At 42.2% G+C, this 144,179-nt stretch overlaps 3 protein-coding genes and 1 non-coding gene across 15 annotated transcripts; 1 reads left to right on the top strand and 3 right to left on the bottom strand.

Annotated features, from left to right (window-relative positions):
• Positions 1-1,464: 1,464 nt before the first annotated feature.
• Positions 1,465-2,158, bottom strand: LOC142437213 (ubiquitin-conjugating enzyme E2 L3). The gene has a single exon (XM_075540477.1). The coding sequence runs from the start codon at positions 2,153-2,155 to the stop codon at positions 1,691-1,693; it is 465 nt and encodes a 154-aa protein (XP_075396592.1). The 5' UTR covers positions 2,156-2,158; the 3' UTR covers positions 1,465-1,690.
• Positions 2,159-22,001: 19,843 nt separating this feature from the next.
• MYOC (myocilin) lies at positions 22,002-36,975 on the top strand. Its single transcript, XM_075540476.1, has 3 exons — positions 22,002-22,566; positions 30,895-31,011; positions 36,131-36,975. The coding sequence occupies exons 1-3, from the start codon at positions 22,002-22,004 to the stop codon at positions 36,913-36,915; spliced, it is 1,467 nt and encodes a 488-aa protein (XP_075396591.1). The 3' UTR covers positions 36,916-36,975.
• A 5,834-nt stretch (positions 36,976-42,809) lies between these two features.
• On the bottom strand, positions 42,810-42,935 carry LOC142438368 (small nucleolar RNA SNORD22). Its single transcript, XR_012782753.1, has one exon. It is a non-coding gene; the product is annotated as a small nucleolar RNA SNORD22 (small nucleolar RNA).
• Positions 42,936-56,956: 14,021 nt separating this feature from the next.
• On the bottom strand, positions 56,957-131,823 carry PRRC2C (proline rich coiled-coil 2C). 12 transcript variants are annotated; one of them, XM_075564926.1, is made up of 36 exons: positions 131,609-131,823; positions 106,562-106,727; positions 105,748-105,925; positions 104,303-104,412; positions 103,237-103,362; positions 101,746-101,963; positions 100,388-100,473; positions 99,783-99,916; positions 99,617-99,704; positions 98,867-99,011; positions 97,721-97,774; positions 94,907-95,540; positions 93,675-93,844; positions 91,424-91,679; positions 90,670-90,883; positions 87,702-89,951; positions 86,817-87,022; positions 85,248-85,402; positions 83,811-84,675; positions 83,171-83,256; positions 82,158-82,346; positions 81,757-82,023; positions 80,926-81,018; positions 78,458-78,559; positions 69,165-69,363; positions 68,285-68,488; positions 66,792-66,907; positions 66,345-66,481; positions 64,293-64,524; positions 63,945-64,067; positions 62,837-63,055; positions 62,148-62,251; positions 61,742-61,868; positions 60,710-60,946; positions 59,224-59,276; positions 58,529-58,781 (listed from the first exon to the last, which is right to left on the bottom strand). In XM_075564926.1, exons 2-36 carry the CDS (start codon positions 106,671-106,673, stop codon positions 58,709-58,711), a joined length of 8,562 nt encoding a protein of 2,853 aa, XP_075421041.1. In that variant the 5' UTR covers positions 106,674-106,727; positions 131,609-131,823; the 3' UTR covers positions 58,529-58,708. The 12 variants fall into 12 exon arrangements, with proteins under 12 accessions (XP_075420981.1, XP_075420999.1, XP_075421006.1 ...); XM_075564866.1 differs by lacking the exon at positions 59,224-59,276 and having other exon boundaries at positions 56,957-58,781; XM_075564884.1 differs by lacking the exon at positions 59,224-59,276 and having other exon boundaries at positions 56,957-58,781; positions 63,960-64,067.
• Between the last annotated feature and the right edge of the window lie 12,356 nt (positions 131,824-144,179).

The raw sequence follows: 144,179 nt of genomic DNA, 5'->3' as shown, positions 1-144,179 counted from the left end.
ATTAATCAGCAAAGCCAAAGGAGCTGTATAACACTTGCCTGAGCAGGGCAGAAGTCAAGCCGAGGGGCCTGGGCATGTCCAAATATGGCCAAAAGGAGGCTGTCCTGATGGAAGAACTGTATCCTGAGCATTCCTAGACCTAAACTGTAACTTGTTATTTCTCTAATAAACTATAACTATTGTCTGTGAATTTTGTGTGTTTATTGCAACAAATTATTGAACCCAGAATAGAAGTAGAGAGTACCCTAGGAGGGACAGAGAGTTGGTGTCAGAATTGGCAAAAAGGTCGAAGAGTGGAGGCATGTGTGACCGCATGGGAATTGGCCTTTGGCTGATGCTGCAGTTCTTAATTCTCCTTCCCCCTTTTGAAGTTAGAGGAGGTCAGATAACACCCCCACATAAATGTCTTCCATGTACACTTTCAGCATCCAACATGTAAATAAAGCTTCTGTCTGTCCTAACCTCATCTTACTTCTTAACCTGCAGCTAAACACCCTGTATTAATTCTAATTCTCTTGTAAAAGACCCTTTCATAGGACTGTATACTGATATTCCTGAAGTACAGATCTCCTCTTAAGATGTTCCTCTGTGAAGTTTTCCATTTTGCTCAAAAATTGGATAAAGGAATTTCCTGCCCTGTAATAGACAAGGGGAAAAAAGCAAAACTGCCCAAAGAGCCATTTATGAAAAGCTCCTGTCAACTCTCCTCCACATAATTTCTGTAACATTTTCTCTCAATTTCTCTGTGGTGCAAATCTTGGCAACCTTGTTTCTCTCCCAGGTCATCAGCATTTTCTTCATCTATATCTGATTGCTGCTAATTCAATATATTTGAGTTTTCTGTTACGTTGGTTGCTTTTAGTGGTGATGCAGCTGACCCTTGAACAACGCAGGTTTGAACTACACAGGCCCACTCACTAGCAGACTTTTCCTTTGTGGCTATTGAAATGAGATTAATTATTGCAAGTATCCACTTAAAATGCTGCAAGCAATTGTTTTCTCCAGTAACTGGAGATGATTAGTGTCACATGGCATTTTAAGTGTATATTTTCATCTATAGGGCATTCTGGGAAAGAAAATTGTAGGCATCTGAATCACACCCGTGGCTGCCAAGGGTCACTGAGAAGTGGGGAATGGCATTTCTAAGCAGGGCATGAGGGAGCTTTCTGGGACAATGGAACTATTTAATATTTTTATTGTAGTGATGTCCATGCTATTTATATTTGTCAAAACTCACACACCTCAGAAGAATAATTTGTACTTCAATAAACTTGACTTTAAAATGTTAAATTATGTTACCCAAAAACAATGATGAAAAGAAAAATGACATATCTTCTCATCACCTAAATGTGGTCACTATGAACATTTTGATATATGTCCATCTAGTTTTTATATTTAAAATACAAAGAATTAGGTTCTGTATGTATACAGCTTTATTATTAGCTTATTTCATTTAACTAAATATTTTTTTTTTTTTGGAGGAGAACATGGTAAAGTTTAATCCTTTCGTTACAGGCTGTCTAGACCACTTTTGATTAAGAAACTGTAGAAAGTTAGTGACTGCCACAAGCGGACGCCGGGCGGTGGCGCGTGCGTCAGTTCTCCACAGAGTCCTGCTTTGCGGGGGAGGGGGTCTGAGTGCACTGCTGGGGTCTCCGCTCACACTCGCTGCAATCAGCCGCGGCAGATTTTAGTCCACAGGTCGCTTTTCCCCGTATTTCTTTGTAAACTCTTCGGCGTTCTTACAGAATTTTTTACGGTCCTTAGAGTACTCTTCGGCTAGGTCGGCCCGGAGTGGGTGTTCAGGCTGGGGGTCGTTGACCAGGGCTATGAGGGACTGGATGACTTGGTCAGTTTTGGTGGCTGGCTTCCAGTTTTCAGCGCTAATCACGGGCAGGCAGACCTGCCCCTTCTCATCGATGTTCGGGTGGTAGATCTTTGTTTTAAAGGTGATCTTCGGTGGTTTGAAGGGGTACTCTGCTGGAAAGTTGATTTCAATTCTGAAGGCCCCCTTATCATAGGGAGGGTTGTCAGGAACAATAAGCCCTTGCCAAGTCAATAAATTAGCTTCATCAACCTGGATGTTACGGAAGTTTTTCATTCCACATTTGCGGATTTCTTCAAGCTCCTTCATCAACCTCCTGCTGGCCGCCATCTTGGATCTAACTAAATATTTTAAATATCAATATTCTTTTTAAATTTTATTGCTATTCTGTATGCTAGTTTTTCTAACCAGTCACCTATTATTAAAATTAACTATCTCCCAGGGTTTTGCTACTATAAGAAACACTTTCTTCTACATCATTAGACCTTAGTTTTTACATTCATAAAATAAGATTTTTTAAAATTAAATGACACTAATAGAGATATTGTGTAGTATTTGTATAAAACTACTGGTTAACAAGTGATCCGTTTGGGCTCACACTTAATTCTAGCCCCAATATAAGAAGTCATTTTTATGACATGACTCTGCTTGATACTCACCCTCATGAAAAGATCACTGACTCTATGGGTGCTACAGCACAATGCTGTGAAGTAACTAGGTGGTGCCTGGCTATCAGAAGGAAGAGCATCTGGCATCTCAAAGGCTTGTCTTCCAGCAAGCAGCCATCTAAGTGAGGTGTCAATTAAGTCCGCATGAAGGAAACACACCAGCCTGTGTGGCTCAAGGATTATAAATATATAATCCAGATCCGAAGGAGGGAATGGTATCGAAGCCTAAATTGTGAACTCTTGGTTTGCAGAAGGCTGTGGATAACAGGGGAATCCCAAAATCCACTTTTATGGTTCACATATGGGTTAAACCTCTGGTGATTTCCATCTGACTACAGTCGAGGGATGTGAATAAGTTTGGTCATCAGACAGAGAGCATTGTAGAGACATTTGTAGTAGATTCTAATGTAACATCTGATTTGAATGGTTAAAATGTAACATCTGATTTGATGCTTTTTTTTGACACATTTAAAAGTTCTAGCCAAAAAAGACACAAAGTTCTAGCAGGGTTTGTTGTTGTTTTCCAGTGACCAGGCTGAAGCCTCCGGTGAATGCCCTCTAACATAGACCAGGCATGTGAACAGCCTTGCTAGCACACAGAGTGCACGGGAAAGTAGACTCTGGCAGATGGAACAAGGTTAAAATTAACACCTTATCATTTGAGCTCCCTTCTTTCTGAGTTTAAAGTTGTTCTAGTTTTTAATATTTTTCATTTGAGTAGTTTTCTTTCTAACGAGGGGTTTTCTCTATTTTATTTTGTTGTTGTTAGCTTTACTCTACTCTTTGTTTTGTATTAATGTATGTTTCCTGGTATATGAAACCCCAGATCAGTGAATCTAAAGAGACAGTAACTGGATTAATGGTTGCTTGGGGGTCTGACAGGAGAAGTAGAGGGGAAATGGGGAACTAATAACAAGGAGTACAAGAAAAAGAAAATGTTTTAAAAGTGATTGTATAATTGTTCTTGATATGGTTGAACTATTGAATTGTATGATGTTTAAATTATGCTCCAATAAAACTGTTTATTTAAAAAAGATTTAGACCATTATATCTAGCACTATAAAGTTTCCATGGAAGAAAGATGAAGCTCCTATAAATATTTACAGCCTCAGAAATCCTATAGAGGGTATCCAAGAGTTGGAATCAACTTGTTGGCAGTGAGCTTGAGTTTGAGTTTTGGTATAAAGTTGTGTTAGACAAGGTTCTCTAGAGAAACAAGACCAGGACACTTATGATTTGATAGATAGATAGAACATAAGAATAAAAAGCTAATTAGTCTATAGAGCAGTACAAATGGCTCAGTGCAACTCACTTCTGTGAGACAGCTAATACACTGGAAGTTCTTCAAGTCATGAGGGCCACCAGGTGCAAGTTGAAGCAGGCAGTTGAGTCCTCTGTAGAGCAATTCAGGCAATCAGGCCACAGACAGCAAACAGCAAGGCAGGTCACCAACAGTCAGCCAGATGACAGGGTCCAACAGTTCCCAGCGCAAGCGATGTATACACCAGTAGCGTGGCAAAGCAGGTCTTGAATGAACCTTTAACTACAGCAACACAGTCCACAGGTTGGGTGTCCCACAGGTAGTATAGCTTGCGAGTAGAGGCAGAGAACCAGCTAAGGCAGCTGCACACTGGTCCGATCATCAAAGAGCAAGAGATAAGAAAGGAGAGGCTCTTTGAGTCATTTCTCTCTCCACCCTTCAATTAATCCCACATGTGTTCATTGGCCAAGTTGGCACAATAAACCTATCTATCACTAAAGTTTTGAGAGTTGTCCTCTTCCTGTGTATTCTTTTCAATACTTATTTAGAGATGCTGAGTAGTATAGTTAATCTAATTACTGGTCTGGGTTTGTACCCTTGCTTTGCCCCTGTATGACTCAGTAATCATTAAATACACTAGCATTCTCATCCATAAATTGGAGATGAAAATAACACTGTGTGCCCACACTGTTGATTGGCTAACCAAGTTTCCATCTCTGATACATGGCTCTCCATTACCGAGAGGTTAAAAAACGACTTGGTTTCCCACTCTCCTTTGCAGCTAGAGTGGCTACGTGACAGTTCTGACCAAGGAAAAGTCTGTAGGGAAAGCTTTTACTTCTCTAATGAAAGTAAAGATGACTGATGTCTGCTTCTTCCCCACCACCTTAATCTAAGAGCCTTAAACACAGATGTAGCATCGGTCGTGACTGGCTTGCAACCCTAAGGCGACTTTCATGAAACGAGAAACCAACACATTCAAGATGGTGAAATGGAAGATTGAAAGAACCTGGATCATTGATGACATTGCTGGGTCACAACACCAGTCCCAGAATGTCACCTCCAGACCTCTTGTTAAATGGGAAAAGCATTACTGAATTCAGCCAGGTTTTCTGTTACTAGTGGGTGGAAGCATAGTACATAAAGGACCAATGAAGTGTATGTCTGATGTGGAGTTGTGTACTATTGATTATTTTCAGAACTTTATAGGTTAACCTAACTTCCATATGTGCATTGTATACAAAATTCTGTTGCCTTGTGCAATGAAATAGATGTTGTAAACAGTGCCGTGCCGGTGTCATTAAAGTGGAACTGGAAGTTCCTCCGGTAGAAGCGAGTTGCACTTTCTGGGTCCACAGCGTTGCGTCAAGCCCCGGGAGGAGGGTAGTTCGGCCAAACATATCTAAACTACTGCTCCCAAGAGCATTGCTCTCTTGACTAGGAATTTCGGTCCAGTTCATTTGATGAGAATTGTTGGCATCGCTTCTCGGCCTTTTGGCTAAGATCAAGTGGAGAATTGTTGGCTACAAAGGCTCATAACGGCTTAAGGACACAGCTCCCCTTCCCCCGTGAATCACCACCCACACCACTGGGAACCTAGCGAACAGACGATAGTGGATGAGCAGGCCAGCAACTACCTATCTCAGGTTCCTCCCTTTTCAGATGGCGTGGTGTGGTTCCGCAGACATCGTCACTGAGGTAAATCACGCCCTTGGCTTTTCTATACTAACGAGGACGGCGGCTGCCGTCTTCCTTGGCTTTTCTTAGGAACACACTCAACAGAAGCTCGGCCCCTATACATTTCTTCCCCTCTGCATTTCTGGACACCGTGGTTCAGGCCCCATCACCACTCTTTGTGGGCTGGTGGAGAGTGGCTCACTTTTCTCCTGGGTAAAATGTTATCCTAGTGGTGATTTAGTGAGTGTTAGCAATCCAAGGGAAGTGCTTAGCCTTGCTCTTGGTACATGGATGGGTGTGCTCAGTGAACATGACCTGTTATTATCACTAGAACTTACAACCTTCCCCCTGGTTGACTCTCTCCTTTTAGCACATAAACATATTAAGTTTCTACCCTTGTTTTTAAAAAATTAAAGTAATATAAGTATCACCTTTTACTAATTTTTTCTTTTCAAGGTTTTTATCTTAGTCTATGTTCTCCACTCGGCCTGTAGCAGCATATACCTACCCCAGTCAAGGCTTAGTTGTCCATAATGGCCACCGGCCACAGCACCAGTCAAGTCCTGGGGATGAGACAAGTCCCTCAAGAGGAGAACAGCATGAGATTCCGATTCAAAGCATCACCCGTCTGAACCCTGACTCCACACGTTCCAGTGTGGGAGCCTGGGCAAATGTGCCTTCTCTGAACCCCCACTTCCCCGCCTGGAAACTAGGGAGGGAAAAAAACCATCTGCCTGGCAGGAAGAGAGAGAGGTTGAAAGGAGATGGTGATGGAAGGGGAGCCCTGGGGGTGTGCCAATTGTGAACACACTTGGCGGATAACTGAAAAGTTGGAGGTGGAGCCTCCTTGGAAGAAAAACCTGGCCATCTCCTCCTAAAACCCCAGCCATTTAAAGGCCAGCATACTTGGCGATCTGTCCTGCTGAGCCCAGAAAGCGATTCAAGGACAATTTGGAATCTGTTAGCCATCATTTTTATGAACAGCGAATGAATGTTGTGTGTGTTGAATCCCTTGAACAGAAGTCCATTTTAAAACAAGGCTGAGCAGAATGCTGAGGAATGGGTAGAGTCTGGATGGAGCTAGGATAGATTGGAGAGCAGCGTGGGGAAGATGAGGTTGCCTGGCAACGGGGATGGGCACAGGCTATCTTCATAGCTTCTAATGGCTGGAGGGTAGTGAGTATGTCTTGCATTTTGAGTAGAATTTGCATCCCTTTCCCGATTTCCACCAGACAAGGGAATCGTGAACCCTTTTCACAGAGAGGAAAGTGAACTAGATTCCTTAAGATCCCCCAACTGACCAAAGTGGCAGAGCTGTGACTCACACTTGGGTGGTCTAGTTTCAAGTCCAGGTGCCTCTCAGTGGGCTGGGGCAGGAGGGGTCCACCACGCACTGTGGACAGAAAGTGGCCTGGAGAGCAGACGAGCTGAGCGGGGCAGCAGTATCGAGGACAGGCAGGAAGATGAGGGATAGAGGGGGTTGTTACGTAGCTGGCAATGCCACAATAAAGGGGTTGGAAAGAAATCAGACACACCTTAGACGCATGAGAGGACAATCCAGACCTGGGCCTGTGCCGCCCAAGGCCACCTAGGCGCAGGTCAAGGTCAACCTGGGCATGCACACTAGGCCCCAGCAACATTCTGCCATACAGGAACCTTCCAGGACTCCTCTTTTGGTGTGTGGACTCCTCTTTCTAGCCATTTTCATTTAAAAAAATCATTTTATGGGGGGTTTCTTATCACAATCCAGACATGCGAGGGTTTTCGCGCTCCTCCAAAGTGGCCATTTTCGTCCCAAACGCGTGTGCGGACCCGCCTTGCGGCCTTGCACTCCCCCGGGGACCTCGCGGACCCGCCGAGACTGGACTGCCCCAAACTTCCCTCTCCTCCTTCAAGTTCCTGGGATCCACAGAAGTGCTGCTGCGGCGTGAATGCTTTCCGTGTGGAGAAGCTAGAGCCGGGGAAACCATTCCCCAAACCCTAACGTATAAAGGGATGGGGGACGTGTGCGAAGGGACGGCCGGCTCTAACAGAAGCTGCTGACAAAATGCTCGGCAGGCGATGACCGCTGGGAGAGCCTTGGAGGCCCCAGACCAACCAAACTGGCGAATGCTTCAGAGAGGCAAGTCTGCAAAGCAGACCCCAGGGGAGGGAGGGAGGGAAAGCCAGAAGGGCAGGGGGGAGGGCCGCTTTGGCAAGGGGGCCTGAAAGCCTTCAGAGATGGGATGATTGCAGAGGAAGATGCAGGGCTTGCTTTGGGGGCAAATCTGCGTGGCTGTGCAAGTCATCCGGGCTGCAAAACCAAACCAGGAGATTGTAGTTGAAGACCTGAGACTGGGTGGTGTGTTTTGATTACTGCATAGCAAATTCCTGCGAAACGAAGCAGCTTAAAGCAAGCGTGTTCTGCCTCAGCCCAAGTGGCGGCCAGGGGCTTGAGGAGAAAGCGATCCAGGCACCCCATCCCAGGTGTGGGGGTATCCGCTGGGACTGCGGGCGTCCAGCCGCCAGGCTCCCTCACGTGTTTGTCACAAGAACTGAGGGGGGGGTGGGGGGGCGTTAACGCTCACAATCTGCCTGCTTGCCAAGCGAGTGATCCAGAACGAGAGGAAGACCATGAGAGGTTCAAGAAGGCAGCCACCATTCTGAAAACCTCGTGTCAAAACTGAGGTTCTGTTGTGGGAGCAGACTACAGAAGGAAGCAGGGGCCTTGGGGGCCATCTTCCCCTTACCACAGATGAACACTCCATGCAATTGTGTGTGCATGCTGAGAAAGCTGAGGGTCTGCAGGAACACCCCTGGGAGGGAGGAGTCCCTGGGTGGTGTGCACCCACTGGGCTGCAAGCGGGAAGGCTGGTAGTTTGAATGCACCCAGAGGAGCCTCTGAATAAAGGTCTGGTGATGGGCTTCTCACAAATCAGCCACCAAGAACCCTGTGGAAGACTGTTTACTCTGACCCGCCGACCCACACCTGGCAGTTGGGGGTAATTGGGAAGAGAGGCAGCAAGAGATCTTGAGAGCATCTATGTTGCTGGCACAAGGGTGAAGCAAGCTTCCAGAAAGAGTGCAGAATCAACATTAAATGCAGCACTGACATAAACTGCCATAACACACCCAGAGTTATCAGTAACTTCTCCTAAGTTACTACTACTAAGGACGGATCAGGCAGCCTCAAACTACAGTCCGCCAGCCACATGCGACCCACCAAGGACATTTAACCAGTACGCTGGGTGTTTTTCCGTTTTATTTTTTTTACTTCAAAATAAGATATGTGCAGTGTGCATACAAATTTGTTCATAGTTTGTTTGTTTTTTTAACTATAATCTGGCCCTCCAACAGGTTTGAGGGACAGTGAACTGGGGCCCCCTATTTAAAACTTTGAGGACCCCTGATAGGTACTTGGTTTTTCTTTCTTTCCTTGGTTTTGTTTTTAACAAGTGCTCAGCGACTACCTGGCAGGCTCTTGCCATATCTTCATGGAAGGAAGACTGGGAATTTGCGCAAGTAAAGATTACAGTCTGGGGAGCTGAGGCAATTCTACTCTATCTTAGGAATCAACCTGCCGGCACCCAACAATAACAGCTGTTCAATTCATAAAATGATTCTGAATTTCCTGACCGTGGGCTTGCCTGGTTTTGTGGAAAAGTAGCCTGGGGTACTGAGAGCTTGTTAGTTAGGGAGTTAGTCCACAGATTGTCTGCTGTTCGTGTAACTGCCAGGCAGATGCTCAGGATCAGGGGCACAAAGACAGCTGAGTGTCCACAGCTGATGCTATTCTACTCGTCTGTCGGCCCAGAAGCCACAAAGAAGATCAGTCTTCTTCTTCTTTTTTTTTTAAAATCTTTTTATTGGGGCTCATAAGGCTCTTATCACAGTCTGTACATACATCAATTGAGCAAAGCACCCTTATAAATTCGTTGCACTCGTCATTCTCATAATTCACGATCATTCTTCTTTTAATGACATTTTGTGTTTTTCTCTTCTGAGCCTGAACATAACTTATGAGCATGGGTAATGACAAACTGCTCTCATTTAAAGCCCGTGTTAGTCTGGATAGACTAGAGAAAAAAATCCATGGACACACATGTATATGAGAAAGAGATTTATATACAAGAGCAATTGAACATTGAGAAAACAGCCCAGCCCAGTACAGTCTGATATTAGCTCATAAATCTGATATTAGCCCATATGTCCAATACCAACCTATAAAGTCCTCTTCAGACTCATGAAACACATGCAATGATGCTGAATGTAGGAGATCACAGGCCAGTGGGTAGAAAGTCTTTGGATCCAGTGGCATTGGAAACATCTCAGCACTGGCAGGGGTCTCTGCATGGCTTCTCCAGCACCTGAGGCTGCATCAGGATGGGTTCATGTGTCTTGTCAGCTGCTATGTCTCCCAGGGTGTGAGCAGAGTCTCCCTCCTCCAAGGAAGAAATGCCAGCATTCCTAGAATTCTTAGGGGAAGGCTATGCCCACACAGAAGCCTCATTGGTATGACCAGACTGACAGGCTAGACTCCACCCCTGCACACTTAATCTTTAAATTGACAATTATATAACTACCACAAAGCCATATCACCAACTTTGAGCGATGGTACACCTGTCTCCGTGGTAGTCTCTCTTCACTTGGTTTTGCTCATGGGAGGTCACAGATATATCTTTAAAAATGAAATCCATTGTAGTGATTTCTTAATTAAAACCCCGAGGCAGGGGGTTTAATTTGTTGCTAGTTACTGAAGAAAGGCTAGGTTGCTTGGTCCTGAGCCATCTTCAGTTCTTTTGTCTGAGCTGGTTGTTGCAGCCACAGTGCCAGCACGTCTCCTGGAGGGCCTTCCTCTCTTTTACTGCCCCTCCACCTGACCAACCATGATGCCCTTCTCCGGGCACTGGTCTCTTCTGACAACACATCCAAAGGACGTGAGACGAAGTTGCACCATTCTTGCTTCTAAGGAGTATTCTGGCTGTACTTCTTCCAGAACAGACTTGTCAAGCAGTCCATGTAACTCTCAATATTCTGAGCCAACATCGGGATTCAAAGGCATCAGCTCTTCTTTGGTCTTCCTTATTCATTGTTCATCTTGTGCATGCATCTGAGATGACTGGAAAAGGGGGGAAAGAGCATGGCTTGGGTCAGGCACACCTTTAGTCCTCAAAGCTATAGCTTTGCTTGGTGACACTTTAAAGAGAATTAATGGCAGATTTTCCCAATGCAATTCTTTGTTTCGGCTCTTGCCTGCTGCTTTTAGGCATGTTGATTGTGGATCTAAGTATATGGAATTCTTGACAACTTCCATCTTCTTTCTGTTTATCATGATGCTGCTTATTGACCGAGTTGTGAGGATTTTTGTTTTCTTTATACGGAAGTGTAATCTTTGCTGAAGGCTGTAGTCTGTGATCTTCCTCAGAACTTGCTTCAAGTCCTCTTTGCTTTCAGCCAGTAAAGTGTGTTATCTGCATATCACAGGTTGTTCAGGAGCCTTCCTCCAACCCCAATGCCTGAAGCCTCTTAGATGGATTTTACTGATCTGGAGGGAAGAGAGATTCTTTGGTGGCTCAGTGTGTTAAGCAGTGGGCCAACCCAAATCCTCACTGCCATCGAGTCAATGCTGACTAACAGTGACCCTAGAGGACAGGGTAGAGACGCCCTGTGAGCTTCAGGACTGTACATCTTTACGGGAATAGAAAGCCCAGTCTTTCACCCGAGTAACAGTTGGTGGTTTCAAACTGCTGACCTTGCAGTTACAGCCCTCGTAAATATTATGCCACCTGCGCTCTTTAAGCATTGAGCAGATAACTGCCCAGTGTTTGAATCCACCAAACTCTCTGCGGGAGAAAGACCTGGCGGTCTGCAGTCGTCTGTTCCCATAAGGAGCACAGCCTTGGGAATCCTACAAGGCAGCTCTACCCTGCCCAACAGGGTTGCTGTGGGTGGGGATTGACTTGTTAGCAGTGAGTTTGGTTTGGTTTGGGCAGGGAAGAGGTCTTCTGTTCTCTGTGGAATAAAATAATCCAGAAAGGAAATGAATGGATTAAAATGTTTTTAGTAATAAATTCCCTCGTAATAACACAAGGGCATGCCACATGAAGGTTTTATCTACTGGTAATTTTATTTACCTTTGGTCAGATACTATGGACAAGCAAATCGGTTCCTCAGAGAGTCCAGGTTCACATCCAGAGATGCCTGACGCTCAGAAACAGTCTTTCTTCAACAGTGACACTAGCTGAATATGAACCATCTAGTTTCTGGTGGGGTTACCTGACACCAAGTCCATCTAACTCATGGCCAACCCCATGTGGGCAGAGGTGAAGTGCTTCATAGGGGTTAAGGCTGTGAGCCTACAGAAGGAGATTGCTACACCTATTTTCGGAGATGACGCTAAGTGGGTTCCTTTACGTTAGCAGTTGAATATTTAACAATTTGCACCACCGGAAGATCCCTGGCAGTGCTGTCTGGTGAGCATTGAACTGCTGACCACTGGTAGGTTCAAAACTACCAGCTGAACCTTGGGAGGAAGATGAGGCTGTCTGCTCCAGGAAAGTTTTATGACCTTTTAAAAAAAGATTTACAGCCTTGAAAACACTAGAACAGTTGTTCTCAACCTTCCTAATGCCGTGACCCTGTAGTACAGTTCCTCATGTTGTGGTGACCCACCCCCCACCCTGCCCAACCATAAAACTATTTTCATTGCTACTTTATAACTGTTGTTTTGCTACTGTTATGAATCGGGCAACACCTGGGAAAGGGTTGTTTGACCCCCCCCCAAAGGGGTCGTGACCCACAGGTTGAGAACTGCTGCTATAGAGTCTCTATGAGTTGGTTAGGTACCGAATATGTAATCAGGGCTCGATAAATGGTAGCTGTAGTATAAGGAAATCATTCTTAACCCCGTGTCATTTAGCTCTATTACAAAAGAAGCTAGTGCTTGCCAATTTTAAACATCTCTATTGAGGAATAATACACATTCAATGCAATTAACCCATTTATGTTGTATGTTTCAGTGGTGTTTCGTGCACAAGTTTAGTCCAGGATCCCATGGTTTACCTCACAGAATCTTCATCCCTGGTGCTCTGGTTCTGCACAAAGTAGGACACATGAGCCCCCTCCACTGGGGGCACCCTGAGCAGACACCCCAACCCCGCATAGGTTTGGAAAAGTCTAGTCTTTCAGCGGTGAGGCAATAGCTTGGGCTGAAAAGGAACAATCTAGAGCACTTTCATAAAGTTCATTTTGAAGGCTTTCCTGCAAAAGTACTACACTTAGAAAGTGAACGGCGTTAGAAGGCCAAGTTGAGGTCCTGGTCCCAATCACCAGCCATGTGGCCTTGAGTTATCCAGACAGGCCTTCTGTGACCCACTGTCCTCTCATTTTACAGGAGGCATTAAAGTTTGTGCCCAGTCTACCTCACAGGGTGCTCGAAAGAATTCAATAAAACTAGATGTGCATAAGTGTTCTGGAAACTCTTTACCCACACTCAGCGCTCGCTCGTGCTCTCTCTCTCTCTCTCTCTCTCTCTCTGTGTGTGTGTGTGTGTGTGTGTCAGCACTTGCAAAGTCCTCGGGCTGGGCCTACTGCCCTTTACATGACTGATAAACTCTTGAGAGAAATGGCGCTTTAGGAGCCCTGCACACGACACCATCAGTCCACCAGGGAGGAAGTAAAAAACAAAACCAAGATGACCTTAGGGACCTTGTCCAAGCAAAAATTCTAGGGTGGTACATAAGGATGAAAAATAAATTTTTTTGACTTCAAGAAAAAATTATGTGGGCTACAGGTCAGCGAATAATGAAAACCTGTCGATAGTAACAACAAATAGGTTTTCAAATTAAGTTGATAAGTAAGTATCTGTTTCCTTGTGGACATGAAGGAAAAATGAGAGGAAAAAAATTATATGAGCAGATCCTCAAATGGATTATTAATATTTTTAATGAAGATCGTATCACCATGCTGGAGGCAAGCAAAGGCTATCAAACTCAAAAGAGGAGCAAAGACTAAATGCTCCCAATGCAGGCAGCACATGGGGGCTGGGAAAGCTTTAATAGCGGACAGTCATTAAAACAGGTGCAGCGAGGAGGAGTCAAGATGGCATTCAGGCAGAATCACCCACCGGGTGCTTCTGTTGTTAGACCAGAATATTAAGAGGCATGGGAAACAACCCCAGGAGAAAGCAATAGGATCAACGGTTCTGGAGGGAGTTGGTGGGGAGGAGGAGGCGGGGGGAGGGAGCAGTGAGCAAACAATGCCATAGACAGGGAATAACTAGGGAATGAAAATCAACAACGAGGATGTGGAGATCCTGGGGGTGTTGGTGCAACAGCAATCTAGCTGAGAAGGAGGAAGGTAAAAGAAAGCAGAGGAGAGGTCTAGGCAGCAAAGCTGTGGATAGCGGTCTAAACATAGGTGTGTATGCATGTAAATATTTAATTCCTAAAAATAGAGGTACTGCTCAGCTTATAACTGAGCAAAGAGTCAGAGCCCATGGCCAGGGAGCCAGTTCAATTGAATTATATTCTAGCTGGCTAGGGGAAAAGGTGCATGAGGGAGAGGGAGCAGGGAGGGAGGGGGAAAAAAGAGGACCTGATGCAAAGGGCTTAAGTGGAGAGCAAATGCTTTGAAACTGATGAGGGTAAAGAATGTACAGGTGTGCTTTACAAAATTGATGTATGTATGGCTTGTGATAAGAGTTGTATGAGCCCCTAATAAAATGTTTTTTAAAAATAGAGGTATTGGCCTATGTACATATATTTATGACAATACATTGAGGAAGTGGACAGACTTTGGGCCTCTGCTCAAGTCCTCCCTCAATGCAAGAACACTTTGTTCCAACAACCTGACATTCTGTGATGCTCACCCTCCCAGCACAATCACTGAAGACAAAATGGGTGCACAAGCATATGTGATCAGGAAAGCTGATGGTGCATGGTTATCAAAAGATATAGTGTCTGGGGTCTTAAAGGCTTGAAGTTAAATAAGCGGCCATCTAGCTGAGAAGCAACAAGTCCACATGGATGAAGCACACCAGCCTGTGGGAACATGAAGTGTCAATGGGATCAGGTAACAGGCATCAGAAGACCCAAAACAAACAAACAAAAACATACTATTGAGAACAGAGCAGAGCTCCAAAACCCATATGTAGACAATGTAAGGTAAGAGTTCAGGACACACAGAATCCAGGTCAGATAAATCCCTCAGGAACAGAAATGGGAGTAGTGATACCAGGAGGGTAGGGGGAAGGTAGGAAGAGGAGAGGAAGGGGGAACCCGTCACAATGATCAACACTTAACCACCATAACCCCCCAGAAATGTGGGTGAAGGGAGACAGCAATGTAAGATATGAAAATAATAATTTATAACTTATCAAGTGATCACGAGATTGGAAGGTGGGGAGAGGGAGGGAAAAAGAGGAGCTGATACCAAGGGCTCAAATAGAAAGCAAATGTTTAGAAAATAAAGATGGCAACACATGTACAAACATGCTTGATACAATTGATGTATGGATTGTTATAAGAGCTGTAAGAGGCCCCAATGAAATGATCTTTTAAAATAAAATAGCCTAAAAATAAAGTAAATGCATACACACACACCTTTGGAAAAGTGGTTGACCACATTCATGTTTCCAAGTCTGCACCAAGAGACAAGCAATTGACTGGAATCAATCTGGGTTTAGAGGGAAAGGTGAAAGAACAGAGAGTAAAGAGATCTCGTTATAAGGCAACTAGACAAACTATAAATAAACAAGGCAACTAGAATGTTGAATGTATTCAAATCAGTAGAACCTGCCAGCAGGGATCCAATGGGCTGTGTCATTTGTAAATTCCGTTGTTTGAAAGAATCCAGAGTAGTTTTCCAGAGAAAATTAATTTTTAACAGTTTGAATTTTAAGATAAACATGTGATACATTATCAATGTAGGTACCCAAACTAACCAAACTCCCTGCCCCCTAGTCAATGCCGACACATAGTAGGCCTATTGGGTAGGGTAGAACTGCCTCTGTGAGACTGTAACCGTTTACAGGAGTAGAAAGCCGTCTTCTACTCTCAATGTAGGTACAGAGAACTATTTAAAAACATGTCTTATGTTTTCAGGGAAGTTTTACACAGCAGTTTCCAAATTAGCAATTTCTACATGAACTGTTCAGTGTCATTGGTTACATTCTTCACAATGCATGAGCAGGCTTAGTATTTCCATTCTAGCTGTTACAATTCTTTTCATCTCGTTTCCTTGTCCCTAAACATTCTTGCCTTTGTTTCAGTGTAATTGTTGACTGGTCTCATACTGGTGTGTTTTTTCCAGAAGCACGGGACATATGGGTAATAGTCTTTATTTTCTGTATTTAGCTAAAAGGTGACCACCTTCATTCAGGAGCTAGTTTCAGTTCAAGGCCTTAAGAGTATTTCCGGGCAATAGTTTTTGTGAATCCTCCAGTCTCAATCAATTCAGTAAGTCTGTTTTTTGTTTTTCTTTCGGGAACTGGAAATTTTGTTCCACTGTTTCTCCCATTTTATCCAAACCAAAAACCAAACTCACTACCTTGAGTTGATTCTAACTCACAGTGACCCTATAGGACAGGGTAAGGCCTGCCCCTTTGGTACTCTGAGATTTTATATCTTTCTGGGAGTAGACAGCCTTATCTTTTTTCCTTAGAGTGGCTGGTGGGTTTTGAAGCACTGGCTTTATGGTTAGCAGCTTAATGTGTAACCCACTATGCCACCAGAGCTCCTTCTGTCAGAGTCCATCTGTTGTGTCCCTCATCAGAACAGCCAGCAGGGGTAAGGAGGTACCAGCTAGTTCTTCTGGTCTCAGGGTAGACAAGGCTGTGATTTGTATAGATAGTCCTGTAGGTTAGTTTCTTCTCTGGAAGAAAAATCTTTGCTTTCCTTCTTTCTCTTTTGCTCCAGACTAGCAGAGACCAAGGGAGCCCTGATGGTATAGTAGGCTACATGTTGGGCTGCTAACTAACTGTAAGGTCACCAGTTTGAAATCACCAGTCACTCTGTGGGAGAACGATGAGGCTTTCTACACCCAGAATGATTTACAATCTTGAAAACCCACAGGAGCCGTTCTATTCAGAATTGACTCAATGGCAGTGAGTTTAGTAGAGACCAATCAATAGTTGGAGCTTAGATGGCTGCTCACAAACGTTTAAGACTCTGGACACTTTTCACCAAATGAAGATGTAGAACATGACTTTATGTCAGTTGGCATCATACAGTTTTATTAAGCCAACATTACGCCAACTCACTGAGATTGCCCATATTATTATATAGCCCATATATTACCATAAATGGGTATTACTTTTGTAAAGTTAGGCATATAAAGATCCTGTGTCCTGGCTTCTGAGAGGTAGAAAGCACCAGAAATCACTAACCTCCCACCATTGAGTCTCCTGAGTGATCTATTGTGATTATGTATAGTCCTGTGGCAGTCATTTTCAAAAGGTGTTGTACTCCGTATTTGAATGGCTCTCCTTTTTCCCTTTGTGATTTCTTCATACTCTTTTATGGTTGTCAGCTGCTGTCACGAAGGCCTATTCATGGTGACCGTGTGTTATAGAGGAGCACTGATCCACGGAGCTTTGTAGGCTGTAGTCTTGATGGTGGCACCCTGTTAGTACAACAGATTAGGAGTTGTGCTGCTCTCTGCAAGGTCAGTGGTTCAAATCCTCCGGTCACATCCTGGAAGAATGATGAGGCTGGCTGCTCCCAAAATGATTTACAGTCCCAGAAACCCAAGGGAATAGGGCCTTGATGAGTTGGACTTGACTCAATGATCATGGGTTTGAGTCGAAAGCAACGTACCAGGCTTTTCTTCCATGGAGCTGCTGAGTGGGCTTGAACTGCCTGCCTTTAGGCTAGAAGCTGATTGCAGACCACTTAACACACCAGCCCCTCTCATATCCCTCAAAACACAAACAAACTCACTGCCATCAAGTCGATTCCAATGCTTAGCAGCCCTATAGGGCAGAGTTAAACTGCCCCTGTGCGTTTCTGAGACTAAATCTTTAGAGAAGTAAAAAGTCTTTCTTTTTATTCCTCAGAAGCAGCTGGTGGGTTTGAACGTCTCTTCGAACTGAGAGTTTCAGTCGGCAGCCCAACTTCTGAGCTGGTCTGTGTGGACCAATGTTGAGTTAACAAACAATAAACAAACAAATGAACTCACTGCTAGGGGGTCCCTTCCGACCCTAGCAACCCTACGTGGGTTGAGTAGAACTTTGCACAAAACCCAAACCACACGCACTCCCACGAGTCAGTCTGACTCCCAGTGACCCAATAGGGTAGAACTTACCCTGCGGGCTTCCCAGACTGACTCTTCAAGGGACTGGGAAACCTCACCTTTGATGCTTCTCTTGGGCCCCCATTCCTCCCTGTCCCCTGCTGCCTCCATCCTGCACCAGAGGCTCCCAGACCAACCAATCTGCTGCCACAGCACGCCCCCATCACGCTGCAGCTGGCTGACACAGCCTGTGAACAGTTTCTTGGCTCTCTGGCGCATCTGGGCAGGAGACTCCCTGGCTCCCCACTTCAGAAAGGAAGTTGAGATGGACCAGAGTCTGATGGAGCATGCAGAGTGGACAGTGTTTCCACAGAGGGAAAAGTGTCCCACATCCAAGGGGATTCTGGGCGGTGGCGCTGAGAGGGTGGTGAAAGGCAGGAAGGTGAAAAGGGCAGGCGGAAGCCGGCCAGAAGTACGTCTCTGTTCACGGGGTGTGCGTGTCTGTTTTTAGGGAAAGAAGGCTGTTTCATGAAAGGATGCCAACTCATAAAAAAAGATGTGAAAACTTCTCCTTCGGGAAAGTCTTTATTTAAGGGGCCTTCATATGGGAAACGAGCTCATTTCCTAGAGCACTGATTCATGGAAGAAGTGACTAGTGTCTTTCAAATATTCTAGACGACCACCAGCTTCTGCAAGAAGGTGGGGAGCCTCTGGAGTGGGGAGGGAGGAGCGCACAGCTTGCTTTCTGATTCTGACACACATTGGCTGTGTGGCTGTAGGCAAGTCTCTCTCCACCTCACCACCCCCAACCCTTAGGGCTCCTATCTGTAAGCACCCCATGGCCCTAGGGCTCTGTAACACTTCTCTGCCATTCTAGTTCAGAGGGAGAGATGCCGAGGGAAGGCCACAGGCAAAGTTCAAGCAACTGAGGTACAGCAAGGGTAAAGACAAGGGCCTGATTGTCCTTAGGACCAAGCCACAAGCCTGTTTCATTCCAGCAGCATGCTCGAAGGCCTTTATCAAGAGTCAGAAGGAACATGGAGAGTGATGGGAAGGAGGTTTTGCCTGGTGTTGGAAGGCTGGGCTGGAACAAGGGAAAAGGCCAGAAGCTGTTAAACATTCACCCTGAACAGCCTCCCCCCCCCACCCCACACACAGCTCAACAGCCTCAACTGGCCTGCAGCTTAGGGAGGAGGAAGAATATGATGAAGTGAGGACAGTGAGGGGATAGTGGGGAAATAAGAAAGAGGAAGACAGGGCCTCCTTAAAAGGGCACTGGGAGGACCCTTTATGTAAGCTTGTGATAAGAGTTGTACGATCCCCTAATAAAATGATTTTTTAAAAAGACACAGGACCTAAGATCCATTTGCAAACCCCACTGCCCGCCCCCCTGTGGATGAAGCTTCCAGTGAATGCCCTGTGACCACTGACCAGGGGTGTGAATAGCCTTCCTATCTAAGACAGAGTGCATTAAAAAGTGGCGAGTGAGTGGGTTGGAAAGGGGGAACTGATTAAAAGGATCCACATGTGACCTCCTCCCTGGGAGATGGACGGCAGAGAAGGGGGGGAAGGGAGACTCCGGATAGGGCAAGATATGACAAAATAACAATCTATAAATTATCAAGGGCTCATGAGGGAAGGGGAGTAGGGAGGGAGGGGGGAAAAAAAGAGGACCTGATGCAAGGGGCTTAAGTGGAGAGCAAATGCTTTGAAAATGATTAGGGCAAAGAATGTACGGATGTGCTTTATACAATTGATGTATGTATATGTGTGGATTGTGATAAGAGATGTATGAGCCCCTAATAAAATGTAAAAAAAGAAAGAAAATGATGATGGAAATGTATGTACAAATATGCTTGAAACAATTGATGTATGAAATGTTATGACTGTAAGAGCCCCCAATAAAATGATTTTTTTTAAAGTGGCTTAATACAGGTTAAATTTTAACACCTTAGCATTTCTCCCTTTTGACCCATTTTTAAATTTATTCTAATTGCTAACATTTTCTGCTTTGTTTCCAATTGAGGTCTTTCTGTTTTATTTTGTTATTGTTGTTGGGTTCATTTTTGTTTGTTTGCTTGTTTTGTATGTTTTTCTGTATATGAACTCCAGCACAGGTAAATCTCTAGGGACAGTAAATAGTAATAGTTGGTAAGGGTCATGGTGAAGGAGGTTGTGGGGCGTGGGAGCTAATAAATGAGCACAAGAAAGAAGAAAATATTCTGAAATTAATTGTGGAGGTGGTCGCACACCTATTGTCATATGATTAAACCACTGAGTTGTATGATATGTGAATTATATGTCAATGAAACGTTTTTTATAAAGTTATTAAGAATCATAGAATATATATTGTTGGGTTACTTGGCAGCAGCAAAACCAATATCAAGGGAAGTTAGGAGCCTGGCTCCTTGCCCTGTGTTCTTCCTTTAAAGAAGAGTAACCAGTCACCGTGCATATGGTGACCCTGCACAGGTCCAAGCAGAACTTTGCTCTGTGGGTTACCAGGCCTTTCTTCTGCAACACCTCTTGGTGGACGTGAATCTCAGCCCAGGCCAGCATGTCGACGCTTTGTCCAGGGACTGTCGCAAAGAAGCAACAGAACTCAGTTTGACGCCTTATGCTTTTCTCGGTCAGAAACTCCTTTACTTCAAATAGTTGGCAACGTCGAAAACATCTTAGTCCTTTAAACACAAGAAAACATCTTGTTCTAACCTAGTTCTTGCTTACCACTATATATAGGTATGTATATATATATAATTATTATTATTATTATTCTAGCCTAGTTATTCTAACCTAGAAGAAAACATTTTTATTCTAACCTCATTCTTGTGTGTGTGTATATATATATATATATATATATATATATATATATATATATATATATATATATATATATATACACATATATATAATTATTGCAGTGATGTTTACTATCAGATTTCAGGAACTGAGAATAGTACCCTCTAGTCAGCTGTAACAGACACCAATCTACAGCGTCTTAAGTTCAGGTCTAACTTTAGGACCCATCAACGTGAGTGTGCCAGGGCCCAACTGACACAGCAGCGTCACAGAAATCAGACAACATATACTTGCTCAAATGCAAACATTACAAGTGGCCAAAGAAGCTACCACACATGTACTAACTTGTATGAACTTTCTCGTTCTTGGTGGCTTTAATTTATTGTTTGATTTTCCGTTTTTGGAATTGATTAATAGAAAGCAGGGATTCTTAACCTGGGGGGTCCAGAAAGTCCATGAGTTTGCCTGGGGAATGGGCGGGGGTGGGGTGGGAATCACATTTTTATTTTCACCAGCTCTGAGTAAAAATTTCAATAAGCATCTCCTCCAATATGACATAGCCCCTGCCCACAGTAGTATTAGCAGCTCCAGGAGATAACAGGAACGTCTGCACATTGTCTTACCGTGGTCGCCACTATCCTGAAATACCTTTTACACTCAATATTACTTCAAACTTAGACTCCCCTGCTGGCTCTCGTTTTTAATGTGCTACAGCATTAGATTTCAATGAAACTTGTTTCCTTTGTGATTTGAACTACTTTACACATTAGTTGTTTTTTGTTTTCCTGAGACAATTCCAAAAGTCTCACCAAAGGGATTCATGGTTTATACACACACATAGGAACACACACACACAGTTCAGGAAGAGTGAGTCCAGAGGTTACAACGTTCACAGCAGTTCCTAAGATGCCAGAGTAAAGATAAGTTGCTCTGAAAGTGAGTCGGGAAGGACTCTGCCTTCTAGTCTCTGCAGGCGCACTGCGGGCACCCTGCAGGCGGGGGCAGTGTTGTCCCTGTGTCCTAGCTACCCTGCTATCTCTTGTGGTGGCTGCAGGGCTGTGCTGTTTCTCGGGCATGTCTCTACCCCTGCTTCCTAGCACAGTGCCAGGCACAGAGCGGTTCCCTCTGCACAGTGTGCAGAGTAAGTGAAAATCTCATGGGGAAGCAGCATGCCAGTGCGACTACCCTGGGCGAGGTGGGCATGTGTGACCTGCCAAACTGGACTTCGAGCTACAGGAGGGATGGTAAAGAGTGTCTGGAAGGTGTCATGCGACATCCTTGTTTTAAAGAATTTCAAAACAGGCTTGCCAACAGTTACTTTTTACCAGCAGTGTGAAACCAACCCCGTGTGTGCGGCCCCACCCGGCCTCACGTGGCCAACCACTTTCGCCCCACCCGTAGGGCTGCCTCCCGGCAAGTATAAAACCCTCTGGAGCTCGGCGTGGGCCAGCAGGACCGCTCTTCCAGACGCTTCGCCGGCCGGCCGGCAGTTTCCAGAGGAAGCCTCGCCCAGCCTGGGCACTGAGGCCTGTGTGCACCTCTCTGCTGCTGAGGGCTCACCATGCCAGCTGCCCAGCTGCTGCTTCTGCTGGCCTATGTGCCATGGAGTGCCGGCGCCAGGACAGCCCAGCTCCTCAAGGCCAATGACCAGAGTGGCCGCTGCCAGTACACCTTCAGTGTGGCCAGCTCCCACGAGTCCAGCTGCCCTGAGCCAGGCCAGGCCATGTCCGCCATCCAGGACCTGCAGAGAGACAGCAGCGCCCAGCGTGCCGACCTGGAGGCGGCCAAGGTCCGCCTCAACTCTCTGGAGAACTTGCTCCAGCAGCTGACAGGGGCCCAGCCTGCTGGAACCCAGGACCATGACCAAGAGATGCAGCGGGAACTGGGCACCCTGTGCAGGGAGCGGGACCAGCTGGAAACGCAAGCCAGGGAGCTGGAGACAGCCCATAGCAACCTCCTGCGCGACAAGTCTGTGCTGGAGGAAGAGAAGAGGCACCTGAGGCAGGAGAACGAGGACCTGGTCAGGAGGCTGGAAACCAGCAGCCAGGAGGTGGCAAGCCTGAGAAGGAGCCAGTGGCCCCAGGCCCCAGATGCCTCTCAGGACACACCACAAGGCTCCAGGGAAGGCAAGGATCTGGGGAGAAGGGATCCTGAGTCCTGCAGATGACATGGTGTGTGGCGACCATGTAGAGAGGCCACAGACCCACCCTTCTTGCCCTCCTCTCTCCTCCAGACTGCACACCCAGCACCAAACTGCCACCGGATCGATCCCGAGCATCGTGACCCGCTCTAGCGTTTCCAAGGCTGAATATTTTTTACAGGAGCAGGCAGCCTCGTTTTTCTCCCATGGAGCCACTGATGGTTTCGAACAGCTGACCTTGCAGGGAGCAGTCCACTGCTTCTCCCACAGCGGCAGCTGACCTGCTTACACTCACTGAGCTCAGGCAGAAGAAGGAAAGGCAAAGCTACCCCTTTCCCGAAGTGTTGAGTATTTAGCTTGATTTCTGATCCTGTTATTATTGTGAATTTATTAGTTATTTGTGATCCATTTCTTTAGGCCACTAATTCCAAATTCTTGAAGCTGTCCACAACAAATCTTCACAGTTGATGGAAATGAAGTGGGCAAGATACATAGATGTATGAGGGGGCTTCAAAGAGTTCATGGAAAATGGAACTAAAACATAATGGGAACATATATGTATATATATTTCAGAAAGGATATACATAGATTTATACATATACACACCAAGTTACCAACTGTCCAACTTGAAAAACAATCCCTTTTTGACTATTTGTTCAGAGATGGTTGTTCCTACTGTAGGGCAATTAGTTTGGACTCTTCAAAGATGTCAATGTCGAGAAAGAACAAGGCAGAAGAGGGGAGGGCCTGCTCCAGACTAAAGGGGATCAAGACCCCGGACAGCCCCTGGTAGCGCAGTGACTAAGCACGCAGCTGCTCAGCAAAGGCTGGTGGCTGGAACCTGCCCGGCAGGTCCAGGGGAGAAAGTTCAGGCAGTCTCTTTCCGTGAGGATTACAGCCTGGGAAAAACTCTGAGGCCATTCTGCTCTACCCTGTAGGGTTGTTAGAGTCAGAGTCAATTCAACAGAGAACCAAAAAGGAGATACAGTAGCCAAAGGCAGGTCACGCACAAAAAAGAGATACAGTAGCCAAAGGCAGGTCATGATCCTTGGTTGGTTTCTGTATTGGAGATAAAAAGCTACAAAGGACAAGCTTGGGATATTTGGGAAAATTAGAATTAAAAACTGCTTATTAGATTGTATATTATATTCACATCCATTTCTTGGGTGAGACATGATATTTTGCGGATGTTCAAGTTCATGGGGTGAAGGGTTGCAATGTTTGCAAATCACTTTCAAGTGGAGTACTCAAACACACTACCTTTGAGTTTATTCTTACTCAGAGTGACCCTACAGGGCAGGCTAGAACTGCCCCAAGGGGTTTCCAGGATTGTAACTCTTGACAGGAGTAGAAAGCCTCCTCTTTCTCCCAGGGAGAAGCTGGTGGTTTCCAACTGCCAATCTTGTGGTTAGCAGCCCGATGAGTAACCCTGGTAGGTTTATGAAAGACTGAAGAGAGCGAGTGAGAGAAAGTTAAAGTGGATGTGGCACAGTCCTAACAATTGTTGAGCTGTAATTATTGTGTAAAACCATAGTGTAAAAAATCCTCGCTGAATTTTCTTTTCTGAACATTCTTCTCTACATGATTCATTGTCCTGGGATGGTTTGCTAATGAAAACAATATATAACAATAGCTTTAATAATAAAAAAGATGATACATGGCATAGTTCAATCAATACAGTTCATTTAAGTTTCCTATGATTTAAAAAAACAAAACACACAAAAAATGAACAGTTGTTGAATCTAAGTGAAAGGGACCAAAAAAAATAATTGCTGTCAAGTTGGTTCCAAGTAGTGGTGACACCATATGTGGCAGCGTAAAACTGCTCACAGGGATCACAAGGCTGTGGCTTTTAGGAAGGTCCCTGGCCTTTCTTCCCAGAGGCCTTTGGGTGGATGACACAATGGCTGTGTATTGTACTAGTCTTTCAAGTTTCTTATTGCTTTGGACATTTTCAAAATAAAATGTTGGAGAATATAGAGATAGAGATAAAGAGAACCCTAGTGTCACTGAGAGAGGTGTTGGGCTCTAACTGCAAGGTCAGCAGTTCAAACCCATCAGCTCTTCTGTGGGAGAAAGATGAGATGACCTTCTCTCAAAGATTTACAACCTTGGAAATCCGATATAGGATTGAATCTCAGTTATTGCCAGACCCATGTAAGTCACCCCCACATGTACATCCTAGTTCCCCCAATCTGTACACCATGCTTCTATAACACACGCTGCTTCTAGAAATCACACTTGGTGGAACGCACCCAGGACCGCAGTTTGTTTTCTAACCTTCACTTTCCATGAGGCTTTGTGACAGTCTATGACTATATTGTCCCCTTTATTTTACTCCATTCTCCTCATTTATGTGATATTGAGCAAACTTTTCAGGCAACGATAGGAAAAAAACTACAAAAATCACTGGCCCAACTTATAGCAACCCCATGTACCACGGGACAAGGCTGCTGGCCAGGCCTTTCTTCCTGGGCCAAGATGTTTATAAAATATATTAAGAAGTTATGAGTTCAAGTTCTAGGTTTTGCTTACTAGAATGAGAGTCTATAAATTAGAAAGATAGGATAGAGTGTATAATTTCCAGAATTTGGTAACAGACATGAATGTTTTAAGCACAGAAAGACTGAATTCTAACCAGACAAAAGGCTTCACATTTTAAAATCACCTAATACAATATACTACTGAACATGTTATGATCTCTTTTTGTCATTTCCCATATTCAGAATCAAGCGTGAGTGACTTTGAAACAGTCACAGGAATTTTAGTTTGGGCGCCTCTTTCCCGAGGACTGTTTCATTTGTACTTTCTTATGTAATCCTCAAAACAACTTTTAAAAGCTGGTACAGCTGCGAACACGGAGGTTCGGAGAGGCTGCGTGACCTGCGCAAAGCCACACATCTGGAAAATGGCAAAGTCGACTGAGGAAGCTATGCCCCCTGGCCCAGTTCAGGTCCTTGTCCAACTGCTCTCCTGCCTTTACATCTTCTGCAGGCTTCTGTCCTCGTGGGACCCAGCTCCACTCAGAGTCTGACTGTTGCCAGGGCCCCCTGGCTGATTCTACCCAGACTCATAATCCAGCCTACCTGTCAACTGGCAACCGGGCCTCTTGCCATTCTGGAAGCCACCCTCTACATTGGTTCTTTATTTACTCCAAAAAAAAAAAAGGGAAAAAAAGCTTTTAGGGTGTGGTTCCTGTAAAAAAAAACAGGAGTGAAGGAGAGTGTGTGAGCTAAATTGCTTTGAATTCTGAGGGCCTGATGCAACCTGGCACTCAGGACCTGCTGTTTCCGAGACATAACTGATTATGGGAGTAGAAAGCCCTATCTTTCACTAAAGGAGTAACTGGTGGTTTCAAACCGCTGACCTTTAGGATTGCAGTCCAAAGTGTAACCTGGATACCACCAGTGTTCTGAGTCTGATCAGGAGATAAAGACCACACAGGAAGTTAAGCAAAATCCTTAAAACCGAACCAACTGCCCATGAATTGATTGACTCCAGGTGGATTCTCCATTGTTGTCATTGGTGATAGATGCCTTTGATTTGATTGGGATGCGTAGTGACCCTGTAGGACAGGGCAGGGCAGAACAGTACTCTGTAAGATTTCCAAGGTTGTGACTTTTTGGAAACAGCCAGGCCTTTCTTCTGTGATACCTTGGGTAGAACTGAACCACCTACCTCTTGGTTAGTAGTCTGGCACTTAACCAACCGCTCTACCTGTAGGTTCAGCGGGGAAGGTTAAAATAAAGGACTATTAGCTGTGATCACAGAGCCTGAAAGATCTAAGTAAATTCTTCATGGTTCTCTAGGGGAGGGGCTTGGTGATGCAACGGTGAAGCGCTGGGTTGCTAAGGAAAGATGGTAGTGATGGAGAGGTTCCAACCCACCAGCCGCTTCAGGAGAAAAGGCCTGGTGTTCTGCTGGCTTCAAGATGGCAGCCTAGGAGGCTGGACAGAGGCAATTCTCCCCTGTTCAGTATGGTCGCCAGGAGTCGGAATGCACTGGAGGGGACCCATCAGCATTAACAACCACTTGGCTCAGGGAGACTACCCAGGGAGGGCTCCAATAGGGAAGGTGTGTTTGGCCCGTCAGATAGCAGAGAATCCCCTGGCTTGGCCAGGCAGAAGCTGGTCAGGAGTTGCAATATGCCACCCTTTTGAGTGCAGGCAGAAACAGGTGATTAGCGACCTCGAGCCCAGGTGGGGTCTGTGGAGCATGGTGAGGCCAGCACAAGCAGCTGACCTTCAGAGGATGGGGATCATGCACTGCGGATTAGATTGCTTGCATGAGAAATACCTCGATTCTTGGCGTCAGGAGAGAAAGAATTCACACGGAGCCTGGTTTGTGGTCCAAGTGGTTTTTTATAAAGGATAGAAGCAGTTTCAGGTGTGACAGTAACTGAACCCAGGCACCCCATGGCACTGCACCCCCACACCTGGAGGCCTGAGGCCAGAGGCCAGAGAAAGAGACTGCGGCAGGCCTAGCTGAAGGCGGAGGAGACGCTGAAAAAGAGGGCCCGTGAGTCTCCTGGGTCCAGTCTTCTGGGGCCTGCGGCTGGGAGGCATGGTCGAAGGTACTGGTTGATGCCATTGGCTGAATTAAACACCCTGGCCTAGATTAGGCCAATCCAGGTGTACAGCCCACCTAGGTGTCCCTTCCCCCTCCTCGCCCCCCACTCCCCACCCCACATGCTCTGGGTCTAAATTGGCTCAAGAGGGTCAAGCCCTTTAGTCTTTATCGGCTTCTAACTTCTTATTGGGGGCCCCTAGACATGGAGAGGAACAACCCCCTATCTTGCTACCTGACAAAGGGGTGATCAGTCGGCTGAGGCTGCCAGGTCCCAGAGCAACCCCCTGTTGGACCCGATCCCTGTGCACATCTTCACATGCCCTGCACAGACCCCCACCCAGGATGCTTCTCCTTCCGGCAGCCTCCCACTGTCGCCCTCTAGCGAGAAAGCCCAGCATCGTGCCCACTTTAAAGGATTCACACCTAGCTTAACACAGAACATGGGGCCGCTAGTATTTGAAGCTGAGACGATGGATTGATAACAGACAGCCTCCCCACTACAGAGCGGAAGGGTTCACAACTGCCATAGCCTTTGGTGGACGTGGGTTCAGGCCCGAACCCCACTAGTTACCAGTTGAGTGATCTTGGAAAAGCTACTAATCTGTCTGGTGCCCAGTCTCATTTGTCCAACAGCAACCTCATACCCACTTTCACGACAGTTGTGAGGAACAGAGAAATGAGTGCTTGCCACCTACGGCCTGCGCGGCTCGCAAACACAGAGCCCATCAGCTGCCATCAAGCTGGGTCCAACTCAGGGTGAGGCCAGGCGTGTGCGTGTGTGCGTGCAGGGGAGCGCTGCTCTCCTGGGGGTTTCCAGCTGGGCGACTAGCCAGAAGCAGGCCTCATAAGCGCCTCTGAATGGGTGTGCTTACAATGGAGTGTTTGGCCCTTTGCATCACCCAGGCACTCTTACTGGACTCACAAACCAAGACTAAAAGGTGCCTGTTGCAGTCAGGCTGATCCTGAACCCAAGGACCGGACAGGACAGACTAGAACTGCCTCAGAGGGTGGCTGAGGCCGCGATCTCTAGAGAAGCTGACTGCCACAAGGGAGCTCTGGAGGCATGGTGGTTAGACACTCAGCTGCTGACATAAAGGCGGGTGATTTGACTCTGCCTTTAAGATGACAACCTGGAAGATAGCAGAGTGGGGCAGGGTCCATAACCCAGAGGTTGATGCATCGAAACCATCCTCTGCTATCAAGATGTTTTTTAAAAAGAAATATTACAACCTGGAAAAGAGCTCTTGGCATTGGAATGGAGTGTACAGTAGTAGGTTTCATTGCATTTAAAACACTAAGAGGGAGGTGCCCTAATTCCAGAGACTGTGAAAGAGCAAGTAGTATAAAATTGATGACTTGCAGGCCATTGGAACAGTGGTTCTCAACCTGTGGGTCACGGCCCCTTTGGGAGTCAAGCAACCTTTTCACAGGGGTAGCCCCATGCATCACAGTAGCAAAATTACAGTTATGAAGTAGCTACAAACATAATTTTATGGTTGAGGGGGGGCCACCACAACATGAGAAACTGTATTAAAGGGTCGTGGCATTAGGAAGTTTGAGAACCACTGATTTAGAAGGATTGAGAATTTCCCTGTGCCTGAGGGTAAATTTAGGTGAGAGGAGCAAACAGAAGGTAGACAATGTCTTCCTGGTCTCCTCTGGGCTGTGTTGGAGCACAGTATTGGTCACAGGGAGGACTTCGGCTTGGGAATCCTGAGACACTGTTACTACGAATTCATACTCAGGAGCAGCACAGCTATTCACTCCACCCAAGTTAGAGGAAGAAAGATTTATGAGGTCACCAGCTAGGAGACTGATGGCAAAGCAAGGTGTCTTGATGGCCACCTGTTTGAAATCAGAATGCATAGAGAAGAAACAAACAACTCTACTTTGGGATTTACACTTTGGGGAGGCATGTAGAGGTGCTTTCACCTTAACTCTGATTTCAGGGTAAACACGGGCAAACAATGATTGACTATGAGCAAGCAAACAGAACATTCAGGTTCTTTATACCATAGACCAGTCTCCGGGTGCCTCTGTTGACTACTGAGATAGTAGTCAGCCTACCATTCTAAATCACAGAAGATGCTCACAGTTATGGGCCTTTTCCAGGTAACATGCACATCCAACCTATTTGCCTCTGAGCAATGCAGCAAGTTATAAAACATCCATAGACATTGTATTTGGGCGAATATATTAAGTAACGCAAGTAGGTCTACATCACCAGTACTACTGGTTACTGTGAGGCTGAGCACCAACAGGGAAAAGGCTGAGCCTGCTTGCTCCATCCCTGTCTCCGGAGATTGCTGGATGACCACAATCCCAAGCAAATGGAGATGCACCCTCATCTCCCCGTCTGCCCTCTTTCCCTTCTCTGTGGGCCAAACCTTGTCTACCTCCCTGCCGAAACCGTGCACACACTCTCTCTTCCTTCTTCAATACTGACCCCCAGAAAAGGCCTAGCGGAAAATACTAATGGAGGAGATCAAGTTTGAGGTGCTTACTTCTTACAGGAACATTTGCATTACGACAAAGGAGTGAACAATACACATTTTTTCTCCAAGCAGGGAATTGTTAATTATTGAATTTCAGGCAACTGAGAAGACCCAAGGACCTTCCCAAAGCCCTAAAACTTCACACCTGCTCCCTCCGCAGTGAGCCCTACTGGAAGCAGCTATTTCAGTTGTGTATAAGCTGGCTCGTGTATTTTTACTCTGCTACTAGGCATACATTTAATCTCTTTTGCTTTTTATTATGGAAATTTTCACATCGTTATAAATGTAGAAAGTTGAACACACCCCAAGGTACACATCACCCAGCTTCACCAACGGTCAAAGTAGTCCGATCTCAGTTTACCTGTCTCTCCCTCTGCTGTCTCCTCCCACCACAATCTTTTTGTTGTTGTTAATCATTTTATTAGGGGCTCATACAACTCTTATCACAGTCCATACATACATCAATTGTGTAAAGCACATTTGTACATTCATTGCTCTCATTATTCTCAAAACATTTGCTCTCCACTTAAGTCCATGGCATCAGGTCCTCATTTTTCCCCCTCTATACCCGCTCCCCGCTCCCTCATGAATCCTTGATAATTTAAAAATTATTATTTTGTCATATTTTACACTGTTTGATGTCTCCCTCCACCCACTTTTCTGTTGTCTGTCCCCCAGAGAGGAGGTTATATGTAGATCCTTGTAATCGGTTCCCCCTTTCCATCCCACCCTCCCTCTCCCCTCCCGGTATTGCCACTCTCACCACTGGTCCTGAAGGGATCATCTGTCCTGTATTCCCTGTGTTTCCAGTTCCTATCTGTACCAGTGTACTTCCTCTGGTCTAGTAGGATTTGTAAGGTAGAATTGGGATCATGATAGTTAGGGGGGTGGGGGAAGAGGAGCATTTAGGAACTAGAGGAAAGTTGTATGTTTTATCATTGCTACACTGCACCATGACTGGCTTGTCTCCTCACCGCAACCCTTCTGTAAGGGGATGTCCAATTGCCTACAGATGGGCTTTGGGTCTCCAATCCACACTCCCCCTCATTCACACTGATATGATTTTTTTGTTCTGATGATGCCTGATAGCTGATCCCTTCGACATCTTGTGATCGCACAGGCTCCCACCACAATCTTAAAGCAAATCTCAGACATCCTATCTTTAGGAAACTAGTTCAATGCCATCTCCAGCATAGTCAATCCCTGAGTTAATTCTCATGGTATCATTGTGTCTCTTGCTTTAAATACAGTATCTAAATGGAATTTGGGCTTCCAAGAACTGAAGTCAGAATTAACTGAGGTTTCTGCTTCTCGGATCCCGAAGGAGCATCCATCCGGTCATCTCAGGAATGAAGAGAGAAACACTGGTATGATGTTAGATTTCCTCCTTGTCTGTGTCCATGTGGTCTGTATGCAGATTTAGTTTCATGTTTGGGGTTGGTCAGCCATCCAGGAGAGCAGGCAAGTAACTTCCCGGGGTGCAGAGGGAGAGGACCAGTAACTCCTCTTTGCTCTTTTCCTGGAGCGAGTAAGAAGCAAGTCTTGGTCTTCCCTAACAGAGTGCTGCCTTATCCCCAGTAGTTGGAAGCTGGGGGGGGGGCTGCCCTGGGGGGTGATCAAACCCCCTGTTGCCCATGAGTGGGCTCCTACTCAGGGTGACCCCATGAGTCAGAGTATAACTGTGCTAAATAAGGTTTGAAATGGCTGTTTGTCTTTTTTTTTTTTTGAAGTAGATCACCAAGCCTTACTTCTGGCTCACCTCTAGGTAGACATGAACCTCCAACCATGTTAACCATTTGCACTACACTGGGACTCTGAAGGAAGATGAGAGATGCGGGGTTTTGTTTTTGCTTTTCACCCCCTTGTGATATAGAATTAATTATTTCAGAAAATTACATTTTTAGTAGTTCATCTCTATCCAAGGATTAAATCTACATTTGTGCTCACAGTCTATAACAAAGGGTGTCTTTTCTGAACTCTGGACATTTACAAAAAGTACAATTTGTCCTTATCCAAAATATTTCCTTAGAGTCTGACTTTAGAACTAAGAGCGTGACTCCAGAAACTGTAGCTGTTGGCATCACTGACAGTTCTCACTAGCACTGAGGGCCATGCATAGGAGGAGGGGGTTCTCCCACGCTCACAAAAGGATCCGCTGAGCCTGGGCAGCGATTCTCCACCATTGGCGGATTGAATAAAGACGGCGAGAGGATACAGCCCTGACACACACCTTCCTGATTTTAAAGCACACACAATCCCCTGCTCTGTCTGTCTAAACGCCTCTTGATCCGTGTAGGGGTCCACACGAGCACAATGAAGAGCTCTAAAATTCCCATTCCTTGAAATGTTAGCCGCAGTTTGTTATGATCTAAACAGTCTAATGCTTTTGCATAGTTAATAAAACAAATATGTCCTGTGTCTGGTATTCGCTGACATCATCAGTGATACCCCTTGTTCCGCATCTTTGTTGAAATCTGGCTTCAGTTTTCCGGCAGCTCCCTGCTGATGTGCTGCTGGGCAGTTTGAAATTACCTTCAGCGAAATTCTCCTTGCCTGTGATATTAATGCGATTCTCCAACAATTTCTGCATTCTTTTGGATCTCCTTTCTTTAGGATGGGCATGAATATGGCTGTCTGCCAGTTGGTTGGCCAGGTCTTCCACAGGGCACGGCACCAACGAGTGAATGTTTCCAGCACGGCATCTGTTGAAACATCTCAAGTGGTATTCTAATGATAGCGCCTTCAGTGAAGCTTGCTCTTCATCCTCCAGCGCCGTTGGTCCATACTTGAATAGGGACCGATTCTTTTTGGTGCAGCGTTGTTTGTATCCCTTCTATCATATTTTGATGCCCCCTGCTTTATGCAATATTTTGCCCAGGGGTTCTTCAATTTTGCAAATCAAGGCTTGAATTTTCCATTACATTCTTTTAGTTCGAGAAATGCTGAGTGTATCCTTCCCTTTTGGTTCTCTACCTCCAAGTCTTCTCACCGTTCATTGTAATACATTGTCTTCCCAAACTACTCTCTGAAATCATCTGGTCAATTCTTTGCTTCATCCTTTCTTTTATTTCAGCAGTTCTACACCCTAGAGCAAGTTTCAGAGTCTCTTCTGGCATCCATTTTGTTTTCTTTCTTTCCTTTTTATTTTTAATCATTTATTGGGGCTCATATAACTCATCACAATCCATACATACATCAATTGTATAAAGTACAATTGCACCTTCGTTGCCCTCATCATTCTCAAAAAATTTGCTCTTCACTTAAGCCCTTGGCATCGGCTCATTTTTCCCCTTCCTCGCTACTCCCCGCTCCCTCCTGAACCCTTGATAATTTATAAATTATTATTTTGTCATATCTTACACTGTCCGATGTCTCCCTTCACCCACTTTACTGTTGTCCATCCCCCAGGGAGGAGGTTATATGTAGATCCCTATAATTAGTCTCCCCTTTCCACCCCACTTTCCCTCCACCCTCCCAGTATTGCCATTCTCACCACTGGTCCTGAAGGGATCATCCATCCTGGATTCCCTATGTTCCCAGTTCCTATCTATACCAGTGTACATCCTCTGGTCTAACTGAATTTGTAAGGTAGAATTGGGATTATGATAGTCGGTGCGGGGGGAGCATTTAGGAACTAGAGGAAAGTTGTATGTTTCATCATTGCTACACTGCATCCTGACTGACTCATCTCCTCCCCGCAACCCTTCTGTAAGGGGATGTCCAGTTGCCTACAGATGGGTCTTGGGTCCCCAATCCGCACTCCCCCTCATTCACAATGATATGATTTTTTGTTCTTTGATCCCTGATACCTGATCCCTTTGATGCTTCGTGATCACACAGGCTGGTGTGCTTCTTCCATGTGGGCTTTGTTGCTTCTGAGCTAGATGGCTGCGTGTTTACCTTTAAGACCCCAGATGCCGGGCACCATCAGCTTTCTTCACATTTGCTTATGCACTCATTTGTCTTCAGCAATCATATCGGGGAGGTGAGCACACAATGATATGATTTTTGTTCTTTGATGTCTTATAACTGATCCCTTCGACACCTCGTGATCACATAGGCTGGTATGTTTCTTCCATGTGGGCTTTGTTACTTCTTTCCTGTCTTTTTAACGACCTTTTCCTTTCTATGTGCATGATGTCCTTGATAACGTCACACAACTCATCTGGTCTCTGGTCATTAGTGATCAGTGCATAAAATCTATTCTTGAGATGGTTTCTAAATTTGGGTGGGATACATTCAAGGCTCTCATGGACTTGCAATTTTCCTCTGATCCTACCTTAGATTTTGCTATCAAGTGCTTTTGGCTACCACATCAAAGGCTGTGGCTTGTCATGACACAGACCTGCTTGTTTCTTAACTTCAATTTTGTTAGCTCTCCCCTTCCCACAATCTAAATAGCCTCCTTCCCAGGACCCACAAACACAAGGCCAGTGCTTAGAAGTGTGGTGCTCAGCCTTATGTTTTCCAATGCTGAATTGGGAACGACATTATATGCTGCCATCCTCTTTGTTATCTCTCTATTCCTAACCTCTAGTTCCATTAGAAACCAAAAACATAATTGAAAATTGCAATGAGAGCAATAAAATCACAACAGTGTTATTTTACAAAGTATTTTCTTGCATTTTTTTGGTAGGAGTAATGAATTTGGCTATGAGACATGTTCAGTAAGTCACCGCCTTGAAACTCCCATAAAATCTAGCAGGCCTTGGAAACACTATGCAGGCTCTCTATGAGTCAGGATTCATTTGATGGCATTGGATTTTGTTTTCATTTTTTTCTTTCGATTTTTCAATTAAGACCCCAGACGCTATTTCTTTTGATAGCCAGGCACCATCAGCTTTCTTCACATTTGCTTATGCACCCATTTTGTCTTCAGTGATCGTGTCAGGGAGGTGAGCATTACAGAATGCAGGAGTATTAGAACAAAGTGTTCTTGTGTTGATGGAGTACTTGAGTTGTGGCCCAATGTCCACCTGCAACCTTAATTCTTAATATATATATATAGATATTAGTACATAGTTCTGTTCCCCTCTTGTCCTATATAAATATTTCTACATATGTACATGCCAATATTTAGACCTCTATAAATGTCTTTTGCCTCCTGGTTCTTTCCTCTATTTCCCTTTACTTTCCTCTAGTCCCACCATCATGTTCGACCTTCCCTCAGGTTTAGTAATTCCTCACTGCTACATTGCCCTTGATTGAACCCCACTAGGCATCCTAAGCCCTTCTCGCTATTGATTTTAGTTCACTTATAGTTCCTTTGTCCCTGGGTTGGTGCCCGCACCCCCTTCATTTCTCCCACATCCCCCCAGCACCACAGGTCCCGTTCTTTTTATTGCCAAATTGTTTATCTCACCTATCTTATCTAGATAGACAAGCAGAGACATTAATAAGTGCCAAAACCAGGCAAAGCCACAGAAAACAACAAAGGAAGTCAAGACCAACAAAATACTAACAAAAAGAAAGCCTCTGACAAAAATGGAAAAGCCTATAAATAGTTCCAGGTCTGTTTGTTGGGCTTTATAAGGGTTTTCGAGTGATGGGGTGCCACACTCTGTCTCCAAAGTCTATTTTTTGTATTCCTCGGGGATTTCATCACTCCCCACCCCCTTTTAACTTGTCATTCTGGGCATGGAAAACTGGAAGAAGGTCTGATGCAAAATGCCCATCCCCTTCGGCTCACTAGGCCATCAAATCTTTATGCTTTCTACTCCGTTTTTCATGACTTCAATTCTTCCCTGATTCATACTTTGTACATTGCACATTCGGATTACTACTGGATTGTTTACAGCATTTCCTTCTAATTCTGAGCCATGCCACATCAGCAAATAAAGGCCCCATAGCTTTGCTCTACCCTCACCATTAATGCCAACTCTATTTTGAGGACATAGCCCTTTTCCATCTATATTTTTAATGCTTTCTGATCTGAGGGGCTCATATTCCAACACCAGATCAGATGGTGTTCCTCTGATAGCCATGAGGTTTCCACAGGTCAGTTTTCCTCAGAAGAATCATGCCAGGTCTTTCCACATAGAGCCCTGGTCTCCCACATGGAGCATGAGGCGTCTACCACTGAACCACTAGGGCCTGCTATTGATCATTGTGAGGGGCTTTCAAAAGTCCACTGAGAAATGCCATGATCTTTTCATTCGATTTTTCCACGGACTTTTTGAACCCCCTCCTATAATCACAAGGAATCCTTACAACAGCCAGAAGGCCATAAATGTTATTCTTAGCTCCCTTCACAAACGAGAAAAGCAAGCCTTAGAGAGCCAAGTAAGTTTTGAAAGTCACACCACCATTGGTGGCAAAAATTGTATTTAAACCTAGAAGGGGTTCTTGGTTTCTCCTGGTTCTGCCATGCATTGGTGTTATCGCTCTGTAATTTGGAAGACTGTGGACACACACACACACACACACATATGTACTCTAGAGATAAATTGTTTCCACCCCTTCCCCCCCCCCCCCCCACTTCACCAGGATGTGGAGAGCTGGTTTGGATAGGAGAGCCTGTCACCGTGAGAACAGCTGAAGCCATCAATGGCAAGTACGGCGTGTGGATGCGAGACCCCAAGCCCCGCTACCCTTACACGCAGGAGACGACATGGAGAGTGGACACGGTGGGCACCGACATCCGCCAGGTGTTTGAGTACGACCGCATCAGCCAGTTCGCGCGGGGCCACCCTTCCAAAGTGCACGTGCTGCCCACACCCCTGGAGAGCACGGGCGCTGCGGTGCTGGCGGGCAGCCTCTATTTCCAGCGGGCCGGCTCCCGGGCCGTGATCCGGTACGAGCTGAGCACCGAGACCGTGCGGGCCCAGAAGGACCTCCCTGGAGCCGGCTACCACGGGCAGTTCCCATACTCCTGGGGCGGCTACACAGACATTGACCTGGCGGTGGATGAGTCGGGTCTCTGGGCCATCTACAGCACGGAGGATGCCAAAGGCGCCATTGTCCTTTCCAAGCTGAACCCGGAGAGCCTGGAGCTGGAGCAGAGCTGGGAGACGAACATCCGCAAGCGATCGGTCGCCAACGCCTTCGTCATCTGTGGCACCTTGTACACCGTCAGCAGCTACTCGTCAGCTGACGCCACGGTCAACTTTGCCTACGACACGGGCTCGGGCGGTAGCAAGGCCCTGAGCATCCCGTTCAAGAACCAGTACCAGTACAGCAGCATGGTTGACTACAACCCCCGGGAGAGGAAGCTCTTTGCCTGGGACAACTTCAACATGGTCACCTATGACGTCAGGCTCGCTGCCCTGTGAAGAGCCCCCAGGATGGACCAGGAAAGGCCCAAGGAGATGGCGTTCAGAGGCTGGGGGGGAAGCAGGCCATCCAACCCCCATCCTGCTGTTCTGGGCTTCCGAAGCTTTCATCAACCCGCAAGAGGGTGCACTGTCGTCGTGCAGGACTGCCTTCTAAGAATCGCCTTCTGGGCGTGTAGACCGTCTCCTATCATACTAGCTAGTCTTTTCTTCCACCCGCTTTGAAGCAGACGTTGAACTGAAACAATTTAAATCTTCTAGTGCGTTGAGGGAAATGCTATATAATAGCTAGTTGTTTCTTCATGAAAACCACAGAGCTTTTACTAAGTGGCCCTCAATGGCTGAAGAAGGGCCTGTGTGGAAAAGAGTTTGGGAAAGGCAGGCTGCCCTGCCAGGAATCCAGGGCATCCCCGGAGCTTCTCGCTTGTGCTATGGAAGTGCTGACAGAAAGACACAACACAGGAACAGAAGAGAAACCACTCTTGTGGTCCAGTAAAACATCCAAGAACTTCAGCACTATCTTTAAACCAATGCATGGACATTGTCCCCATTCTCGGTTACACTGTCATGCTAAAGAATTTCCCTGGCTCTTCTTCCCCAGGCGCAGCTGACTGCTATTGCTTTGTGAAGGATCACAGATTAAAAAAATAATAATAATAAATCCAAGTACTTAAGATGAGTTTATTATATTTGGCTTCTAATGCTCCCGGGAGGGCCCAGTTGAGTATTCTATAATACATGGCTGTGGAATAAAATTATCTTATAAAAATCTATCTTTGAACTCAGTAGATTCTTTGCACAAAAGAGGAATGTGCATTTGAGCCATCGGAGAATGACTTCAGCTTGGGAAATGTGATTGTAAAGGCTAGGGGGGTGGGATGGGGTGGGGTGTGTGTGTGTGTGTGTGTGTGTGTGTGTGTGTGTGTGTGTGACTGAGATGCTGAGCCTGGTTTTTGAAGTACTGCCCAGGATAGGACATCAAACAAAGTCCTGGAATCCAAACCTTCACACTCCTGCCCCCTGGGATCCTTGACCCTCCCAGAACGACCATTTCATCTTACCCCGACTCCCCCTCTCTCCACACAAGCTTCACTTCCATGCTCCCCTTTGGCCATAGGTGTAAATCCCACAACCACAGGGGATCAATCTGTACAGCATTATTTTCTTGTATCACTGAACTGGGCTTCTACCTTGCACTGCCATGGAGTCTCGCAATCAGAAGCCTTCCACCTTGTCAGTTCACCTGAGACTCCGAGCCCTGGGTGTGTTGTTGGTAGATTCTCCTCAAGGTGACATCTGTGCCAGGGAAGGATGAGAGTCAGGGGCTCGCAGGGAGTGCTGGCACAGTAGAAGAACGCGTCAGTCAGAGTCCATTTCTTGTCACTAGTGCAGATCCCAGCATCTTCTGCTGCCTAATATATCTCCATCGTCACTTTGAAGCTGGGCTTCCTCTGTGCTTGGATGATCAGACTTGCCAGGCCTGCAGCTTTTCCTAGCTTGTTCCAGGATCAACTTCTCGGGAGCTTGCTGACACCTTAGGAAACAGTCCTCTCATCCTAGACAAATGGTTCTCAACCTGTGGGTCGCGACCCCTTTGGGGGGGGTTGAAGGACCCTTTCACAGGGTCACCCGATTCATAACAGGAGCAAAATGACAGTGATGAAGTAGCAACGAAAATAACTTTGTGGCTGGGGGTCACCGCCACATGAGGAACTGTATCAAGGGAGGTTGCGAACCACTGGCCTAGAGACCGCTTTCATTCTGCTGCTGTTGCTGCCTCCTGCAGGTGCGGGGCCACTTCTCTCCACTTTCCCACCATCAGGAGCTTTCCCCGGAAGCAAGCACAAACACCTCTTGTGCCTTCACCTCCCTGGCCCTGGACTGCCTGGTAGGAATTCTCTGGCAGTTAAGTTCTCTATTTCTCTCAGAAGTTCCCTTGATTCTCCAGATTTTACTCAGATCTCAGGGATGGGAGAGTCTAGGCACTTTGCTGCACAATTTGTTACTTTTTAGTTTTTATTGTGAAACCATTTAAACATTCCCCAAAGTAGAATGAGCCCCAAAGTACAATTAATTCACAGTTATTGGTATCAGTCAGTCTTGTTTTATATACCTCGCCTTCATTCCTTTCCCCCGCCTACGCCTGTTAGCTTTCGATATTAATGCAAGCTCATTAAACGGGACCAGGACTAATGGCAGAGCTCTTGAAAGTCAGAGCCCCAAGGAGATGGACTACAGAAAAGTGGGTGAAGGGAGACAGTGGTCAGTGTTAGACATGAAAAAAATTACAAACTATCAAAGGGCTCAAGTAGAAAGAAACTGTTTTGAAAATGACGATGGCAACATATGTACAAATGTGCTTGATACAATATATTTATGTATGGTGATAAGAGCTGTAAAAAAACCCAATAAAATGATTAAACAAGAAAAGAAAGTCCAAGACAGGGCTGAAAACTATCCCTGCCCTCCTCCCACCCCGCTTCTGTTAGGTAGCTAGCGCAGGGACTAGGGTGTCCATTGCACATGCTCAGAGGTTCAAGCTTCTGGCCAGGAAGGGGTGGTACATCTAGGTGGACATGACAAGTGGATTGGCCCACCTGGGCTAGGTGAATTCAATTCAGCCAATGGGGTCAACCAGGATCATCGACCACGCCCCCAGCATAGCAACTAAAAAGGTGGGATCCAGAGCCCACCACCAGTCTTTTTTCTCTCTTGAGCAGCTTGTCAGCAGGGGGTGGTGGGGGTGGGGGTGGGTGGGGGGTGGTGGTGGGGGTTGGTGGGTGGTGGGGAGTGGTGGGGGGGTGGGGGGTGGGGAGTGGTGGGGGAGTGGTGTTTTCTCTCTCTCTCTCTCTCTCTCACAGGGGGGTGCCCTGAGGGTGCTTGTGTAAACCTGAAACTTCTTTCATAAAACTCACTTGCCTCACAATTCAGGCTTTGGAGTGAATTCTTTTACACACGAAGTATTTCTCCCACAAGAGGGAGCGAACACTTCCACACCCATTTAGGCAAAAACCATGAGCGACTTGGGAGAGGATGAGAAGCAAGACCCAAACCAGTTGCCATTGAGTTGACTCCAACTCACGACAAGGACAACCCCATGTGGTCGGAATTTCACACCACAGGGTTTATAGTGACTGATTTTTTTGGAAGTAGATAACCAGGCCTCTTGTCTGAGGCACCCCTGGGGCGGGAGTGGGTGGTGGGAGAACCTCAAGAAGCCTCTAACTGTTCAGGCAGTGTGGGATACAGAAGGGTTTTCCCCCAGGTTGTCCCCCTAAATATATGCTTGCTACACATGGTAAATGACTGTACACTGGAGGTCAATGTCAGCTGCATAGAGGTTATCTCCCTGAGGATATCAGCCATTTAGGGCAATCAGACCCTATTGTCTGTCCCACCATAGGTGGGGCCCACTCCCTGCTGATAAGGATAGTGGATTGTTCCCCTGAAGAGGAGCCCAGAGAAAGGTTAAGCCAACTCAAGCTAGTCCAAAGTTAGGCTGCCATCTTGAATCTAGGATATGCCCATCTTGTCACATGTTACCTCTAGTCCCTCTCCTTCCTATTGCGAGTATACCCCTAGCTCATCCCCTTCCTGTCATGCATATATGCCTGTTGAACAGCCCCTTCCTGTTACAGTAGGTGGTTACCTGTAATCAGGGGCTTGCACAGCCCCTCAGTGTACTTAACCTATGATTAGAAATATACTCTAATATATTCTGGCAATGAGATCATGGCCATCCCAGAGGTGAGCATGTTCTGGTGAAATGTGTCTGACTCCTTTATTTTACTCTCACGCCTATCTCTCTTATCTTTTATGACTTTACTAGGATCTGTATATATTATTGCTGTATAATTGTGGCTATGGATGCTGCAGTTGTCAGAGACTGACACTTGACTCTGTTGATCTTTTGTACCAGCCAAGGACTCTGAAACCTTGGCCAAACTAAATAACAAAGCCCACTACCAGTGAGTCCATTTTGACTCATACCAACCTTACATAGGGTGTCTGAGACTGGTAATCTTCATAGAAGCAACCTCATCTTTTTTGTATGAAGTGACTGGTGTATTTGAACTGCTGATCTTGTAGTTAGTAGCCCAACACCTAACCCACAGTACCACTGAGGTTCCTAGAAATACTGGCCCTGACCAAACCAAACCCAAGGCCATCATATTGGGTTTTCGAGATGGTAAACCTTTATGAAAGCCTCATCTTTCTCTCAAGGAGGGGTTGGTGGGTTTGAACTGCCAACCCTACAATTAGCAGCCCAAACCAATCCCACTATGTGACCAGGGCTCCTTGGTAGAGGCCTCAAATGGTTCTCCATCAGGTATTACCACTCTCTCCCACTGATAGGTAACTGTGAAAGAATGAAAAGCACAGGAGAGACAGTGCATGAACTCATTCCCTCTGGTAAGTATCTTTAACTGCCAAAGTGCTTACACAAAAAGTACCTGGTACGTCATAAAAGCTAATGAGTAGCCATGGATGGTGTAACTATTGCTCTTCCCCAATCTCGAAGAATGAAGAACTATGGAGGAGAAAATTAGTTCAATGGGCAAATGGGCCACAGGAACATCAGCCTCAATGACCTTGAGACTAGAGGAACAAGAGGGTACCTGGCTACCACTACCACATACTCTGTAAGAGGTCATCGTAGAAGGTCCTGGGTAGTGTGTGTGTGTGTGTGTGTGTGTGTGTGTGTGTGTGTGTGTGTGTGTGTGGGGATGTGTAACAAAACTCAAAATCCTAAGAGAGACCGGGCTTAGGGCCACATAGAGGCTGGCAGGACCCCCAGACTACCCTTCGAGTCCGGAGCTGAACCCCCATCGCTCCATTTTCAACCCAACAATGGGCAGGTCTGTGCAGGGACAGTAACACTAGGGCACTGCACACCTGAGAATAAGGCAGAGCGAACCATTTGAGGTCAACAGCACAGCCTTGACGCTCACAAGGGTTAGGGCAGGAGGAGGAAAGAACACGGGAAGCAGAGGGAGAAAGTCAGAGAAGTGGGGCCACATGGTTGGGGTGACAATGAATGGCGTGAAACAACATGTGTATGGTTTCTGGAACTAAAAATGGATTTGCTGTGCAGATCTTCCCCTAAGGTTCCCTTTTGAGACTCCCTTTTCCATCACAACCAAAAGTTTACAAAGAAAGACAAGTACCAGGTAGAAGTACACCTTTGGGTGATAGAATTAGTGGTTACACACACACCGCAAATTTGGCTTGCATTGCCCTGCCCACGATTTTTTTTCTTTCATTCCATCACTTCTAGGCTGAGGATGGAAGATGCTTGTGCAGGAAGGGGGAACAAAGGAAGAGAGAACGCTTCAAGTAGCTCCCAGCAGGTTCTAGTCTTTATATCATTGTTCCTCTTACTGTTACTGTTTGCTGGTTCCTCTTTTGAGGCCCAGAAATGTAAAGCTTGAGGGCCCCAGAGTTCAGGTTATCAATTTATTGCCCTGGTGGTCTCACCTGGTCTCATGGCTTTGGATACCATGAAATACTAATCTCCCCCAAATTTCTATCTCCAACCTTGAGCTTGATTCATTGATAGTTTCCCACTGGACATTTCCACCTAGCAGTCTATTAGGTGTAGCATACAATTAAAATATGAAAACCGGCGTTTCCCCACCTCATACCTGCTAACAGACCAAATGTATTCTTTTTTTTGTTTGTTTGTTTTTTAGGGAAGAGAATGGCTTTATTTAGACAAACAGATGCCAATCATTTGTGTGCTTCTGGACATCAAGAGCTGGTTCCTACTGGTTAAAGGTAGTTTGTCCTTCCTCTCTGCTCCAAGAATTTCTCTTCCTCTTCATCACCTGTAACAGTTTGTTCTCAATGGGGGCTCTCCCCTCTTTCCTGGCCTGTGTGCATGGATCCCATGAACCCCTCAGACAGTTCCTTCTGGAACAGGTTCTCCTCCCCTCCCCCAGCCAGCCCCAGTGGGTTCACCTTTTCAGGTTCTGGGGCTAGGACAGGAGGTAAGACATGTGATTGTTTCCTCACTGGGGACCAAATGTATTCTTTTTGAATCTAAAGGAAACTCTATACTTGTAGTTGCTCCAGTGTAATTACATCAGCAAATCCTTTTTCAAATACACATAGCCAGAAAGTAATGAAACATTTCTAAACATCTCTATTGCTCCTACCCTGGTTGACTTTTCCCTGGATGACTTCAATGGCCTCTGACATGCTTCTGTCCCCACCTCCAACCAACCTATTTTCAGCACAGAACATCCCAAACACAATTCAGATCACCTGACTGCCCACCATGGCTTTCCACCTCACTCCAAGGCGAGTCAACGCCCTACCTGATCTGCTCTTTCCCACCATGATTTCATCTCCTCCTAGTGTCAATTCTCTCTGCTCTCTCTAGCCAATTCTCTCTGCAGTTTTTGCTTTCTCTCCAACACACCAGACACACTTCTGCCTTAAGGGACATGGATTGCCCCTTCCCTGTGTCCTGATACCCATAAAAACAAACTCCATCACCATCTGCAAGTCTGCGGAACGAACTGTCTCCTTTTTCATGAGGACTACCCAGATTGCCCCTTTTAAAATTACAACCTACCTACTGCTTCCTATGGCACTAATCTCCATTCTTCTATTATTGTAGAATTTCTATTATTACCATCTACTGATATACAATTATCTACTTTTAAATTGTGCTTATCCATTGTCAGTCCATGAGAGCTAGAATTGATTGGTTTGTTTAGTGATCTATCTATATCACTAGAATAATGACAAAAGAACAAACAAATCTTGTCTTGAAGAAGTACAACCAGAATGCTCCTTAGAAGACAAAACTCCATTTCATGTATTTGGGACATCTTAGCAGAAGAGCTCAGACTCTGGAAAAGGACACCGTACTTCGTAAAGTAGAAGGGCAACAAAGGAGGAGGAACCTCAATGAGATGGACTGACCCAGAGGCCGCCACACCGGCTCCAACATAACAAGGATGGGGCTAGGGCTGGACCACGCGGTGCTTCGTTCTGTTGTACATGAGGTGATTGTGAGTTGGAACCAACTTGATGGCACCTGGTAACAGCACAGTAATGCTCAGCACACACAGGACGGATGTAACACTTACTGAACAAAAAAACAGAAAGAGCATCGGGAACTTGATGGAAAGCCAAGTGGGAAATAGCATGACCTCAGGAATCCATCCTTTCCCCCCTTCCACCTCCTTGATGCTACCCTTTGCTGACTGTGAGACCTTGAACAATTTAACCTGTTTCCGCATTAATAGAATTTTCTGCAGTGATGGGCACATTCAAGATGTGTTGTCCAATAGGTAACCACTAGTCACGAGTAGCGACAGAGCACTTGAGATGTGGCTAGTGCATCGTAGACATGGAACGGTATTTTTGTAAATTCAGGAGCCGCATGTGGCTAGGGGATGCCCTACTGGACAGTGCAGCTGTTTCCTCACCTGAGGCTGTGGTGATGCCCTGATGCTTGAGCACCCAGCTAGCAGTCAGAGCTGCTCAGCACTGGCCCACCCCCAACATCCCGGGCTGCTGAGACCACAGGTGAGGAGTCCGATCTCACACCCACAGGGAGCAGGACCACATTCGTAAGACAGCCCTAGAGCATACCCACAGGACTCTGTGGGGACACGGATAAGACAGAGATGACATGTAAGGGTATTTCCCACATACGTATGTTTGAACTTCGACATTGGCAAGGCTTTCACGCTCTTCAGAAGATGCCTAAAAGCCATGAGATGTTCTTGGGGGTCAGATGAAGAGGTCTATATGGTAACCCAAACAATACCCACCCTTCTCCCCAACTAGCTCATCCTTCACTTGGCTATTTTTTACATAAGGGTTTCTTCTCAAACAAGGTCTGAAAATCACTTCAATCTCAGAGGGAAACTGATGAAGGCACTGTCCCTATGTGTCCAACCAGCCGCCCTGCCACCCGCACAGTGTGTGGGGGTGAGCCTCAGCTACACTCATCTAAAAGAGCCATCCATCTGCAGTGTCTAGGGCTGGGTTTTGAAAATGCAAAAACTTCAGGTTCCTCTGGACCATGAACCTGTAGCCGAAGGACTAAGGACGCAAAGGCCCACTTCTCATTCCTGTGCAATTAATAACAAACAACAAGCTCCAATCCTTGCCTTTAATTCAATAATAATGGATCCTGTCTGACACGTGTCCTAATAGAGCAGAAATTAACAATCAGATATATACTGAGCATAGGCTAAGCTTGAAAAACAGAAAACACTGTACGTGTGAAGATGACCAATGCCCAGCAGGGGGTTCAAGAGAAGTTAGAAACAAGAAAGGACCAAGATCTTCTACGACAGTCGTCGGAGCAATTATCTGGAGTTCTGTGCTTCGGAGTCGGTGGACTCCTTGGCTGGAGACGGAGGCGGGGCTGGGGGTAGGGTGAGGTAGGCCATGCTAGGATAAGGGGTTTGTTCTGAATTGAAGTCACAGTCGGCTTTGCAGTGTAGTTTGGCAACTGTCTCTTCTCTAAAAGGAAAAGTACAAATGGAATGTTAATCACATGAAAGTGGAAACCAAACCAAACCAGTTGCTGGTGGTCAACCGCACCACAAGGTGATCCTGGGTGTCGGTAGAACTATGTTCCTTGGGGTTTTCCATGGCCGACCCTTTGGCTTTTCTTCTTAGGAGGGGCTAGGGTTGAACAAACCATGCAGCTTCCCTTCAGCACATAAGAGAACCTTGAGTCAACAGAATGTGAATCCACTCTTCTCGGTCAGTGGAGGTGTCTTCCTGGGACCTGGTGGTGCAGTGGGACCAATAGGGCTGGGGCTCCCTCCCAGGAACATCTCTTGGGATGGAAGGTTTTTCCATCAATTGACTCTTTCTACTCTCTCGGCCAGCTCCTTATAGATTTCACCTCAAGGAAGGCACAATTTCAAAGTTTCATTTGCATTCTCACTGTTTGATGGGCTTCCCTTTCCACTCAGCCTGCTCATGATCAGCCTGCCATGTTCTCCTCTCCTTCTGCCAAGGTAAACCAGGCATCTTCTGCCTAGGCTCAGGCATCTTCTGCCAACTTCCTAAGGATGAGACTTCACGTGATTAAAGATGCGGATTTGACTGTTCACTGAATACGTACCTACTGTCTCCCAGAGACTGCTTTAGAAACATAGGGAGGGAAGACAGAGGGGATGCCTGGCCCATTTCATGTGTCCAGGAGGAGGCTGAAATGGAATGCAAAGTCAGATCTCCTGACCACAGGTTTATGGCTGCATCTTTCCATCGCAGCAGAACCCTAATGTTGCTGAAGGGAAGGGCTTGTTTGGCTTCTAGGAGCAGCCTAAAAGGATGCCATCTCTTCCCTTCTGGGTAAATGCTAGAACAGTAAGCACAATCTCCTAGAGACTAAACCCCACTGAACCAGCACTGTCAAAGTGACCAGGCACCCCATAAGCAGTGACTTTCAATTCCTTTCTATGTGCTTTAACGAAGAAAATTTACATAATTTATGCCAGTTTGCTAAAGTCTTAAGTTCCAATAAACTCTAAGGTCAAGAAGCACTGTGAGAAATATTACATTGAAGTCCACATTCCAAATGAATAATCCTGATTTGGGGGGTGGGGTTGTGTGAAGGAACTTCTTACCAGATTTAATCAGATCATAATTTTTTTTAACCCCATCATGTTACCTAGCAAAGAGCTCAACCTACAAGTGTCAGGGTTGCTGATTTTTGATACGTTCTCAGTTTTGCATTAAAATCATTTCAATAAAGAATTGAACACACAGAATTCCATGAAGCACCAAAGAGGCCACTTTCCCCACTGACGGACTCCTTGCAACCTCATCTGCATACACTTAGAGCAGTGGTTGTCAACCTTCCTAATGCCGCGACCCTTTCATACAGTTCCTCATGTTGTGAAGCCCCCCAACCATGAAATTATTTTCATTGCTACTTCAGAATTGCAATTTTGCAACTGTTATGAATCGGGCGACTCCTGGGAAAAGGTCGTTTGACCCCCAACAGGGTCGCGACCCATAGGTTGAGAACTATTGCCATAAAGAATTACACTTTCAATCCCACAGGGGCAGTTCTACCCTGTCCTCTAGGGTACCTGTGAGTTGGAATTGACTCGATGGCAGTGAGTTTGGCTTTTGGAGAGGAGAGGGAATCACCACAGGGGCTGTCTAATTTTGAGAATAAATTTTTTTCTCTGAAAAAGGCCACCCAGGTAAATTAGCACTCTGATAGTGACCAATTTTAATACATACAAGCATACTTTGGCACAGTATTTGTTTTTCAGAAATTCAAACTTAACTTGGCATCCTGCAGTGTATCTGCCAGTCCTCCCTCAGGAGGGACCTCCGCAGAAGAGGGCTTTAGAGCCCAAATTGGCAACTACCTGCTTCATTCCCGGGCAGGCAGGTGGGCCTCTTTCCCTAGAGCCAATGTCCACTAGCTCCCGGGCTCGGTGGTGGATGAGATTAGCACTCTCCGTGCCTTTAGGAAGCTTAAAGGCCAGTAAGAAATGAGGGCAAGCTTCAGGAGGGTTCACTTGCCATCTCCAAACTGTACAGTCATACATTTTTGTACCAGGAGGCTGTAACTCCCAACAGATGAGCAAAGCCATCATTGAGACCACTGCTCTTAAGTTCACCCCCAAACCAAAAGGGAAGCGCACCTATTGGAGGACATAAGAAAGACGTCCTACCCACAATGGGCAACAAACCCTTTCTTCCTCTGTCAAGGAAAGCCTGTCTCCAGGCAGATGATTGAGGAGCTTGGCAGAGCTGGGTGGTGGACACAGGTTCTCAAGTCTGTCAGGAGAAGGAGGGGAGGGGAGGAGAAGGGAGCAAGGGCAGGAGCAGAGCTTTCGGTACCTGGTGAGCATGATGGATCTGCGCCTGGTTACCTCAGAGGTTAGGTCTCTGTAGGAGATGTTAATGACACTGACTGTCGGGATCTTCTGAGACATGGACTTGAACTCAGATGATCTGATGAATGGCTGACTCCTGCAGGTGGTTCCCACTGCACCTGTGAATTTCAAATCCAGGCATGAGCCAGCCACCTCCCGTCAGGTGTCAGAGGGATAGCAGCCTCCATCCAGCACTGTGTACTTCAGTGGGACTTCCCCCCCCATTCTCACTGGGTGCCCAACACAGCCCTGCTCCCCACCCCCACCCTGCCTCACTCAGGACATATCCTTTAATTTTTCCATGTACTTTTTGAAGGCCCCTTGAATTTACTCAGGCTCCCATTATGGGGATCAGGGTTGAATTGCATGACTCGCTGTTTAGATCAGATCTGAAGTATTTCTAGAATCTTGCAAAAGAGATGGGAAAGTAGCTTTTATAACCCCCAGGTGGCTGCTGAAGAAATGGTGAATTCACTCCCAGGTTGCACTGTGAGTCCCCTGGCTGGTGCTTTTCCCGTGTTAACAGGGGCTACTTCCGTGGAGTGCATCAAAAGAATGCCAAATAGGACGTGTCTGGCCCCCCCCAACAGCAGCTGCCACGCCCACCCATTCCTCCATCTTTCACTGTGTGGTGGCTTACTGGGTACCATGAGGTTGGAAGCTATGTCACTAGTAATTCAAATACCAGCAGAGCCACCCAGGGAAGACACGTTCCAGTGGAACTTCCAGACTAAGAAACTAGGAAGAAAGATGGGGCGATCTCATGAACATCAGCCAAGGAAAAGTCTGTGGATCACAGGAGAATACTGCCTGCTACTAAGCCGGAAGCTGAGCTCCCAGGTTGGAAAGAACTGCTCAGTGGCCACGAGAACGGGCTTGAATACACCGAGACTGTGGAGATGGGCCTGGACTGGTGGGCAACCCTTTGTTCTCTTAGCCATCAAGACCATGGACACCTACATGTGCAGCGTTCATCCTGGAGCACTTACCTTGGAAAGGACAGGAAAGGCACCCCGAGGGGCCTCGGCTTGGGGGTGAGGTCACTAGTTCAGATAAGCACTGCCACAGACACTGGAAGCTTGACACTGATAACGGAAATCATAGTTGAGTTGCCCTTCATTGTGGGCCAGTCACAGTGGGATTTCCCTTCACACCCTTACTTGATAAGCTTAGAATCCTGTAAGGTAGGTATTATGACCTGCATTCCACAAATGGGGAAATCCAGTAGCCGAAAAAGAAAGTAAGCTTCCCCAGGGACACAGAGCTTGACTTTAGACCAGTGGTTCGCAACCTTCCTAATGCCGCGACCCTTTCATACAGGTCCTCATGTGGTGGTGACCCCCAACCATACAATGATTTTCATTGCTACTTCATGACTGTACTTTTGCTACTGCTATGAATCAGGCAACCCCTGTGAAAGGGTCGTTTGACCTCCAAAGTGGCCATGACTCACAGGTTAAGAACAGCTGCTTTAGACCCAGGGCTGTCTGACCACCAACATGATGCTCTCTCTGCCACGCCTTTAGTTCTGCCTCCTTCCGATTAGTCCCGATTCCTGGGCACGGTCACGCTCACACGGTGATGCTGCTCTTAGAACAAGGACCGGAGCGTAGCAGCCTGACCTTCTGGATGGGATGGTTCATTCTTTGGATGACGTCCCACTCACCTACTTTCTCCCCCACCTCTTACTATGGGAAGTTTTCCTTTAAATCACTCTCTTCTCCACTACAGGAATTCTGATCCAGGCTTCCTCAGACAACTCTTGTGTTTTCTGCAAGTCTCTCTCACAGTCTGGTCTGATTTCTTAGATCTCAAGAACACTGGAGGAAATGGGGACAGAGAAGAAGGAGGGCTAAGAAAAGCTTGCCTTCTTTCTAACCTCCAATCCTACTGCTGGACACGAGCGTGCTCCCTGCCATCCCCATCCTTTCTCTGGGTCTCTACTCATGAGTTGGCAGTGAGTCTCTTTCCATGGCTAACGGACCTACCTTTGGGTCCTAGACCTGCTCGCCCGGTAGCCCCTTGCACGTCAGCTCAGAGCTTTGCAAAGCACAGCTAGGCCTTCCAGCCGCCTCCGAAATAAGGCAAAAGGGAAAGGCAACACCTTTCACCTTTGGTCTTTTGTTAGCTCTCTCAGGAATTCAAGTTAAGAACATGCACCTGCTCCCTTGCCAGGTAGCAGCTGAAACAGATGATCCCTGTGGGGTTGCCCTCATGAGAAATACCCCCAGGGGGTTGGCAGGCAGTACTTGCATCTGGAGTGTAGAGTTGAGCCGCTATCCTGTCGCTGGGATGGATGCTTGGCGTCTTGACCTAATGTCTATTGACTCCACTTAAAAACCGAGTCTGTGTTTGTCCTCCTTCCCCAGCACCTCGGTCCTCGTTGATCCTGCCTTTCGCTGCCGGCCCAGGTGCACTGGCTTCGAGATGAAATGACTTGATTGACTGCATGACCCTTTGATTTTTGAGCCATGTGATCTTAACTCCTAGGAACCTTGGTATTCTCAGCTGCAAAACGAAAGTTATAATGTCTTTCTCCTAGGGCAGTTCTAGCTTCGAGGAAATATTTGCAAAAATCCCTAATTCGATCTCCCCCCATATGCATGTTAGTGCAGGAATGATGTGTGTGCGCGTGGTCTCTCTTTTTCATGTAACATTGTGAGCATGGCCGTCACTCTTCACCTGACCCTGAAGGCAAGAATCATGTTTGACGTTCTCCTCTCCCCAAAGCTTGACAGGGCTGACCTCCTAATGGCAGCCGGGTAAATAGCCAAATTTTATCAGAGTCTTCACAAGCCTCACCCGGTTCCTTTAGTCAACTAATTTCCACAGTCTCCATTCTGGAGGGTTTTCAGAGTCTAAAGCCAGGCCTACATTGTGTCTGAAGTAGTAGCCGGGGTCTGAGCTGGTGTACGTTTCAGAAGGGAGGAGGGAGGAACAGCAGATTTCTCAAGCTGCTCTGCTTTGTGGTCTGTTGCACTTTGGCCCGATGGTTTCAGAGAAAACCTCCGAGCCTTAGATGGGAACCCTCTACAGTGATCAGGAAAAATACAGTCGGGGAAACCTACAACCTAACCATGTTTGCTTTTTTCCTTGAGACTCTCTTCAGCCTCCTGTCAGCCAAGCTTGAAGCGTGCATTTCAGATAGGTAAGCAGCAGGCCTGGGGAAGAGCAACTTGACATTGTCAGAGTCTTTCCCTTTCCAGTAACTCAAAGGAAACTAACCCCAAACCAAACCCTCACTGCCACTGAGTCATTGACGACGCCTATAGGACAGGGTAGAACTGCCCCTGTGAGTTTCCGGGACAGTAACGCTTCAAGGGAGTAAAGGGCTGCTGACCCTGAACTTAGCAGCCCAGTGCATAACCAGGGCTCCAGAGGAATGGGAACGAGGGGCTGTAGGAGACGGAGCCTAAGTAACTCTGAGGTTATCAGGACTTCTCATGCCAATGAGCTTATTCAGATATGCCAAGGGATTTGCGTAGTTTATGAATTTCTTCTTTTAGCCCAGCTTTAGGGAAGCCTCCCTTCGTGTGAGATCTATCAAAGCCCCTACTCCGCTTGGACCATAAATGGTGGCTCCAGAAGACACGGCCACGCCTTAAGGTTGTAATTCCTGGCTCGTATGTGTTTACTGTCCTTGGGAGAGGGCGCTTTGCAAAGGTAAGCTAAGGATCTTGAGGTGAGGAAGTTACCTTGGATCACTTACATATGTGTCCTCAGTAGTGTGGTGGGAAGAAGATGGAAGGGAAGGAGCTAACTCAGAAGAGAAGGCAATGTGAAGCCAGGCAGAGACTGCGATGATGCAGCCACAAGCCCAGGAGTGCAGGGGGCAGCCCCTTCAAGCAGGAAGGAGTCAACGTGAGGTTCTCTCCTAGAGGCTGCAGGGCCTCTGAAGCTCTGCCAACACCGTAATTTTAGGGTTCTGGGCTCCAGAACTGTGCAAGGATACACTTCTGATCCAGTTTGTGGAAACCTGTTCCAGCAGCGACAACACGTGAACACGGGGAGGAACGTGCTCCGCTATAAGACACCCTTCCCAGCCTCCTTTATAAGCAATGTGGGCAGAGATGTTAAGTGGGACTTCGTACACACTTGGGCGTGTTGTCAGGAGAGACCAGTCCCCGGAGAAGGCCATCGCGCTTGGTAAAGAGGAGGGGCAGCGAAAGAGAGGCAGGCCCTCCGTGAGTGGACTCGGGCATGGGTACAACTGTGAGGATGACGCAGGCTCAGGCAGGATTTTGCTCTCTTGGGCACAAGGTCGAAATTGACTCGATCTCACCTAATAAACGCCTGATGCAGCTGGGCAGGCTGGTCTTTTTTTTTTTTGCTTTTCAGGTTTTTCCATTTGGTGTTCTCTCCACAAGAAAACAAAAGCCTCTTACTCCGGTGAAGGTAAAGTTGGAGCGCTGCGGTCAGGGGTCTGGGCCTGATGTACTGCAGGCGGCCGTGAGCGAGCGAGCGAGCGAGCGTGCGTGCGTGCGTGCGTGCTCTCAGCACAGCACGGCACAGCTCGACGCTTGCCCATTCTAAATGCCCTTCTTGTGGTCGTCTGCTCCCCAAACTAAAAGCCACACTTTCACCTGTGTTGCCAAGCCTCCACGCTTCAGCCACTCACCTGGGACCACACAGGGCAGGCCCCGGGGTCGGCCCGCTGAGCCTGCTCCATGGCAGGTGGCAAGTATCTTGGCCACAAGCCGTGACTCAGGGCACAGAAGCGGGAGGCCTTCTTTGTGTCTCTTACTGCCTGCAATGGCGGTGGGCGAGGTGGTTCCCTGTGGGAGACAGCACTCCTCTCGAGCGAGGACGCTGCAGACGCCTCAGCCTTGGGAGGTAAGGGACAAAAACGGAAAGAGCTGCCGCCCCTCGCTAACCCGGGACAGCATGTGTGGGACTCAACAAGGCCGGAGCAAGGGGTGTGCAAACATGAGAACGGCGACACGATTACACTATTTCCCAGCCAAGGTCCTGTTAGGAGTGTTCATGGTTCTTGAAAGCTTGTGGTAAGAACCGGTCCGCACCCAGGGGCTCAGAAATCCTAGGAGATGGTGAAAAGAAGGGATTGACAGCCTCAGCAGTGCCATTCCCGTGGGCATGCTGGGGCAGCAGACCACCAGTTGACAGTGTCCTGTGGGAGAATCTGGCGACCCCTTCCTTTCTCAGAGGACAAGGAAGTCGCTGCTAGGACGGGCTGCAGCACTGTTGGGAAGCTCAGGAGTGGAGGCTCGGGAGGGCACGCTGACCCGAGCGGCTCTCCCAGCAGAGCACAGAGCACGTTAACGTACCCACCCAGTAGAGGCCAGGCACACGTAGGCCGAACGAACCATCATTAACTGGAAGATCGGAAGGCTGATCCCCAGAGAACAACTAGGCAGGTGCTTAACGGAGCACAGCATTCCCAGAGAGAAGCTGGGCGGGACAAGCAGCCAACACGCTTTGCTCAGTCTCTGCAACCAAGTAGCATAACACCTGGGCACGGGGGTTGAAGAAGGCAGCCGCCTCAATACAAGTATCACCATCTATGTTCAGTTCTTGGTCCCTGAAGCCACTCACTAGAGAAATCGGAGCCCTAGGCGGAATGCCCAATACCACGGCAAATGCAGGCAATCGCTCAGTCCTTCAGAAAGAAACGTACGGCCACCCGCTCAAGCGATCAGGTACTGGGGAGCAGGGAGGACAACTGGGGAGCAGTTGGGAGCACTTTTGGACACAGGACTCAGCAGCACCAGGAAAGGTGAACATCAACTCTTCACATGAGGATAACTACTAAGCAAAACACTGAGCTTCACTGCTGCTCCCCATTGTTCTCCTAGACGCTGCAAGCCTCTAGGGCCCTCGCGATGGTTGCTCGTTACTGGACGGACTGATTCCGGGAGCTTCCTGTACTATCGTTTTCTGTAACATCACTACAGTGCAGATGTAGAGTTCCAATGAACTTGAACATATATAAAAGTGGAGGGTCAACCTGCTGGTTAACCCTAATTGTTTCCAGTCACCTCCTTGGATCCACAGATTTTCTCCCCCAAATCTTCCTGTATTCTGCACCTGGCATTGGCTGTGTGGATCTGAAGAGGACTGTAAGGGTTTGAGTAGGACTGGGCTGGGCCATCGATATACAATTCTTGATAGAAAGCTTTCTTACACATTTAAGAGTGTCATGAGATTTGCTTGTCTAATCAACCCTGCCCAGCACATCACTTTTGAGGTCAAGTTCTGAGATTTGTCTGGGTGCCGTTTCTTGGATCACTTGCTTTAAAACAGTTAAGGTACCAAAGCCTGTAAGTAACTGCACCAGGGGTTGGAAGAGGCCTTCCTCCTACAAGACTGCAGCCTTGGCTTAACAGTTTACACAAGCTCACAGCAGACCTTGCACCAGAGGATCCCGTTAAGCTCTACCTGTATGCCAGACCCCCACAAACTGTAATAAATGCTGGTTTACACGATAAAGTTTTGGGTGTAAAATGCTACACAGCACTAAAGGACACACACAGATGGTCTGCTTTCCGGAATGAAGGGGTGTTTTATCACACTCAGGGACTCCTGTGGGGAATCTGTGCTTCCTATTCAAGGCAGAGGGGGTTTTGTGCTGGGCTGCTAATGGCCAGGTTCACCGTCTAAAACCACCGGCCACTCAGTGGAAAAAAGATGAGGCTTTCCCACTCCCTGTCATTGAGGGTAGCTCTGAGCCGAAGGCAGTGTTAGAGCACTCTAGTTATTTCCAACATTACCCATTACACTACCTGAAGGAAGATTATTGATAAAAATCTCTTAAGAATGACAGCTTGAATCAAAGTAAGGCTTAGCAGTACTTGAGTATTTTAAGTGTTTCAGAACCACAGAATCCATGGATCAATAAAACACAATAGTGACGGAACTGCCAGTCGCCTTAAATGGAGTCTGAAAGCCAGATGGTTTTTAACAGAGGATTTAAGGTCATTAAACCCCCTCAGTCCTCCACTTTACAAACTGAGTAAATGATAACACGTCTTACTGACTTCCCGAATAAGTGTGGATAAAGGTAAGAAAAGATGAGCATATAAATACAAGTTCTGAGACCTACTATTTTGAACCCTTCCACCTCTGCCGAGAAGGAAAACCGTGAAATGGGCCTGCACTCCAGCAGCTTGGAGCATCCGGACCTTACTGTCTCCGGTCTATTTCAGGAAGGGCAGGACCGACTGCCAACACGGTGATGATCCTCCTCTCCGACAACACTTAATTCCACAATAATCTGAATAATTACTGAATTCTATAATCTCTTCCTACAACAGAACCATGGTGGTACAGTGGTTACATGTCTGAATTGAAAGGTAGACTGCCTGAAGCCACTGTTGGAGACAAGACGGGGCAGTTCTGTATTTTATAGGCTATGAGTTGAAATTGACTTGAAAGCAGAGCAGTGGTTCTCAACCTTCCTCATACCACCTCCCTTTCATACCATCTCCCTTCCTCATGTGGTGGTGACCCCCAAGCCTAACACTATTTTCATTGCTCCTTCATAACTGTCATTTTGCTTGTTATGATGCGGGCAAGCCCTGTGAAAGGGTCGTTCGTAACTCCAAGCTTTTTCTTATGTTTTGTCATTGGTTTGTTGTATATTGTTGCTTGGTTTTGCTGTCTTGTTTTTGTGCATGTTATTATCTCCACAGGTCTGTCTAAATAAGATAGGCTGGATGAACAATCTGGAGGAGAAAACAGGACCAACAGTTCTGGGGGGACATGGGAGAGGAGGAGGTGCGGGGAAGTGGTGTTAACAAACCCGAGGGACAAGCGAACAAGTGATCCAAATTGGTGGTGAGGAGGGTGTAGGTGGCCTGGTAAGGCGTGATCAAGGGTAATATAACCAAGAGGAATGACTGAAATCCAATGAAGACTGAGCATGATAGTGGGACAAGAGGAAAGTCAAAGGACATAGAGGAGAGAGCTAGGAGGTAAAGGGCATTTATAGAGGTCTAAATAAAGGCATGTACATATGTAAATATATTTACATAATCATATATAAGTATATGATTATGTACATATATTTATAGGTAGCAGGACATTGGGCCTCCACTCAAGTACTCTCTCAATGCAAGAATACTTTCTTCTATTAAACTGGCATTCTATGATGCTCACCTCCCCAACACAACCGCTGAAGACAAAGCAGGCGAATAAGCAAACGTGGTGAAGAAAGCTGATGGTGACCAGATATCAGAAGATATAGCATCTGGGGTCTTAAAAATTTGAAGGTAAACAAGTGGCCATTAGCTGAGAAGCAACGAAGCCCACATGGAAGCACACCAGCTTGTGCGATCACAAGATGTCCAAGGGATCAAGTATCAAAGAACAAAAAAACCTCACCATGGTGAATGAGTGGGGGGAGTGAGGAGTGGAAACCCAGAGCCCATTTGTAGGCTACTGGGCATCCCCTTACAGAAGGCTCTTGGGGAGGAGACGAGCCAGTCAGGGTGCGATGTAGCAACGATGAAACATACAATTTTCCTATAGTTCCTAAATGTTCCCCCCCCCCCCCGCACTATCATCCTAATTCTAGCTTACAAATCAGACCAGACCAGAGGATGCACACCGGTACAGATAGGAAGTGGAAACACAGGGAGTCCAGGGCGGATGTTCCCTTCAGCACCAACGGTGTGAGTGGCGACACTGGGACGGTGGGTTGGAAAGGGGGAACCGATTACAAGCATCTACATGTGACTTCCTCCTTGGGGGACAGACAACATAAAAGTGGGTGAAGGGAGACGTCGAAGAGGGCAAGATATGACAAATAAAATAATTTATAAATTTATCAAGGGTTCATGAGGGAGCGGAGAGTAGGAGGTAGGGGAAAAATGAGCTGATGCCAGGGGCTTAGATGGAGAGCAACTGTTTTGACAACGCTGAGGGCAATGAATGTACAAATGTGCTTACACAATTGATGTGTGTATGGATTGCGATAAAGAGTTGCATGAGCCCACAATTAAAAAAAATAAAAAAGGTCGTTCGACCTCCAAAGGGGTAGTGACCAACAGGTTGAAAACCACTGGCATGGAGCAACGGCTGCCAACAACAGAACATGATATACTCTTGGTCAGTATTTCTGTTCTGGTACATAACAGACCAACCACCATGCTTCAGATTTGAAGAACGAACTCGAAGCACAATTCATTATTTAGAGAATACTTTATTAGTTTCTGTAATCAAACCCATGTAGATAAGACCTTACATATTTAATACAGTGCGTTTCCCCTGTACAAATGGAAAAAAAAAATTAAGTTTAACGTTTCTAGACCAATATGGCTGTTAATTTCTGTACAATGCCAACTCAACACGGTACAACTGGGATACTTTTCCAAAGTTGACAGCACAGCTAAAGTTTCCAAAACTTCAAATTATATATATATGTATATATATATATATTTATATAAAAAGACCCATCGCAGTGTTATGCATCAATAGCAGCAACAGCTTTTCCAGGTTCTGCAGTCATTTGAACAAAATTATAGAGACATCCAGCACACTCCATTAAAAAAAAAAAATACAAAACAAAACCTCAGAAAACAGCAAAGTTCTTAACTGTTGTGGTACCTGGCACCATTTTTTTTAATTAGCCTCTCAATCATCATTGGAAAGAAAACAGTCTAGAATAACATCATTAAAAACCAGCTCTGATATAGCACAGTCACTATTACATGTCATAAAGCAGGTACAAGATATTTTACATTCACAGAGGTATGATACAGTACGGTCCTACATCTATAATACTAGAGGATACAATTAAAAAGGCATTATTTGAGACTTGATTCTACTTTTCCAGCAGAGGGCCCATGGATGGTGTGACACAGCTCTGGGACAGAATTGCACCTACTTCGATGGGAGTTCCTGTCCCTGGTGGTGCAGCTCTAAATACTGCTCTCTCACGAACACCAGCTGAAAGCCATTAAAAACAAAAAACCAAACAAAACCATTGGAACCACGTAAACATGACAAAGTGGAGGCAAGCAGCGCACTCAACCCAACCATCTGTGACAGACGGCTGCAGGGCAAGAGCTCCGTGGAAGAAAAGATGCCACGTGGCACTTCATCGCTCTGGGCCAAACACAGGCAAATAGCCAAACATTATCGGGACCCGTTTGAGGGTGCTGACGTCAATACTTTATCACGGCCACTCATCCAGGAAGAAGGGGAGATCAGTTACCGCACTTTGATTGTGTTCAACTCAATCACTGTTATAAAAATAGCAAGCTGCCGTAATAAACAATAAGGCTCCTCTATCCAGCACCAGTTTATCTTCGGTTCTTTACCACCAAGCCTACAAATACCATAACCATATCCAAAGAACACAAGGAGGTAAAAGAAACCACTTTCGGACGTAGTAGCCAGGACCACCACACTGTTCAGCCTGTGCTGTTCCTCTGCAGTGTCATGTTCCTCACGCTTCTGGCGTTTCATCTAACTCATTAGGATTTTACTTCTAAACTACGTGCACTCAAAGAATGTGTGCACATATTTGCAAAGAAATTCTGACCGGAGCTGCCTGGCCACCAACAGAGCGGGTGTTATATAGTAGGTACAAACTGTGCAAAGCCTCCTTTTTACTGGTGCAACAGCTGTGTGTCAGTGTAAATTGCTCCTGTTATCCCTTGTGCACCTCTAAATTCTAGACAGGATGTCACAGACCACAAACCCTTCGGCTGCCGGCATTATTTGACTTCATTCTCCCCACCCCAACCCTGTGCAAATACAGCATAGCCTTTAAGATTTTGTTTCTTCGGTTTTGATTGCCTGAGGTTTGATTGGTCCAGTTCTAACAGGTTTGGTGGCCATGGTGGGTGTAGGGGGTGGCTTTTCTTCTGTTTTTTCCTGACAGACACTAGGAGGGTCGGTCAGTGTTTCGGGAGGTTTGCTTGAATCATTGTCCACGTTCTGGGCTTTGCCTCCTATTTGTTTGCTCTGTTGCTGTTCAGAGAAGAACCGTTGTGTGGACTGAAGAACCTCTGCTCTCTGCTTTGCCTTAAAAAATGAAAAAGAATAACTGAAAATATTGCAACATTACCAAAGCCTGTCAATCAATCTCAGTTCAAATTTTTTGCCAATCACAAATCAGTTTTTCCCACCTTGGATTGGCCCAAAGAAAAGCACCTCACTGATCTTTCAAACTTTTAATGCATGGATTTCTTCCTATCTATGAAAATATTCCATGTGAATTTTTTTAAACATCTGAAAATAACAGGACCACCTCCCACCACCTTTTAAAAAGTTGCCCTCTTATGGAATAATTAAATAGAAATTGCTGTTGGTATTTTTTTTCCCTGAAACACTAGATTATTGATAGATTTATTTAGGAACCCTGTTTGAAAACTTGAAAACATATCATGTAACACTTTAAAACTTCTAGTTATCAATATTTGGTCTACAATAAAATGAAAAGGAAGCACTTATATTGTGGCATTACCAACACCTAGGACCAAATGTCTTGTGGCTGAGTCCTCTTCCCACAGCTCTCTTCTGCAGGGGGAGAGCACCAGAAATTAGTAACTATGACCTCGCTCATCACTAAGTTCTGATAGCTCCTACCACATTCTGAGCTGGAAAATCGATATGCTCTTAGTTGTATTGACGATGTGTCCCAAACAACATATTTAGGTCAATCTGTAAACTATACCACCGTCACTAACTCAAGTTTCTACATTTCTTGCATAAAACAAAATCAAAACCCCTTCATGTTCTTTCTACAGGTAACCTATACTATCCAAAGAGTGGAAGTAATTTCACAGAAATTTGTACCCTCCTCCATCACGAATTAAGAAGACTACACCAAATAGTTTACATAGGTATCCATACACACTAATAGTTTTAGTATTTCTCAACAGAAGGGAAGTCCTAGCCAGATAGCCTAATAAAAGCAGGCAATGTTTAATATGAGTTTTACTTCATGGTAGTCTTTAAGTCTGATTACTCAAGATCAGAAACACAAGGATGTCAGCTCAGGAAGAAATTTAAACAGACAACAGGGTATCATAAGCATGTTTCTAATTCAGAGTAAAACATTACTATGGACCTTTCCCTTTTGAGAGCTAGTACGCTTTGTTTCAGGCTGACTTGATTATGTATGCGGTTGCAAAACAGGCAATGCTAGGTCTCTAAAGTCAAGTCTAAGTACACATGAAACTGAATGGATTCAGCTGGCTGTATAGGCAGACAGGTTTATGCTGGAAAACTTAAAAACTGTCCCCACACAGACTCCTAGGGACTCTTCTACATGAGTAAACTTCACATTTGGCAGTGCCTTTCATCTTGAAGGATCCCAAAGTGCTTTTTTTTGAGGTCTTCACCTAGTACTTCTGGGTTTATTGTGGGACACAGCCACCTCATGTGGCCAACAAAAAATGGGAAGACCGTCTGAGAAAACTGTACTTGACCAAGATTCATCAGGGAAGAACATTCAAGGTTGGTGACACATTTAACCATTTCAGAGTAGACACCATCACAACATAAATTCAAGTAGAGGGTGGAGGGGCAAAAGACAAAAAAGCAAAGCAAAAGCAAGGGGAGGGGGTGTTTGACACAGAGAAAAACCGGAATGCCTGTAAGTCATATTACTTAAAAAAAAAAGGTGGGGGGGGGAAGCATCTAAACTCAGATCTCCCTCAAATATTTATAAGGCAATTAACTTGGCCATAGAACTTAAACTGTTAATTTCTTGTGGACTATAGTCACAAAATGGGAAAAAACAAAAACAAAGAAACCCAAAAAAAAAGGAAGGGGTAGATGGGAGGAAGGGTGGGAGGAAAAAAACAAAAACAAAAACCCCAAACGTAATTATGTCCGTTAGGTCTATGACAGTGAATGCCTGGATGCATGGTTACGGGTCCAGAGGCATCTTAAGACATGGTTCAGAGACAGACTCTTGCTCTGTTGGCTGTTAACACTGTACTAACCTTCATGTCTTGTTCAGCCTTCAACGCAGCCTGGGCCTGATTACCTCTGACTCCAGAGAGTGATCCACAAGGACCCCTGGCTACGTGTGGCAAACGAGCATGGCTCATGAGGCCTGTGGTCAGCGGAGGAGGCATGTGACTGGCCAGTGCCATTGGTGGCCTCTGAACTGGCGCTGGGAAGGTGTTAGTATGTGGGGCTCTTACCAATGGAGGGACCAGGTTAGGTTGAGAGAGAATCTGAGTGAAAAAACAAAACATACAACATTGAACTGTTAAAAAAAAAAAAAAGCCAACAAAACCAGGTTGGCTTATTCTAGAATAAATCAGTACCCGGTCTGCCACTGAAACAAGTGCCTGGGCTGTGCCATTCCAATTACCGAGAAAGAGAAAACAGACCATGCTTGGCTAGTCAACAGAAAAATCAGGCAGAGCATTTTATGTAAAGGCTTGTACTTGATTCTAGCATCTGAAGGGGGACAGTGTTGTTTTTAAAAAGATGATTTTGCATAAAAGTATTCTGCTATATCAAACATACTAAGATTAACTAAAGAATACTAGTTCAAAAAAACGTGTTTCCTCAGGAGCCAATTCTAATTTATGAGAGTTATCAAATTCAAGTCAGTCCTTTAATATGATCAGCAAAAGGCAGAGGAACCAACTTGCTTATTACTAACACATCGGAAAGGCACATAGGTATCTCACAAGAAGGAAAGAAAGGCTTCAAAACTAGACAACATCAAGCACTGGGACCCTTCTCTGAAAAGTCAACTCCTTCCAAAAGGTTAAAAAAAGGACCAGGACTGAAATGAACTGTCAGAGCTGTGTGGGGAATCTTTTCACAGTTTCTTTCTGTATCGTCTGCGTTAGAACCATACAACTAATACCCGCGTCTAGCCAAAAACAGTTTCTCATGAAAACTATGCCTTGAAAACTGGCTTCCTATGTGGCAAGACTATTATAAAATCAGAGAAATAGCCAGATTAACAACAATTTGCAAATCAATCATACTCAGTCTCACTTATATCTGCCCACCTGGGGTGCAAACTGTGTAGGAAATGGCTGTGTCATTCTCACAGTGGCAGGGGCTGCCTGGAACTGCTTCTGATAGACAATGCTGTTCATTTTGCTGGACTGACTGTTGGGACTTGTGGACGCAGCCCTGGGAGAAAAGCCGCCATTAGTCAGTGCACCAACACCACAGAAATCACAGACGCTGCGCTAACATTTTGGACTCTCCGGAGTTACCAGACACGGTGGCTGAGAGACAACGGAGGGGCAAAAGTGAGAAAGGGACAAGAATTTTCTAAAAGTGTTAAGAAATTTAAAAACACATCACACAAACAAGGTCTTAAAATTACTTCTGTGCTCTACACAGCAACAGATTATCCTCTCTCAAGCAGTGGTGATCAAGGTAAGCAAGTATAAGTGCCTGTTTTACCGGAAGGGACTGGATGTTGGTGTGGTGCTTCTCCCGCTGATTGGAGGTGTGCCTGGTTTAATATCAATGCTACTTCCAAAGGCTTTTAGTTCCATTTCTGACATCTGAGAAAAAGCACAAATGTAACGTTCCTTAAACCCTGTAACAAAGCACTGTGTTTGATAAAAAAAAAAAAATGAAGGCTTAATCTAAGAAAGAAGAGAAAATTCTTAGTACACGCATTCTATAAATAGGTTTCAAACATTAAAAAATCTGGCAAAATTCGTCTAAACCCAAAAGTCACTGCCATGAAGTTGATTCCGACTCGTAGTGACCTTGCCAGGGAGGGTGGAACTGCCCCCGTGGCTTTCAGAGATTGCACTCTTCACAGGAGTACAAAACCCTACTCGCCTCCTTCGGAGCGACTGGCGGGTTGGGTTCTAACATCCGACCTTGAGATTAGCAGCCAATATACAGAACCACTACGCTACTAAGGCGCAATGTAAACCCAATGGCTGTACAAAAACCGTGATTCACTCATCAGTAGGCAAAAACCAAGAATCAAATGACTAACAATAGTTAGGAATAGACTACATTGGGTTTTACATTACCTTGGAGGGTGGAAAAAACATTTATTTTTGCAGATTACACATGAAGCCTGTATTTGCACAGGTGGTCTGAGTAAAGTGTACCTTATCTTTTGCACTTACTTTCCCTGTGGTTGCCATCATGCTATGCTGAGTCCCTGCAGGGATCAATCCTCTGAAAGGCTGGCTTACTGGTGCAGGGCGACTCAGGCTCTGGGCCTGAGCCTGTGGAGTGGTATGCTGTAATGGGGGCTGAAGTGTCTGAGGCAAAGCAATTAGAGGTTGCCCTGTTGATCCAAAATTAGGCAAGGAAAGTTGGGAGCCTGGCAAAGGTACTGTAACCTAGAATACAAGAAAACAAAAACTTCACCAATTTGCCTGTATCTATCTTGTTCATATCCCTGTCAACTACAGACACGTACAGCTCTTAAGTAATTCCTATGTGTCACTCTACTAAATTACACCAAGAGAAAGCTGTCACTTAGTTACTATCTCTGCCTACAACAAAGCAGGCCTTGCTACCTGAGAGTGAGGACACCATAAAACGAAAGCAATCCTGACTCTCTTTGAGTTCAAACTGGGATAAAATTTAAGACTAGCAACACCCTCTTAGGCATATTACAGTGCTTTCGAAGTCTTAGTAAAACCAGCTTCTACAAAACAAGAAAAAGAACTTCTTCATTCCCACACAGCCCCAGTATTTCATCTGCGTGGCTACAGACTAATCTACTTATGAACTGGCACTCAAAATCGCAACCAAGACAGTGCAGAGAAAAGGACTGAAGGCTTCTCGCCTCTAGCCCTCCAGATTCAAGGAGAGGGGGCTTAGCGACTCTGCTACAGGAGGCGGGATTTAAAAAAGCAGACTTTTCCCACTAAAATGACTACGCTCACGCATAAGAATAAGTGGCTGCTATTCATACTGTCACACAGGTGCTAATGGGTAGCGTGCTTATCATGCTTAGATATTAACTAAATTTTAGACAAAAAGCTTTAAAATGTTTATATTTATATTCACAAAACGCTATATTGAAAGGCACGTTTAGATGTTGGCTAAGTCTACCCTAAAAGGGTAATACTTGAACGACCGAGTGAACAAAGCACCTCACGTCTCCATGAAATTTCTATGGCTCCTCAGAGAACCTTTTGGAAAACCACTACCCCAAACTTGGTATTATTTAAATTCTCAAATAACAAAAGCTATAAAAAGAAGAAAATTGAGGAAATTTACCATGCCATAGTTTACCTGCTGGAGAGCACTCGGTGACTGGGCAGTGTTATAAAAATTTGTCTGACCAGGCTGTTGTACTTGTCCAGAATACAGATTTGAAGCCTGGGTAAGATTTGCTCTAGCCTAGAATGAATTTTAAAAGAAAATAGCAGTAAGATCTATTGAAACATTTTTCAATTCGGAGATCAAGGTTAACTTCAAAGCAATCTCTACCAATATTAATATTAAAAAAAACCCCGAAACACCCCACACTATGATTGTTTCCCTGTGCCACCAATTTTTCTTCTAAGCAAGTTTCCGTAAAAGAATCAGAGGCATGGGAAAATAAAGCCAGTGCATGGTCCTTACCTGGAGGATATGAGTGTCAATTAGTTGGGAACCTCCTAGTCCCGATGCCTGACTCAGCTGATGTTCATACAAGATTGGAATAGGCTGAGTGTTTGAAGTTTGTTGAAAGGCAAGACCTGATTGTGCCTTGGCGAGGTCCTGGTGCTGGACTGCTGGAAAATTGTGAATGGCAGTTCCAGACAGAACCATAGATGGCTGGGACAGACTGCTTTGCATAAAGGTTGGTTGAGATCTACATAAGTATACAAGATAAAAAGTATGTGTTAGAAGTCACTTGCATTTGGAATCTGGAAATTATGAGTATCTTAAATTAGGTTTCTACCATGGCTATACATCAGAATCACCCAGGAAGACCAGCCTGCCTCATTGCATGAGTTGAGGGCTCAAATATATACTTTAAAAACAAATAAAGAATAAATCCATAGTGTTGACAAAAAGGACCATCATCGATGTAAAACATTAAGTTTTAAAAAAAACTAACCCATGCAGCAGGAATAAAAGCCATTAAATTGGAATGGTAATCCAAGGTCACAAGCTATCCTCACAATATTTACATGTTATTGATATTTTCAAATATAAGATGGGAAAGCACGAGCAAACTATTAGAAACCATCTTCCTCTGCATGTAGAAATGGAAAGTGACAGCATAACATTTAGGGCTACGAACACTGTTTTAATCCCGTGCGGGAGTCTTCCAAGAGTGTAGCCAGTCCAAATTGAGACACATCATCAGTATAAAATATACCAGATAGCAGCGGGATATGGAAAATAGCTCATCAATAATTTTACATGGACTACATGTTAAAATTAAAATATTTTCATTCTTAGCAAAATATTTAATTGTTTAACCAACTTTAGTTAACTGAAATAATTACCTTAGATATGAGTAAAATTTATTTCACTTGTTTCACAGCATTTTAAATTTAGATTCTAGAGAATTTTAAATTTGGCATGTGACTTATGTCCTATTTCTAAACAATCTGACCAGTTGTGAAATAACACCTTCCAAGAAGAATATTAAAAGGGGGATAGCTTACAGAGGATGAGAGTGCCTTACTATTTCATCTCCCATGGCCATGAAAAGCATTATTAATTAGTAACTCAAAAGGTTTGCGTTACAAAGATAAGGAGTAATGCCTGTAGTTAGCATTCCAATAATTAACCCACTGTGCCACGAGAGGCTGAGAAAAACACCTATCATATACAAGCAAAGTTCCGTAAAGAACAGTTGTTATCATTTACCAGTAATTTATCATGTGTCTCAGTCATTCAAAAGGATGGATGCTTTCTCCACACTACCGAGGACACCTGGCATACATTATCTCCCTCAGCGCCATTCTCTGTCACGCCACAACTCTCTTTTATTATACTCTACCCATTAATGTATAGCAGCTAGCTTGCCATGCTCCAGCTCTTAGCAAGAACTCACTGCTACTGAGTTGATTCGAAATCCTGGCGACCCTACAGGGCAGAAGAGAACTGCTCACTGGTTCTGAGACACTAAATCTTTTACCCACAGAGTGAGTGGTATTAAGCAGGCCAACCCTTAACCCACTATACCATGAAGGCTTATTGTTAAGGAGCCCTGGGGGCACAATTAGGTTACAAGGCTCAGCTGCCAACTGAAAGAGCAGTCGGCTCAGCCCTTTCATGGGAGGGAGAATGGCACGTGTAGCCTTCACAAGCTCCTGAGGCAGTTCTATTCTGTCTTCTAGGGTTGCTCTGAGTCGAAGTAGGGTTGAAGGCAATGGGTTTGGAGCAGCCAGACAGCATGTAGACGTGCAACTGTTTCTTGCAATGTTAATTGTGTGGGGTTGTTGCTGCCCCTTCAAGAAACTCTGAGGGAGGCCTGACTTGATTCGATAAAGGTGGATGAAATAAACAGAGGCTGGAATAAATGACAAATACATTGTGCCATATTATTTAATCTATTTTATAACAAAATCATTCAAGCTTTTTGGGGGGTTTGTGGGTGGAATCGTACAAATCATTGCAAGAAGGCTATATATTATCCTGTTTTCAACATTATAAAGGTAATTTTAAAACAATTACCTATATGGTTGAAGTGAAGAACTGAATAATTCCTGAGCTTGGGAAACAGCAGGTCCAGCCCCAATACTCAGTTGAGCTTGATGCTGTCCTTGCAATGGTGCATAAATAGGGATGGGAATCTGCTGGACCGAAGCCGGCTGTAATGCCAAACAAAGCACCAGACATTCAAATTACATTTGAGAAAACAAAGTTTTGAGTCATGAAAAGAACAGACATTAATGCCATGTATCAGGCTCCCCTTTACAAAGTAAATATATAACTTTTCCTTTTAACTCATTACTTGTTCTGCAGTGTTAATCGTTAACTTTGCAAATTTTGGAAGACCTTTTCATTCTGCTAATACCACATCAAGTTAATCATGGATGATCTATCTGTAATCCAAAATGACTACTACAATTATATATATGCAGAGAAACTGGACCAGATACACAAGTTTTTGATAATTACCTGAGAAAGACCTGGTTGGAAGCCTTGCTGCTGAGCCAAGGATGGTGGAGCCAATCGTGCATGCTGGGTATTGAATAAATGACTTGTGTCCATGTAGAAAGCTGGGATTTGTGTTACTGGGCCCCAGGGAAGACAAACAGTTAAGTGTCAGAATTTTCAAAAGAGCACATGAAAATTTACAGTTTGTAGACATTTCCAATAGAGGTTTTCCACAGTCAGATAGCATGGAAACCTAGAGATGAAAATTAATGCCTGATCCCCCACTGCCACAGTTGACTGCAACTCACAGGCTGACCTACAGAACAGAGGGGCTCCAAAGAGACCTACCCCCAGGACCGCCACATCTTCCTCTCCCTGAGCGGTTGGTGGGTTTGAATTGTTGACCTTTCCGTTAGAATCATAGTGCTTTAACCATGGTGCCACAGGGCTATTTGAAAATCAATACAGCCATGGAAAAATGAAAACTGCAAACCTCCTAAGGTTCAACAACCATCTAGAGCTTGTGAAAGTACAAAGAGACATGCTCATCCACTGCCAAAGCAAAGTCAACCTAGAGAGCAGAATGGTTCCATAGCTTGTCTGGGGGTCACAGAACTTTATGGATGTAGAGAATGTCTCATCTTCCTCCTGCATGACTGTTTGGCTCAAACCGCTGTTTGTTTAGCAGCCCTGGCTTAGTCCTATACCACCACCAAGGGTATAAATCGGTAATATTTCATATGGTTAAAAACAAAACAAAAATAAGCCTATCTGTAAGAATAGCATAGCTACTCCACTTTTAAATCTACCTATTGTAATTTATCCAGTATTTTAGAACAACTTCATGATGATGAAAAAAAGAATGATGGCAAGGATCATTCCAGATTTCTAACTGTTATTTATATATGCTATTTTGTGGCCTGCCATTTTTATGTAATAGTATGTCCGGGAGAACTGCTCATATTATACCTATATTATAAAATATATCCTGAAAACCCTAAAACTCTACTTAAGTAATTGATAACATCTTAGCTATGAAGTTGCCACTACATTAATAAAATCCTAAATTCACATAGATACTTGGGTGCAAACAAATACCAAATATTATCTACTTTCTAATATTTCCTAAATGGAAATGCAAACAATATTTTCACTGTTCAGAGTCTAAATATTTAGTTGGGCACGTTATCCCATACCCCTACCACATAAATTCAGTTCCTTTGCTATTCTTACTTCCTTTTTTTACATGGAATTCGATTAGCAAATTGTTTTAGGTAACCAATACGCCCTATGATGATTTTATTAAAGTAATGTGAACCATGTAAATTATTTTGCAAATGAGTAGATAAGCATCTGTGTTAGAAACATCTTCCAAGAGACCTAGAAAGTGTGTTAAAGAGAGAGCATTTAACACTATATGAAATCTACAAAGCAAATGAAAAGTAAATTTAAATTCAAAAGGTTAAAACTCAGCACGCAAGAAGCATTTGAAGTCTTCAAATTCTAAGTAGTACCTGCTGCAGACTGAGGCACGTAGACCTGCGGGCTCTGCTGTTGCTGAGCAATAAGGGAAGGCATGCAGCTGAGCTGTGAAAAATGACTTGCGGAAGGGAGGCTGCTTGTCTGTAACTGTTGGGGCTTCACTTTACAAATGTTAGGCGGGTCAGATGTGGTTGTAGATTTTGTACTCAAAGAAGAGGTAGTATATGTACCAGCTCCTATGTTTGGTGGAGGAATAAAATATAGTATATTAAAAAATATTGTTGTTCAAGACAGCAACTGGAAACAAACAAAAGTAATCTGTATGCCCATTTATGATTATCATATACTTAGATCTGGGTTAAAGCCCCAAATCTCTTGTCACCAAATATAGATAAGAATATAAAAATCTAAGAAATATAAACAATCGATTTCTATTTAAAAAGGGGGAAAATAAGACACAATGTAAGGAGACGGAATAGGTATTATAACTAGCTTCAATTTTGGACATCTACATTCATTTTCAACAAACATGAACACCTACTAACGGCCACGTACAGGTATACTAGAGTTCAGTTGAAATAAGCCTGTTCTACAGCACTGCTCAGGATTACTGCCGTTAGTAGTAGTCGTTAGATTTGAAATTTTGATGCAATTGTGTATAAAAATTTCTGGGTCTAAGACACAACTCTGACTTCATATCCTATTCAAAGCAACTTCTGCACAACCGATCCTCAAAACTAGCAGTGCCTGCCAAAATCTTAAAAGGTGAGAGTGATGGATTACTAAACAGGTGATAATCGTCTCATAACTTTTGTATTTGGTAGTTTTTTTGTGGCATAGCAGACAGGAGAAAATTCCAAGAAATTCTGAATAATTCAGGCAATTTAAAGGCCAGGTATAAAGACCTTGTACCTGACAATGACGTTGTCGGGGTGACCGAGGCCACAGGAATCTGCGGCACGGAAGCACTGGAGAATGAACTGTAATTAGCGCTCTGTCCGCCGGCACCACTGGCTCCACTTGCCATGATGGGAGGTGCTGTGCAAGTTGCTGGCGATGCCTTTTCCCGCACGTTTGGAGAATTCTCCCATGCCTTGCGTGCAGACTCCATCTGTAACATAATGAATATTAGTTTTTTAAGTATGCCCACGTATTTAAATATCTCCATATTTATTCTAAATGCCAAGTACCTTCCATTCTATCATTGCTCTTTTACAACTTTTTTATAGAGCAAATCGGTTTTCCATTCAGTAATTTCTGCATGTTCTGGGACACTGATCACAAAATCCCCATTAGTTAATAGCACACTTTATGTTTCGTGCCTGTTTTTACCATAGGATTCAGAACACTGTCCATGGGCTATGTTGTACCAATGATGTCGGACTCCTCCAAGAGACTATAGTCACGCCCTCGCAGTGTTTGGTTACAGCTATGAAGTTTTCATAACATTGCTCCCCTGTAGCCTCTATAATACTCAGGTATATATCTACAGCACATAACAATACACATATGATCTACAGAGAACTTGCTGGTGGCTTTGAGAAGTAGGTCATAGAAATACAATTTACACTTAAACAAAGGGTCAACTCAATGTCACTGCCAGCTAACTGTAGACATTGGTATGTGTGGCTTCTGGTTTTACTTCTAGTTCTCCCAAATTCTTCAAAGGCACAAATAGGCTTTTAAAATATCTATACACAAAAGCACTGTTTAACAGACAGATAATGTGAGCCACTTATGAAAATTTAAAATTTCTTGCAGCCATATTAAATAAGGTAAGACATACATTTTGATTCTTTCTTGGTCAATCCAGCATCTCCAAAATCATGTTATTTCAATATTACTCAGTATGAAAATTTTGAGTCCAGTATGTCTTTTCTATCGAGTGGTATAGGGTTACATGCTGAGCTGCTACTGCAAGCGTAACAGTTTGAAAACCCCAACATACCGTATATACTTGTGTATAAGCCGAGTTTTTCAACACAAAAAAAATGTGCTGAAAAACTGGGGTTCGGCTTATACACGGGTCAGTGGTACCCCAGCGAGGTGTAACATCTCGTTCCCCACCCCCAACCAGGAAACGGGATGAGCGCCTGTTATCTCGCCGGTGATTGTCCTTTCTCCGCTGTTCATTCAAAGCCCTGCTGACACTGCAGGGCTTTGAATGTTTGTTCACTCACATCTAAGCATCAGAGCCGTCCTATGACGTGGACGGCTCCAATTCACAGAAGCACCAGTAGTGATTCACTTACGCCAGCAGCTGAACTGGTAAGGATGTGTCTGTGGCTGTGCTCCGTCTCTCCCCTCTGGTCTCTGTGTTAATTCACACCCCCCGCCCAACACTGTGTGTGTGTGTGGGGGGGGGGGGGGAGGTTTACCAGGAAAGTTCTTTTTCAAAGTCTTGTAATGGATACTCTTGAACCAAAACAAAAAAGCCGGTCATATGAGGCTGGTTCCAAAATGAAGGTGGTGTCAAGAGCAGAAGAAGAGAGCAATAACAGTATTGCAAGTAGGGAATTCTGTGTTGACGAAAAGCAAGTGAGGGAGTGGTGGAAAATGAAGGCTGACGTGGAACAGATTCCAAAAGCTCGTCGTGGTTTAACGTCTTTTTATGGGGCTCTAGAGTGAATTGCATAAATGGGTTATGGAATGTTGTCAAAATGGTTACTGCGTAACACGCATGGGAATCCGCACACGTGCTCTACAAATGGCTAAGGATGACAAATATAAAGCATCAGGCATTGAAAAATTTGCTGCGTCAGCAGGATGGTGTACCTGCTTCATGAATAGTTTTGGCCTACTATGTTTGAGACAGAGAACAAAGATTTCCCAGAAATTGCCACAAGACCTTGAAGAAAAATTTGTCATTCCAGTCATTTATTAGAAAACAAAGGAGGATTTATAATTATGACCTGGCAGATATTGGGAATATGGATAAAACTGCCATCACTTTTGATCTTCCAAGCAACAGAACTGTGGCAAGTTTAGGAGAAAACCACAGGAAACGAAAAACAAAACAAAATACTTTACAGTTGTTCTATCATGTTTGGCTAATGGAACTAAGCTGCGTCCTGTCATTATTTTTCAAAGAAAGACCTTGCCAAAAAAGATCAATTTCCCACCAAGAATTACTGTGCATGCACATGGTAAAGCCTGGATGGATGAAGATGGAACAAAAAAATGGCTGGAAGAAATTTGGAACCGATGACCAGGAGCAGCCTTAAAGAAAAAGCCATCGTTACTTGCTTGGGATATGTTCAGAGCCCACCTATTGGATAACATTAAAAAATTCGCAAAATCTAGTAAAGTTACTTTAGCCGTTATTCCAGGTGGGCTTACATCTGTACTGCAGCCTCTGGGTGTATCCTTAAAAAAACCTTTTAAAGACCGTGTGCGAAGGATGTGGCATGAATGGATGTCATCTGGTCTAGCCCAACTAACAAAAGGAGGAAATAACATGAAGCCTGACATAGAGTTAATAGCAAAGTGGGTTCGAGATGCATGGGAAGACAATCCAGAAGACATGGTGCGACGTGCCTTCCAGAAATGTAGTATTAGTAATGCTATGGATGGCAGTGAAGACTGCGCTTTGTATGAAAATGACAGCAGTGATGGTGATGATGGCGATCTCAGTGAGGACAGTGTCTATGCTGACCTCACACCAGCTGAAGTTCTGCATTGGGATACGGATGATGAGGAGGAATCCAGTTTTGAAGGATTTTAACTCTTTCCATTTTAGCTTGGTTGCTGATTGAGCTCAGGGAATAGTATTCTTAAGGTATTGTTTTTATTGACCCTACTTTCCATTTACTGTGCTGGTTTACTAATGTTAAAAGACTTGTCCATTTATTTATGTTTTTTATTAAAAATAAATATTTAAATACATTACCCCACTGATGTCTCAATTTTTAGTAATTTTATTTTCATTTGTTTTGATTATTGAAACTCACCAATAGCTTCTGCATTTTCCACCCTAAGCTTATAATCGAGTCAATCAGTTGTTCTGGTTTCCCAGGTAATAATTAGGTACCTCGGCTTATACTCGGGTCAGCTTATATTCAAGTGTATACGGTATTTTGTTTATTTCTTAACAGAGAGGTTGTTTCCATCCTCAGGCTATTATGAATAATGCTATAATAAACGTATATACGGTAGTCATTCCACAGAAGAAAGACAAAGCGGTCAGCTCTTAGAAACCCAAAGGGGCAGTCCTACCTTGTCCTCTAGGGCTGCTATTATGGTCAGAGTTGATGACAATGGGGGCCAGGAGTAAATCTCAAATGGAACTAGCCACATTTCAAGTGTTTAGCAGCTGCAATTGGCCAATGGATTCTGAACTGGAGGATATAGGTGCAATCCTCAAGTATTTCAAGGCTACTTGAACCAGAAAAGAATTGATTGCAAGTTTTCATTTCATCAGTTCTACCAGTCAAAATGCTAGCCTGAGATGAAAACTCAAAGCTAATCAATAAAACTCAACTGTGATGACTTACATAAGGGAATTCCTCTAACATTTTATATATACCACAGCTAAATAGTAAAAAAAAATTTATTTGATCAAATGATTTTAATTCTTAAGATTTTGAACTATTAATAATTTCAACCTGTGTCCTTAAAAACCACACACTACACATAATCCAACCTTTTCTTATGACTAAGACATCACTGTTAACTTGAAAGATAAATCACTTTTATACTTGCTTGAATCTTTCCTTTTTCTGAACTTGTTGATTTTAAATGTAATTTAAATAAAGATTTTTTTTGGAGTACACAATTAGCCATAACTACAGAGTTACTATAACTGGGTATGAACGCAATGACAGTGGGTTTGAACTACCTCAGTAGGTTTTTCAGGAGAAATATGTGGGGCTCTTGTGCCAGAAAGATTACAGCCTAGAGAAATTGATGGGGGTTTACTGTCACACGGGAGTCACGTGTGAACACACAGTTCACAGTAACATAATGAGATTTTTATAGTTTACAGCGATTTGATACGAGTACAATCATCTTCCATGCTAGATTTTTGTTATGTTTTAAACGCATCAATAGTTAATCTTACATAATAAATAGGTCACATGGATTGGGCTCGACTATTTCTTAAATAGCAAAAATTTTTAAGTTTCTATTTTTAAAAACTCAAGGAAATAAAAATAAGCACAATTAATTAACTGTACTTCCCTGGGCAAAGTACACTGTCAAGAATATCTAGATGATCAAATTTCACTAAATTGTACATATGAGGGATTTTCAAAGATTGTAGAAAAATTCCATTAACTTTTAATTAGATTTTTTCACAACTTTTTGAAGTTCCCATGTATTACCCAGCTAGAGAACTGGAGGTGAAAGTACAGAGATTGGGAAAATAGCATTTAAATTGAGTTTAAATATAAAGATATACTATTTCTTCTTAGAATGTGAAAATATGAGCAAATCACAAAGTGTTATCGGTTTTATTAAGAATTAGCAATTTAATGGGTGCATAAGCAAATGTGGTGAAGAAAGCTGATGGTGCCCGGCTATCAAAAGAGATAAGTGTCTGGGGTCTTAAAGGCTTGAAGGTGAACAAGCAGCCATCTAGCTCAGAAGCAAAAAAGCCCACATGGAAGAAGCACACCGGCCAGTGCGATCACGAGGTGCCACAGGGACCAAGTATAAGGCATCAAGCAAAAAAAAAAAAAAAAAAGATATGTGTGTGTGTATATATACACACACATACTATATTGAATGAAGGGGGAAGTGCAGAGTGGAGACCCAAGGCCCAAGTGTCGGCCAATGGAGATCCCCTCATAGAGGGGTTTAGGAGAGGAGATGGATTAATTAGGATGTGAGGTAATACCGATGAAGAACACAGCTTTCCCCCAGATCCTGGATGCTTCCTCCCCCCAACTACCATGATCCGAATTCTACCTTGCAGGGCTGGATAGGGCAGAGGTTGTGCACTGGTACATATGAGGGCTGGAGGCACAGGGAATCCAGGGTGGATGACACCTTCAGGACTAAGGGTGTGAGGGGCGATGCTGGGAGAGTGTAGGGTGAGTGGGTTGGAAAGGGGGAACTGATTACAGGGATCCACATGTGACCTCCTCCCTGGGAGAGGGACGGCAGAGAAGGGGGGGGGAAGGGAGACTCCGGATAGGACAAGATATGACAAAATAATGATGTATAAATTACCAAGGGCACATGAGGGAGGGGGGAGTGGGGAGAGAGAGGAAAAAAAAGAGGACCTGATGCAAAGGGCTTAAGTGGAGAGCAAGTGCTTTGAGAATGATTGGGGCAGGGAATGTATGTATATGTATGGATTGTGATAAGAGTTGTATGAATCCCTAATAAAATGTAAAAAAAGAAAAGAGGAGAAAAAAAAGAAAATGATTAGGGCAAAGAATGTACAGATGTGCTTTATACAATTGATGTATGTATATGTATGGTCTGTCATAAGAGTTGTATGAGCCCCTAATAAATTGTTAAATAAAAAAAAAGAATTAGATTGACTTCCGGGAAGATGGCGACGGAGTGACACACACCAGAGGGACTCCGCAGAATCCAGCCCAGGAGAGTTGCTCAGAGTGAAATTCAACACCACTGGATCGCAGGAGGTGCAGCATAAAGATAAGGAAAGTGGGACCAGACTTCAACCCAGTGTCGCAAGGTGTGAATGCAATATCCCGGCGTAGAGGAGGGAACCAGTGGAGAGGTCTGGGAGGTTGGCCCCAGCACCATAAATTAAGTGGATTCCTGCCCTTCCCCGAAAAGAATGTGTTCCAAAGGACGACATTGACTCTGCAGCTCCGGGAGATGGACATATCTGATCTGAGCACACGGGAGCATATGAAGGGGCAGGAGGAGAGAGTGGAGCACAGCCTGGCCCACCAGGCCGTGATGATGATGTTCCTGAGTAGAGCAGCCAGTCCACAGAGAGAACATGGCTGACCCCACTATGAGACATGATGCCCCTCAGTGACTAAGGGCGATACAGGGGACAGCACCGGAGACACAGTGTGGGAATTGCACCTGACCTGATCCCACCACACCGAGGCAAATCACTGGGGGAGTGCAGCGGAACAGCAAGGGAATGGAGTGGCAAGGTCCCCAGGGAATGCTGAAAGTGGACTTTGGGGCCAGGGCGTGGTGCCCCAACAGACTGGACTGGAAAACGCTCCTAAGGTCCAGCAAACGATCCCTGAACTAACTACAAGCTTTTCTCTTGTGAACTGTTTTGTTCTGTTCTTTGTCAGTGGTTTGTTTTTGTTGTTTTGTTGTCTGGTTGTATACTGTTGCTTTGTTTTCCTCTGTCTTGTTTTCGTGCATGTTAGTGACTCCACAGGTCTGTCTGAATAGGACAGGCTGGATGAACTATCTGGAGGAAAAACAACGGGACCGACAGTTCCGGGGGGACTTGGGGTGGGGGGGTAGGGGGGGTAAGGAAGTGGTGTTAACAAACCCAGGGACAAGGGAAAAACATGGGACCCCAAATGGTAGAGAAGGGGGAGTGGCAGGCATGGTGGGAAATGATCAAGGGTAAGGTTGCTTAGAGAAGAGATATACTCTAGCCCAGGTGGCAATGAAGCATGGTAGTAGGGCAGGAGGAAAGTCAAGGGAGATGGAGGAAAGAGCTAGGAGTCAAAGGGCATTCATGGACGTCTAGACAAAGACAAGTACATGCAAATATATATAGGAAGATGGGGAAATAGATCAATGTGTCTATATTTATAGGGCAAGTATTAAGGTGGCGGAAGGACCTTGGGTCTCTACTCAAACACTCCCTCAATGCATGAATACCTTCTTTTATTAAATTGGAACTCTATGATGCTCACTCTCCCGACACAACGGCTGGAGCCAAAGTGGGTGAACAAGTAAATGTGGTGAAGAAAGCTGATGGTGCCCGGCTATCAAAAGAGATAGTGACTGGGGTCTTAAAGGCTTGAAGATAAACAAGCGGCGATCTAGCTCAGAAGCAACAAAGTCCACATGGAAGAACACACCAGCCTGTGTGATCGAGTGGTCCCAAAGGGATCAGTTACCAAGCATCAAAGAACAAAAAATCATATCATTGACTGCACACCTCCATGATAGGATCGCTGAAGACAAATGGGTGCACAAGCAAATGTGGTGAAGAAAGCTGATGGTGCCCGGCTATCAAAAGAGATAGTGTCTGGGGTCTTATAGGCTTGAAGGTGAACAAGCAGCCATCTAGCTCAGAAGCAAAAAAGCCCACATGGAAGAAGCACACCGGCCAGTGCGATCACGAGGTGCCAAGGGACCAGGTATAAGGCATCATGCAAAAAAAACCAACAACGATATAAGTGTGTGTATATATGTATATGTATATATATACCATATTAAATGAAGGGGGAAGTGCAGAGTGGAGACCCAAGGCCCAAGTGTCGGCCAATGGAGATCCCCTCATAGAGGCATTTAGGAGAGGAGATGGGTTAATTAGGGTGTGAGGTAGTACCGATGAAGAACACAGCTTTCCCCCAGATCCTGGATGCTTCCTACCCCCAACTACCATGATCCGAATTCTACCTTGTAGGACTGAATAGGGCAGAGGCTGTACACTGGTACATATGAGGGCTGGAGGTACAGGGAATCCAGGGTGGATGATACCTTCAGGACCAAGGGTGTGAGGGGCGATGCTGGGAGAGTGGAGGGTGAGTAGGTTGGAAGGGGGGAAATGATTACAAGGATCCACATGTGACCTCCTCCCTGGGAGAGGGACAGCAGAGAAGGGGGGAAGGGAGACTCCGGATAGGGCAAGATATGACAAAATAACGAGGTATAAATTACCAAGGGCACATGAGGGAGGGGGGAAAGGGGAGGGAGGGGGAAAAAAAAGAGGACCTGATGCAAGGGGCTTAAGTGGAGAGCAAATGCTTTGAGAATGATTGGGGCAGGGAATGTATGGATGGTGGTAAGAGTTTTATGGGTCCCTAATAAAATGTAAAAAAAGAAAAGAGGAGAAAAAAATGATTAGGGCAGGGACTGTACAGATGTGCTTTATATTATTGATGTATGTATATGTATGAACTGTGATAAGAATTGTATGAGCCCCTAATAAATTGTTAAAATTAAAAAAAAAATTTTTTTTTTAAAAAAAGAAAGAAAATGATTAGGGCAAAGAATGTACAGATGTGTTTTATACAATTGATGTATGTATATGTATGGATTGTGATAAGAGTTGTATGAGCCCCTAATAAAATGTTTTTTTAATTAAAAAAAAAAAGAATTAACAATTGATTTAGATACAAAGATGGCCTATTTGCTCATGTGAAATTAGATAGTAACTCTCTGCAATGATCTAAAAGACATTAGAAATATAGGTTGGGATAATCAAGCGGTAAAATAACAGCAGCTGGATAACAATGGGCGTGAAACAGCGATAAATGAGGAAGGGCAACTCTTTAACTCTCACTCCCCTGGAGACCATCACAAGATTCACGGTTAACCAGGACAGCATTAAGAAGCCCTGCTATGGACCAGTGGTGAGAGTGGTGATACCGGGAGGGTGGGGGAGAAAGGGGAACCCACCCATCACAGGGATCTGCATATAACCCTCTCCTTGGGGGATGGACACAGAAAAGTAGGTGAAAGGAGACGTCGGACAACAGTGTAAGATATGACAAAATAATAATAAATTATCAAGGGTTCAAGGAGAAAATGTTTTGAGAATGATGAAGGCAACGAATGTACAAATGTGCTTGACACAATGTATGTATGTATGTATGGATTGTGATAAGAGCTTTACGAGCCCCCAATAAAATGAGTTAAAACAGAAAGCTCTGCTGTAATAGATTACTCATGGCTTAAAATGGTTGTTGAAAAATTCCATTATCTTTTAAATCCAGCAAACGTTTGGAAATGACTTTGTATTACAAAGCTGAACAAATGGCACAAAAGACATAAATAAGTGCATTTTAAAAAATCTCCATTTAATTCTGCTTCCACTTTTTACTACTGCATCTTGATGTGACGAGAAAAAAAAAATCAAATCACAATCTCCTTATGTTGCTTATAGAGCACACTAATAATAACCTCTTTATATTAAATACGGAGTGGTAATTGAAAGCAAGAAATTTTAAGGTATATATTTGACATCACTCCATTCCCTCAGGTATTACGTTAACAACAAAAAAGAGAAATGTTACTGTTAATTTATGTCACCTTGCATGCAATAATCAAGGACCCTTGAAGAAGGATGTTGTACATACCTTGAAGGTGAGACTGAAAGTAGTGGGAGGAACTGAAGTTAGGCTGGAGCTCTGTTGGATAGTCTCCCTCTTAGGGAGGGAAAGGGTGTTGGGCAGGGGCACCTGGAAAGGCAGGTAACACATATCACAATATAACTGACTAAGTCTGCTGCAAAAACCTCATTAAACTAATGCTCAATACTTTAAGAGCATTACTTTTAATTAGAGCCAACAGAATTATCCTTCTACTTAGAATTACATTCTATTTGTTGTGATTGTTAGTTATGAAGATTTTGGCTAAATCTTGTCAAGAAAATTACTATTTAAAAAAAAAAAGGAAGAAAAAGATCATCTGCTTTTGTATGCACAAAGTGGCCATCTGACCCAAACCGAAGGTACATACTTGAAGGCACTACCTTTCGTTTTTAATATGTGCAGGAATAACCTGGTAATGTTGTTGAATAAGTTTCCTATAATATAGTCAACTTTCTTCCAGGTAAACAAGAGTAAGCCTGGGGGTGGGGGAATTATCAGGTTGCTATTAGTTGGAATCAACAGGATGGTAGTGAGGTTTTTTTGGTGAGGCCGAAGGAGCCAAAAGTAAACATAATGCTTGGTGGAGCTGTGGGCTAAGCATTCTGCTGTTCACTGCAAGGTCAATGATTCAAACACACTGGCCACTGCCCAGGTGAAAGAAGAGGCTGCCTGCTCCCATTAAGACCTGCAGGTTTGGAAACTCGATTCAGACAGGGTGGCTGTGAGTCAGGATCAACCTGATGGCAGTGGGTAGAGTCAGACAAAGATGCACCTCTTTTTCCTGTTTCCGAATGTTTACATTTTTATTGTGTACCACTGTTCGATTTTAATAGTTCACTCAGTAAGAGGGAGAAAGATCTTTTTAAGTATAATTAAGAAAAAAGATCATTTCAAAAGGCCCTACACTAAGAGGCTTTAAAAAGTTCATGGAAAATGAAATTAAGTGATGATGGAATTTTTTCACAAACCTGATGGCCACTTGCCCATTTATTTTTAACACTATAGTTAATTAAGTTCAGAATCACCACCACACATAGCATAAGTAAAACAATGCTGTGAAATCATCTCAAACTGATGACCATTATTTTTACTGCTCCCTGACACAAACTGATCTGGTTTTCAAACATACCTTGCATGCTAACATTGTCTATTCCTGTTTACATGACTAAATAGGCATGTACAGGCCATTACATTCCTCAGTCTTAGAGATCACACTGACACCTTTAAAATGCTCACTGGGCTATTTTCAATGACTTACATGGTCCTATAAGAATGATCTGTTCTTATTTTCCCATTCATTAAATTATATTTTTAGACAGTCCTTTGGGAGAATTATTCATAAAAGTTATTTTTAAAATAATTTAACATCAGCTTTAAGGGCATTTTCTATCACTTAGCAATCATTTAAATTATTATCCTAAAACAGGGATGAGGATGCAGAAGATGGAGCACATGATGTTTTTTTATAAGACTCCAAAGTAAATGAATTTATTTGCCTTTAGAGAGGTTTACTTTCTTTGCCTTACCAACATGTTAAAAGCGCTACTGTTTCTTAAGCTTTTACAATTCTTTACACTTGGTGCTTAAGGGAAAAATAGACATTTCAGGAAATTAAGACCACAGTAACTTTAAAATACAGCCCTCTATAATAAGCAATGATTATCAGAAGCAAATGTTCATTGTTCTTTTTAAAAATTATCCTCTGCAAAATATAGTATTTGAAAATTTCTCACAAAGGATACAGTTTGACTATAAAACAAACACCCGGAGTCTAAATTTCCTCCATTTCTGTTCTCCAAAACAGAGACCCTGGTAATAACTTTTTTTTTGTAATAACTTTAAAAATGCTCTTCTACATTATATGTTGGGACCATGGTAGGCTAGTTAAGTTTTCTGGACCTACACATTCCATCTCTCAGGCAGAGGACTGGACAAAATGACAACCTGTACTAACTTTTAACACAATCTTGAATTATGCATAGGATGCTCTGGGAAACTACAGCCCAATTTATAACATAACATTACCCTTTAATAAAGTATTTCAGATTATTTATTCAGGCTAAATTTTTCAGACCCAGTGAACTTTTAAAATTCTCAAGAAGAAACTTGGGCTTCGCGCTTTAGTTGTTAAGTTACTGAGGAGTCACAACATTAGGCATATAGGTTTCGCTTGAAACAAAACCACCGACCAAAGAAAATGCTGGATTTGTAGAATGTGAGAGTGAAGAACAAAACCTCTTACCAAAACAAGGCCAATAGGACTGGCTGATAATTATAAAACTAAGTCTAAGTAGAAATAATCTCGTGGAAAGCTTAAAAAACAAAAACAACAAAAAACCACACCAAACAAAACCAGCTTTAATTATCGATCATTTCTGCAGTAACAGTCAAATACCGGTTATACAGTAAGTACAACATAAAAGCGAAGATTCCTTATTAAGTTAATCACTTACATTATTAACCAAAGTATCCTCCATCTTTGCATTATTAGTAGCCACAGTATTAGGCAGAGAAGAAGAAGGTGTAGTATAGTCTGTGACAGACTCCTATGGAGTAGAAATAGAAAAAAAAAGGTATATAAAAAAATTGTTTTAATTTCAATTATCCAAGTCACTTTCCAATCCAGCCAACAGAGAAAGCACAGACTTTTATCATTTATGATTGATTTTAGGTTTTCTTTAATGCAGACAATCAAATGCCAGGATCTGAAGTTGTCACAATTAATTGGGTTTTATAATACGCTGTTGATTCTTACGGATGTCTTCTAGTAGAGTCACATAAATTTTAACTTACAGGAATTAAAATATATTCACTTCTATAGTGAAGAAAACCACATTTTTTGATTTTTGTTTTCCTTACATTAAAATCTCATCAGTGGGAGCAATAAAGCACCACCATAAATAAGTATATTAAATAAAACTTATTTTAAGGAATCCAGAGAAAATCTTTTAAACCTACAAACTGAAACAGGAAAAGCATTTAAATGTTGTGTAGACACATTTCTAGACTGTAAATTACTTTAAGAGCCCCTATATTTGAGTAAGCCCATTGCCACACTTACTGTAAATAATTTTAAAGATGATTTATGTGCACTATAAAATATTCTCTATCATAGAAATAATCTATGCAGGCTATAGAATTACTTACCATGTTTTTGATTTTCTTTTTTTTAATATCAATTTATTGGGGGCTCGTTACAACTCATCACAATCCATTTATACATCCATTGTGTCAAGCACATTAGCATTACATATTTTTAAAGAAAAATATAATGTTTTTGTTACCGTCATGCTGTTCACCTTTGCACTGGTGCCAAATTCTGTAGATGATACTGAAATCATTGTTCCTATTTCAGTAGACATTTCTGGGACGGCTTTGGTTTCCTTTGTTGGCGCAGGATCTGTGCTTCTACCTGCAGCAGGACTTGGCTTCTCTTGTCCTTCTGGCTCCACCTGCTGGACATCTTTCACTTTTCTATTTTTTAATGAGCGCTCCTTTCCAATGGGACCAGGTTTGTGTTCTTTGCTTTCTACTGGGCTCAAATCTGGAAGCTAAATTCAATGTTTACATAACAAGGATAAATCACGATCAAAAGCATTTATTTAAAAATTAATCTTAAACCAATATTTGCTCTCCATGTTGGTGGCTTTCATAAAATTGTACATGAAACATGAATTTATATTACCTTTTGAGCTTTGATAGGACCTGCTCGAGGCTGCTTCTGTCGTTGCTCTTTGGGTTCAGCTATTTTGTCAGTAGTTTTATCAGAAAGCACAGGAACAACTTCATTTTCATTGCCATTTGAAGCTGGAGCACCAAACTGAATTGTTTCAATTCCTATTTCAACTCCACTCTCTTGACCATTCTTTGTTCCCTGGTTAAGAGAATGTTTAAAAACTTGTTGTCAGAGTAAAAGGTGCTCAAACTTGACTAATTATTTAACACCATGTGTTTTAAACAACAGAAGTTGGCTGGAAGCAGCCTACATATTAACAGAGATGAATTCTCCAGATTGCGTTTTATAACTCCTCCCCGACTCTTAAACTGTACTAAAAAAAACCTGATAAAACAAAGACCAGAACAAGATTTAAGTTTTAAATATCTCAAACTCTTATTTAGTGCAAACACAGGAAATTCAAAATCTCAAATAGTTGCATTATTTAGAATAAAAACAAAGCATAATATGCAGAATTATCACCAGCAATAAACAAACTAATGAATAAATTAATTGGGGAAGGAGAAGAAAAGACATAGTAATAGCCAAAACAAAAATCAATCTCACTGCCCTTGAGCTAATGCGGACTCATAGCGACCTCCTGTGGGTTCCCAAGGGTGTTTACTGGAATACAAAGCCTAGTATTTTTCCCACGGAGCCGCTGGTGGTTCCCACTGCTGACCATACTGATCGCAGCCCAATGTGTAACCACTGTGCCACCAGGCTCCAAGGCAACATCACTATTATTTACTTCTCAAGTGTATTCTGACAATGACATAGAGAGCGTGTTTACACTGGCGATGTCGTAGTGCAGTTCTGGCATTCCTTCAGTGACTAATTTATAAAGCACCTTCTTGATGCAGACACTACCCATCCAACTTGTAACCCTTTATTATCATCTCGTTACCATGGCTATCTGCTTTCTTATACAGGTTAAAGCAACAGCCTGACAACCCACCCCACTAGCCCCATTCAAGCCTTACCTCTGGAGAAGCTGCTGTTCCAAATGCTGTTAAGGGCTTATTCCATGCACTGACAGACGGTGGCTGTGGTGGACTAATATGACCCACTAAAAAGTTACAGAAAATGTGATCACTACTGTGGCAATACTAGCTAATCTGTTACATCTTTTCTTGTAACAGTAGGCAGACACTGAAACAATCACTTTTCATATCATAGTTAAGATTCTTGCATCCCAAAAGAATTATTAGGGGGTTCAAGAAGTAAAATATAATGCAATTTTCCCAAGAGCGTTTTGAAACCCTCAAGTATTAAGCCCAACAAACGTTATGTATTACTTCGTACACACCAAATTGCAACCAGGAAGGCACAGTATGGTTGTTAGAAGTGAAACAAAGGTTTAAAGAGAAGTGAAAAATGATTACTGTTTCCACTGAGGAAAAGAAGCGATGGCTAGGAGTATCTACTGTATATACTCAAGTATAAGCCACCGCCAAGTATCAGCTGAGGCACCTAATTTTACCACAAAAACGGCATAAAAATGTGCCGAAAACTCGACTTATACTCGAGTATATGCGGTAAATAAAAATAAGTAACAATAACCCTCACCCCCAACCCACTAGTCCATGCTCTTTCCATCTCCCACTTGTGTTGCAAACTTACATTTCTTAGAGATGTCATTCAGTACAGCAGGTGGGGCTGCCTTGTTATCCCACAATTCAGCTGAAAGAGTACCAGGGGACTGTGAGTTCTGGATGGATTTTCCTGGGCTTACATAATCTGTGCCATTAGGTGTCTGAGCTGAAGGCAGCCTTATTGAAGGTGGTGGCTGTTTTGAAGTCTGTGTTGTAGTCTGGAGTGAACTTTGGACTTGTTTGTGAATCTGTGCCTGAGTCTGAGCTGGAGCGGTTGAAGTTGGGGTTGAAGCCGATGCTGGGGTAAGTGGGATAGAGGTGCTTGGAGCTGATGGAGCTGAAACAGTGGAGGTAGTTGGGGCTGATACTGTTGGAACTGGAGCTGGAGTTGAAGCTGGTGCTAGGGCTGAAGCAAGGATGGGAATCGAAGTTGGGGCAGAGGCAAGGATGGGGACAGTGGCTGGGGCTGAGACTGAGGCAAGGATAGGAGTTGGGGCTGGACCCGGAACTAGGGCTGGAATTGGGGCTAGTACTGAGGAAGAGCCTGTGGCTATGGCTGAAGTAGAGACTGGAACTGGGGATGAGGGTGAGGGTGAGGTTGGAACTGGAGCTGCGGCTGAGACTAGAACTGGAGCTGTGGCTGAGACTAGAACTGGGGCTGAGGTTGATGGTGGAGCTGAAGCTAATGCTGATGCTACAATTGGAGTTGAGTTTGAGGATAGAACTGGGGCTGAGGTTGAGCCAGGGACTGTAGTTGAGGCTGAAGCTGGAACTGTAATTATGGCTGGAACTGGTGCTTGCTGGGTTCCAGTAGTCTGTTTTTTGGCAAATCTTGGAGGAAGCTTTGATGTTTGATTTCTTCCCTTTTCATTTATGTTCTTTTTGTTCCAGACCTTTAAAAATTGGCAGGTAGAATTTCTGTCAATAATGCAGCTAAAAGTAATAGCTTTCTCATGATTTCATTTCTGTTTGTTGTTTTTATTGATCTAACTTCCCTTTGCTTACTGGCCTTTGCAACTTGACTTTTGGGTAAATCTTAAGGATTTAAATCTCAGTTTATTTTTAAGAGGCATATACAATTCAATCTATTGTTCTTTAAAATAGGTGACCCCTGGAGTTCCAGTGTATTTACATGAACGAAGAATCTACAAACGTAGAGCATGGCAGTTGGAGTCACTAGATTAACAAGACCATTTTAAATTATCACTGTAATTCAGACATGTATAACTGGGCAAATAGATAACCAACAATAATCAGAAAAAAATTAAAAGTAACAACGGTCTGTTCCAAGGCAAATGGTGAGCTAAAGTAATCATGTTCTGTCTTATCTTGCCGGGTTCAATAGAGTTCAAAGTTATGAAAATCAGATCACTCTCAACACTTGCCTAACTTCAAAGGTAGAAAAGTTGATCATTTGCAATAAACAACAATCTAAATATTAAACAAGTTGAAACAAGCTTTATACCTGTATGATTTGTTCTTCCTTCTTCCGACGTTCTTCATCCTGTAAACGTTTTTGTTGTTTTTTGGATACCACTTCAGTGAAACCATCGTCATTCAAATTTGACTGGGGATCTTCAACCACTGTTACTTCAGGGTGGTCATCAATTATAACAACACCTGTGGGTACAAAAAAAAAGACCCAATATGGTACTTTTCACATTTCAATCGAAGAATTAAAACTCACTTCCCATTTTCTGCTACATAAAATGGCCCATTCATTAGTAAAATGACTTAAGAATCATGACTTGAACATACCTTAAAGTTCAAAACAGAATTTTGTAAAACTACCTGCCTTAGAAGATGCATATTTCTATTTACTTAACTTTTATGTAACATAGGGCAGTGCCCTCAAATCAAAGGTAGCTTATGATCTTAGTGAATTTAATTTCCATCTCTCAGTCTTAGATCTGCATCATGGTAAATATATGGAATTCTGCCTCATTTGCAGCTAATCTTCGAAGAGGGTACTACTATTATTTCCTTTTCAAAGGAAGTTCACAGATACTTTGTTAGCAGTCACAAGATGAGACAGCGATCAGATGAGTTGGTCTTGTGAATTTCAATGCTGCTATTTTATGAAGACCTCTACTACTTGAAGTTGTTTTTTTAAAAAAGTGAAAGGACCATCTAAATGTAAAACAGTGGATCAAACGTGCTACAATCATGTAGCAGATAAAAATATTAAAGATGTTATTGCCAAATTATTGTTATCAGTTTGGCTAGCTTGTTCCAAATTTTATTTTATGGTTGTATGCGTAATATCTGCACAAAGGGAAGACACAAAACAAAAAGGATGTGGTAACTCAAATCGTTATTCTAACAATATATAATAAATATATTTTAAATGGGGAACATGTGTACAGTAAAAAATATTAAGGATCTGGGTCCAAATCAAGGTTTAATGTATGTAAGAAGCCCTAAATGAAGATCCAGTTGTATTCAAAGTTTCTACCTTCAGTCTCAATACCTGAATGAAGGACATTTTTACATTTGTAAACGTCTAACCTACTGATGAAGATCAAAGGTGATAGAGACTTCAAGATAGACTGCCTTATTAAAAAAATCTTCACGAGATAAATAAGCAGCATACATATGTGAAGGAAAACGATGCAAGGATTTCCTTTCACGTTGACCCACAATGCCCATCGAAGCAGTCAAAACGAAAAAAATCACACAACTGGGGAGCTGATACCAAGGAGTTCAAAAAGAAAGAAAATGCTTTGAAACGGATTTGGAAGCAATTGTACTATATTGGTTGAAGTGGTTGAACTATGGAATTTTAATGATCTCTGTAAGAGCGCCCTGTAAAAGTCTTCTAAAAAATAAGTAAATAAACTGTTACTTATTTATTCCCATTCGGCACTGCAGCATTCCGAGGCTATGTATGAGGTGCATGCATCAAGTGGGAAGTGAACAAAGGTTTCCTCCCACTTGAAAGTTAAGTTTTCTGTCACCAAATCATCACAATCCTCTCCTTGATAACTAGCACCTTAAAATGTGTTTGTTTAACTGGCAGGGATTTAAGACATACTTGCATAATTGTTGAGATCAAATTGTGAGAGAGCATCTACTTTCTCTTTGGGCTTTTTAGGCCCTGGTTTTGGATCTTCTCTTTTTTTCCCCGTATCTTTGGAATTCTTTTGTCCTGTACCATTAGGTGCTCCTTCCTGGTGATGTGCTGAGCCGCCATTGTGAGGGTCAACACCAGTTGTGACTGAAGACTGGTCATCAAATGCGCTACAAAACAGTAACAAGAATGATCTGAGCTGTCATTACCTCCATATACCTGAACAAAAGAAATAGAGCTAACTAATACTTTCTAAAGTTCTAAGAAAACAGTATTGAGTTAAAACTCCTAACTCTTAATATCAATAATTCTCTGTGACTTGTTGAGCCAATAAAATTGACTCTCTCAAGCAAGGAGATGGACCAGTCCTTAGTTTCCAACAAGAATTTCCCAGATTTCTAATTATCCTTGGTTACAACACAAAATGTTTGTGATCCCAGCTTTGTGGCTCTTCTTCACCAATGGCTGTGGGATTTCTATTCTGCCTTCTATGATAGCTTGTTCTACATCCAGTGAACTGGCAAAATGGAGCAATCCCCTCCATCACTGTCTCACCAGGTACCAACCAATCACTTAGTGGGTCGGAAGCACCAAGACTATGGACAAAAGAGCTGAGCCAAGGAACTTCAATTGAAGAAAATGTAATTCATTAGACAACGATTTCTGCTACACATTAATTTCTCCTTCTCAAGTATCTTTAAAGTGTAAGGACAGAGAGGAGCATCTGGGAAGAAACTGTCTTGGTCCTCTACCTAGACCGGCCTCTGTAAAAATGCAACCTAGAGAACTACTCTCGGGTTTTTTCAGAGGTACGAAGGTAGCTATTTTATACCCAAACAAAATACTCACCCTCTCTTTCCACTTTTTGGTGGTGGACCATTTCTTCTTTCATTTCTAGGACCCGAGAAATTCCTTCCTGATTTGGGTGGACCATTGTTGCTGCGCCGATTCTGGCGATCTACCCCAGGTCTCTGACTGGAAAAACTTCTTTTTGCAATCTCCCTCTTTGGAGGTAAGGCATTCTCTCCAGTCTTTACAACTGTTTGTGCATTCAAATCAGCATTTTTTTTCTCATCCCTTTCACGCCTCTCATTGAAATCACTACTTTCCGAAGCTGTTTCCCACTCTTCATTTGCCTGATCTGAAGAATTCTGATTGGATAGGTCTGGTGTCTTATTCCCAGAAACATCCCCCGCAGTAGTACTGACTGGTTCTTGAGTCACAGCGTTGACAGTGCCATTCGTGGGCACTGTTCCCTCATTTGTTTTAGAAGCAGCCTCCCTCTCTCTTAGTCGCCTAAACCTAGGCGGCTTATCTTGCCTGGGTGGTCGGGTAGGACGCTGCCTCCGGGCCCTTTCTCTAGCTGGGTCAAATTTTCGCTCAAACTTTGGAGGCCGTTTGTCTACAGGTATAGGGATAAATTGCTCATGTCTTCTGGGTGGCTCCCCATCTTCTGGTTTAGGAACTTCGGCCTGCCTAGGGTTCCACTGATTGTCTCGGTAAGTCGGCCTGCGTAAGGTGGAGGGACGTGATGGACGACCACCGGGATCCCTTCCACCACGTCGGAATGTTCCTCCTCTGCCTCTCCTTGTTGGCTCTCCTTTAGGAAGGAAGCCTGGTTTACATTTATCATCATCCCTCATATAAGGCTTTTCAAGTGGTCGATTATCTATTCGGACATGATTTTCAGCCTTGAAAGAAGATGGAGGCTTTATAGGCCTTTTGCTTTCAGACCGGTCCTCTCTTTTGGGGAGTTTACCTTTGCTAAAACTGTCTCTATCACTTGCACTTTCATGAATTTCACTGTCCGTGTCAGTCTCTGAACCTCGCTGTCTTCTTCTTTTAGGAACGACTTCAAAATCGGAGCTCTCACTCCGTGTTTCACTCTCTTCTCTCTGCCTGAGAGGCCCTGGGGGCACATGCTCTGGTCTTGGCTTGGGGTCTCGATATGGAGGATAATCTCGAGTGTGCCCTCTACCACCACCTCGGCCACGGCCCCCATACGAGCCTCTATAGCTTCGGCCTCGGGAGTAATATTCACCTCGGCCTCGACCTCGGTACCCCTGATCTGGAAACCAATCTCTATCTCGAGCTTCTTTCCAGTAGGTTCTGGGGGCTTGTAGAGTTGACTCTTTTCTAACCACTGGCCTTGTCTCTGGTCGGGGTCTTTCTATAACAAGGTCTTTAGTGATGACTTTCTCAGGCTGTTTCTCTTCTTTGACTGCTGGTGCCGAGACAGCTTGTTGGTTTACTGTTTTAACCGTCGGCTCTACTTGAACACTAGTTAGAGTTTCTGAGGGCTTCTCTGTATCTGGAGAGGGTTTTTGAGGCAAAGTTGAAGGTTCTGTTGAGGGAGGTTTCTCGGGTTCTGGTTGAGGCGGTGGTGGAACTGACTGTGGCTGGATTGGTGCAGGAGGTGGAGGGGGCAGAGGAAGGGGATCCTTCTTTTCAGTCTTTTCAGGTTTAACAACTTTTTCTGTGCCCCTTTCTCCCTCTTTCTCCTTTCTTTGCTCCCGCTCCTCTTTCATATCTCGAAGTACGGGTTTTTTGATGGGACCTGACCTTCTCACAGGCCTATCATTACCTTCATCCCGCCTGCTAGAGCCTGGTCTTGGGCCCCAGCGGGTTTCAGATTTGGATTTATACGACTTTTCAGGCTTTGGTCCTTCAGAAGATCGCATGAAGCCATCCTTTTTGGGTTTTTCTTCAGTTCGTTCTGTAGATTCTTTTGAATCAATGCATCTGCTGTTGACTCTCGGAATGCTTACAAATGGCTCGTTTCTCTGCTCTTCTGGTCTCTGGGCACTGTTAGACCCACGAGAAACACTTCTCTCCCGCACGGGCTGGCTTTCTGAAGCTGATGTCCGCTCTTCTTGAGCAGCGGGTGTTACCTTCTGATCAGGTACTTCAGCACAAGAAGACAAGTTGTTTGGGTCAGTGTGGTGAGGTCTAATGTCTTCCACAGATCTGCTTAAAAACTTCTGTACTTCTGTTTCATTTGATTCTCTGAGAAAGTCTGTTTTGGGATGAGACTCCAACGGACTATGTTCCATAGGGTAAACAGGAGTCACCTGTTCCTGCTCCACAGGGGCCTCAGGCCTAGGAGGAAGAGAATTAAAGTACATGAACAACAAAATGCACCCCACATATGACTGAATAGGAAAACAGCACAAAATATAAAACACGGAACAATGAATCCTCATCATAATCTTTATTAGTTTGGATCATTCTGACATGAATTTTTAATACATCAAGACTAATAATTTCTACTTTGAAAAGCTGGACCACGGTAGGCATATCTGTCCTACTTACCCAGGAATGATTATAAAACCTAATCACAAAATATAGTATCTGATTGTAAATTATAAAGAACACTAACTATCTGCCACTTCAAGCTTTTGGTCATTAAGTTTTCTACTTATGTACCTTTGTCCTAGAAAAATTTGCAAAGGTACTGGCAATCAAATGAAACCATTTTTAATAGATGCGTTGTATCACCTCACACGAACTACATAAGTATGATAAATACAGTTTTCCCCTTCACATCTAATCTACAGTAAAAACATGTTTTAATTTGGATCATTGAATTTCAGCATTTAATTGAGTATACAAGCGGATTAAATACAAAATGCCTTATCAGTCAAAGTATACAGAAAAAAAAATAAGTAAAAAAAATTTAAAATAAAATGAAGTTCACTAAGTAGACGGATCAGACCCATGGCTCAGCCATAATTAAAATAATCTTCAAGGATGCAAAATGGTTTTCTTTATACCACTATAATTTATTAGTCTATCAGTAATTTTAGCCATTTATTACCTTATATCCTCAGGCTCTTCCGTTATCTTGGGTGTAGTTGCCTGGTGAGGTTCAGCATGGGGATAGGGATCTGACCCCCACATCATACGAGGTTCAGTGAGGGAAATGGCATGGTCTCTTGTAGATCGAGCTATATGCTCAAATGACTCTGAATTGTTTGAAGAACCTTCTATCGGATCTCTTCTTATCAATGGCTTAGGAGGAGGAATCATTCCTGTAAGAAAAATTCATACAAAGGAGAATGAGATTAATGGTTACTTAGCATTTTCTATACTCAATTTCAATAGATACACGCAAACAAAACTGGTTTCACACCACTGGAAACACCAGGCATTCTATGTACATCAGTGTTAACATGAAAGTTCTCACAACATTGATAAAATTAGAGAAAACATTTCCTATAAGAGATTTCCATTCATCTAGTTCAATTATCTTATAAATATTCTATAAGTTACTCTATTTAAAGTTTTAAGTTTTTCCATGTAAATGCTAAAAAGATTATTTGATTCTTGATCAATTTTTTATCACTCTTAAATTCAAATAATAAAACACAAAAACTAATATTTAGCCTTACCACACAAGTGATACAAGTTTCTGGTTAAGTACTCTGTCTTGAAAGACATAGTTTTATGATTAAAAATCTTGAAGTCCTATATAACCTCTTCATAAGAATTATGGATAAAAATGGGAGAATGACCCAAAACCTTGAGTTTGCAAAACTGTGATCCATGAGATAATGCCACTGTCAACTAACCAGGATGGATGGGTGCAATATCCATCGCAGGTCTTCCTGACATCATGCGAGGGTCCATGTACGACTGCATCATGAGCCACCTTGGATCAAAACCCATAGATGCCAAATGCTGAGGGTGAGGCTGCATGGGCTGGTACAGAGGTCTGTGTGGTGCAGGAGGAACAGCACCACTGGATGGTTGAGAAGACACAGTTTGGGGAAGAACTCCTTGCTGCTGCTGTTGCTGCTGCTGCCACTGCTGCTGTTTCATCTGCTCCTGGAAAAGAACCACATCTGGATTTCAATTTCACGTGAGTTAATATCATCTCCATTAAAAAAAAAAGGGGCCTTTTGAATTCCTTAAGTAGGTTTTCAAAAGATGGAGAGGTGGTAAGACAAAAGATGTTATAATATGCATGTAGTCATTCACTCATTCTCTTATACAATCATTTCGTAGGCAGACAGCATCTATCGATGAGGCAAGGGGAAAAAAAGAAAAAGAATTTGAGGGCTAAGCTGTGTACTTTCTGTTCTTTAAATCCATGACATGGCACGACGTCCCTCCCTGACCCATAGCACTTTCAGGGACAACACTGGAGGCACAGTGAGGGAACTGTACCCAATCTGACTCTAGGGCAAAACACGAAGGGTATGCAGCAGAGCAGAGCAATGACCCTGGGGAATGCCAAAAATAGACTTTGGGGGCCAAGGGGTGGCAACCCCATCAGACTGGACTGGAAAACACCCCTAAAGGTCAACAAACAGACCTGGAACTATTTATGGGCTTTTCTTTCTTTTTTTGGTCATTGTTTCTTTGTTGTTTGGTTTTGCTCTTTTCGTGTGTGCGTGCTTATTATTGTTTCTACATGTCTGTCTAGATAAGATATACAGGATAAACAATCCGGAGGAGAAACTAACAAGACTGACGGTCTGGGGAGACACGGAAGAGGGGGAGGCGGGGGAAAGGAAGTTGGTATTAACAAACCAAGGGATAAGGGAACAAGTGATCTAAAAGTGACAGCGAAGAGGAGGGAGTAGGATGCCTGGTAGGGCTTGAACAAGGACAATGTAACCAAAAGGAATTACTGAAACCTGAATGAAGGCCAAACATGATAGTGGGACAAGAGGAAGGCAAAAAGAAATAGAGGAAAGAACTAGGAGGCAAATGGACCATTAACATAGGTCTAAAATATGTATATATATTTACATATAATGACGGGGAAATAAATCTATGTACATAGATTTATATGTAAAGGATTAAGGTCGACGGACATTGGGCCTCTACTCAAGGACCCCCTCAATGCAAAAACACTTTGTTCTAATAACCTGGCATTCCATCGTGCTGAACTTCCAGGCATGATCGCTGATGACAAAATGGGTGCATAAGCAAATATGGTGAAGAAAAGTAATGGAGCCCGGCTATCAAAAGATGTAGCGTCTGGGGTCTTAAAAGCTTGAAGGTAATAAACAAGAGGCCATCTAGCTCGGGAGGAACAAAGCCTACATGGAAGAAGCACACCAGCCCGTGTGATCATGAGGTGTCAATGGGATCAGGTATCAGGCATCAAAGACCCAGAACAAAATATCCTATCAATGTGAATGAGGGGGAGTGCAGAGTGGAGACCCAAAGCCCATCTGTATGCAACCGGACATCCCCTTTCAGAAGGCTCACAAGGAAGAGATGAGTCAATAAGGGTGCAGTGTGGCACCAATGAAACATACATCTTTTCTCTAGTTCTTTAATGGTTCCCCCATCCCACTATCATGACCCCAATTCTACTTTACAAATCCAGCTAGACCAAAGCATGTACACTGGTACAGATAAGAGCCGGAAACACAGGGAATCCAGGACAGAACAACCCCACAGGACCAATAACGAGTAGCAAGCAATACCTGGAGGGTAAGTGGAAGGTGGAGTACAAAGGGGGAACTGATTACAAGGATATACATAAAACCCCTCCCAGCAGAAATTTGGGTTAAGGGATACATTGTTGGTATAAGACATGAAAAAATAATAATGGTTCATGAGGGAGGGAGGGAGGGGAAAAATGAGCTGATAACAAGGGCTCAAGTACAAAGAAACTGTTTTGAGAAAGATGGATGGCAACAAATGTACAAATGTGCTTGACACACTGGATGTATGTATGGATTGTGATGAGAGCTGTACGAGCCCCCAATAAAATGATTTTAAAAGCTAAAATGGCACATTAATCCTTCAAATTACTGAACACCAAATCTTTTCAGTCACATACATATAATGAGTTAGACGTACTTGCTGCCGCTGGAATCGTGGTGGTAAAGACTTCTGAAACGGCTTGAAATAGCCAGATAACACGGCAGGTCGAGGGTGGGACCCGGGCTCCGGTTCTGCTTCATGTGCCACTTGTGTGGTTTCTTTTTCACTGCGATTGCTGTCTTGTGTCATGAAAACTGGCTCATCCTCTGCCCAAAGAAAAGGTTAAAAGATAATTTTTTTCATCCACGGTATCTAATAAAAGTTAACGTGGAAGAAGGTAACCTTGGTACTCCAGTACACACACTATTCTGTATGCTATGCTGGGAACTTCACATTACCAAAACTTACAAAGTTCATCAATGATGGCACAGTATGCAAAAATGTCAATTTGTACCAATAACACATGGCAAACTTTACCTATTTTCTTAATTGATTTAAAAATGAGCTGTGCAACTGTCAATATTTATCTATAATTACCTAGAACATCTGTGAACATATAAATAACTTAAAATATTTGAAAAATTATTTCCTGTAGTTATCGATGGATCACTGGACAATACAATCTATACATAAAAGTAACAGCAGTGAGTTTTAAGTTTGAAGAAAAGAGAGCAATCAACTTTCTTTAACTATGTAATCATGCTATATAAAGGATGGTAATTATACCACCTCAGAGCTGAGAACCACATACTTGGTGGGGAGAGATTTTCATTCCAAAGGAAACAAGTCATATTTCCTGTTGAGTGTGTAAAATTGACACAATTACAAAAATGACCTAACATATTTTCTCAGAAGACTAAAGATGAAAGCAGCTTATTTGCAAATAGAAAGCCATAGTATAAAGTATCACACATCATGTTTTCCATGTGGCATGACATTAATATTAGATTTATTAAAGAGAAAATAAAATATCGTAGGGAAAAAGAAAACCAACTATGCTCAATACTTAAAATCAAATGGTATTTGAGAAATTTAGTAAGATTACCATGAGAATATATAAATTATGAATACTAAAAAAATTAGTGAACGAATTAATGAAAACACTGAATTTTTTCAAGTAATTTATGTAGACATAGCCACTATTAAAAATTAAGATAACCTAACCTATATAGGCTCAAAGTCTCATTGCCTTTTGGTTAACTAGAGCCAAAAATTAGTGATCTCATATACATGTGAAACAATTCAACCGTTATTGGACTTTTGATCAATCTTATTCAATGTGCACAAAGTTTTTGGTAAAACCTGTAGAGTGATCAAATTTATTATACCTTTAGTACTGTTGTCTTCATTTTCCTGTTTTTCTACCACAGGCTCTGAAGCAAGTTCCTCAGGTTCAGCCTTTTCCTCTGCATTTTCCTTTTCCTTCTGCTCGAGTTCACATTCCTTCTCTTGCTCGCTTGTCTTTTGCGGCTCTTTTTCCATGACCTTTTGTTGCTCCTTTAGTTCTTTCTCTTTTTCTTGCTGCTTTTCTTTCTCCATTTCTCTTTGTTTTTCCTGCTCCTTCTCCAGTTCTTTCTCCCTCTCCTGTTGCCTCTCCCTCTCCCTTTCTCTTTCCTTTTCTTTCTCTCTCTCCCGCTCTTGTTCTCTTTCCAGTTCTTTCTCACGCTCCCGTTGTTTTTCCCGCTCCCTTTCCCTAATTTCCTCAGGAGAAGGCTGTTTTTCGACAATGCCAAACTTCTCATTTAATCGTTTCAGTTTCTCTGCACAAGCTGCCTTCCTTTGCTCTTCCATTCTTCGTTCTTCTTCTTCACGTCGTTTACGAGCACGCTCCACTGCTGCAGAAACTTCTGACTGTTGTCTTCGTCTTTGCTTCCAAATCTCATCTTCATCAGGGACTTGCTGCTTGGCGGGGAAAGGGCCTGCACGTCCAGGTCCAGACTGTCGATCTGGAGGAGGGGGATGCTGAAACAGGAAGATAATCAAATCAGCTGAGTACAACTTTGGATATCTGACCAACACAGGAAACCAGAGGTGTGAGGAGAAAGAGCAAAAAAGAAAATCCAGAAAAAAACATTAAAAATAAAAACTATTTAAGGGGGGGGGGGAAGCTACGTAATTCCCCCAAATGAAATCAGGATAATCACTCTAGACATCTAATAAAAACTGAGCAGGATTGGCAGCTCAAAGCCACGAGCCACTCTGCAGAAGAATAAAAACTAATAGGTAGTGACCCCCCATATATATAGCGCTTCATCCACATGTCACACAAGCGAGTCATTCCATCCTATCAGCAAGAGTTATCCAATGATCACCACATTCGATTCTAGAACATTTTGTTCTTCCTTGTACTCGTTATTCAGGCATTATTTTTCTAATTGTGGCAAAAACATACACAACAAAGCATTCTCCAGTTCCACAACATCCACATGGATAATTCAGTGCCATTGATGATACTCTCTATTGTACAACCATGATTGAGAGCCTTTCCCAACTTATCCCACCACCATTCATAGCAACTCAATGCCCCTAAGCACCAACCCTTTCTTTTTCCTCCCCTGGTAACCCTTGGTCAGGTTTGGTTTCTTTCTTGCCCGCCCCCCCCCCCCGCCCCAATATTTTATTTGGTACAGAAAACACATGCCCTAGAGTATTTCCTAAGTATAAGGATGATAAAATGTATAAAAAGCTAAAACCAGGAAATACTAATTCAGAATATTATTGCCTGTCGACAATTTCTCTTTTAAAAGATGCCTGAGTGAGAAGCCTTGGTTCTGGAATTCCTAGTTTAGAAATGCATGAGGACTCCAGGAGGAGTCCTGGCATCAAACACATATGGACACTCTTAGTAAGTGAGAAAACGACAACAGAATTGAGGTAACTAACTAAAGGTTAGCGCAGGTCAGACTTTGCTACCCATGAAGATTCCTATCTAAATCATGAAAAAATCTTTAGGTTTCAAGAACTGCCTTTTAAATGGACTCTCTTCTTTAGAAGAGAATTGAATCTAACATAAGGATTTGTGGTCTAGGTAAATATCAGCGGAAACGGTAGCATTAAAATTACTAGCAATGGATCAAATAAACACTATGGAGGTTTATATACACAACCTTGAGATAGAAACTGTCCAAGTTCTTAAGTGGACTAAAAAAAATTTTAGTGCCCCAAACTCAGACCAAAAATTTACAGTTGTTCATATTGTGTCTAACAGATGTCACCATGATGAGGCTGTCTGCTCCAGTAAAGATTTATAACAATCATATGGAGCAGTTCTAGGTTGCTAGGAGTAAGAATGGACTCAATGTGAGTCGATGGCCGACTAAGATATCGAACATCTTTTCATGAGCATATTGGCCAATTGTATGTCTTCTTTTATAAAGTACACAGTTTAATAATTTTACTGGGCTACTACTTTATCAGATATGTGATACAAATATTTTTGAACAGGCATATCTTTTTATTACTGTTTTCAAAGTCGATTGATTAGTTTCTTTTTAAATTTATGCTTTTTGTGCACTATCGAAGAAATCTTTGTATACTCAAAGATAACAGTAAAGCTTTCCATTCAATATTTTAGTTTTGAGTTAATTTTCATATATGTGGTGAGGTAAGGGGCATGGTTTATTTCTGAGACATTTTATGTCAACTTGAATCTGTATAAAAGTGTAGGGGGTTGAGCCCTACTCATACAACAAATATAAATATCTCATTAAAAATTTTGTCATAAAGTAAAACAGAGAAACAGGGTAGAAGCTGCTGAGGGGTGTAAGAGATAGCTTCCTTCTTAGATAGGAGACAGGCTTTCCTCCTTAACAACATTCTAGGTTAATGAATGGGGATCCAGGCAACAAGCAAAGCATTGTCCTTAGCAGCCAGGGAAATGGTGTGGTAACAACAAGGCAGGAGGACATGGACGATTAACACGGGGAAGCAGGTATAGTCATCTTCTGGGTGCTTTCTTATATTCCCAGTGAAAGTAGGTGGGCTGCTAATAAGATGAGAAAGGTAATGTGCAGGGAAAAAAAAATACCTCATGATTATATTCCATAAATTATAAACAAGAACTACAAAAATAGCTTTATATTATAGCAAAATCCTCAAACATCATCATATACACCATAAACTAGCATTTAGTTTAGAGTTACCTGCTGTGCGAGCAACTTTGGGGGAGGTGGCAGGTGTGAAGATGGTCCATGATCCTACCATAAAGGAGAAAGGTAATAAATCAAGACATTATTTTCTGTATTTGCCTTGATTTCCCCACGGGGTATCACCTTCACTATATGCCACCAAGAGTCCCGGGGCCACATTGATTGTGCTCAGACGTACTGAGAAGCTGTGGCAGTTAGTCCCAGGAGAGTCCTGTGTAGGGCTGCTTGAGTCAGACTGACTGGGCTGCAATAGGTTTCTAAAATGATGCCATTAAGTTAAAATATTAGCTTAAAAATCCTGCTTTTTAAGCTTGTAAGCTTCTTAAATGGGTCATCAATGCCTTGGGGATAGAATTCAATCTCTCATATGGAGCAAATGAAGCTTACATAACATCCCTGTCTCTTCTCCCAAACTACTTAGAACTTCCTGACCAATAGATTTTCTTAAAGCGTCCTGGTGAGGTAGTGGTTGCACACTGTGCTGCTAATCGGGTCATAATTTGCAACCTCCAGGTGGTGTGACGGAGAAAGTTGGAGGCCTCAGAAAGTCACAGTTCTATAGGGTCGCTATGAGTCCGCATCGACTCGACGGCAGTGAGGTTTGCTGTTGTTGTCTGAGACTTTCTCACACTTCCTACTCTGCACAGGTTTCCACTATTTGAAATTACTCTTATTATGTTTACAGGCATATTACTGTTTCATTAAGAATTAGCTCAAGCAATGTCTTAAACCATTTCCACAGACTCAGTGCTTAAAAGTGTATACTTCTGTTACATTTAAAAAAATCTATTTTACTTTTCCCGAACCATTTTATTTATAATCCAGACATCATAGCATTCAATAGTTGTCACATCAAGCAGTGTTGTACAAGTGCTACCATAAGGAGATTCAAAACATCTTCCTTCTTGTACTCATTGCTACCAGCTCCCTATTACACACACCACCCACCTGCCGCCACCACCTTCCCTCCTGGGCTTCCCCCCCCCCCCCGGCCCCCAGCCTTCATTCTACTTGCCTCCATAGCTTCTCCTGCATTTCATATTCAGAAAACACACAACAGAGCCACCTGGCAACTCTATGAGTACAAAACTAATCACCCACAGTAGCTTCCTGACAACGATCGCCACAGGACCAACACACCTGATTCAACGGAGGTCCTTTCCCATAGGGACCTTTGGCTACTAACGGCTGGGCAGGTATCTGAGAGGATGCTTTAGTGCTGTTACTGTCATCTGCTTCCTTGTGGTTTTCAGTATTTTCAGAGGATTTTGAACCTTGATCCTCACTGATGAATCAAGATCCGGGGTTAAAAAAAAAAAAATTAGACTGCTATCACAAGTAAATATATTTCCCTCTACTTAAAACAAACAAACACAAACAAAATTCCATGTGGTTTGAGGGAAAAATATAAAGGGCTTGAAAAATTCTAGAAAAATGGAGCTAAAATATAAAGGAATATTTCCATATACTTTGAAGTCGCCCTTGTAAAATGGAATGAGATGCCTTTGTGATCTCATTAATTAACTAATGCACTCGATATATACTATCTCCGGAATGTGTTGGGGATTGGGCTTGATTAGCTCATCAGAAGGCATAAAATGCAATACAACAGCCATCAAATCTGGGTACTAATAAACATAAAGAACTAGCAATAGAATACGAAATTCTATTTTGTATTTCTCTACCCAAGAAATTCCATCTGAATCCACCATTGGAGATTTCATTTAAGTGCATTGCAATGCACTTAATGTACAAAATCAGAATACCGACAAGTCATGAATGTAACAAGTTAAAAAAAGGTCCACAGCGCTTATTTTCAAATATCTCTCATTTGACGCCAAGAATGTAAAGATCTTTATTGTTATTAAAAAGGATATCACGGTAGTTTACCTGGTGTTCTCTTTAGGACTACCACTTCCTTGCTCATCATCATCACTGAAATTCAACTGTTCTGTATAATCAACTTCCATTTGCGCACCTAGAAAAAGCCAATTGACTGCATGAAAGTATTCGACAGCTAAAAGCACTTAAAACAGATTTTAATTTTGTTTCTTACCTGCCCAACCTTCATCAGCTTCAGCATCCAGGTTATCAAATTTATCAAGCTCCTTGAGTTCTGATGCACTAAGGATGGAGGGGCGTTCAGGTTCAGAAGCCCATAAGGGAGGTGGACCTCTTCCTCGAAGGCCTCTACAAAGAAGAAGGTTATGAGAAGGATACAAAATTTTAATAACACTGTATAGGATAATATTAAATGATCAGAACTTAATGCAATTCAATTCAACTGTGTTTCCTATACTAAGATATTATACTATTAACATATAAATGTAGGAAATCTTATATAAATATTTGATAGCATGTTTAAAAAACTTTATTTTATCTGAACTACATTAATTTTTCTACTAGTTCTACAACAAAACCCCCAAATTCTCTTTTGTTTGAGAAAATTCACCTTATGCTTTAAGAATTTACAATATGTCAAAAATCATCTCAAAAGTATGCAGCTTAGAGAAAAGCCACTGCAATTTACTAAAACCCAGAGGGAAGCAGGGAGAAACAAGTAAAACAGAAAAATCAATCAATCACTGCAATCTAATCAAGACCCAAACTTTTAATGAGCAAAAAAGTGCATTGCAGACTTTAATTACTTAATAGACTTACTTGTTTGTATCAGATAAAGAAGGTGGGAACCTCATGGGACCATGGGCAGTAGGAGGATATGCCATTCTTGGATACTGTTGAAACATCTGAAGGAAAGAAACAAAATGTTTGGGATAAAATTTCTCAATCCAGTTATAAAACAATAATGGATCAACCCACCTTGGTCTGAAAGTATACTATATAAAATAATTACAAAATTATTTATTAACAATTTTATATGATGTAAATTTTTATCACAAGATATTAGAATACTAATCCTACATCAAGGTTTTACTAACAGAATTAACTAAGGAATATTATGATAACTTCTTGTACCTTCCAATTAATAAAATTATAAGACTGTATTGCTATAAAAACATAAATTAAAAAGAAAATACACATATACTCCAAATAAAATTAAATAATGTAAAATGAAAGCCAGAGTAGATTTGTTGATAATATGGAACTTCTTAATTTAGATAAAATGTAGATTACAGCCTAAGCGGCAGGAGACGGCATTACATGGCATTATGTACTGGTCTGATAACTGATCCCAGTTGACCACAAACTGTTAACTGGGTTGGATGGTAAACATGGTGAGCAAGTTTACTGTCTGTATTTCTGTATATGTTCAAAATCTGCCATAATGGAAAGTTAAGTAAAATTAAAAGTATATTCATAAAAAGATATATGACAGGGTAGAACTGCCCCTGTGGGCTTCTAAGCCTGTAAACTCTTTAAGAAAATAAAAAAAATCTCACCTTTCTCCCATTGAGAAGCTTGGTGTTTTGAACTGCTGACCTTGGGGTTAGCAGTCCAATGAGTAACCACTATGCAACCCGGACTCCGTGTGAGTGAGAAGAAACATTTTATGAGGGTAGTGGTGGAATAGCTTGCCTTACATGTGGGAAAACAGGATTCAATTTTTGACCTACACATGTCATACAATGCTAGATTAGGAGGAAAGGCAGCTAACAATAAAAACTTTTAAGTTAAAGCAAACATTTTTAACTTTTTTTTGTTGTGGATGATACTTTGGAAGTTTGATGAAATTCATGGATCTTATCTCAGGAAACCATTTTTAAGTGTGGTCTAAATACACAATAGTATGTAGGAAAACTTTGCAATAAAAAAATTAAGTTGTGATATCATGTTGTATGTGCTGTGTCATTAACAATAATTGTGATAGTCGAACATAAACCTATCTAAAATAAAGTTACAGAAACTGTGTCTTGTTGCATATGTTCATAACCAAATAAAAGGCACACTTTCAACCCAAAACTAACGAAAATGAAAACCTGACTACTTCCCCATCCCAATCTCTCTTTGGAGCCCAGGCGAGAGTAGGTTTATTAACCATCGTCCTTAACAATACTCACATAAGAAGGCATCATAGCTCTGTACTGGGAGGCAAGGGCAGGCTGCTGTCCATTAAGTTTGGCCTGTGGAGGACCACAAGCTATCCTCTTCTCCACCACTTTGAGGATGTCGTTTTGTTCTGATATCCCGGGTGTGCTGTCATCCTGGCCAGGGGTCTTTTCATCTTGTTCAGATGGAGAACCAGCAGACTTACCACCATCTCTCCAACAAGCAACGTCTGGTATAAAGAGGAGCAAACACATGAAAGAGCGGCGGGAGGCTAGCCTGAGGCCGACTGCTCTAATGCTCTCCCGGCATTCAGGTAGAGGAGCAGGGCCTTCAAAGCAGAGAGCACATGCTTCAGGGCACCGGACAAGCAAATGCCAAGGGAGGAAAAGAAAATGAAATCGACTGTTCTCAGGTGATTTATAGACCAGATGGTCATGTTTCAACTAAAATATGAGATTGCCTAAAGGAAGCTAAAGAGAGTTCTATAACCTGGGAAAGTTGATAGTAATGTTCGCCTTTGCGTGCTTCAGGATTTTGAACCATTTTGAACCTGATCAGTCACAGCTATGCAGTAAGATTGAAATTGAGCTTAATATGTAACATTTGGGTATAATGGAACAGTCAGCAGAATGGGAGATTTGGAAGAGGTACTGCATGCTCTTTCAGGATCCTGATGCAGAACATTGGATCACTGCCAAGATTGGACATTCAAAGCTGTGGAGCTGGCACCATCCTTGAGCCAGGCACCACCAGTACTGACTCAGCCGATCAAGAGACTTGGTCACTATATACCATGTACAGTCTGTTTTCTAAGAGAAATACTGAGTATCTAGGAAGGCACTGGCTAATTTTTCCCATTTGCTACACCCACATTTTAGAAATGTGGATACAATCTGCTTTCACTCTGTTGTAGTAACAGTGGTGTAAGGAAATCTTGTGTGGTAAACAGCTTCCAATAACTTCTACCTACTGGTATCCACGTTTTCTGTAGTCATTGCCCAGAGTGTGCCAGAATTGATCTGTGTGATTTATAGAAGATGGCAACTCTCTTCTAAAACTAATAGTATAGGAATTCAGGTGCTTCCATTCTGGGTGGGGGAATATTTGTTTCTCTTTCTCATCACTTAGTCTGAGAAACCTATATTGTGCGCAGTCCTACTAAGGGCCACATAGAGAGGAATTCCAAGTTGTTTGTTATGCAGTAATAGATAATATATCTGGAGAAAATGCAACTGAACAATAATAGAATTGACGTTATCTACTTTTAATCTGACCTCATCAACCACATAACTATTTCAAAAAGATGATTTATTCATCTAAAGAAAAATGAACTAAAAGAATGTTAGGTTCTTTGACTAGTGGTAGTCTGTTGTCTTTTCAAACTGTCAAGTCATACACACACACACACACACACACACACACAGCAATACCAAGAAATTATCCTACATAAAATGGATATATAACCTCATTCTTTATTTGTATTAGATAAAAAATGCTCTTACTTGGTGGACGTAAACTAGGTCCAGGCCCATAGTTGTCATCATTTGCTTCTTTTTCTTTTTTTTCCTGATCCCCAGCTGCTTGCAGGCTGGGAAATTCTTGCTGAAAATGACTATTCACCTGGATTCCTAGAGATGTTTAAAAATTCATTACAGTAATTTTATATAGAAGATAATGCAAATAACCCTCCCAGGATAGGACTCTACACTTTTTTCGTGATGAATTATTCAACGATGCCTGTTCACATGCGCGCGCACACACATACACACACAAAAAAAAAATTAAAAAAATTAAATGTATAGGGGACCCCTTGAAAAGTTAATGAACAGCCAAGAGGAGATAAAAATCTAGGGAAGGAATATGCTCACTTAAGATAATCAAATAATTGAGGAGTCTCAATTGTTTTTCTTATTAAAATTCCATATTTCTACCTTAAGTCAATTATTTTTTGCTAATAACCACAAGAAACCGTTAAAATATAATTTTGCTGAGTAACTGCAAATGCCTCAAGTTGAAGCTAAACCTATTCAGGATTGTTTCATTTAATTTGCCTGAAATATACAATAGTTCTAACCATAAAGGGCTGGTTTTAATAGATTAATGATACAAACTAAAATTTCCATTGACCATTTATAATGGCTACAGTTTTGAAAAAAAAAAAAAAAGAAATTGTGGGTCACATGTTTGAAACAGGAGGGCTAGGGCTACAGACGCGAGATTAATATGGTTTCTGACAATATACGAAATGCCTAGGTACCTTCATAACTCAAGGAGTTGAAGGCACAATGGCTTTACCTGACCTGACCTGTAGGGGGTAAAGATACTATAATATTGGGTGATTGTTCTAAAAATAAAACCTTTATAGACTTAAAAAAAATTATTTAATTACCTCATACATACGGGCCTTGGCATTGAAACTTAATCCAAAGCACCTCTTCTTAAGGCCCAAGTATGTCCTCTGATTAGACGACTCTCAGACCCTTCCAAGCAACCACAGGACCTTGTCTCCTACATGGCTGTTCAGTAAGCATCAAGTCTAACTAGTTTCCCCAGCTAATGTCCACTTACCATCTCCTTGCCCACCTTGCTTGTTACTGGCCCATGATTTAGGAGCAGGTGCTACTTCTGGAGGAGCTGCAACCCCAGGTTTGGGCTGTGCTGGTGGCACTTCTGGTGTTCTTTAAAAAAATGCGAATCCATTATTTAAGACAGTAAATGTTGAAATGAAGTAAATTTAAATTTGTATATAAGTTCTTTTGGCTACATATATACTAATAACCCCACCACCAATAATATATATCCTGCCTATAATATTTCTTGAAATGATTTATGGCTATTTTAGTCGCTGTTGATCTCTATTTTTGAATGATGACCACCAAATAAACAAAACCATGGAACACAACTACCAGAAAACAGTTTTGAACCAAGTGAACATTTATAATGAAAGATAACAGTATATGCATACACACAGTCTGGACTGGTGGAGCTCGCCAGGGCTAATAAGGCTACACAAGCTCTCCATTGTGCAGCCAAGTAGCTTGGCCACTGTACTTAATATTGTTAGTCAAAGCTGTTAACAGCAGCCTGCCTGATTCATACCGCAAGAAAAAGGTGTTTAGAAAGGCCCACAGTTTTATTCAGTCTGTGCACTGAAATTATGCTCAACAGTTAAGGGAATGAAGAGACTGCATTAATAGCCACAACTTACTTGCTATTATAAAACATTTGTACAACAAACACAAACAGAAAGTTTTCACAAGAAGAATTCTTTGCACAAGTTTATCACACAAAGCTCCCCTAACGGGACATTGGCATTTGTGGAGCCTAGCTCAATAGTTGGCACATAGATGGCATTAAAGTAAATATTTTCTCAATGCATTATGAAGAGGAACAGTCTCCTATCCCAGCTTTCTTGCTCTCATGCCACTCAATATATTACTTGAACACATTATATATCACATATAATTTCAAAACTAGAAATACAATAGTGAACATACAGATTTTTTAAAAATCTGGAGCTCAATACCAAGTCTTCACCATGTACAGAGAATGTCTGATTTCATGTGAATGTGTGAAGGGGGAAGCAAGCTACGACAAGAAGAATGGCTAATAAAGGATTCTGCTGACTGCTGTCCCTTGATTACTGGGGCAATTCCGGACCAAACCAAATTAATCACAACTTGGGTATATAATCAAAGACTGTAAAGGACATTGTTGTTGTTAGATGTCATGGAGTTGGTTCCTACCCACAGCAGCCTAATGCTCAATAGAATGAAACACTGTCTGGTCCTGGGCCAGTTCACAACTTTCCTATGCTTGAGCCCATTGTTACAGCCAAGGTGTCAATCGATCTACTTGAGGATATTCCTCTTTTAAAGGACACTGGCTATCAAATATACACAGTGCAATATGTAGTATGTAGCAGGTACTCCACTATGTAGTAAAGGGAATGATTGAAAAAAGGAAATTATTTTATTCTTTATTATTTTATTTTTTAATAAGCTTTAACTCACTTTTCTTCTTCATGCTGGTCCTGTTTTGATGCCCATCCTGTGCCATCTTTAGGTACAATATTCACATTAGGATCATTGCCTTTATTTTCTGCTTTGAGGCTTGGGAGGTTAGCAGGTGGGGGCATACGCCGTGAAATACCAACTTTTCCAAGACTCTGTAATCCATGTCGAGCTGCAACTGAAGATCAATAACATCAACTTTCTATGAATATCTATTATATCACTCATTTTATTCTTCAGGTAATATAGAAAATAGGAATGACAGCATTCTCAAACTATTATTTCTTAATTATTTTAAGAAATCTAACCTAAGCTATACTTAAGAATAAGCCCAATATAGACATTAAAATAAATAATCAAGTATTGAACTGATGCTTTAAAAATGAACACTAACCCAATCCACTATGAAAAACCAAATAGAGATAACCCTGGTTTTAGGAAAAAAAATCACCAGCAATCTATTTCAAACTCAATCTTAGAATATTAAAGAACAAATGAATTTATGCTCACAATGAATACTACCAATGTACTAAATGTGATAGTTTTCATTTTTATCATACATACTAGGGTCAAGGCAACTATATAGGAAAACACAGGATTCTTCTATATAACAAAAAATGATGGTAAATACCCACAAATATGCAGCTCTATGCCTATCAACCCCATGAACTAAATTTCCTTGTGGAATGACAACACAGAAAAATAAAATCCAAGTAACGGCAGCAGTTCTGACATACCATTTACTTGTGAAATAACATTTATAAAACAAAATCATAAAAAAGATGAAAAACAAATACCACTTGATTTTACTCACCTGTGGTTTTCTGAGTTTCTAAAGATTTGCCCTTGTACGTATTAAATAAACTGAGTGTTGCGTACTTTTTCCCATCTTTTGCTTTCGTGCTCTGGCCTGACTTCTCCGACATTTCGGTGGAAACTCATCGAGTCCAAAACCTCCTGCCACGCCTCTTAAAACCAGTCTTTAAGATGAACATAAGAAAAATTAGAATTCAACTTTAAGAAGTCTTCAAAAATACTTATTATAATTTCACATGCCTGTTTATAACTATCAAAATCAAACAGCCAGTACATGCCAAAATAAATCTTAATAATGTGCAGTATACTGCCATAAATATTAGTTGTTTATGGTTTGTAACGATTTAACTATATCACAGAGAATGAAGAAAATTCATACTCAATGAATAGTTTAAATAGGAGTATAATACAGCCAATCTTTGGAGATTATATTTTCTACTTAATAAATACAGTTCAATAGGAGCCTTGATAGAGCAACAGATGTGGTAGGTAGTCTGCTTCTATAAAGATTTATAGCCATGGAAACCCTATGACATCAGAACAAGTCGACAGTTGGAGGTTTGATCCAATTTAATAGGCTCAAGATTACTGGCACTGCCAGGCTATACATTAATACTTTTCTGAAGAACAGAACATTTCCTCATAAATACAAGATACAGAAAAACATATTTCAGGAGAGTTCAGGAAACAAAATACATTTACCAAACCCAGTATATGTGTAAGGAAGTATATTTAAAAAAAAAAAGGAAAAAAAAAGAGTTGTATGAACCCCCAATAAAAGGACTTTAAAAATAAATAAATAAACAAATTTTTAAAAGAAAAAAAAGTAGTGTTTAAATTGACATTCATCAATAAACACAGCATTTTCATCTTTGAAGCTAATGTACTTTAGCTTGGGAATATACTTTAATCTTGGGAATGTACCTGAACTTAAACAAAAGCAGTCTATTAATAAACATGGTAAGAAAGACACAGATGAGTTCTCAATTTATGTAAAAATGACTATACACAAATCAGTTTAAGGTTTTTTGTGTGGGGGTAAAGGTGAAAATGAGAGAAAACAGTGGTAAGTTATACCACAGAAATCAATAGCTAAAGGGTATTGGAAAAAAATGAGGCACAGAAGTAAATGTAGTAAAGAACAGCAAGTAACAGGCAAAAGGCAAAGTTAAAGAATTCTTGCACAAACCAGTTACTGTGGAATGATTTAGACTTTTGGTGAGGTCATTTTTCAAAGTAAAAATGTGTCAAAAGGATTCTGAGTGGCAGACTGGTCAAAAGTGCCTCTCCAGTTCTTTCTTCTAAGATACCTATGGGCAGACATGAACCTGCAACCTTTCCATTACCAAGTGAGTGCTCAACTGACCCCACCATAATAAAAAGAAACATTTTATCTAGTTAGGTAGGTTTAACACCTTATCAGTTGCAGACTCAGCATTAAATGCTGAAATAATGCACAATAATTGTTACATTCACTATGTAGTTACCTAAAATGTATCAAGTATTTTCTCATCTGTTACCTATTTAAGGAGCCATGGTGTGCATTGGGGAGTGTAATGGAGAAAGACTGGACTTTCTCCTCCGAAAAGTTAGTTTGGGAAACGCAGAAGGGCAGTGGTACCCTGTCTTATAGTCACCATGAGTTGGTGTTGACTTAGTGGCAGTGTGAGCGGTGCAGTGGTTAAATGGTCAGGTACTGAGAATGCAAGGCATTGAAACATACGCAGCTTCGTGGGAGAAAAACGTGGCGGTCTGCTACCACCAAGATTACAGCTGGGAAACCCTATAGCAGTTCTACTCTGGCCTAGGGCCAGTCTAAATCAAAATGAACCCAACGGCAATGGCTCTGGGTATAATTGCAGCCAATAACTTATGATACAGTCAGTAACTCAAGCTTACAGGAGGAAATTTATGTTCAGAGGTAAATGGGACAGGATTTGAAATCAAAGCTTCTGATTTAGTTCACTACATTATGCCGGTTCCTCCCACTAGAAAACCATTTGGATTACCATTGAGCACTCACTCCATGCTCATTCTTACAAAAACTACACTTGAGTTAACAAAAATGAATCATTTGCAGCTAAAAGAATTACAACTACACTAGTAAACAGTTTGAGACTATAACTCGTAAAGGGAGCAAAAAGCCTTATCTTTCTCTCACAGAACAGCCTGTGGATTCAAAATATCAGCTCAACGCAACCATTCTGTAATCAGACCGTCTATTAATTAATAATACACTAGTTCACAATATTAAAATCAAGAGATATTTTTCCTCAAGTGATAAAAATGAAACGATAGATCAAAGTCAACTTATTCTTTCAGCCACTATGATGGCTACTAACACCTCACACTCCTCTAATCTTGGACTTCAACTTAAACGACCTGGTGGATGAGCCAATTTGTTCATATCTTCACGAGGAGGCTCCATAAAATTTCTACTAGGAAGTCTACAAATTCACTTGCATGAACATACATCCTTTCTTTCCACTGTGATTCTCAAAGTCATCTGAAAACTTGTTCGAAATGTACATTCCCAGGCACCACTCCAGATCTCCTAAATCAAACTTGAGGGATGGGGTCCAGCAATCTGTTTTAGTACATAATGGGTGATTCTGAGGCATCCATTAAGACCCAATTAATTATTATAAACCAATTTATTCGAAACAGTGGTTCTAAACCTTGGCTTCACATTAAAATGACTTGGGAATATCAAAATACCAGTATGAGCAGAGTAAAGTCTGGGTGTCAATTCTTATTTTTAAAAAAAGTTTCCCCAGGTAATTCTAATATGCAAGCAGTCTTACCAATCCCTCTGATAAAGGGAAGGCAACTTCAGCCTCAGCCCAATTCTCCCTCTAGAGCTCTCCACCCCGTCTGCCCACTTTCCTTTTCATTCTAATCTCGTCTCCTAGGCTCTCATTTAGTACCATCCTTTCAACGATCAGCTGCAACAAAACATTTCTATCTCTGGCCCAGAATTCTCAGCTCCCGATGAATGTATCTCATTGTCAATTTACATTTCTTCATTGTATCGAATCAAGTTTCAACTCTACCCAGAAAACAGGCAACTATTTGAGCCCAGGCTTTCAAAAGCAAGCCTACCAAATACACTGCTCAGCAGAAGAGGAAACTGGTAGTAAAAAAATAAAATTGACACTCAATGGAAAAAATGTCAACATTTGATGAAATATAAAAATGCAACAAATAGAAGGGAAAAAGCGAGAGGAAAACAAAAACAAAACCCCAAAGCAAGGCTGTCACTATCATTGCCAGAGTCAATGCTAACTCACAAAGACCCTACAGAGCAGGGCAGAACTGCCCCTGTGAACTTCCAAAGCTGTAACTCTGTTTTTCAGAAGTAGAAAGACCTTTCTTCCCCAGAGTAGCTATTGGCTTAGAACTGTTGACCTTGCATTTAGCAACCCAACTTGAACCTGTACACCAAAGACTCCAAAGTAAAGCTATGAAGACAATACACTAAAGAATAATAGCAAACAGGGGTAGCAAAACCCTCAATTTCTTAAATATACAAATAAAAACGAGGTATTTTATTACAGCTTCAGCTTGTCCATGTGCTCACTCAAGAACAAATATTACACAATATAAACCACAGGGTTATATAGGCTCTAATTTAATTCTAGCCACCATGGAACATAAAAAAAAAATCAATGAGAAATTCAAGATTAGAGTGTGGGAATAATTACAAAATAAACTTTAATTTCGCTACTTAAAAGCAAACAAACCAGTCAAGCAAACAAAATACTTCCCTATAAACTAGCACAAATTTCTAAATTCAAAAGAAAAGCAAAAAGCAATTGTCTTTGTAAGCCATAAGATACAGGTTTTGTATGAGGTCAAGGTAAAAAGTTTCTACAAATATGGTCTAAAAGTAATGTTTGAAGTAGTTCTTTGAAATTAAAAAAGTTTTAATAAGCCAGTCTATTATATATGACCTTCGGTGTATGCTATTTTCTCAAAGTACATAATGTGCATATTCGCCCACCTCCACAGTAAGACACAGAATCAACCATTCAAAGAATGAGAATAGAAAATATACTTATGCTTTCATAAGCTTATAAATCTGTTTTAATGTTTTATAGCACTTATAGAACCAAAGACAACCCAGTCAAAAATAAGGAGAAACTTCAATTTACTGTACACACTTATAGGAGAATATGTATTTTTCATTGAATGTAGAAAATTTGCAGCCATAAAGAATAATATTGGATAAAGCAGAAAGGCTAGCTGTAATAGTTTACCAGCTAACACAGGCACTTTTAGTTAGTTTAAACTTTAAAGCCAAAGTTTAATTAAGGCTATTTGCTTTCTGGTGCCTTGCTTTGAAAAGCTTGGGTGATGCCCTGAAACTCAATTACATTGACGCTTCACTTAGTATTTACATGAGAAAAAAGCCAGTAACTTTATAATTTGTTGGACAAAATAGTAAATGAAGCAAAGCAATCTAGACTTGTCATCATCAAAACTTAGCTTCACTTTTAAAAATCATTTTAAAGACTATAAAAAAATCATGGCTATATGATTTTGTCTGGAAAGTAAAGGTCAAGGAAACTTATACTTCCAGTCAAGATAGAGGAAAAGGACTAGATTTACTCTCCCTTCTGAGATAAGTCAACACTAAATTGGAAGTTCTAGCAAGTGTGACAACAAAGGGGGCCAAACAAAACCAGTGATTCAGACTGGAGAAGATGAAGTAAAATTTAATTTGCTGATTACATAATCATAAATAGAAAATTCTGACAGACCCCAGACAAAAGCTACCAGAATTAACTTAGCATTAATAAATATAAGACCTATACACAAAAACCAAATAGTAAACAATGAACAAGCAGAAATTTAATGCCATTTACTATGTCTGCTATTGTTAGGTGCCATTACAAACTAATAGCAACACTATATACAACACAACAAAACACTGTCCTGCTCCATCCTCATAATTGTTTTTGAGTCCCATGTGGCAGCGACTGTGCCAGCCTGTTTTGTTGAAAGTCCTTTCCTTTTAAAAAAAAAATTTTTGGCTGACCCTCTACATCACCAAGCATACCTGGGGATGATGCTGTTAAGTGCCATCAGTAAGTTGGTTCGGACTGAGTCACTGTTGCAACTACAGTTTCGATGTCTTGACAAGGGGACTTCCCCTTTTTGCTGCTCCTCTACTTTACCAAGCTTGATGTCCTTCTTTCTCCAGGGACTGGTCTTTTCTGATAACACATCCAAGTCCAAGACAGATTTGTTTGTTCTTTTGGCAGTCCATGGCCTGTCAATATTCTTCGCCAGCACCATAATTCAAATGCACCGATTCTTCTTTGGTTTTCCTTATTCAATGTCCAACTTTCACAGACATGAGACCACTGAAATACCATGGCTTAAAAAAATATTTAAAAACAAGCAAACAAACACCATGGCTTAGGTCATGAGCATTGATTGTGGATCCAAGCAAGACTAAATCTTTGACAACTCAAATCTTTTCTTCCTTTAACATGTTACCTACTGGTCCAGTTGTGAACTTTGGGTCTTCTTTACACTGAGTTGTAAGTCATACAGAAGGCTGCAATCGTTGAACTTCATCAGAAGCCTTTCAAGGCCTCCTCATTTCCAGCAAGCACGGTTGTTTCATCTGCCTATCATAGTTGCTTATAAGCCTTCTCTCAATCCTGATGTTGCATTCTTCTTGGCATAATCCAGCTTCTCTGATGATTTGCTTAGCATACAGATTGAATAAGGATGGTGACTGATAGAACCCTGTCACAAAACTTTTCTGATTTTAGTATTAAAATTAATACTAAATACTGCATATTAATCATGTAGCATGTTCTTGTATGTTTGTACAACTGCCTCTTGATTCATGTACAGGTTCTGAATGAGCACAATGTAGTATCTGGGACTCCCATTCTTCTCAGGTCTATCCATAGTTTATTGTGCTCCAAAGTCAAATGCCCTGGCATAGTTGATAAAATACAAATAAGTTTCTTTCTGATATTCTCTGCTTTCATCTAAGATCCTTCTTACATCAGTAATGATATCCCTTGTTCTACATCCTCTTCTGGATCTGGCCTGAACTTCTGGTAGCTCTCTTGTTATGTATAGTTGTACCTGTTGTTATGATCTGCAGCAATATTTTACTTGCATGTGATTGATATTAATGATATTGCTCTATAATTTGAGATTTCTGTTGGGTCACCTTTCTTTGGCAGGGGTACAAATCTAGATCTCTTTCACAGTCAATTGGCCAAGTAGCTGTTTCCAAATTTCTTCAAAACCCACCACTAACATGAGGCTTTCTTCTCCTGCAAAAAGTTCTAATTTTGGAAACCCACAGGAAAATCTCTATCCTGTTTATAGGTTTACTATGAATTGGAATTGACTATGGTAGTGTGTGTGGGGGTTGGGTGGGGTGGGGGTGTTGTTTGTTTGATAAGAAACAAGCCAGTCTTTTTCCTGGGGATAAACACATTATTTCGATTGTGGTAGAGATTTCAAGCTGCCAAAACCTTTTAGTATACATGAAGTGCATGCAACTGAGTGTAGGCTCATTTTCACAATAAGCATTTTCTAGAAGATCAAAGATCCTGAGCTCTTGTGTTGGCATCTTACCATATAAACTCAGACTAAACTACAAGAAAACAAGATGATCCAGGGATTAGAGACATGTGAGAATGGCATACTACAGACACTCAAATCTGGTATAGATTGAAAGGGAGCGGCAGGGAGGGAACAAGTTGGCAAGATATGAAACTAGAAAATTCAGCAGATTTGAAGAACAATGTAAATGGAATAACTGTGAGGCAGAAGAAAACAACTTTGGAACAGGAAATAAAGAGTGCTATGTTTCTAGAGTTGATTAAAAAAGCAGTTTAGGATTTTTTATTGGTACAGTGCTAAACAAATGTGGGTGGACAAGAATGGCCATTACAGAATTATTGTTAAATAAAATCTAAGTAGGTAATGCTCAACTTATTAAAAGAAAAAACACTCGTGAAATATTTTGTCTATAAAGACAACCCTAACAAATCAAAAGGATTAACAGAGAAATGTATGCACGAATAACTGAGACATATATATGTTGGACAACTGAACTATGTGCCAAGAGCTTTTAGATTTTTAATACAATTTTGCAAGGGGCTGCTTTAGTTTGTTCTAATGAATTCTGTAGGGTAATCTTACATAAACATCTAGAGGGTTCTTGATCTTTTATTTTATAAACATGATTTTTATTGAAATATATCATCAAGTGTTCACATTTAAAGAATGCAGTATTTGAGTCTTTAAGATCGGCAACTTCTGGCATAAAAGGAAAGCCGTTCAAAGCCTCAAGTACAAAACACATCCAATGATATCTCAAAAGAGAGGCCTGATGGTCTACTTCCAAAGTTGTGGTGACCCCCCAACCATAAAATTATTTTTGTTGCTACTTCATAACTATAATTTTGCTACTGTTATGAATCAGGTGACCCCTATGAAAGGGCCCTTCAAACCCCAAAGGGGTTGCGACCTACAGGTTGAGAACCAGTGTTCCAAAGGGTCAAAGTCTGGAAATTCCTATGAAGCAGTTCTACTCTGTCCATATGGACTTGGGCTGAGCGACAACAAAAACAATCCAAATCACGGACAATCAAGAACACTAATGACAACAGCTGAGAAGCTTTTGGTTAGCAGTTGAATGCTTAACCGTTGAGCCACCAAGGATCTTTGACTAAGAAAGAGAACTTAGAATTTAATTTCTAGAATAAGAAACTACTTGGTTTGAAACAGAGGCTTGTTTCCCTTGTTTCAAATTCTTCCACTGTGGCTATGGTGGAGAATCAACTGCAGAGGGCCCCTACGTAGAAGGAAAGCGTGCCTGCAAGAGCTCAGGGTCATGGGCTAAACTGGAGAGGCACAGGGTACTTGGAGAGGAACAGAATTAACTTGAGGGTTTATGCCTGAACGTGAGTGTGGCAATGTAGAGATTAAAAAGCCACTGCCGTGGAACTGATTCAAGATTGAGTGAGGAATCAAAAGATTTTGGAGAGAAGGTTTTATTTGGAATTTATGAGACAATCAGCGATATATGCATATCCTTAAGATATAAAGTAAAAAACAAAACAATTAAAAAAACTATACTGTAAGTTAGGACCCTTCAATGGCATAACCTCAATCCAACAATTTTTAAAACGATTAGCATAAAGTGTTTAAAAAACAGTGAGTGCACAATAAAACAAATATTTTTGAAAGAAAAATGATTTAAAGAAATTGTTTCAATACCAGGAAAATGTATTAATAGTTAAATAAATAAGAAAATACCTTAAAATCAATCATTATGGGCATTTCAAATATCTGAAATGAACAAAGACTACAAGTAAACATAAATAGTGTAAGGGCGGATTTGACGTCTTTACTATCTATCTGCCTTGTGGTTCATATAATTAAAAGAATTTTGAATGTGTTCATTGAGCATGGTACCATAGTCATTCATCTTCCTTCTACCATCAAAAAGACCCTGCTAGTGTAGGTGTTGGGCTGCTAACAGCAAGGTCAGTTTTAATCTACCAGCCACTCTGGGGGAGAAAATGAGGCTGTTTGCTCCCATAAAATTTACAGTCTCGGATGCTAACATGCAGTATGCAGTGCAAAGAGGACTGCTGCAGATGCAGCTAGGTTAGAAACGAGTGCCCTTAACCTTTGAGCTCCCTTATGATCCATTACACCTGTTCTAGTTTTAAACTCTTTTTTGAGGTCTTTATCTGTTTTACTTTGTTATTGTTAGTTTTTATTGGTTGTTTGTTTTCTGTTTTTCTGTATCTTAAATCCAGTATAGGTGATATCTACACAGACAGTAATAACGGATTAAAAATGGGATTATGGCAGGAGAGGCTGGGGGCGGGTCTTTGAATGGGGAGATAGTAATGATGAGTACACGAATGAAGAAAGAGTTCTAAAATTGTTGTGGTGATGATTGCACTTTTCCTCTCCTTTTTTGCCTATGTACATATATTTATTTACTTAAAAAAAATTTTTATTAGGGGCTCATACAACTCTTATTACAATCCACACATACATCAGTTGTGTAAAGCACATCTGTACATTGTTTGCCCTCAACATTTTCAAAGCATTTGCTCTCCACGTAAGCCCTTTGCATCAGGTCCTCTTTTTCCCCCCTCTCCCTTCCCACTCCCCACTCCCTCATAAGCCCTTGATAATTTATAAATCATTATTTTGTCATATCTTGCCCCGTCCCATGTCTCCCTTCACCCCCTTTTCTGTTGTCCGTTCCCCAGGGAGGTCACTCGTAGATCCTTGTAATCGGTTCCCTCTTTCCAACCCACTCTCCCTCTGCCCTCCCAGTATCACCACTCACACCCCTGGTCCTGAAGGTATCATCCGCCCTGGATTCCCCATGCCTCCAGCTCCTATCTGCACCAGTGTACATGCTCTGCTCTATCCAGACTTGGAAGGTAGAATTCAGATCATGATAGTTGGGGGAGGGGAGGGGAAGAGGAAGTATTTAGGAACTGGAGGAAAGCTGTATTCTTTCTTCATCAAACCCTGACTGACTCATCTCCTAGACCGCTCTGCAAGGGGATCTCCAGTGGCTGAAAAATGGGCTTTGGGTCTCCACTCTGTACTCCCCCCTTAAGATTTTTTTTTTGATGATGCCTTATACCTGATCCCTTCAACACCTCGTGATCGCACAGGCTGGTGTGCTTCTTCCACGTGGACATTGTTGCTTCTGAGCTAGATGGCCGCTTGTTTACCTTCAAGCCTTTAAGATCCTAGACACTATATCTTTCGATAGCTGGGCACCATCAGCTTTCTTCACATTTACTTGTTCACCCTCTTTCGTCTTCAGCAGTTGTGTCAGGATGGTAAACATCATAGAGTGCCAATTTAATAGAAAAGTATTCTTGCATTGAGGGAGTACTTGAGAGGAGGCCCAATGTCCTTCTGCCACCTTAATACTAAACCTATAAATATAGGCACATAGATCTATTTCCCCAACCTCACATATGTATTTGCATATGTACATCTTTGTCTAGATCTCTATAAATGCTCTTTGCCTCCCAGCTCTTTTCTCTATTTCTCTTGACTTTTCTCCTGTCCCACTATCATGTTCCGTGTCTACGTGGGTTTCAGCTATACCTCTTAGTTACATTACCCTTGATTATGCCCACCATGCTTGCCACACTGGCCTCACCACCAATTTGGGTCAGTTGTTGTTCCCTTGTCCCTGGGCTTGTTAACACCATTCCCTTTCCTCCCACCTCCCCCTATCCCATGTCCCCTAGAACTGTCACTCCCGTTGCTCTTCCTCCAGATAGTTCATCCAGCCTATCTTATTTGGACAGACCTGCGGAGAAAATAACATGCACAAAAACAAGACAAAAGCAAAACCAAGCAACAATATACAACAAAACAACATACCACTGACAAAGAACAAAACAAAACTCAACAAGAGAGAAAAGCTTGTAGCTAGTTCAAGGATTGTTTGTTTGCCTTTAGGAGTGTTTTACAGTCCAGTCTGTTGGGGCACCACGCTCTGGCCCCAAAGTCCACTTTCAGCATTCCCTGGGGACCTTGCCGCTCCATTCCCTTGCTGTTCACTGCACTCCCTCAGTGCTTTGCCTCCTTGGTGTGGTAGGATCAGGTCAGGCGCAATTCCCACACTGTGTCTCCAGGATTGCACTTTTCTTGATGTGTATTGTATATGTGAATTATATGTCAAATGAAACCATTGGGGAAAATTTTTAGAGGATCACTATGAGGTGGAATCAACTTGATGGCAGTGGTAGTGAGTTAACCACAAAAAGCTAGTATGATAAAGTCTCTAACTTTTATACACTAGCACGGGAAGCTACCTCACATCTATAACATTTTTTTACCCCCAAGAGTTTAGTTGGCATACAGTCCATGTATCATATAATTCAATAGTTCAATCGCATGAAGTAAAGTTGTACAACCATCACCACAATCAATTTTAGAAAAAAAACTTCAATCTTGTACTCATCGTCATTAGCTCCCCAGCTCCCAGCCCTATCCCTAAAGAACCATTAATCCAGTTACTGTTCTCTATAAACTGACCTATCCTGGATTTCATATACGGAAAAACACAAAAACAAAGCAAAACAGATGAAAACCTCAATCAAAAAGAAAGCAAAAAATATTAAAAAACCAGAACACATTTAAATGGATAAGGGAGGCCAAATGATAGGGAACTAAATTTTAATATATTGCATCCAAAACAATCCACTTTCCAATCCATTGAGCATGTTAGCAAGCATATTCACAATCTTGGTCCACGGTCAAAGGGATTCACCAAAGATTTGATTCACGTGCATTTCCCTCCACATACAGGAAAAAACAAAACAAAGCTAAAACACTTTTAATGGGTTATGCGATCATATGATAAAATAATACATTGTGACCTAGGCTATTCACACACCCCTCAGCTATGATCAGAGGGGATTCAAACTAGACTAAATCCATGTGGGAACCTGCAAATGGATGTGGGGCTTCCACTGTCGTCCACAGCTTTCTGCAAACCAAGTATTCACAATTTAAGCTCTGATGTCATTCCCTCCTTCAGATTTGGACTTTATTATTTACAATCCTGGGATCACAAAGGCTAGTGTGCGCCCTCCATGTGAACTAGGCCTCACTTAGAAAGCTGTTTGTTTAAAAGTATGTCTTTTAAGGCTCCAGCTGTTATTTTTGCTGATAGCCAGGCAACATGTAGTTTCTTAACCACACTTAATAGCACTGTTTTTAAGTGAACATACAACTATTTCTCTCTTGTGCTCCCTTGCACATAAACTGAAAAAAATCTTAAATTTCCTTCCTAATGCAGTTGTAAAATCTTAATTAAACACTATTATACAATAAATATGCACCGAGTACTAACAAAGTTCAAAGGCTAATGCTAGGGCACACCATGAGAAGCTGATGCCTTTCTTTTATGAAACCTTTAACAAAATAACACAGAGCCCTAGTGATGTACCGGTTAAAGAATTTGGCTGCTAATCCAAAGAGTTGGAAGTATGAACTCACTAGCAGCTCCACCGGACAAAAACAGGGCAATCTGCACCTGTGAGAGTTCATCCTTAAAAACCCTATGTGAGCAGTCCTTTTTTACCCTACATGGGGTGCTATGAGTCTGAGTGAACTTGGCACAGTAATGAATTGCAAGATTGAAAAACCTCAAATAGGATAAAGGTGCTTTGAAGAGGAAGTTAAGGGTACACGAGTTACCATGAGCTAAAGAAAATGAATCCAAGACTGTCAACACATGCTGTACAGCTTTACCCAGGGAAAAACTTTCTGAAAACACTGTATGCCAGGGCCCTGGGATCTGAGCTTGGCATGTATTCTTGGCAAAGATCCTAAGGAGAATTGAGAACATAGTTACAATTGAGAAGCACTGAACGAACCTCAGGAAGAACTAAGAGAAGGTTCAACCATAAGGGCCATGTCTGAGAAAGAGGCAGAAGAGGTCAAGAGGAGGCAGCAGGCGTCATGTTTTGCACGGCTTTGTAGGGTAGGAAAAGGAGTGATACATTTTAGTTTATCTTAAATGACACCAAAGGGCACAGGAGAAATTACAGTATTCAAACATCTACGTTGCCAAGTAAATGCACAGCTCATTCGGTATAATAACATTTTAAGATGTGGTTAACAAATTGATATAATTTACAAAATCAGTAATTCAAAAACATTTGAAACTGTATGCGCAACAAGGAACATTTATTTTCAAATTGCCAACTTGATTTAAAAACCCTAACAGCAGACATATGACTATATCCTCTACCTACAACACTCTTTATGATTGAAAGTTTTATTTGTAGGGTGTTAAAAATATTTTTAAAAATATTAACTTACAAAGAGCCGTACTGATACAATGATTAAGCACTTGGCAGCTAATAAAAAAAATCAGCTGTATAAGACTGCCTGCCCCACAGGCCACTACTGAGTTGAAAAATCATGACCTTTCTAAATTCCATGATTCTAAGTAAGTAATACTGGTAAAGAACGAGATTTTTCAAATAAAATTAGATAGCACATGTATCCTGAAAATTTCAACAATGCACATCAAAGTTTCAAATGTATATAAGGGCTTCAAAAAATTAATGGAGAAATTCCATTTTCCCAGCTTTTTGAAAAATCTTAGATTTTTTTTTTGATGGATGGATGGGATGGAGAGAGGCTTTTAAGCCAGATTGTTTCCAAAAAGTCTAAGGGAAATTTGGAAGGCAGCAGTTCTTTGTAAATTTTCACTTTCAAACATAACAAGTGAATGGTAATTCACAATAAGATGGATGTCATAAAAGGGCAGGCATAATAACTTCATAATAAGTTCATTCCACCAGGTCAGACTGTTCTGCTTAGCGGTACTAAAAAAATTGCGTAACAGTGTGTGTGACCAAAAAGGCCTGGTTTGTGGCAGACTGGTTTTGTAACAACAATGCACCTGCTCTCGCAGTCATCTCAGTGAGCCAATATTTGGCAAAAACCAGCATGCCTCTCTTGCCCTACGCACCTGACCTAGCTCCATGTGACCTGTTTCCATGAATGAAGAGGGACACAAAAGAACATCGATTTGAAGAAAAAAACGAGGGAGGTGCTGTCAGCCATCCAAACAGATGAGTTTGAAAACTTTCCAAGAATGGAATCGCAGATTTGACAAATGTATTGAGTGTAATGGAGAGTACTTTGAAAGTGATAGGATTTTTAAAAATTAAATACATAGCTTTGAGGGGTGGAAATATGCTTTTTTGGGTGGTGGTGGTGGTGGGTAATCTGTATACCAGGTACTGCCAGGAAAAGATGAAAAACAGATCAGCTGTCCTCATTCACTGAGGGGAGGTTAAAGGATTTGGAAATCTGAGAAGGTTGGGAAAGATTTTAAAAACTGGGAGCATAGGAAAGACCGCCAAATAGGAAAACAAAGCATTTGACAAGGATCTCAGAAAGCTGAGGACTAGTGATACCAGTACCCCCAAATCTATGCAGTTTCCCCAATATTCCGCAGCACATCCAGGAATGGAGAGTAGTGGGAAACATAGAAACAGCTGGACTGGACGCATACGCAACTGCCATGTGACACCTCACTGGCCTATCCACGGGTCGGGATTTGGATGCAGCAGGGCTGAGGGTTGCTCGCTCGCTCACTCTGGTATTGCCCCAGCCACCACTGCAGCTTATGCTCACGCAACCATGTGTGAGGAGAAACCTAATGAGGGAGTGAAGATGGTGAACAATCACATAAACCTGGAGGGGGCCGGGCCCGGTTGGCTCTGTTGGCCAGTTCAAAATCAAGAGGCACATGTGCCTGGGCCTACTGAAAACGAAAGGGCTTGTCAATGTCCAAGTTTGATGGACAGTGAATAAACACAGACACCCCGGTCCAGCTAGAGATGGAGGATGAAGGCAGGATTGAAGTGTTCCAGGAGCAGACAGGTGACATGTGGGTGACTGGAGGCCTCTTGGTATGGGGTGTCTAGGCACCATCCCACACCAGTGTCATCTGTCCTTGCATTTGTGATCCAGCAGTAAACACATGCCAATACAAAGGAGTCTGAGAAAAATTGAAGGATAAATCACCAATTACTTCAGCAACTCAACACTATCTCTGTAGGCAGGGATTAACCTCCAACTGAAATTGGGCTAATATAAATTGCTATCATTGTTTAGGTAAAATGTGTTTCCAGGTTTTGGGAGCCTGTTTTGTTTTTATTTCCCTTTCCAGTAACACTTTGCTCCAAACCTGTGGCCTACTTATCTATTTTCAGTCTGGTCCCAAGTGTTGTGGTCCCCTGACCCCAGCTGTTGCATCCAATCATGTAGGTGCTTCACTGGCTCATGCACACTGCTACGAGTACTGTGCCTGGGGGGTGTGGGGGGTCCTGGTGGAGTTGGAAGAGATCTCACTGGTGATTTGTTGCAGGCACAGCTTATTAAGTTTTACCCACATATTGCAAATTTTAGCTTTGTTCAGCATCAGGTAAAGTCAAAGGGAAGAGTCTAAGATGCTGCTTAAAATGCAAACAAGGGAAAGCATGGGGGTCTTCCTTAGTGTGCCCCTGCAGGGCTCTGTGGCCTGGAGACCCCACTACCACTGCTCACGGCCCATCCATCGGACAACAAATGCAAAACTCAATTGGCTTCTCCCATTTTGCTCACTTAAGACAGTTGTTCTCAACTTCCTACTGTTGCGACCCTTTAATACAGTTCCTCATGTAGTGACCCCCCTCAACCATAAGATCATTTTCATTGCTACTTCCTAACTAATTTTGCTACTGTTATGAATCCAAAGGGGTCATGACCCACAGGCTGAGAACCGCTGTTTTAATTCCCTTTGGTCATAGCACTGTGGTCTCAGTTCTAGTATCCGTTTCTGCTGAGTAATTATGGTCTCTACACAAAAAGGTCAAATTTGGAGTGCAAGAGATGAACAAAACTCATTGAAAGATGACTTCATGCCATCTTTTTGCTGTGCTGCTTTCCAAACACTTATTTAATTTATATGCATTAATATGGCAGTTTTGGTTCTGTGAATTCTTTGGGGATCTACACCAGTCAGTTACAAAATCTCATCATGCCTCCCTTTGTCCTTTCAGTAAGGGTTCATTGTTACCCGATGGCCATTCTCTGCTTTTGTAGTCATTTGGCAGTGTGACATGACCCTTCATCTCTAGTTTGTGTGAAAGCTTGATGACAATATTGCTTCCTCTGCAGTTTGCTATGTGAGCAGAGGTGGATTGCTTGTTAGATCCGTGAAGCTGTGCATAATTTGTTGTCCTTTGCTACTGTACACAGTAAATATAGTTTGGTAAAAAGAAAACAGAGGAAAAATAAAAAGCAGCAGGGAATGAAGAAATGAGAAAGGACTGGTGACTTCATTATGGAAGGAAAGTTCTCCTAAGGGCATAAATCACTAAACGCTACCATGAGTCAAGTGCCTTATGCATTCCTATGCATATTTAAACAATGAGAACAATTTACCCAGTACAAAAATCGCTGAGACAGGAGGCTGTGGTAGTCTTGACTATAAGGTTTCAAGACATTTTCACTGATGACGGAATTTAGACAGCAGGTGTTAAGAATCAAGCACATAGAATGTGCATATATTACTGAGCATGTGCATATGATACCACTTCACCCACACCAGAACTATGAGGAATTGTAAAAGACAGCAATCTGAAAATAACACGTTGACGAGGATGTGGATTAGAACCCTATCCATTGCTGATAGAAACGTTTCTCAAAGAGTTAACCATAAAACCACTATATAACCCAGCAATACAGATCCTAGTTGTATATCCAAAAGAATTTGGAGCAAGAACACAAGCTTAAATTTGTATATCAATGTCTGTTGCAGCATTGTTCATAATAGGCCGATGTGGAGACAAACATCTACCAAGCGATGAATAGCTAAACAAAACACGATAGACACAAATACTAGCTCCACGAAGTTCAGAAACATGCCACAATTTGGGTGAATGAATCTTAAAAACACAGTAAGTGAAATAAACCAATCACAAAGGGTATATAACCTCACATATATGAAATAAGCAAATACAGAGACCAAACTTAATTACAAAATGATTCCTGAGTTGGGAGGGAAACAAAGAAATAGAATGTCTTAGCTTACTTAACTTAGACAGCAATGAGTTTCAGCTAACATTGGTGCAATACTTGATTTTTGCATGTATTGTACCACATACACAAGGTCTCAAAAGATCAACATAAAAATTAAATGAAAAGATAATGGAATCTTTTCTTAAGCATTTGAAGCCCCCTCATATAGGAACCTACCATGCACGTGTGTGTGGGTGGGGGATAATGACGCATGGCTTGCAAAAACTATACAGCATACAGTATTTGCTTAAAGTACAGCAGCCTGGAAATGCATAGTGGTGATGGCTGCACAACATGAACATAATCAAGGTTGTTATACATATAAAAAATGGTTCAACTGGAAAATGTTATATTTTTAATCACTAAAAATTTTAAAAGATTTTAAAATTCAAAAAATTTAAGTAAAAAAGTATAATTTAAATAGAACCAATCCATTATAGGTTGTAAAAAGGGGGAAATGGAAATTTTATCATTAAAAGATAAAGTTTCTATTAAAAAAAAATCCAAAACATTTACCATGTTTCCTATGTCCAGGCTAATCAAAATAAATATTTATAAACCTTCACAAAATATTAACCTTAAAACATCAATTTACTTTAGATTTACTCTTCTCCACTTGATTTTTGAGCATATTAATTGTCCAAATGATCATGTCTTTAAATACAAAACAAATCAAAATCACAAAATATTTGAAGGGGAAAAATGATATATCTACTTAAAGGTAAGAATCTTTAAATGAAATAATGTAACCTAATACAATGTAGCAACGATGACACATACAACTTCCCTCTAGTTCCTAAATGCTTCCCTCCCCCCACCTTTATCATGATCCCAATTCTACTTTACAAATCTGGCTAGACCAGAGGATGTACACTGGTAGATAGGAACTATAAACACAGGGAATCCTGGACAGATAATCCCTTCAGGACCAGTGCTGAGAGTGGTGATACCAAGAAGATGGAGGGAGGGTGGGGTGGAGAGGGGAAACTAATGTCAAGGATCTACATATAACCCCCTACCAGGGGGATGGACAACAGAAATGTGGGTGAAGGGAGTGAGTAACATATGACAAAATAACAATTTATAAGTTATCAAGGGTTCATGAGAGAAAGGGGAGCAGGGAGGGAGGGGAAAAATGAGGAGCTGATACCAAGGGCTCAAGCAGAAAGCAAATGTTTTGAGGATGATGGCAACAAATGTACAAATGTGCTTGATATTATGGATGTATGGACTGTGATAAGAGTTGTATGAGCCACCAATAAAATGACAAAAAAAAATAGAGAAATAATGTAACCCAAATACACTAGATTCTGCACTTTTCAATGTCTTCTGCCAATTGGATAAAAATTTGGAAAGTTGACCATCATACACATAAAACAAAAAACCCAAACCCCAAACTCAATGCCATCACTTTGATGCTGACTCAGAGTGACCCTACGAACCTACAGGAAAGGGTAGAACTGGTTCTATGGGTTTCTGAGACTATAACTTTTTACAGGACTAAAAAGTACTATCTCCTTACCCCCACTATCATGATCACAATTCTACCTTGCAAATCTGGCTAGACCAGAGGATGCACAGCGGTACAGATAGCAACTGGAAACAACAGGGAATCCAGGAAAGATGACTCCTCCAGAACCAGTGAGGAGAGTGGCCATGCCTGGAGAGAATGTAGGGTAGAAAGGGGGAACTGATTACAGGAATCTATATATAGCCTCCTCCCTGGGGGAGGGACAGCAGAGGAGAAGGCAGGGGGAGACGTCAGACAGTGTAATATATGACAAAATAATAATAATATATGAATGATGAAGGGTTCATGAGGTAGGGGGAGTGGGTAAATGAGCAGCAGATATTAAGGGCTCAAGTAGAAGGCAAATGTTTTGAGAATGATGATGGCAACAAATGTACCTATGTTCTTGACACAATGGATGTATGAATGGATTGTGATAAGAATTGTATGAGTCCCCAATAAAATGATTACAAAAAAAAAGAAGTACTCTTTCTCCCAAGCAGCAACTATTTAGAGGGAAAATCTGAACTGTCCTTCTCTAACATTTTCCACCTTTCCCAGGCTTACTGTAACAGTTCTACTAAATCAGCTTATCACATTATAACGAGTATTGTGTTAAATTCTAGACTTCAGTAAGACAAATCTTATACATTAGACTGATTACAAAAGAAAAACTTTCTATGTGTTCAGTTTATCTTACCCCACCCTTTTTACAGGATTTCCAAGCCCATGGTTTGGTTGTTTGTAAGCATACAAATACTCTTGTGTAGACATGCTTAACTGTTCTAGGTGGGGTCTGTGTGTGTGTGTGTGTGGGTGGGTGGGGGTGGGGGGGCAATGTACCCGGCTCTGTAAAGAAAGCCAAATTCTAGTGCTGGCTATGGAAGTAAAGAGAAAAGGAAAGTTTAGTTGCTATTATGTTGCTGACAAATTTGGAAGATGTTAGGATACATACTTAGTGACAGCTAAGAGTTAACTGCAATTGGAAACACACAAAAGCTCTAACAGCCTTTTTCAGAAGTATTTTAAAGATACTTAGTGCTTTAGATAGAAGTTGAGCCAATTTCTAAGGTCCCTTCCAGTTGTAATTGTTATAATCAATTAGTAATTATAAAGAGTGACATAATCTGCAAATAGATTTAAGTAAAGCACTACATGTTGCCATTAAAAAAAGTAAAATATAAATAAATATGTTAGTGCTCTATTCCGAATGGTAGAAAGGTTTCAGAAGTAGCTTTCACATTTTATGTACTAAGAGTTGCTATTTTAGAAAATCTAACCTATTTTATCTATTATTTACTCAAACACGTGATTGCCAAAGTACTCTCAACAATTTAATATTTAAAATATAACATATCTAAACTGATATAGTTCTTTAAAGAAATACACTGAAAAAACACAAAATATTTAGAAAATAGGTCATTTAGCAGAAAATTACTAATCGATTGCTATGCCTCTAAGCCAATGGCAGTAACTCCAAGTCTTTCAAGTGTTTCATCAAATTATGTGAACACAAAGCCCCGGTCCTGGAAAAAATGACTTACCCTTAAGGAATTCTATCAAAATCATCATAAAAATCTAATCTAAAATAGTAAGGGGAAAATGCCACAACAATCTTAAAACGAATTCTATTTACATTTCAGCTCTAATATTTAGCAGCTGGGGGATCTTGGACAAATTAATCTCAATAGTTTTTTTCTTTCAGCTTCCTCAAGTGGGAACTAATATTGACTCAAATACTAAAATAAAAATTGAAATATAATTTAATTGACAAAGTGAGTATAAAATTAAAATTGCTTGAAAGGGATATTAAAATAAAAATTAAGCACAACTTCTGAAAGGCAACTTTACTTTCTGCAAAACCAGTAATATTGATTTCTGGCAAAGAAAGGAAGACATGGACTACAAGTAACTGCTCATCTAGCATCATGGATTAGTATAAACCTCCCAAATTGTTAACAGCTTTTCAAATTACTCAAAGTTTTGCCTCTTTGTTTATGACGGTATAGAGAATCAGCACTTCCCAACCACTGGCCCTTTCTCCATAACTGAAATGTCTGCCCTCGTCTATTGTCTTGCTTTTAGATAAAGATTCTCATGAACATAACTGGACTATTTTTTTCCTCCTTGACCAGAGACCAAGTGATCAGCTTCTCTTGACTTCAATCCTATTCAGAAGTAAAGATGCTTTCCTGACTCCAAAATGCCAAAAGACTAATTTAAAGTTGGGAGATGCTTCATATTTCTCCAAAAGTTATACAAAACTGTTTCTTAGAGGGTACTAGTTGAAGTATGGGACACAAACACACACAAACCACGACGACGTGTTGCAGTGAAAATGTTCTTATTCCAATTGTGGTGAGAGCTACAGAACTGTACTGTAAAAAAAAAATCTAAATGTAAATAAAAAATTTTAAAGAGCAAAAATATACCCCACAACATAATCAATATCCTTCTTCAAACACATTTTAATAACTTTGTTTTCTTGATCTACAAATAAAATCCCCCGCTGTCCCATTTCTCTAACCTTCGGAAGTAATTCTATCTCCTATATCATGTTCCCTCAATAAAGATCTACTAAATTTAAAGTTTGACATTAAAAGCCACTTAAAATCCAGACCAAACTAAAACAGTTATATTAAAAAAAACCTAAATTTTAATTCATCAAAAGGGGGAAGCATAATCTTTATTTTCAACAACTTAAGTGATCTGGTATTTTGAGTTTCAAACAATGAATGTGATATTTGCATACATCTAAAATGTAAATGTAATGTTGGCCCAATGTTAACATCTGTTAAGTGACCAGAGGATTTAAACCTTGTCCAGAGCTCTTTTTGAGTATATTAGTCTAGTCTCCACTTACCAACAACTCACTTGCCGTTGAATAGGATGAAAACTGGCCCGCACTTTAAAATGATGAACTAAGCCTTATGTGAACAAAGTCTTCACCACAATTACCTTCACTTAGTGCACGTAAAGCTTTTACATAAAGCTTTTAAATCACTGAAAAAGCTCCAAGCATTTTCTACTATAAAACCCATTGTCTTTGAGTTGACTGGCGACCTAGAAGCAGAGTATAACTGCCCTCGAAGGTTTTCCAAGGTGGTTGAAATCTTTACAGAAAGAAATTGCTACATCTTCTCTCGTTCTTACACTGAAGTAGGGCTAAATACCTAAAAATGTGACTTAAGAGACTTTAAGAACGATTCCTGTTAATATCCCTATGACTGAGACGGCATTCAACAAAAACCTAAAGTTAAGAAGCCTTATTCCTTCAGGCTACCATTCATCCTCAGGATGTGAACCAATGATCACTGTGAACATTATACTTGAATGTGAAGAATGAGCCATAGACACATAGTCCTCTTACTGACTATCAAACACCTGCTGCCGGTGACTCTGACTGGGGCAACCTCTGCAGTGGAAGATATGTCCAGTGGGGTTTGCTTGGCTGCAATCTTCAAGGAAGCAGATCACCAGGCTTTCTTCTGTGGGACTGCAAAGTGGCTTTGAACCACCACTCAGGACAATGTTAAAAACAAGGAAGAAAAATCTGATTCAAACACACCTCACAATGTAGATCACATAAAACTATTTGAAAGTGTCTATAGTACTGTGATGGGTGAGTAACGAGGGGGAAATGACAAGGTGTTCTCTTGCTACTGAATCACAAAAGTGAGTCTATTCTCTTGTGTCTATCCCTCATTTATTCAAAAACACTCAACACACTCCAAGTACACAAAAATGTTTGTCCAAGGTGATGAGGGGATGGCAACAAGTTTAGTAAGGGAAAACAGACAGGAATACAGAAAGGTACTAGATAGTATGCTATGTGCATAACACCCAGCAGTGTTTCCTAAACGAGAAGCATCCCACAGATGTTGATTATATCCCACCCTCCTGTTATGTACCGCAGCACCCTACAGGGGTGAGTACATTATATTGACAGTAATACTTTTATTGCTATTTGTGTTCAGACAAAGGTTTCCTGTTGAAACTAAGTAATAGCTTTTTGTACAGGAAAATACATGCACAAACAGGCCTCTAAAACATGACTGGCATTCTACTAATCTGGAGGAAATGAAGGACTACAAACATAACTGTCAGAAAGATCAATTTATAATTAGCCTTTCTAGGGAAGAAAAACCCCAACAGAAATTTACTAGTTATCCTATATTCTGACGGATGCATCAATGGCAACACTGAATTTGAATTGTTATGGCCCAGAAAGCGATAATTCTCAGACTTCTAAGCATCAGTTAAGACTCGGCTAGACATGCACTGTTACCTTTTTAATAAAGTGGCAAGTCTCATTTTCCTCAGTGTATTAGTCATGTCAGTTAAACACACTTTTAAACTTCCTTCCCTGGAAGACTATGGTTCTGTAACAATTTGTGTCGGTACATTTTAATAATGATTGATCGTCGCCTTCTAAAAATATTGTATAAATAAATACCATCTGAAATCTAAGTTGCCAATTGATGTACAGATTGAAGCAGTGCCTGGGGTGAATGAGGGTGACTAAGAGGGAGCATGGGAACACCCCCAAGATATTTTGCCAGGATGGTAGTAAAGGAGGGCTGGAATGAACCAGAATTCATGCTCGAATTCTAGGAGTTCTGACTATAGAGCATGAAGAAGAAATCCTTCAGACACAAAACTAAAAAAAAACCAAACCAAACCAAACCAAACCAAAACAAAACAAAACAATGTCTAATGTCTTCTAGGGAAAAAAAAATCAAGAAAAATTATTTCTTAAAAACCCAAAGAACACACTCCGTTCAGATTATTTATAAATTACCTACTGCTTGTAGGAAAAATTTTTCTTTACCAATATTTTTCCTTCTTCCTGCCTCTAACATTAATTTTATTATGTTCTGAGCATAGAAATTTTTTAAAAAGCCTAAAACAAAACTGAGTGAGGTACTATTATTCACACTTTAGAAATGAAGAAATATTCTCTATATTTGATACTATGGAGCTAGTTCTTAATTATCTCTACACACTCATTTGGCCTTCAACTACAAGAAAGTACATATATGCACATTCCCACTTTTTCCCCACCTTGCAACATTTTAACCTTCACATGCAACATTGTTCATATACTGATATAGAACTAAAAAGCAAAGTTAACAATTAAAAACACTGTAACTTATTTCATTACTATAGATCATAAAATTACAATGAACAGGGAAGCAGTATGGAGCCTTAGGGCATCTGTAATAGGACCCTGGTAACTGTTATCTTTATATAAATTTCTTTTTCCACAAGCACTTATATAAGGTTTACTGGTTTTGCTTCTCCAGAGAACCCAACCTAAAGCAGCATTCCCTTCGATTTTAGATAATCTGGGTTTGAATCTCCCAGTAATGAATGCTGAGTGACCTTAATCTCAGATTTCATTTCCTGGTCTACAAAATGGGAATAACAATAGCATTTTGCTCAAATGTTTGCTGTATGTAGGGTTAAAGAAGATAAAATATACAAAGGGCTTATTACTGTGCTCTGTAAGCAATTAATAGTGGAAGCACATATAAACTAACCAGACCCCACATAAAACATAGAGTTTATCTTCTGAAAATTCCATTACAGGAGAGAATGACTATATTCTAAAGAAAAAACTTAATCCAATCTACTCCTAGTTTTTTTTTAAAGGAATCAATGTATTTGGGCTGGGCCAAAAAGGATGCTGCAGTGAATCTGTAACACAAAAGTGGCTCAAGAGCATCATTCAAAAAACACCAGTATAAGAGGTTATGCTACTTTAAAAAATACTTAAATTAGGCAGGCAGGTACTTAACATAATCCTACCATTTTTATTTGCCGGATAAAGCTAATAAACAGTTAACATTCAAGAATGCTGATTTTTCTTGCGCCTCCCAAAGGAAAATCTACCTCTAGAGACCCCTACCAGAGTATTAGCGAGCCCTGGTGGCGCTGAGGTAAAGCGCTCGGCTTCTAAAAGGTGGGGCACGTAGCTCCCAGAGAGGATGATGAGGTACCTTAGTTCACAAATATTCGCGGCTTTGGAAACCCTAAAGTGCAGCTTTACTCGGTCCTCCATTTTCACTGTGAGTCAGAATGGACTCAACTGCAAAGCGTTTGGTTTGGTTTGGGTCGTTAGTTAAGAATCCATGAGCCTAGACTGAAGACCAACCAACCAATGCGGAAATCCGGGAAGCTTTTTACACCAGCAAACATCAGGCACGTCGGACATCTCAAAAAACCTTACATCATTTCAAAACCAATATATCTCCCTTTAGAGGGGCTTAGACACATTCCTCTCGTGCAAAGAAAAAAAGGTTTTATCGGTGTCCCTATGGGCCCCCCCCATGCCCTCTTCTTTTTTGAAAGCGGGCTTTTACCAATACACGAATATACGAGTGTTAATACACGACCTCAAGGGAGAGCGAGCGAGCGAGCGCTGCAGCGGGATCCTCCACGCAGGCCAGGGGATGGAGCGGCCTACGGTGCAAAAACCCCACTCGGACCCTCCTCGGAGTGAGCAGCGCGTCCCTAGCGGAAGTAGGGCTGGCCAGGAATCCAGCCCTGTAGTGGCCCGATGGGAAACTCCCTTCACTTACCCGGTGAGGCGGGCAAGCCCCCCGCAGGGCCCGCGCCAGGGGCGAGGTGGGCAGAGGCGCCAAGAGGCCGAGACCCCGCTGCAGACCACATGGGATCCGCTTGGCGCCCGTTTCCCGCTCCCGACCGGGAGGCCGAGACGCCACCACGCCACCCCCCGCCCCGGAGATGATGGCAGCCAGAGAGGAAAACGGATGTCCCGACCCGAGGCCCTCTCCCGAGTCCCAGGGCCCAGGCGCACCGCAACCCCCCAGACCGGCCGCCTCCCAGATCTTCCCGAGGGGGCCGCTTTGATCGCGGCCGCGACGCCCGGGCTCGCCCTACCCGCCACGGTGTGTCCAGCCGAGTGTCTCTGCGCAAGTCGCCAATCTCCGCAGGACTCCAAGCAAGGGGAAGGGTGGGGGACACCAGGCTTGGGGAGGGGGGGGGCCGGAAGGGCCGCCGGCCAGGAAAGCCGAAGCTGCGGATGGACAAACCGCCAAAGCACTTTCCCTGCTTCCAGAGAGGTAGAGAGCTAGCGAGAAAAAGAAGCAAGATGGCGGCTAGCCAGCCCCTACGTACTACGTCATCCCGCCGCGTACGTAAGGCGAATCTCCGCAAGACCGCCCTTCGGCGCGGAGCGATCTGGATCACGTGACGTCTCCGTGGTGGCCCAACCCGCTACTCAACCCCGGCGGAAAGCCACAGCGCCCCTTGCTGGGAGGAGGGAGCGCATGCAACTAGAGTTCGGCTGCAGGGCAAAGCCTGCCCTAGACCCTCCTCTCCGGAAGTCTTGAATTGCCTGCGTTGACCGGTTCGCCTAACTCCGCACAACCAGCACTTTAGTCTCTTGCGGGTAGGTGTGTAAATTGGTTCAAGCCGCAATTTGACAGTACATATTAAAATTAAACTATGTGTACTCTTTAATCTTTATATCTTAAATGTATATACATAGTATTCATAATACTAAACTTGTCCACTGATGAAGAAATAGATACATGCTTACTACAGATATTTAAAAGCCACTAAGTTCAGAATAACAGTTCATGACCAGCGAAATGCAAGCGTGACATAAGATGTTTAAAGCCATAATCATGCTTCAGAGATACACACACATAGTCACCGAAAAATGCCCAAAAAATGTACTCTGAAGTGTAAATAATGTTAAGTATCTTAACAAAGGTTGCCGTTGAGAGGTAAGATTTAAATATATATATATTTACCTTTCTCTAAATTCCCAATTTTATTATGAGAAAAAAATTTTAATGTGAAACACAAACAAAAAATAGTGCACCATAAAATTGTTAAGAGAAACAAATGGTAAAGTGTGTGCGTGCGGTGTACACATACATGTCACATTGTATCTATTTACCATTCAAAAAGCTTTTTGTATTTCTTAGGGTTTAGCGTGAAACAGGAATATGTCGAGGACTGATCTTTGATATAAAAAAAGAAAGAGAAGAAAATAGGAGTAGCTCTAGAGAAATATGATAATTTGATGGGTGGGAATGTGTGTGAAGTCTCATCATGTGGCTTCTTTTTTTTCTTTCTTTTCCCCCCAGTCATTTCATTGGGGGCTTATACTGTTCTTATCACAATACATGAATGCATCCATTGTGTCAGACACCTTTGTACATTTGTCGCCATCATTTTTGACTTCTGATTTTTCAGTGAAGTCACAGGAAGGCAATCTGCAGAGAAGGCTTGGGGTTGAGGGAGCAAGTAGGAATTTGACAAGAAGATTCAAAAGTTATTGCAAAATGCGAAACAGTAGAACTACTTGGTAAATGTACCGAGAAACAGACCCATGTGATGTACAGAGTACTTTTAAAGCTTGTGATTAGATTGGAAAATGGAAATTAAGCTATTTGTGTGTTTATGGGATTGCCCTGGAACTGAGCACAAGGAAGGGAAGATTCACCCAGGCTGAGTTTTTCCCCAGGCAAGTATCATCATATGTCTTCTTATACAGAGTGAGAGTATCTCTGAGTGGGAATATGAGATTCCATATTGTGAGAAATAATTGGATAGGATAGAATATGAGAATTTGTTTGAACATATGATTGTGGATATGTAATGAGTAGTAACTTTTGCCCACTTTATGAATTATCTGTGGTATATTTCATTTATTTATTTAGTTTTTAAACATTTTATTGAGGACTCTTACAGCTCTTGTAACAATCCATACATCAATGGTTTCAAGCACATTTGTCCATATGTTGCCACTATTATTTTCTAGACATTTATTTTCTACTGAGACCTTGGTGTCAGCTCCTCCTGTGGTATATTTTAATTCCATATATTCCCTGCAGCCTGTTCTGGTCTGGGATCCCTGGTTGCACCATGGGATAAGCACTAGACTGCTAGTTATAAGGTCTGTTATTCAAACCCACGAGCTGCTCTGCAGGAGAAAGATGAGATTGTCTGTTTTCTTAAAGATTTAGTCTTGGAATCACAGAGGGGCTATTCTACTCAGTCCTATGATGTTGCAATGAGTAGGATTTGGTTTTCTGGTCTGAGCTGCTTCCTCACTAGTAGTTACTATGTGTTCATGAAATTGCCACTGTTGCAAAGTTAGAATAACTAGAACAATAAACCAAATAAGCCTCTTTCCATTGAGTTGATTCCAACTCATAATGACCCTATAGAACAGAGTAAACTGTCCCATAGGATTTCCAAGGCAGGCAGCCTCATTTTTCTCCTGTGGAGGGATTGGTGGGTTTGAACTGCTGACTTTCTGGTTGTCAACCAAATGCTTAACCAGTGTGCCATCAGGATTCCTTACTAAAACAATATAGATGGTACATCATAGCATCTTCCTCCCCTATGTCATTTGAAATGTGTCTGACATAGGGTCATTGACAGGGGAAGGCTGACTGGTTGTCCTCAAGAGACCAGGAAGCATCAAATTTCTCAAAACCTCAAGGCTCTGGTCTAGAGTGTCCTGGTCTCAAAATCTCCTGGTTTCAGCAATCAGGTGAATCAAAAGGCATGAGATAACCAAGGTCATGACGCAGGTACATACAGCAAAAGCATTAATTTATCAATGTTCAGTAGCCTTAACATATATACCTAAGTACTCCAGTTACAAAGCCAAAGTATTTTCTAGTAGCTAAATCTATTCAGGAAGCCAGCAACGAGAAACTTGTTTTGATGCGCATGAATTCAGAATGCGTGGAGTTAAGTGACTAGACTGTGCTTGATTCTTCTATCTCCATGACGGACTGATTAAGACCCAAAGATAGAAAAACAATTTCCAGTGGTTTCAACTTTCAGCATTGATCTCCAATAAACCAGGGACATCTTGCTACGCTGTGAACTTGGACGACTTCTCTACTTAACTGGTACTGCTGTGCCTCTGTAGGCTCCTTTTTCTGTTTCCATGACAACCCAAACCTCTTAGCAATGATTTATTCTTCCAATAGAAATCAAGTTAGAGTCAAGTCAGGCCAATTTGTGGTTTAAAGATGATTTTGCTTATTTCTGATTTCATCCATTTATGCGATCTTAAAGTTTAACTCTCAAAGAGCAGTCTTATTCCTCTTATTACTAGGTTATTGGAGAGAAATTTTACTGAAACCTCCATATACTGATATATCTAAAGCCGAATCACATTCTTTCAAATTTGCTTTGTCCTGCATTATTTGCAAGCAGAGATAAATTTGTCATAACAACAATTTTCCATGACACATTGAATGAAATGTGTCACTTAATTTCCAGTGTTACCTTTCAAATAACTGTAGGGCAACATCACCACTCTGCCAATGGGTGGCATGAAATCAGCCAACCTAGTTTCTCCGGAAAACAAATGGATTCTCCAAACAATGGTATCACCATCATCATCATCATCATCATGTGCATATGTGATTGCCCAGCCTTATTTGGTAATGGTTTTATTGAGTTTTCACTCTTTTGGGTTTGCTGTCATAAATCTGTATCTGAGGACTTATGGAATATTACATAGAGTGTCCAGGTGGCACAGACAGTTAAGTGTTTTACTACTAGTTACGAGGTTGGTGATTCAAGCCCACCCGGAAGACAGACCTGGGGTGATCTTCTGAAGGTCACAGTCTTCCAAACCCTAGAGAGCAATTCAACTCTGCACATACGGGGTCCCCACGAGTTAGAATAGATTCCATGGCAGCAGCAGCAATAACAAAAACCCGAACTCACTGCCCTCCGGTCGATGCCAACTCAGAGCAACCTCCCTGTGGGTTTCCAAGACAGTAACTATTTACTGGAGTAGAAAGCCTTGTCTTTATTCTACGGAACTGCTTGTGGTTTCAAACTGCTAACCTTGCGGAGCACAGCCCAAGGCGTAACCAGAGACTGCAATAGGAAGTGAAAAATAAGGCAATGGAGAATATTGAGTGCTATTAGTAGCCGTATTTCTGAAATGTTGGCGTGTTCATGACCATTTTAATTTCTTTTCATTCAGTGGCCCAGCAAATCACATTTAGTGAAAGTATGAAGCGTGATCATGTCTGATGTATGGAAAGCCCTAATATCCAAATATGATATGAAAATGCAATCTCATTTTCTAAACATCAACAGGTATTGTTGTTAGGTTCTGTGCAGTCGTTTCCGAGTCAAAGTGAACCTATGCACAACGAAGGGAGACTCCGCACGTTTGAGCACATTACTGCAGCCACTGTGTCTATCCATCTCATGTGGGACCTTTGTCTTTCGCTGTCCCTCTACTGTACCAAGCACCAGGGCCTTCTCCAGCGACTGATCCCTCCTGACAACATGTCCAAAGCAGTGAGACTCACCATAACTTTGCTAACTAGCAGGTTGGCTGATTTCATGCCACCCATTGGCAGAGTGGTGATGTTGCCCTACAGTTATTTGAAAGGTAACACTGGAAATTAAGGTCAGGCAAAAATGATCAGTTGGAGCTTTGAAAAATTGTCTTTTGCTAACTTGTAGGAGATTAAATGATAGATATACAGAGCAATATACATAAACAACAAAACAAAAAAACACAACAAACTCACTGCCATCGAGTCAGTTCTGACTCATAGCGACCCTATAGGACTGGCTAGAACCGCCCTGTGTGTTTCCAAGACTTTAACTCCTTAAGAGAGTCTCCCAAGGAGAGATTGGTGGTTTTGAACTTCTGACCTTTTGATTTACAGCCAAACGTGTAGCCACTACACCACCAGGCCTCCTGTATATATATATACATACATAACGTGATAGGAAAGTAGAATAAATACTGATTTATAATGAATTCAACAAGTCCCTTTGAAAATTGAACAAAAAACATATTTTGACTAAAAGCTTGGTTATTTATTATATGTCATTAATCAATGAAGTCTTGAGTGAACTAGGATTTTTTAAAAAATTCCCAGAAATGTTTTAGCTGCGAGGAGGCACCAATTTCTGGGAGCTGTGGACCCAAGTCAGAGGATGTCATATTTTTAATGAACGGAGAACAGTATCTGCAATATTTAGTCATGAAGGAGGGGGGAGGTGAAGGAAACAAATGTCCTAACTCAGATTGCCTGAGGCTGGAAATCCACCTACATCAGAAAGAATAAAGGTAAAAAAGACAAGGAATAGATCAAGAGATCAATGGGAAAGGGGCAGATACAGCAGGGCAGGTTGCAAAGGATAACAACCAGGTGGTCACCAGGGACACAGAAAAGATGATTTCTTCATTCTTAGGTCAGAAAATAGCAACTGAAGTATTGCTGATGACTATGGTGCAGTGTTCATTAAATAGACCGCGGCTGCTCAGCCAAACTGTGTCTACCACGTGTGAGTGAAACCACATCGTTCAAACCTTTCACAGCTCAGCACTAATTAAAGGCAGTAAAGCTGATAATACATGTATTTCCTAGCACAGGATGAGGTGTTTTGAACAATGGTTGGACTGCAGGTGGAAGAGACTGTTTCATCTGTTAGAAAGGAAGCAGCAGCCCACAGCTTTTGTTTCTTTTGTATTCCTCATTATTATTTCTGCTGGGGTTAATTAGATGGTTGTTTCAGAAATATTTCTCTGAGTTGCTGTGCATCTCGGTGAGATAATTGCTTCATATGGGAGTTAGTAGGATAACAGTACAGAGACTGACTGTATCACTGTTACAGGGTATGCTCTTGCCTGGAAGAAAGAGCAGAGGAATTGTGATTGAAAGAAAACTGAGGGGGGGGGGAGGGTGTTGTGTGTGAGGGAGGAGTCTGTAACACCCAAGGGAAATTGCAATGCAATGAAACACTATTTTAATATTCAATATTCCCTATATGAAACATTCACCTGGAAAAGTTTGAATGTAGTGGCTACCCTTAGGATTATATGATTAGTCACTTGATTCTGGGAAGGTGTCCAAAGCAGACTTGCCTAGGACTGCCAGGGTTTAGGGGACCGTGGTGGCTACGAGAGCTGGGCTCGTGGTCAATTTACCTGGGCCAGAGTTCTCAGTGGCTTGCAGCGCTACCTTACTCCGATACAATCCGAAGGAGGTTTCTTTGGGGTTGTGGCCTACTCCTGTTGAAGGTAGTTCTGTGGGAAAACTTGTTTCCTTTTGCTAGTCAGGATCCTTCTGTTCTGTGCGTTAGAATGACTCTGAGTCAGAATCAGCTCCTCAGCAGGGGACGGGCTCCATGGCCGGGATTGGGGTGCTTTGCTGCTTGTATGGCTGCATTAACGCCTCCTTCCATGTTCCTGTTGTCACAAGTGTGACTCATAGAGAACTTGTAGGAGAGAATAAAACTGCCTCGGGTTTCCAAGACTCAGGTCATGGGACAAGTCATGAGACCTCAGTCATGGGACCTCCAGGTGAGTAATGTTTACTGCTGCTACGTCATTCCCCCACCCTCCCATATCATTTACCCCTGGGGCTCCTGGTGGTTTTGAACCACTGACCTCTTAATTAGAAGCCCAGGATTTAACCACTGTGGCATCTGGGCTTCCTACTCAGCTGCCAGTTATGGAATGCCACTGGGAGCCAGCAGCACGATTCTAAATGATTTTCCCGCATTGTCTTACTCAGCTACTTGTAATGCGGATGCTAAAAACTGAGACTCAAAGGACTTCAATGACTGGCTTCCAGCTCACAGTGCTCACCAGTGTCAGAGCTGGCATTGGAACTGAGGCTCAACTTCAAACAAGCCTCCTGCCTTTATTCACGCTCTGGTCTCTGAGCTTGCCTGGCAGGTTTTCTCTGCTTTGAAAACTTTCACTTTAGGGGCTGTATTTCGCCATTATTTTCTCTCACTGGGAGGTCCCAAGACTCCACCCTACTCTCTCTGCGGGTAAGGCTTTATGCTTCATGACCTGAGACAGCGAAATCTCTCTGCACTCAGTGATAGAAGGTGATTTTCAAAATCAGATTCTTTAAAAACACAGTGAGAACAAGCAAGATGACATATTTCTTTAAAAGATCACTTCAGAATAAGTTACAGTTACAAGAAGTAAGAATGTATCAGATACAATTAAAAATGCTCCAGTAACTGCATTACTCATTTGCAGAATGAACTCCTAGGTCGCTCTTCCTCAAAGTCAAATTGAATAAGCAATTCAACAGTGCATTGCATATTTATTGATCCATCTTTTTCAATGAGGATGTATAGGAAAAGCAGCAAAGCCTACATGGTACCACACAAACATAATGTCTACATACTTACTTGACATTTTAACCTTTAGATCAAAGGATAAGGCAAAATTTTGGCCTCAAAAAGATGATGATGAATTTGTTCAGCAGCCAGATTTGCTGGAAGTAAACTTTTCCAGGAATAAGTGAAGAAAAACATTGTAAATGAACAACAGCCTATTGCTTGTTCTCTAGCAGTGTAGCTGCTGGGCCAACCAGACAGCCAAGGAACTTTCAGAGGATTCAGGGCATTTTAGGATGAAGGGCATTATTAGCAAGTATTAACTAACGATTGTCCTCTTGTATTAGAACTTTCCCTTAAATGACCCCAGAGGCAACCTGGCTTTAAAGAATTGGCATCAACCTTGCAAGGAAATGGCTCAGACTGTATCACAGAGGTGACCTAATAGCAGACGACAAGTTCACTTTTCTTTTTTAAAGCGATCACACAAAATAATGGAATGATAATTCCTTACGTGTTACTCAAACCATGTACGATGAATTTGTGGGAAAATTCCATTATCCTTAATTCCTTTTTCTCGTGACCTTGTTGAAGCCCCCTTGTAATTTGCTGAGGAGCCCTAGTGACAGAGTGGGAATGACTTGGGCAGCTAACCACAAAGTCAGCTGCTCAAGAGCACTGAGGGAGAAAGACAGGGCTTCCTACTCTTGAGAAACGTTCAGGAACTCACAGGCTAGTTCTACCCTGACCTACAGGGCCACTGTGAGTTGGCATTGACTCAGGGTGAGTGGGTTGGAGTTGGTTGGCTTTTGGAATTTGCTCCTTGAAAATGTATGCCTGGTAGAGGTCATACATTTGCATTATTCATCTTATGCTTTATAAATGTATACTTATGTGATTTTTTCTTCCCTCAACAAGTTTAGTTACGACTCTATATCAGGCATCAAGCCAGCTATAGAAGACAGAAAAATTAGTAAGACAGCTTTACTCCTGCTTTCAGGAAGTTTAGGTTCAAGTTGCATGAAGCTTTAAAAAAGCATAAGAAATCATGACTAAAGTTGATAAATGTTTCCATGTTACTCTGATCTTCGAAATTGTGCCACTGGCTTTTCAGACACCAGCAGGGTCACCGTGGTGGACAGGTTTCAGGGGAAATTTTAAGACAGAGGCAAAAGAAGGAACAGGTGGATCACCTCTGAAATATTAGCCACTGAAAACTTTTGGAGCAATAGGGGAACACTGTCTGGTACAGTGCTGGAGAACGGGCCCCTCAGGTGGAAGAAACTCAGATACGACCGAGGCAGAGCAGCCTCCTCAAGGCAGAGTCACCTGAGTGATATGGGTGCCGCCAAAGCTCTTGGGGCCTTCATTTGCTGCTGTGACTCGACCCATATGAGGAAAATCCAGCTGCAAACACCCATCAATACTTAGAGTGTGGAATTCACAAGTTGTGAATCTAAGAATGAAATGGGGCGCATTTCAGTACACTGAAATGGATTGGTATTAGCCATTTTGAATCAGGCAAACAAATGGTCCTGAGGCAGATTAGAAGCCTTACCTTCATAAATCACACGATTGGCAGAATCACTTTCAAGTTTCTTCATGATAATGATGAAGTTTCTGTAGCAACAGAAACAATCTGAGGAAACCTGCTCTCCCTCCTTTGCTTCCTCTCTCTTGTAAAAGCCCCTCTGTTGTCTTTGTTCAAAGGCAATTGAAGCAGTTAGTTAAACACAGTTTGAAAAGGAAGGCCGTTGGCTAGATTTTCTTTGGATCATGCTTACAGTCTCCTACCTGGTTTCTGCAAGCTGCTCCCGGGCTCAGACAAAGCATTCTCTAACGTGCAGCAAGATATCTATTTCAAATTCTAATCGGTTTCCATCGCCCACCATTCCACGCAGTAAGTGCCCAAATCTTAGTCCCCTTTAGTCAAGAAGTAAAGAAAGCAGGGCTGCCTGAGCTGAGTGTGATGGTTACTGGCTGCTCAGGGGTGGGAGAAGGTGTGGCAAAGCTGATCAGAACTGAATCAGTGTGTACCTAGGCCAGATGAAGCAAGATGCTGATATCTAGATCATGGGTGTGGTCAGGGCTCTTGTTGCCAAATGTATTTTTGATTCATTAATTAATGCCTTCATCAAACTTTACCAAAAAATTACATGTAAAATGCTGCCCTGAGCACCTGGCTAGTGATTCCCACACACACACTGGCGGTGCCGGCCCTTGAACTGGCATCCGAGCGCTGTTGTGACAGACTCATGGACCACCCTCTAGAGTTTCTGGTACAAACCTGTAGCGGTCCACAGGAAAGTGTGCTTTTAAAAACAATTTCTTTATGATTCCCATGTATTCTTAGAGAAGAGCCAAATAAAAAGATGACTGAGAGAGGAATCAACATAGCATAATAAGAAAAGCTGAGCCAAGGCCCCACCATTTTTGGTTTGTTTGTTTTTGAGTCTGAATAATATAAACTTATTTGCCTACATCATTCTTGCTGTAAAATACAGTCTAAGGCTTCCTAGAGAGACATAGGGATGTTGTTTTATTCATGTCGTTGGGAGTGCAGATGTGTTGGTAGAAAAATACGAGTGTGGGCTGATAGAATGTGTTTATATACAAGCTGGTATGTAATTAGAAGCATACATGAGAATGTATATACTCCACTTAGCTCTGATGAATTCTAGGTCAGGGGAAGGTGAAGTAGAATTGTCTGAAAAGGTGTGACATCCTTATCAAGGTTTTCTATCCAGAAGAATCAACACTTCTGTTTTGTGTAAAAAGAAACAATTGCTAAGTGCCTTTCTGCCAAGATCCAGAAAATGCCCTCATTACCACCAATTTATGGATAGTCCTCTAGCTGCCCAGGAAGGTGGGGATGAGGGTGATGTAGGAGAACTGAATTTTTCCACCTCACAAACATAAATACAGCACGAGCCCTGGACACACACACACAAATATAGGGGAGCCGGAAATATGCAAGCGTGCAAAGCAAAAGCACACATCAAGAAAATAGTGTTTCTTCTACTCAGTTCAAACCCAAGCTCTCCGCCACCGAGTCACTTCCAACTCATAGCGCCCCCAAGGCCCTCTCCTAGGAAGTGGAATAATGTATAGTCATTGTATTTTACCTAGCTGGGAATCTACTCGATGATATACTGGAAAATTAATTCCCACGTGAAATCCAATCAATCAGTGTTACTTTTTGAGCACCGGTTGTATAAGGAAAGGTCTTTCTAAAGTTCTCCATGGAAATGAAGCACTGGTGCTTTCCTTTAACTCTAAATTTATTCAAAACCAAATGCATTTTAGAGGCTGTCTTAAAACTCCCGTTATTAATGTCTGTTTGTAGTCTGAAGAGGAATGTGACCTGTTACCCAGTTGCTCATTATTATTGTGATTTTGACATTTCCATGTGTGTGTGTTTGAGGGTGTTTGCACTGTCTCCATGCTGCAGAGAGTTGAACTGTAGGACAGACTAGTCACACAGGATTTCCACCTGCCCAAATAAGCACCTCAGCCAAGGCCAAGGGTACAGACCCTGGTGCTCACCCTGTTTTAACTTAAATAGTTTGATATAAACTTTCCATATTTGATTCAAAATATTTTTCCTGGAAAAAATATAGTTATATATAGTAAACTGATGTTAAGTGAAAATACCAGGAAGAAACAGATATCTAAAAATAACTGGCTATGATTCATGGTTTTGATTTATAGCCTATTTTTGTCCTTCTCTGGAATCCAAGTACCCCAACTTTGCAAAGCAGCACAAGACACAATGAAATGGCAATTTTCAGTTTGAAAATGCACCGCCACTCCTTTTGAGTTCTTGGTGGGGCAATAACTAAGTGCTCAGCTGCTATTGGAAAGGGTGATGGTTTGAAGTTACCAGCCGCTTTGTGGGAACAAGATGTGGCACTTTGCTTCCCTAAAGATACAGTCTTGGGAACCCTTTGAGGATAGCCTGCTCTGATAGGGTCACTGTGAGTCAGAATCAATACCAATGGATTGATGATTTGGTTTCCTATATCCTTTTTGGTTAAAAGATGATCACTTAAAAACTTGATCCATTGGTAAACACTGTCATAAAATTAATTTTTTTCCTGGACTAGAATTAGCCTATAATAAGAATTTATTGTGAATTTTTTAAGAATGATATTGTTGTTGTGGTTATTTTTTTTTTAATTCCTCATCTCTTACACAAATGTGCAGAAGCATTTACAAGTTTGAGTGATAGGGTATCTTGGTTCTTGCAGCCAGACCAAAGCAAAACGTAGCAAAAAGAAACAGAAAAGAGAGGAAGGGTATTAGAACTGGACCAGACTTAGGGGGCTGGAGGACTGATTTAATGACGCCGGTGTGTCATGAGCATAAGCAAAGAGCTTCCCAGCCCCACCTGAATAACGTTATTGAAGGACTGTCTCTTTCAAAGGAAGTATTATAGCCACAGAGGAGGAGTGGTGAACAAATAAGCGTTTAGCCATTATCTTTAGGGCAGAGTTACATGAGGCATAGTAGCTATGAATTTCAGACAAAAATCTAAGTGTGTAAGAACAAAATGATGTGTTTTATAAAGGCAAATCTTTCTACTTGAGATACCATTTAAAAAAAACATTTTATTAGGGGCTCATACAACTCTTATCACAGTCCATACATATACATACATCAATTGTATAAAGCACATCCATACATTCCCTCCCCCAATCATTCTCAAAGCATTTGCTCTCCACTTAAGCCCTTTGCATCAGGTCCTCTTTTTTTTTTCATTCTTAAAGGAAGAAAAAAATTGTTCTGATTTTGGGGTTTACCCCACCCTGCTGTCTTCTTCTTTTTTTTTTTTTTTACTCTGACTTATATGTGAAAGAAGGGCCACAAGGAAGAGATGAGCCAGTCAGGGTGCAGTATAACACCGACAAAACACACAACTTTCCTCTAGTTCTTTTTTTTAAGAAGTCATGAAAATTTATTTCTAAAAAATCAGTCAATGAAAATTCCATGAACCACAGTGGTCTCATCTGGCTGTGTATACGGTCACATGATTCAGGAGCCAACTTCACTCTGGCCAGCAACAATCAGAGAACCCCCTGAGATTATTTAGATAATTACACACGATAATAGATGGTTTCCACAATACCTGACATACCACAACTATTCCGTAAATGGCTATTGTTTTTTTTAAATTTTAACAATTTATTAGGGGCTCATACATCCTCTAGTTCTTTAAAAAATAAATATCAAAGTTTATTAATGGTTACTAGGGTCAGTATACAGGAAATGGGGGGTGGAGGGTAGGGGTGATGGAAAAACTACATGGATCATGGAATTGTATGCTCGCAAACAGATTCTGGTAATTGCTGTCAAAAAA

The sequence above is a fragment of the Tenrec ecaudatus genome, chromosome 1, assembly GCF_050624435.1.
Source record: "Tenrec ecaudatus isolate mTenEca1 chromosome 1, mTenEca1.hap1, whole genome shotgun sequence".
In the NCBI taxonomy this organism is placed as follows: Eukaryota; Metazoa; Chordata; class Mammalia; order Afrosoricida; family Tenrecidae; genus Tenrec; species Tenrec ecaudatus.
This window is presented reverse-complemented; position numbering and strand designations above follow the sequence as displayed.

What these genes read in the sequence shown, in the direction of transcription:
- PRRC2C (XM_075564866.1), bottom strand. Translation starts at nt 106,673, where the DNA reads ATGTCGGAGAAGTCAGGCCAGAGCACGAAAGCAAAAGATGGGAAAAAG. An exon ending in AGGAAGAACAAATCATACAG is followed by an intron (nt 84,676 to 85,247) that starts GTATAAAGCTTG and finishes CAATTTTTAAAG; the next exon opens with GTCTGGAACAAAAAGAACAT. An exon ending in TCCAACCAGGTCTTTCTCAG is followed by an intron (nt 66,482 to 66,791) that starts GTAATTATCAAA and finishes TTGGCATTACAG; the next exon opens with CCGGCTTCGGTCCAGCAGAT.
- LOC142437213 (XM_075540477.1), bottom strand. Translation starts at nt 2,155, where the DNA reads ATGGCGGCCAGCAGGAGGTTGATGAAGGAGCTTGAAGAAATCCGCAAA.
- MYOC (XM_075540476.1), top strand. Translation starts at nt 22,002, where the DNA reads ATGCCAGCTGCCCAGCTGCTGCTTCTGCTGGCCTATGTGCCATGGAGT. An exon ending in ACCACAAGGCTCCAGGGAAG is followed by an intron (nt 22,567 to 30,894) that starts GCAAGGATCTGG and finishes CTTTAAATACAG; the next exon opens with TATCTAAATGGAATTTGGGC. An exon ending in GAATGAAGAGAGAAACACTG is followed by an intron (nt 31,012 to 36,130) that starts GTATGATGTTAG and finishes CCACTTCACCAG; the next exon opens with GATGTGGAGAGCTGGTTTGG.